Source organism: Ovis canadensis, chromosome 6, assembly GCF_042477335.2.
Source record: "Ovis canadensis isolate MfBH-ARS-UI-01 breed Bighorn chromosome 6, ARS-UI_OviCan_v2, whole genome shotgun sequence".
Taxonomy (NCBI): Eukaryota; Metazoa; Chordata; class Mammalia; order Artiodactyla; family Bovidae; genus Ovis; species Ovis canadensis.
Window position 1 is genome coordinate 127,455,096 of NC_091250.1, and position 130,080 is coordinate 127,585,175.

At 44.5% G+C, this 130,080-nt stretch overlaps 1 protein-coding gene, 1 long non-coding RNA gene and 2 other non-coding genes across 7 annotated transcripts; 3 read left to right on the forward strand and 1 right to left on the reverse strand.

Moving 5' to 3' along the window:
• Positions 1 to 2,424: 2,424 nt before the first annotated feature.
• On the forward strand, positions 2,425 to 10,616 carry LOC138442740 (uncharacterized). Of its 3 annotated transcripts, none has more exons than XR_011257868.1 (3): positions 2,425 to 2,563; positions 4,017 to 4,136; positions 7,783 to 10,616. It is a non-coding gene; the product is annotated as an uncharacterized lncRNA (long non-coding RNA). The 3 variants fall into 3 exon arrangements; XR_011257869.1 differs by having other exon boundaries at positions 2,451 to 2,690; XR_011257867.1 differs by lacking the exon at positions 4,017 to 4,136 and having other exon boundaries at positions 2,440 to 2,563.
• A 12,554-nt stretch (positions 10,617 to 23,170) lies between these two features.
• On the forward strand, positions 23,171 to 50,839 carry BST1 (bone marrow stromal cell antigen 1). Of its 2 annotated transcripts, XM_069594740.1 has the most exons (10): positions 23,171 to 23,691; positions 24,902 to 25,028; positions 28,174 to 28,309; positions 32,309 to 32,391; positions 36,507 to 36,583; positions 37,112 to 37,204; positions 38,544 to 38,630; positions 42,223 to 42,282; positions 43,274 to 43,359; positions 49,651 to 50,839. In XM_069594740.1, the coding sequence occupies exons 1-9, from the start codon at positions 23,495 to 23,497 to the stop codon at positions 43,320 to 43,322; spliced, it is 909 nt and encodes a 302-aa protein (XP_069450841.1). In that variant the 5' UTR covers positions 23,171 to 23,494; the 3' UTR covers positions 43,323 to 43,359; positions 49,651 to 50,839. The 2 variants fall into 2 exon arrangements, with proteins under 2 accessions (XP_069450841.1, XP_069450840.1); XM_069594739.1 differs by lacking the exon at positions 43,274 to 43,359 and having other exon boundaries at positions 23,249 to 23,691.
• Positions 50,840 to 56,419: 5,580 nt separating this feature from the next.
• LOC138443054 (U6 spliceosomal RNA) lies at positions 56,420 to 56,526 on the forward strand. Its single transcript, XR_011257980.1, has one exon. It is a non-coding gene; the product is annotated as a U6 spliceosomal RNA (small nuclear RNA).
• Positions 56,527 to 94,013: 37,487 nt separating this feature from the next.
• On the reverse strand, positions 94,014 to 94,085 carry TRNAR-ACG (transfer RNA arginine (anticodon ACG)). The gene has a single exon. It is a non-coding gene; the product is annotated as a tRNA-Arg (tRNA).
• Positions 94,086 to 130,080: the final 35,995 nt, after the last annotated feature.

Here is a 130,080-nt window from a genome sequence, read left to right on the forward strand (position 1 = left end):
TATAGTAGTGAAAAGGAAAAGACTATAAAGGATCTGCCTGCCAAATGCAGGAGCCGTGGGTTGGAGCCGTGTGTTCGACCCCTGGGTTGGCAAGATCCCCTGGAGGAGGGCATGGCAACCCACTCCAGTATTCTTGCCAGGATAATCCCATGGACAGAGAAGCCTGGTGGGCTACAGTCCATGGGGGCACGAGTCAGACACAACTGAGTGGCTGAGCACGCATAGCAACATGCATAAATCTCAATCATTCTTAGAAAGTGTTAAATGGAAAAAATTCACTACAAAAGAATACATGCAAAATAGCTACCAGTATTCTTGTCTGGAGAATCCCATGGACAGAAGAGCCTGGAGAGCTACAATCCTTAGGATTGCAGAGTCGGACACGATTGAAGTGACTTAGCACAACATAATAAGGTTAAAAGAAGCAAAGATACGTTGCATATCTGGGGGATACAGTGGGTAGCCTTATAATAAACTCTAAACAAAAGCAAAGTAATGAATAACAGAAAATTCAGGATAGTGGTTTCCTCTGGGAAGGAAGGAGGGGGAATACAGTAAGAGAGACATACGTGTGTGTTAGTTGTTCAGTCATGCCTGACTCTTTCCAACTCCATGGACTGTAGTCCACCAGGCTCTGCTGTCCATGGAATTCTCCAGTCAATACTGGAGTAGGTAGCCATTCCCTTGTCCAGAGGATCTTCCCAAGTCAGGGATTGAACCCACGTTGCCTGCAATGCAGGTGGATTTTTTACTGCTGAGGCACCAGGGAAGCCCAAGATTACCTTGGTATTCTATTTGTCAACTAGATGTTCACTGAGCATTGAAGGCCAACTGAGACCGCTTTGTTACCAACAGAAGCAATATTAACTTTGGCAGCTTTCAAGATTCTTTCTCTCTGCATGGAAATAGTGGACCCAAGCAAATTCAACTCACACACTGGGTGTTTCATTCACCCTGATCAAAACACTTAAAATTACAGCCGGTTCACACTAAGCTTTTGGGATACTTTAGAACACACTTGCTGATACATGAAATAAATGGAGATGAAACTTAGATGCTCGCAGAGATAGTACCAAGATATGGGGCCGCGAACCTGAGGTGCCCAGTGTAGTTGCAGGGAGGGGAGCTTGGCAGGGCCACTGCCCTTGTAAAGGGTCCACGTGAAACAGACTCTGAAGGCTAAGCATACCAACTCTTGTTGCTCTTTGCTTATTTTTTTTGGTAAAGGTGAAAACCCTTCCAGATTTCCTTCAACTATCAACCCTGGTGCTCTGTGACAGCCTAAAGGGGCAAGATGGTGTGGGATATGGGAAGGAGGTTCAAGAGGGAGGGAGCACTGACCACTGATTCATGTTGATGTATGGCAAAAACCAACACTATATTATAAAACATAAAAATTAAAAAGAAAACAAAACAGGCACTAATACAATACAGATCTTTCCTAAAAGTGAAGCGGCCTAAAGCAAACTTTTAAAAGCGGGGGAGACCTGTATTATCAACCTGAAAAATAGTTGTCTGGTAACAAAATGAACTTTTCTTTGCACTGACTTATTCTGTGCCCCAAAACGTGTTCTGTTAAACTATTCACAGGGCAGAAATTAAAAAAAATATATATTTACTTGTATACATTTTATATCTATTTGATGAAATGCAGATCTATGTTAAAAATCGGTGGACTGCTAACCTAGAGACACAAACCTAAAACGATTATTCAAATAAGTCTTCCTAAATAAGTAAACAAGGTAAATGATAGCTGTTGCTGTTATTCAGTCGCTCAGTCCTGTCCGACTCTTTGCGACCCCATGGACTGCAGCACGCCAGGCCTTCCTATCCATCACCATCTCCCAGAGTTTGCTCAAACCCATGTCCACTGAGTCGGTGATGCCGTCTAACCATCTCATCCTCTGTCGTCCCCTTCTCCTCCTGCCTTCAATCTTTCCCAGCATCAGGGTCTTTTCCGATGACTCGGCAATTTTAAAAATCTCTGTAATTCTCTTACAGAGACTGACAAAATTAGCGTGCTCGCGTGCGGCCAAGCGGGGCCGCCCGGCGGGAGGCGGCGGTTCAGCATCACCAGTCACCAACATCATCAATCACCAGCATCATCAATCATCATCAATCTCGGTTCCTGAGCGGCTGCTGGGCCAGCTGGAAGGTCTGCTTAATTGGTACCAGCCTCTTCTCCGCTCCCATGGCGCCGGACCAGATAGAGGCGAAGCTGGTCCGCGTTTGACGACAGCCAGAGACTGACCACCATCCGCGTCTCAGCAGACGCTGCCAGATCCGATCAGTCAGCCGCAGACAGCCGACATCTCGGTTACCGCCGGAGCCTTCAAATACCTCCCGCGAGAAAAGGAAACATCGCGAGACAACCGCGAGAGCAGGGCCGCCTCCTGGCTTGGCGCCTGCGCAGAGGGCCGAGCCGGCCCTCTTCCGGTTGCAAGTGGGATGGGTTTCTTTGGGTGCGGAGGCGAGGCCGGAAGTGGTGTTGAGTAGGGAATGGGGAGTGAGGTATACTGGCGGTTGGCAGGTTAGGCGGGAGGCTCGCGGCTCTGGGTTGGAGGTAAGAACGAAGAAAGTCGAGCTCTGGTGGGAGTGGTCCGGATTCGTCTGAAGGGAGACACTGCGGGGTTCGTTGGTGGGAGACAGGTTTCGGTTTTGCTCAGAGGACGGATGGACGTCCACCAGAGGTAGGGAGCTGCGATCCGAGATCCGGGGGCAGATGCTCTCTGGTCGGCTGAAGGGGTCAGGCTGGGGTTCGTAGACCTAGTTAGCTCCCTTGAGATATGGAGGAAGCGGGAGTCTCCTGGGAAGAGGATTCCATTCTAGTTAAAGCTCATACCTGCAAACTGTCCCTCTTAAGGCACAATTAACTAATGAGTGCACGATAACAATACAGGAAACGAATATCAGAGATAGATGGTAATTTAAAGTTATTGGTTATGAGACAAGCAGGCAGTGCCTTCAGGAAAGAATCCCGCCTTAACCATCCCTTTTAAAAATAGGATATTTTTTGACTGACAGTAAAAATAAAACTATAACCAATACGTGTATACTCAACACCCAACTGGAAAAATTATTATTATATATTTGAAGCCCTTGGTCTGCTCTATCCAATTCCGTTCTGTTCTCTCTTGACCAAGGTCCCTCCCCTTTAAAGCACCTTTATGTTTTATTTTTAAATTACATGCACAGTGCTGTTTTGCATAGTTTTCACAGTCAGAAATGTGTATATCCTTTGGCAGCTTTCTTTGACAGTGTTGTGTAACTCTGGCTCATTCACTGTTAACATCTGAACAGGTGTGTTCCCTTGTATGAATATACCCACTATCCGTTTTCTTGCTTTGTATTCCAGCGCCTGGCACATTGTAAATCCTTACATGTTAGTTGAATGGGTAAATGCTGTGGCATTTGAGCTAAATCATAAAGAATAAATAGGATTTTAAATGACTTAAAGCAAGAGAAGTATTCCAGGCACAGGGAATACCAGCCAGAATGAAAACAGAAGTGTGAAAGTGTGCGAGATATTTCAGGAACTCACTTAGAGCTTGAAATGTAGGATTGTATGGAGATACCAATTTAAATGACATTATCCTGAAGAGATTGCACTGGTTCATAGCCAGTAGAGGTTTTTGAATTATGAGGAAACTGATTAGAGCTGTATTTTTAGAAGATAGTACTCAGAGCACTATGGAAATATGTCTAAGAGGTAAAGATTCATGGCAGGTAATTAAAGACCACACCTGTCAGGCATCATAATAATGATCATTGCTTTAAGCATGTAAGGCAATCATGCAGACCTGCTTAAAACCTCAGAACATTCTCCTGGTCCATTCACAGCACTTTTGTAGACAGTTACTTCATACCTTCTGTCAAGCTTGCAACATTTTCTACTTCAGACTCCCATTTAGTTATTACCTTGTATCCTCTTTCAGTTAAAAAAGGACTTCCACATGCTTTCTTCCTCACATTTATCAGGTCTGTACACTAATATACTATGTCCACTATTACTGTAGGTGAATTGTCTGAAGAGAGCAGGTAAGCCCTTCAAGAATAATAATGAATACAACAGTATACATTTGCTCTGAAGCACAGCCGAATGGACTCCTAAAGAGGCTTCCCAGGTGGCACTAGAGGTAAAGAACCCTCCTGCAGATGCAAGAGAAGTGGGTTTGATCACTGGGTAGGGAAGATCCTCTGCCATGCCACTTCACTCCAGTATTCACGCCTGGAGGATCCCATGGACCGAGAAACCTAGCAGGCAGGCTACAGTCCATGGAGTTGACTGACGCGTATATCATTCTATAATCTCTTTGGGGCTTCCCTGGTGATTCAGACAGTAAAGAATCCGCCTGCAAAGCAGGAGACCCAGGTTCTATCCCTGGGTCAGGAAGATCCCCTGGAGGAGGGAATGACAGCTCACTCCAGAATTCTTGCCTGGAGAGTTCCATGGACAGAGGAGCCTGGTGGGCTATAGTCCATGAGAGTCACAAAGAGTTGGACAGGACTGAGCTACTAACACTTTCACTTTCTAAGAGGATTGGGTCGAAATGAAAATAGTAAAAATACAAAAGAACAATGATTTAAAGACAATTGTTTTTGTCTAAAAGAATTATTCATACCCATAATAATATAAATGAGGTTATTTTTTTAAAAATCTTTCTTATTTTCAGGTAGATTTATGTGTTTGGCTTTATAAGATAAATCTAAATATAGTTTACATTTATGTTTATATAAGCAATTTATTTTGAAATATATTGTGGATCCAGTTTTAAATGTCTCACTAATCTTTGTCTTACATATCACCAAATTGTTCAGATATAGTTTGGTAACTTATTTTTCACTGACTAATAAAAATAGAATGTCCATGGTACAGTTTACTATAGGTGTCATTCATTCTCATTTAATCTTTCAAATGCATTTATTGAGAACCTACCATGTGACAAACACTGTTCTAGGAACAGGTAGATAAAAAGATTCATTAGTGGAAAGTCACTAACCTGAAACTGTTTCCCATGCCTCTATTAATACACCTTGGTATATAAGATGCTTTCAGCTACAAGTATTTGGTTACCTTAACTCTTGAAAGTCTCTCCTAAAGAATGGCTAAACTAGATGCACAGCAAATTAAAGAGCATTATTGCTCTTCCTATTTATCAAAGATCCAGATGGAGTTGCTTTTCCAACAGTTTAGTTCCGGTTTAATATGGTGATGCTCTCCACCATACTTTGCCTCCATCTGGGAGGCATCTGCCAGCAACTCATTACTCCTGCTAACTACCCTGGCAGACAGGACAGAAGACCTCCAAAGAAAAGCATTGCCTCTTTCTCAGAGGAGGGTAAGGTATTTTGAGCATGTCATCTTTGGAGAAACATCTAAGGAAGATTAAGTCAGAAGCATCTATCAGACCCTAAATTCTCTCTCCCATAGGTTGCTAAGTCGTGTCTGACTCTTTGTGACCCCATGGACTGTAGCACACCAGGCTTCCCTGTCCTTCACTATCTCCCTGAGTTTGCTCAAACTCATGTCCATCAAGTCGGTGATGCCATCCAACCATCTCATCCTCTCCTTCTCCTCCTGCCCTCAATCTTTCCCAGCATCAGGGTCTTTTCCAGTGGCTGGCTTGTTAAAAATGAGCATCCTTGTTAAAAATGCATGTTTACAAAACAGTGCAGCAGTCAGGTTCCTTAGTGTTTACCCAAAGGAGTGGAAAACTTTTGTACACACAAAAACTGGCAGCCCATGTTTATAGCAGCTTTATTCACAATTGCCAAATATTGGGAGCAACTAAGCTGTCTTTCAGTAGGTGAGTGTATAAATAAACTTATAACCAAACAATGAAATATTTTTCAGTGCTAAGAGGACATGAGCTATCAAGTCATGAAACTACATGGAGGACTTTTAAATGCATATTACCAAATGAAAGAAGCCAGCCTGAGAAGTCTATATACATGTAATTCTAACAGTATGGCATCCTGGAAAAAGCAAAATTGTGAAGCTGAGCCAGTTTAAAAAAAAAATCAGTGACTACTAGAGATCAGTGGGGTTAGAAAGAAAGGGAAGGATAAATAGAGACACAGGATTTTTAGGGCAGTGAAAATACTCTCTCTGATGCCATATGGCAGATACATGCCATTATTCATTTGTCATAACTCATAGGATGTATGACCCCAAGAGGGAGCCTTAGTGTAAGTGATGGACTTTGGGTGATGGCGATGTGTTTGTGTGGCTTTGTCACCTGTAACACGTACCACTCTGGTGGGGGATGTTGATAATGGGGAAGACTGTATATGCGGGAGCAGGGCTATGTGGGGAAAAAATCTCTATCATTTGCTCAGTTTTGCTGTGAACCTAAAGTTGCTCTCTAAGTTTATTACATTAAAAAAAAAAACATACATGACATATAAGTCCCCTTCAAGTTTACTGTTACATACAATTTAATGAAGTCTTACAGAAGACTCTCACCAAGGCCTTCTCCCTCTGGCAGCATCTTTCTTTTTTCAAGGTCAAAACATGATGCCTCTTTCAAATCTGGCGTTGTTATTAAAAGATTCAGTTCAGTTCAGTTCAGTTCAGTCGCTCAGTCGTGTCCGACTCTTTGCGGCCCCATGAATTGCAGCACGCCAGGCCTCCCTGTCCATTACCATCTCCCAGAGTTCACTCAGACTCACGTCCACCGAGTCTGTGATGCCATCCAGCCATCTCATCCTCGGTCGTCCCCTTCTCCTCCTGCCCCCAATCCCTCCCAGCATCAGAGTCTTTTCCAATGAGTCAACTCTTCGCATGAGGTGGCCAAAGTACTGGAGCTTCAGCTTTAGCATCATTCCTTCCAAAGAAATCCCAGGGTTGATCTCCTTGCAGTCCAAGGGACTCTCAAGAGTCTTCTCCAACACCACAGTTCAAAAGCATCAGTTCTTTGGTGCTCAGCCTTCTTCACAGTCCAACTCTCACATCCATACATGACCACAGGAAAAACCATAGTCTTGACTAGACGGACCTTAGTCGGCCAAGTAATGTCTCTTAAAAGATTAGACCGGAATAAATACAGTGGTGACAGACTGATGAAAATTGATGGCATTCATATCATTTGTGGGCTTCCCTGATGGCTCAGTAGTAAAGAATCCACCTGCCAATTCAGAAGACCTAGGTTCAAACCCTGGGTTCGGAAGATCCCCCTGGAGGAGGAAATGGTAACCCACTCCAGTGTTCTTGCCTCGAAAATGCCATGGACAGAGGAACCTGGCGGGCTACAGTCCTGGGATTGCAAAGAGTCAGAGGTGACTGAGCACGGATGGAAAACTACCCTTCTTCCATTCCATTCTCACCCCCACCCCACCCCCCCACACACAAATTGGCATTACTTAATGGAGAGGTTTGTAAGGAAGTGCTGTATTATGCTGATAAGACCCAAATATCCTAAGTTCAAGAAAGCAGTGCAGTAAGTACTCTCAAAACGGGCACAGTCAACATGAGCTAAGAGGAAATAACACTTGGTGGATGAGCTGTGTTGCTCCATGGTCTGCTGTATTCAGCTTTGGCAGTGTACTCTGCATCTCCTGGTGCCGACCCCCAGGTCTTGCATCATTTTTTCTCTCCCAGTCTTGGTTGAAGTGGTCTGCCTTTTAGAAATGGGCCTAAACCTGTATAACATGGTGGTGAGGAGAACTACAGCTGCTTGCTTCGATATCCATGACCTTGGGTTTTGTAAAGGTCACGATAGCTGAGAACAGTACCGCTCTGTCTTGTAATGCTTAATGTCATATTTCTGGTCTTATTCCCAGGTCAAGGATGCATTCCAAGAAAGCTCTAAAGATATATCACCAGCTCCAACCGTATAGCTGACCTAGCCGTGGAAAACCTCACTGGAACCTTACTAGATCAAAGCGTAATTTTAAAAAATATGCTTCCCATCAGAAAGTATCAGGAATAAAAGTCTGAGATGTATACCCACCACTTCAAGGAAGTTCCAGTGTCAGCCAACAATTTAGCAGATCAGCTAGTTTCTTTGATCAAGCAGACATAGTCAAGCTACCAACACAACAGAAGAAAATGTCTCTGTATTTTTCATGTTATGTGTGGGACCCATTTAGTAGGTCATGAAATCAATCTTGTGAGTCATGATGAACATTTTTAAAAACAAAATAAAATTTGAAATATCAGAGTGCTTTGCATAAATCCTTTGCCAGAATCCTGCACCTTACAGTTTCAATATGTGAAAAGATATTTGATGGAGGGGATATGATCAATATAGTGTCCATTGATTGCTTAAGAAATGGTTTTTCAGTCATTTGTTCATTGATGTTTGGTTTTCATAACAAAACGGCTGATGTGCAGTCTAGTTGTATATTATAACACGCAACTGGATATAAAATCTGAGATGGTCAACTGAGATTCAGTTGCAAATTGAATGTTTTGGAAAGATGTTATCTAGGCTATAAATATACACACATGAATATATATATTTGAGTTAGTGGCAATTGTAACATTCAAAATTGCTTTTAAAATGGATCATTTCTTTTTTAAAAGAAAGAGGAATAATGAAACAAAATATGCAAAAGCATGTTCAAGTTCTACCTCTGGATCTGGAAGTGTGACCAGTGACAATTATGAGAAAAATATTGACTCTAATCTGCAAACATCAACTGCATTTGAACCACATTTCAAAAAGAAAAAAGAGTAAGACATTATAATGAAGATTATTTAAAATATGGTTTTATCAAATGTGAAAAACCCTTTGAAAGTGACAGACCTCAGTGTATTATTTGTAATAATATTCTTGCAAATGAAAGCTTAAAACCTTCAAAATTAAAAAGGCACTTAGAAACACAGCATGCTGAACTTATTGATAAGCCTCTTGAATATTTTCAAAGGAAGAAAAAAGACATAAAGTCACCAACACCATTTCTTAGCTATTCTACTGTCAGTGAGAAAGCCTTATTGTCATCGTACTTAGTTGCATATCGTGTGGCAAAAGAGAAAATGGCTTACACAGCTGCAGAAAAAATTCTTCCAGCATGCTTGGATATGGTGCGTACAATTTTTGATGATAAATCTGCGGATAAATTAAAAACTATTCCTAACGATAACACAATAGCTCTTCGAATTTGTACAATTGCCGAGCATTTAGAGGCCACGCTTACTACTCGATTACAGTCAGGAATAGACTTTGCAGTTCAGTTTGATGAAAGCACTGATACTGGAAGCTGCACAGCACTTCTAGTCTATGTGAGATACATGTAGCAAGGTGACTTCATGGAGGATTTTTTGTGTTGTTTAAACTTAACCTCATGCCTAAGTGAATTAGATATTTTCACAGAATTGGAAAAGTGCATTGTTGGTCACTATAACTTAAACTGGAAAAACTGCAAAGGAATCACAAGTGATGGAACAGCAAACATAACTGGGAAACAGAGCAGAGTAATTAAAAAGTTGCTCGAGATGGCTAGTGCTATGTGGAATCACTGTTTTATCCATCGTGAAGCGTTAGTGTACAGAGAGATCCCACAGAATCTCATGGAAGTATTGAAAAATGCAGTGAAAGTTGTTAATTTTATTATAGGAAGTTCACTAAACAGCCGACTGCTTGAAACCTTCTGTTTAGAGATTGGAGCTAACTATACCCACTTACTATATCATACCAAAGTCCGCTGGTTATCTCAAGGGAAAATACGAAGCAGGGTTTATGAACTCAGGAACGAGATCCACATTTTTCTCACTGAGAAGAAATCTCATTTGGCAACTATTTTTGAGGAGGACATTTGGGTAATGAAACTGGCATATTTTACATATTTTTGGCATCCTTAATGAACTCAGTTTAAAACTACAGGGGAAAAACAATGATGTATTCCAACAGATGGAACGGATCCAAGGATTCCGCAAGACATTATTGTTGTGGCAAGCGAGACTGAAAAGCAACCGTCCTAGCTACTACATGTTTCCAAGATTTTTGCAGCACATTGAAGAGAATGTTATTAATGAGAACATTTTGGAGGAAATAAAACTAGAGATACTGTTGCATCTCATGTCTCTCTCTCAAACCTTTAACCATTTCTTCCCAGAAGAGAAATTCGAAACACTAAGACAAAATTGTTGGGTAAAAGATCCATTTGCTTTTCAAAACCCAGAATTAATAACTGAGTTAGACCTGGTGCCTGAAGAAGAGAATGAATTATTGCAGCTCAGTTCTTCATTCACATTGAAGAATGATTATGAAGCATTAAGTTTATCAGCATTTTGGATTAAGATAAAGGAAGATTTTCCATTGCTAAGTCGAAAGAGCACCCTGCTACTATTACCATTCACAACGACTAGTTTGTGTGAACTGGGATTTTCAGTCTTAACCCAGTTAAAAACAAAGGAAAGGAATGGATTCCGTGGTGCAGCAGAGATGCGGGTAGCACTGTCCTCCTGTGTTCCAGACTGGAATGAGGTCTTGCGCAGGCAGGACACTCCCCACGTTAAATCAGTCTGACCCGGTTTTTGTTTGTGTTTCATATTTTGTGATCCTTTCCTGTGTTGTATTTAAATGTTAATATAGCAATGTATGTGGTAACTTATGTTTTATTTTGGTTAAATTTAAATACAATAAAATAATTTTATGTCCATTGAACAGAAATTAATGAATTTTGGTTAGCGGTCATGCATTGTTGTAGAGGCATTTGGGATATGAAATGAAGAAAACAAAAGATCATTCTCTAGTGGAGCTTTAGTTCTGGCAAGGAGGGAAAGACGATAAATGTAATAAATACAACCTTTATAATATTTAGCAGATAATAAGTGCTGTAGGAACGGGCTTCCCCGTGGCTCAGTGGTAAAGAATCCCCCTGCAATGCAGGAGACAAGAGACATGGGTTCGATCCCTGGGCCAGGAAGATGCCCTGGAGGAGGGCATGGTGACCCACTCCAGTATTCTTGCCTAGAGGGTTACATGGACAGAGGAAGCTGATGGGCTACAGTCCCTGGGGTCACAAAGTTGGGACATGACTGAGCACATGTGCAACACAGCAAGTGCTATAGAAAGTGGTAAGAAAGGAGGTCAGGGAAGTGTTTGAGGACCAAATCATGAAGGACTGTGGACCATTCTAGGGCCTCTGGGTTTTGCCAGTGACAAGGAGAGCAATTGAAGGGTTCTGTGCAGGAGAGACATGGTGTGAATTAGGTTTTCAAAAACTCCCCTTGACTTCTGTTTTGAGAATAGGTTGAATTTAAAGGTTGCCTCTTTAAAGAAGTCCTTCCTAATCACCTTAGTTTGGGTACCTCCTTTATTCTTCTTTCTATTTCTTTGCTTGCTTGGTGGTATGTAATTTCTAATATTTGTATTTATTTGATTACTGGTTCTGTCAGTCTGCCACTTTGGAATGCGTGCTCCATAGGAACAGAAATTGTGTTCTGTCTTGCATGATACATTGTAAGTGGATATTTCATTTACATTTGCTGAGGCACAAATGAATCTGTGATACCTATCACTTGTAACCTGAGGTCATATTCCCTGGAATAATTAATCAATGTATGACGAATTTCTTTGCCCTTTTTTTACATTTAAGTATCTGATTTGGGGGGACTTACGTGGTGATCCAGTGGTTAAGACTTTGCCTTCCAGTGCAGGGGGTTAAGGTTTAACCCCTGGTCAGGGGACTAACCTTGTGGTTCAGTTGGTAAAGAATCCGCCTGCAATGTGGGAGACCTGGATTTGATCCCTGGGTTGGGAAGATCCCCTGGAGAAGGGAAAGGCCAGTATTCCATACAGTCCATGGGGTCGCAAAGAGTCGGACACAACTGAGCGACTTTAACTTCACTTCAGGGACTAAGGTCCCAAATACTGCAGGGTGTAACCAAAAATTTTTTTTTAAGTCTGATCTTTGTCAGATTAGAAGTGTCCCCAAATGGCACTGATTGATGTTGCTTCCTCACATCATTGCTGAAAATTAAGCAACTTAATTGCTTAACATGTCTTCCTCAAACTGCTTTCAACTTCTGCCTCTCGTATTTCCTGATCCCCCTCCCCACCTGTTTCTTTGGGCATGGTCTTTCTCTAAAATCACAGGTTAGCAATTCCTTTCCATCAGCCTTTCCTAGCATTATTGTAATCTTTGGGGATTTTTTTAGTTTTTTCTACTCTGTTAAAAATAATAGACTTATCCCCCTTTTGGGTGCTTTCAGCTGGAAGACAACTCTCCATGAATAGCTCACATTTCTGCATAATCTGAATCCTCTGAATGAAAGTATTTGGATTCAAATTAAGAATATGCATGTAAGGGAACATTCCAGGATGGTGAGACTAGAAACATCCTTCTTCCCAAGAAACATCCCTGGGAAGTAAAGGTCAAGTCTTCTCCTTACTTCCCTGGAGACATTTGCTTGCCTTCCAAGAATAATGAGTAATCTCTCTGTGGAGAAGGGTAGGAAGATGTACCAGTAGCCCCTTAAAACCTGCCTCCTGTGGTGCAAGCGCTGCGTGAAGAGCTGAGACCTGTGGGAACTGCAGCATAGGCAGCGAACCCACACGCTGATCTGATTCCCCTTTTTTTTCCTTGCTATAAATAATAAGTTGTATCTCTGACCCAAAGATCTTGTATCTTTATGGCCAACATATGTCACTTCTATAGTTCACGGGGTCACAATAAGCCAGACACAACTTAGCGACTAAACAACGTCACTTCTACAAAATCCCTTTTACCATGTGTGACAACATAATCTCAGGTTTCAGGGATTAAGACTTGGCCATCTTTAGTGGGAACCATTATTCAGCCTATCACAGTCCACCCCCAGTCCTCACAGACCCTTATACGTCCCATGTGAAAAATACATTCATCTATTCCAGGGGCTTCCCAAAATCTCAGCCATCTCATATCATCATCTAAATTATGTATGGGCACACTTCTGGGTATAACCTATCCTGGAGCAAAATCTGTGGACCTGTGAAATTAGGAAGTAAGTCTGTGTTCCAAAAATAAGAGTGGTGGGACAGGCATAGGGTAACAGATCCTTCCTCATTCAGTAAGGGAGAGAATGAAGGAAAAGAGCCAGTTGATCATTTGTCCACCTAGGCAAACTCCGTTAAGTTTCAAAGCGTAGAAATAACTTCTATGGCTCATGTCTCTGCCCCCGGACTCATTCCACTCTCCAGAGCTCTCCACCCTTGGAATCATCTTTTCTTATCAAGAGTAATACAGCTCTGTTGTTCGCAGCCTGTTTTCTACCTGTAGAATTTTGGGAATCTGACAGCTTTTACAGTTTTGTCCTCTGTCCCTTTTCATCCAAAGTGACTATGTTTCTGTTGGTACAGCAGTCTCATAAACATTGTGGGTGATAAATTCACTCCGTTAGAAGAGGCTACTCCATAGATATTTCCTGAACCATTTCATTTCTCTTTCTGGCTTCTGAGTCATGCTGCTGCTGCTGCTGCTAAGTCACTTCAGTCGTGTCTGACTCTGTGTGACCCCATAGACGGCAGCCCACCAGGCTTCTCCGTCCCTGGGATTCTCCAGGCAAGAACACTGGAGTGGGTTGCCATTTCCTTCTCCAGTGCGTGCAAGTGAAAAGTGAAAGTGAAGTCACTCAGTTGTGTCTGACTCTTAGCGACCCCATGGACTGACTATAGCCTACCAGGTTCCTCCATCCATGGGGTTTTCCAGGCAAGAGTACTGGAGTGGGGTGCCATTGCCTTCCCCGTTCTGAGTCATAGACCCCTTCAAAGAGCCCTCTATGTACTTGAGTCTGCTAACCTTTTGTACTTCTCAAGCACTAGCAAAAGTCTCTCCACACTTAAAATGGTTAAGATGATAACTTTAATGTGTATTTTACCACAGTTAAATTTTTAATTAAAAAAAAAGACAATACCTCACCAACCACATCATTGGCTAACTCTCCAGAGCATCCTTTCCTGACACTGAATCTCAACTCCAGCATTATTTGCAATCTATGTAGTCTAAGAATTTCCCAAATAAAATTCGGCTAACTTTTTGTAACAGTTTTCTCCACTTTTTTCTTTCACATTTTACCAAAAGCAACAAGGAGAAACCAGGTCACACCTTCAGAACTTTGCTGGGAAATCAACCAAATACTCAAATTTGTTGCTTACACGTTCCATTTTCTGTATAATTTATAGGACACAGTATTATCATTATATAACAACCCCCTTGCTTCCAATTTCCAAAAACATATTCCTCTTTTCCTCCTGAGACTTTATCAGCAGACACTGATATTTCCTTTTTTGGCTGTGTCACATGGCAGACGGGATCTTAGTTCCCTGAGCAGGGTTCAAACCCATGCCTCTGCAGTGGCAGCTTGGGGTCTTAGCCACTGGACCACCAGGGAAGTCTTCCAAACCACATTTCTACTAACTGTGTGTTAACGGCAATCTAGGATTTTCTATCATGTTCCTCAAACTTCTTCCAGCTTCTACCCGTTACCCACTTCCAAACCACTTTCATATTTTTAGTATTTGTTACAGTAGAGTTGGCACAGTTTGGAGCCAGAAAAAAATCTTTCTTGTGATGATTGAACTCACCACACTCCTACTCCAATTCCATTTCTTCTTTGGGGCATGCTCCTGGCAGACTCTGGCCAAGATTAGCCAAGGGTAAGATGCCCATGGTGTCCCTCCCAAGCTCAGTCTTGGAAGTGAAGACAAAGGGAGGCAGAAAGACAGACACTTTCAGAGACCAAAACCTGTACTCACTTCCCATTGCTGCTGTAACAAATGACCACAATATGAATGGCTTAAAGCAACACGGATTTATTATCTTTTGGAGGTAGAAGTCCAATGATAATCTCACTAGACTAAAGTCAAGGTGTCAGCAGAGTTTGTGCCTTCTGGAGACCCCAGGGAAGAATCTGTTTCCTTGAGTTTTCAAGCTTCTAGGGTCTTCCTGCATTCGCTGTCTCACAGCACCTGCCTTATCTTCAAAGCCAGCAGCAAAGCACTCTCGAATATCTCTCTGCTTCCATCACCACATTGCCTTCTCTCTATGATTGTCTTCACTTATGAATCCATTGGACCCATCCGGACGGTCCATTATAATCCCTCCATCTCAGGATCCCTAATTTAACCACATTTGCAAAGTCCCTTTTACCATGTAAGCTGATGTATTCATAGGTTCCACAGGACTAAGACATGGACATCTGTGTGGGACCATTACTCAGTCGACCACAACTGAAAATAAACACAAGGAACAAACAAGACGATGATAAGCATTTAAAGGGACTTCCCAGGTCGTGCTAGTGGTAGAGAATCTGCCTGCCAATGGAGGAGACAGAAGAGACATGGCTTCCATCCCAACTCTTGGGTCAGGAAGATTCCCTGGAGGAGGGAATGGCAACCAGCTCCAGTATTCTTGCCTGGGAAATTCCACGGACAGAGGCGCCTGGCAGGCTACAGTTCATGGGGTCACAAAAGAGCTGGATGTGACGGAACGACTGAGCACAAGTATTTAAAACATTCATTGAGAGGTCATTATGAAACGTTCAAACCTTCAAATTCATTCTCTCTCTTGCTTCATCCTCCAGCAACCAAAAATTCCAACCAGCAAACAAGACAAAATTTTCAATAAGAAAGTTCAGGAATGAAAGAACCTGTTGTTCAGGAGGACAAAGTTCAAATTAGTACTGTATCCAAGGGTCTTTAAGACATAAAATATGACCCTGGAAATTCCCTGGTGGTCCAGTGGTTAGGACTTCATGCTTTCACTGCTGAGGGCATGGGTCCAATTGCTGGTCGGGGAGATAGATTCTGCAAGCTTCGAGGCAGGGCCAAAAAAGAAAAAAAAAGGTATGACCCTAACTTTTTAAGTCAGATCTCAACCTGCACCCTATTTATCAGTGAAAATAAAACTATACCTTTTTCAAGAGAAGCCCCGTGCTTTCTCATTGTTCTGCCTTTGCTCAGGCAATGGTTCCATCTGAAATCTCTTTTCTCTCAATTCTGTATATCAGCATTCTCTTCTTTCTTCTAGAACATCACATAAGGAGAATGACCCAGTGTGTATTCTATTATGTTTAGCTTCTTTCATGAAGCATATGTATGTTTTTAGATTCTTCATTGTTTGCTCCTTTGTGTCTCTTAGTTGTATTTTATTGTAGACTACATCACAATTTGCTTATTCCTTCCTTGTTGGGTATCTGCATTGTTTAGGGACTACTATGAATTAAGCTGCTATGCATATTTCATGTATAAATCTTTCAGTTCAGTTCAGTCACTCAGTCGTGTCTGACTCTGCAACCCCACGGACCGCAGCACGCCAGGCTTCTCTGTTCATCACCAACTCCTGGAGCCTACTCAAACTCATGTCCATCGAGCCGATGATACCATCCAATCATCTCATCCTCTGTTGTCCCCTTCTCCTCCCGCCTTTAATCTTCTCAGCATCAGGGTCTTTTCCAATGAGTCAGTTCTTTACTTCAGGTAACCAAAGTATTGGAGTTTCAGCTTCAGGATCAGTCCTTCCAATGAATATTCAGGACTGATTTGCTTTTGGATGGACTGGTTGGATCTCCTTGCTGTCCAAGGGACTCTCAAGAGTCTTCACCACAGTTCAAAAGCATCAATTCTTTGGCGTTCAGCTTGCTTTACAGTCCCACTCTCACATCCATACATGACTACTAGAAGAACCATAGCTTTGACTCAATGGACCTTTGTTGGCAAAGTAATGTCTCTGCTTTTTAATATGCTGTCTAAGTTGGTCATAGCTTTTCCTCCAAGGAGCAAGTGTGTTATAATTTCATGGCTGCAATCACCATCTGCAGTGATTTTGGAGCCCCCCAAAATAAAATCTGTCACTGTTTCCACTGTTTCCCCATCTATTTGCCATGAAGTGATGGGACCAGATGCCATGATATTAGTTTTTTGAATGTTGAGTTTTAGGCAAACTTTTTCACTCTCCTCTTTCACTTTCATCAAGAGGCTCTTTAGTTCTTCTTTGCTTTCTGTCATAAGTGTGGTGTCATCTGCATGTCTGAGGTTATTGATATTTCTCATGGCATCTGGATTCCAGCCTGTGCTTCATCCAGCCTGGCATTTCTCATGATGTACTCTGCTGCTGCTGCTGCTGCTAAGTTGCTTCAGTTGTGTCCAACTCTGTGCGACCCCATAGATGGCAGCCCACCAGGCTCCCCCGTCCCTCGGATTCTCCAGGCAAGAACACTGGAGTGGGTTGCCATTTCCTTCTCCAAGGCATGAAAGTGAAAAGTGAAAGTGAAGTCGCTCAGTCGTGTCCAACTAGTAGCGACCCTATGGACTGCAGCCCACCAGGCTCCTCCATCCATGGGATTTTCCAGGCAAGAGTACTGGAGTGGGGTGCCATTGCCTTCTCCGCATGATGTACTCTACATATAAGTTAAATAAGCAGGGTGACAATGTACAGCCTGATGTCCTCCTTTCCCGATTTGGAACCAGTCTGTTGTTCCATGTCCAGTTCTAACTGTTGCTTCTTGGCCTACATACAGATTTCTCAGGAGGCAGGTCAGGTGGTCTGGCATTCCCATCTCTTGAAGGATTTTCCACAGTTTATTGTGATCCACATAGCCAAAGGCTTTGGCATAGTCAATAAAGCAGAACTAGATGTTTTTCTGGACCCCTCTTGCTTTTTCGATGCTCCAGTGGATGTTGGCAATTTGATCTCTGGTTCCTCTGCCTTTTCTAAAACCAGCTTGAACATCTGGAATTTCACAGTTCATGTACTGTTGAAGCCTGGCTTGGAGAGTTTTTGAGCATTACTTTTGAGCATTACTTTGCTAGCGTGTGAGATGAGTGCAATTGTATAGTAGTTTGAATATTCTTTAGCATTGCCTTTCTTTGGGATTGGAATGAAAACTGACCTTTTCCAGTCCCATGACCACTGCTGAGTTTCCCAAATTTGCTGGCGTATTGAGTGTAGCACTTTCACAGCGTCATCTTTCAGGATTTGAAATAGCTCAACTGGACTTCCATCACCTCCACTAGCTTTGTTCATAGTGATGCTTCCTAAGGCCCACTTGACTTCACATTCCAGGTTGTCTGGCTCTAGGTGAGTGGTCATACCATCATGGTTTTCTGGGTCATAAAGATCTTTTTTGTACAGTTCTTCTGGGTATTCTTGCCACTTCTTAATATCGTCTGCTTCTGTTAGGTCCATACCATTTCTGTCCTTTATTGTGCCTATCTTTGCATGAAATATTCCCTTGGTATCTCTAATTTTCTTGAAGAGTTCTCTAGTCTTTCCCAATCTATTGTTTTCCTCTATTTCTTTGCATTGATCACTGAGGAAGGCTTTCTTATCTCTCCTTGCTAGTCTTTGGAACTCTGCATTCAAATGGGTATATCTTTCTTTATCTCCCTTGCCTTTGGCTTCCTCTTCTTTTCTCATCTGTTTGTAAGGCCTCCTCAGACAACCATTTTCCCTTTTTGCATTTCTTTTTCTTGGGGATGGTCTTGATCACTGCCTCCTGTATAATGTCAGGAACCTCCATCCAGTGTTCTTCAGGCACTCTGCCTATCAGCTCTAATCCCTTGAATCTATTTCTCACTTCCACTGTATAGTCATAAGGGATTTGATTTAGGTCATACCTGAATGATCTAGTGGTTTTCCCTACTTTCTTCAAGTTAAGTCTGAATTTTGGAATAAGGAGTTCATGATCTGAGCCACAATCGGCTCCAGTCTTGTTTTTGATGACTTTATAGAGCTTCTCAATCTTTGGCTGCAAAGAATACACTCAATCTGATTTTGGTGTTGACCATCTGGTGATGTTCATGTGCAGAGTCTTCTCTTGTGTTGTTGGAAGAGAGTGTTTGCTATGACCAGTGCTTTCTCTTGGCAAAACTCTGTTAGCCTTTGCCCTGCTTCATTTTGAACTCCAAGGCCGAATTTGCCTGTTATTCGACATATTTTCATTTTTTTCTTTGGCAAATAACCTAGTAGTAGAATATCTTCCTTGGTGAGGTGTCTGCTCATATTTTAAAAGCAGATGCCATTTAAAAATTTGAGTGGTTTTTCTTCTTTTGAGTTGTTGAATTCTTTCTATTTTCTAGATGAAAGCATTAAAGCAGTAGTCAGCATTTACATTGTGTCTCATGAATGTTGTTCATAGCTGAGCTTAAAGTATTCTGCGATTATGTTTTTTCTTGTAAACTTGCTTAACTTAGAGGTAATAATTGTCTCCCTTCTCCCAAGTTTATTTGCTTGGTATTCTGTTAAGACATACATTTGTAATCATGGTTAAATTATCTGCAAAATGTATAAATCTCTCAATGCATTTGAAAGTATTAGTCAATACACCAGGTGATTTCTTTAGCTCTGTCTGTCTCTCTCTCTGTTTTTTTTTTTTTCTTGGAAACATCCTTCCAGGAGCTGTCAGCACAATGAAAGGAAATGGCTTGCTCTCAAGTGCATCTCTGAAATTTCATACTCTTGAGATTTATCCCAAAGACTTCCAGAGAGAAAGTCAAATAAACAGGATTAGGAGAATGGCCTTGGCTCTTTCAACAATAACATAGACATCAGAAAACAGTGGCGTACTGCCTTCAGATTTTTGGGGGAAAATTATTTTCAACTTAAAATTCTCTCCAACCAAATTCTCAGTAAAGTGTGAGGGTAGAATAATGCCATTTTACATTATTATGCAAAAGTAAAAAAATTTAGCCCCTATGGCATCTTCTGAAGACACTATTGGAAGATGCGATCTAAAAAATAGATAAGAAGACAGGAGATCTAGGAAACAGGACATCAACTCAAGAGAGAGGAGAACCAGCATGTTCCTGGACCACTGCAAGACAACTACGCAGCAACTTGAGAGCAGTGAGCTCAGATTGAGACAGTAAACTGGACAAGAAAGGATGTTTCCAAGAAATGAAAAGAGAGAGAGAGTGAGACACCTGAAATATTGACCAATGCTTTAAAATGCATTGAGGGATTTACAAGCCTTGTAGAGAATTTGACCATAATCATAAGTGTACATATTACACCAAGCAAGCAAATAAGCCGGTGGCGGGGAATTGTGGGAGAAAGTGACTACTTCCAGGGTAAGCATGAAGTTCACAAGAAAGGAAACAGAACCATAGAAGACTACAATTCAGCCATGAATAATACCCACAGTTCAGTTCAATCCCTCAGTCGTGTCCGACTCTTTGTGACCCCATGGACCGCAGCCCGCCAGGCCTCCCTGCCAGGGTCCAGCCCTGGTGGATCCAGGGAAATTTGAAGTGGGGACGGCGTGGGCAAGGAAAACTTATTTATTTAGAAATGTAAAAGAAATTAAGAAGAAATAGTATAGTAGGAAATTTTACTGGAGAAAAGAGGCTGAATAACTTGGTTTACGGGGAAAGCCAATAAAATCTCAAGACGAGATTTGCACCATCTACGTTAGGCCACCAGCACCCACTTGAATATCGAAGGGTGCCCCGCCTTAGGCTCCCTTTCCGTGGATCTTAGACGCCAGGGCAAGTAAGTAGATGTGGTGAGCCTCCTCGCTCCAGATGGGAATTCAGCTGGAAAAGGAGAGGGAGGGAGAGGGAGAGGGAGAAAGAGAAAGAGAGAGACACGGGGGGAGCCAGATTTCCAAGAAACTAGTTCGAGAGACTAGTCTAAGAAACTGGTCCATCCTTTATCGTTCAGAAGGCTTTTTATACTTTTGATTGTACATAGAGATCAATGAGTAATACAAAGGTATGCAGCGTCAGCAGCCCTGACTCTTATCAAAACCAGGCTTTCTCTCTGCATACCTAGTTGTATACACAAGTCTTAGGTGATTTACATCATCTTCTGGCCAGAAAGCCAATTAGCATTTTACAGCCTTTTTTCTGATAAGGGTTTGTCAACCAGAAGACTTATTTGTGCTGTTCTTCCCAAAGTCTGGTGCCACTCTCAGAAAGCACTAAATAAGGTTACATTCTTACATAGCAAAGATACAACAATTTATAACAAGTAAAAGGAGTACAGTGATTTATAACAAAGAAAAGTAATTAACTCAAAAGTATAGTGTTGCTAACATCAAAACTACTATATTCCTTTTTCTATATCCCTATTACGTTGATTAATATCCTTCAGGTGTCTAAAAGATAAAGAATATGGAGGCCTGGCAGCAGTCATTGAGTCAACAGTGAAAAACCATCACCAATATGATTTTTAGCTCTTTAGAAAAGGCTCTGTATCTTTAAGATGCTTTAAGCTTTGTGCCTTTCACGGCTGGGGCTGGGGCGCTGTAAACAATTCATAAGTTGTAAAAAGTCTGGGGGAACCTGTCAGGCAAGTTAGAGGGCCATCAGAGGGGGTTTGAGCTGAAACATTCCTCTCATATGCAGGAGACTGAAGCCCTGAGTTAAATTCTTTTTCGAGGAAAGTGGTCAGGGATGGCCCCCTGCTATGTCAGAAGAGTGGAAACACAGTACAATAAGGCAGGCAGACTCTGGTTTTGGGGGGTAGATGTTCAGGAAAACTCAGGGGGAACCCCTGAAGCCAGATCACGCCTTTGCGTTTTGTTGGGCTTCCTTCCTCATGACCTTTGCCATGGGCGGGATTCCTCATGCTGGCTCCCGGCACCTCCCTGTCCATCACCAAATCCCAGAGTTAACTCAAACTCATGTCCATCAAGTCGGTGATGCTATCCAGCCATCTCATCCTTTGTCGTTCCCTTCTCCCACCTTCAATCATCCCCAGCATCAGGGTCTTTTCCAGTGAGTCAGCTCTTTGCATCAGGTGGCCAAAGTATTATATACCCACAAGTCATAATAATGTAAATGCTGCTTACGGAGTGAAAGCTTTTGATACAAGCTACCTGGGGGTCTCCCTAGTGGCTCAGTGGTAAAGAGTCCACCTGCCAACGAGCCCTAGTCTGGGACGATCACACATGCCCCAGAGCAGCTAAGCCCACACGCCGCAAGACTGAAGTGCCTGAGCTCTACAACCTGTCCTCCGCAAGGAGAGAAGCCACGTCAAGGAGAAACCTGTGCACCACAACTAGAGAGTAGCCCCCGCTCACTGCAACTAGAGAAAGACTGCAGGCAGCAACCAAGACCCAGTGCAGCCATAATAGTAAGTGTGTAAGTGTTAGTCACTCAGTCATGCCCCAGTCTTTGTGACCCCAGGGACTGCAGCCCACCAGGCTCCTGTGTCCATGAGATTTTCTAGGTAAGGATACTGGAGTGGGTTGCCATTTCCTTCTCCAGGGATCAAACCTGGGTCTCCTGCACTTCAGGCAGATTCTTTACTGACTGAGCTACAAGGGAAGCCATAATAAAAATAAATAAATCTTTAAAAAAAAAAAAGATTTGCCTAAAGAAAGATACAGAAGGCTGCATTTTTTCCCCCAGTGTATTTGGCTGCACTAGGTCTTTATTGCAGCATGAGAGATCTTTAGTTGCAGCATGGGAGATCTTTAGCTTTGGCATGGAAACTTTTAGTTGCAGCTTGTGGGATCTAGTTCCCTGACCCTGGATTGAACCCAGGCTCCCTGCATTGGAAGCATGAAGTCTTAGCTGCTGAACCTCCAGGGAAGTCCTAAGGATGCTTTTTGAGGATATGTGGAATTAAAGTTCAAATTTCCTTTTCCACAGTGGGAAGTCAAAGATACTACCCAAGATGGAAACATCAGGAAACAGCATATAGGTTTATTATTTGGAAATGCGGAAGTCAATACCAGGGGGAAAAAACCTGCTGAAAAAATTTTAAATGCTTATTTCTGGAAAGTGGACAGGACAATGAGCGTTTTGATTAGAATTTCAAAAACAAAAAAAGGAGATTAAAATAAAACTTTAATAATGCAAATGCTGTCAATTATTAAATGTAAATTTAATGTAAATTATTATTTATATTAAAAGTTAAATTTATTAAATGTAAACTTAACAATGTAAATTCTAGAATCCTCCCACCCTACCTCTCACAGACCTCCCACATTTATCACATGTCTGCCAGGCACTCAGTTCAAAGCTATCATCACGGAGGGACTGAGGACTTGGCCCTCCACGTGGAGTTCTGCTAATCTTTGCTCCCTGCACTGATATCTCAGGAATTCTGCATCTATCTGGAAAGGAGTCTGTAACATTCGACAAGTTACTTAATTTCCCTGAAGTTACTCACCTGTAAACGGGAGTGATAAACCTAGCTCAGAGAGGTATTGTGAAAAGGCAATGAAAAATATGCATGCAGAGGGCTTGGCACTTAGTAATAAGTAATAGAAAGCAAGCATCATTCACTTATTATTGGGCCATTGAGAAAGAGGGCGTCTTTGAAAGCTGTCGGTGTGAAACTTGGAAAAATCTTCCCTTAGGGGATTGAACTCGTCCTTCTCCAATCTGGCTTCTTCTTGGGAGCTCCCTCCCGGTGGACTCCGGCCAGGGTTAGCTGAGGGCAAGAGCCCTGCCCAGGGTGATGTCCCAACTCATCCCGGAGCTGAAGCAGAAAGAGGGGGACAGGAAGTGAGCGCGCGTGCCGATTGGGCGAAGAGCGCGGCGCGGGGCTGCTCGGGGAGAACCCGGCTGGGAGGGGAGGGGCGGGTCCCGGAGCAGAGTCGCCCGAAGTGCCCGCGATGGCTGGCTCGGGGCGCGCGCGCGGGGGGCGCCCGCGGCCGGCGCTCCTGCTGCTGCTGCTGCTGCATCTGCGGTGGCCCCAGGTCGCCGGCGCTGCGGGTGCGCGCTGGAGCGGGCCCGGTACCACCCCGCACCTGCAGACCATCTTCCTGGGCCGCTGCGCCGAGCAGATCGCACTGCAGAACCCGGAGCTGCGGTGAGCGTGGCAGGGGGCTAGGGAGCCGGAGGGGGAGGGAAGTGGGGGGAAAAGGGGAGGGGTGGGATGAAGGAGGAGGGGTGGGAAAAAGCGGGTGGGGTGGGACAAATAGGGAGGGGTGTGGGGATAAAGAGGGAGGAGGGTGGGGAATCTACTGGGTGCCTGAGTGCGCTGTAGGGGTCTGGAGGTGAATCGTGTGTGTGTGTGTGTGTGTGTGTGTGTGTGTGTGTGTGTGTGTGTGTGTGTAAGTGTGTAAAGATGAAGAGGAGGGTGTATGTGGGAGCTCGTGGATGCGGATGAGGCAGCGGTGTGTTTGGATGGCAACCAGCTTAAAATTTAAGCAGAATGCTCAGACCCAGGAACGTGGTCTCCAGCTGGATTTCCCGGAGCCCAGCTACTTTGAGAGTTCAAATTCCACATCTTCTCATTTAGAGGGCGTTTAAAAGTCTGAGTCTCTCTTGCCAGCACTGTGGTTCTTAGTCATTTTTGTTCCTTCTTGGGACGCACGTTTTCAGTTTTCACAAGGCCCCTTTTATGTGCCATTTGTTTTTATTGAGACGCATTTTAGGCAAATAAGAAAGAACAGAGAGTAACACGGGGAACACCCATGTTATTCACTGCCCAGCGTGAGAAATAACAAGGTAGGAAAGGCGTGGGAAGTGTTTTTGGAAAGCCAGGCGGGACTTAGGCGTTGCTGCGGGCTCTGGAGGTCATGCTTCCTGCCTTAGCGGGAGGTGGAAGCCCATTTCCACACGTGGTCCTCACTCCTGAGTTTACTAACGCGAGGTCCTGCCTGTCCGCCTGATCTCACCTGGCCTCCAGGCGCAAGATGGACCTGTGTCTAAGCGAAGGGGTACCTGAAGCCAGGAGCTCATGTGATTTATCGGGATCCTCTCCTAGTTCCCTGCATTCTCTGCCACCTCTGTGAGCCTGTTCTAAGTTCCACGAGATGTATGTGGCACCTCTGAAAGACACTTCCACTGTCAGCTTTCGAAATCCATCCCCAAAGTTATTTTTCTTCCTCCTCTGAATTGGGGTTAATGCATGAGTCATGGCAATTTCCTGTCTGTTTTGTATGCCCACGTCTGCAGTGCTGATATTTGACAAAATCGCTCATAAAAACACTTGGAGCGAGAAGAGGAAATGTATCACACTGGAATGTAGTCTTAAAAAAAAAAAAACCAACCCAAACAAACGTGCTTTTCTGCAGGGACAAGAACTGCACAGCCATCTGGGAAGCCTTTAAAGTGGTGCTGGATAAGGATCCCTGTTCTGTGCGCCCCTCGGATTATGACCTTTTTATTAACCTCTCCAGACACTCCATTCCCAGGGACAAGGTAACCCCTCCTTCAGACACTGCTCTGCTTCATCAAGCAGCCAACTCACAAGGAGTGCCAGTTGGCTGGTGGGAAGGTGGCTCTGTCTTCACTCATGCCCCTGGGTCTCCTGTCTGTCGTGGGCAGAAGGAGCGTTCTTAAGTCAAGAACTCAGTGCAGGAACCACTAGAACATCAGGGTGTGACCACACGTTTCCTACGGGACCACTGCACCTGGCCAGTTCTGAACAATCTCCATCCTGACCTACACCAGAGTGTTGAAGCTTGAGGACTTCAGAAAACCCTCCTCCCAATATCCTTACAGGAGACCAGTCCCTCCTCTCATCAGGCCTTAAGATGATGTCCATTCAGGACCAGTTTCTTTAAGAAACTGGACCAGTTTCAACACTGGACCGGTTTCTTTAAGAAACTGGCCAAGTGTACGCAAGTGGTTTACCTGTGTGCATCCTGTCTGCACTCTAGTCCCTAATAGAGTGAACGTAAATGAAAACATCCTTGTAAATTGCTTTAGAACAACACCTTGAGTTTAGAGAAAGCTAGATACCATTTTTGTTTCTCTGCCTTAAATTCTTTTTTTCTTAATGAAGGGCATATTTACTTTTGATATAAAATCTTAACTTGACTTTTTAAATTGTAAAGTCATGTAGCACTGATGTTTACAAATGAAAACATCTGACTGGTTTTGTGTTTTTTTTTTTTTTTAGATAAAGGCAGGTGAATGGAACTGGGAGGTTCAAACGTATAATAGGCTCAAAATGTGCTTTTTGAATATACGTTGCCATTTGAATCTTGCAGTTGCTCTGTCAGTGAGGAGAGGAGCTGTTGCTGGTTTCTCTTTTCTTTTGGCTGCGCTGTGCAGCATGAAGGATCTCAGTTCCCTGACTAGGAATCAAACCTGCAAGCCCTGCAATGGAAGTGCAGAGTTGTAGCCATTGGACTGCCAGGAAAGTGCCTGCATGCATGCGTGCTAAATCGCTTCGGTCGTGGCTGACTCTTTGTGACCCCATGGACTGTAGCCCACCAGCTTCCTCTGTCCATGGGATTCTCCAGGCAAGAATACTGGAGTGGGTTGCCATGCCCTTCTCTAGGGGAACTTCCTGACCCAGGGATGGAACCTGCATCTCTTAGGTGCATTGGCAGCTGGGTTCTTTACCACTAGCGCCACCTGGGAAGGCTCAGGGAAGTGCCTGGGAGCTGCTATATTTGTTCTCCTTTCTCATAGACTTTGACTGATAGACTCATAAACACTGAGCTACTCTTATGTAGCAGGCATTGTTCTCAGGGTTTCCGTTGCAATAGGGAACACAGTCTGCCCTTGGGTAGCATCCAGTCTAGACCAAGACCTTGGTTGGGATACTGAGGATATGATGGTGTGACGAGGGGAATGTTGTTATTTGTGTTATTAGTGTCTGAAAACACTGTAACTTTATGGGAGAAAACTATAAAATATAATCTAAAAGCAATGTGTTTTTGAGGCACCTTCAGTTCAGTTCAGTTCAGTTCAGTCGCTCAGTCGTGTCCGACTCTTTGCAACCCCATGAATCGCAGCACACCAGGCCTCCCTGTCCATCACCATCCCCTGGAGTTCACTCAGACTCACGTCCATCGAGTCTGTGATGCCATCCAGCCATCTCATCCTCTGTCGTCCCCTTCTCCTCCTGCCCCCAATCCCTCCCAGCATCAGAGTCTTTTCCAATGAGTCAACTCTTCACATGAGGTGGCCAAAGTACTGGAATTTCAGCTTCAGCATCAGTCCTTCCAAAGAAATCCCAGGGCTGATCTCCTTCAGAATGGACTGGTTGGATCTCCTTGCAGTCCAAGGGACTCTCAAGAGTCTCTCCAACACCACAGTTCAAAAGCCCTTTAGGAATCCATCTGTGATTGTATGTCATCTTCGTCACAGCTGTGAGAGAAGAGAAAGGGTTCATACTCCCCATTTTCCACGTGTGGAAACTGAGGCAAAGGGAGATGACTTGCTGTGTTCATGATCACACATTTAGGGCGTGACAGACCCAAGATTTGAACCCAGGTCCCTTGATTAAAAAAAAAAAATTCCATCATTTTTTAAGTACTAGAAAATGTAAGTATATGTGTGTGTGTGCTTAGTCACTAAGTCATGTCCAAATCTTTGTGACCCCGTGAACTGTAGCCCTCCAGGCTCCTCTGTCCATGGGATTTCCCAGGCAAGAATATTGGAGTGGGTTAACATTTCCTCCTACAGGGGAATCTTCCCGACCCAGGGACTGAGCTGTGTCTTTTGCATTAGCAGGCGGATTCTTTACCACTGGCCCACCAGGGAAGCCTATATATATGGATCTACCTATCTACTTTGTTTTTACTGCTGGGAAAATATTTTGTTGACATTTACATGTTACCCTTGCAATAAAGGGAAGAGAGCTGGTGTGTGTTAATCACTCAGCCACGTCCAGCTCTTTGTAACCCCATGGACTATAGCCCACCAAGCTCCTCTATCCGTGGGTTCTCCAGGAAAGAATACTAGAGTAGGTAGCCAATCCCTTCTCCAGGGGATCTTGCCGACCCAGGGATTGAACCCAGATCCCCTGTGTTGCCACCATCTGAGCCATCATCTAAGCCATCAGGAAATACCTATCTACTTTTTTTCACTGCTGGGAAAGTATTTCATTAGCATTTGTATGCTACCCTTGTAATAAAAAGGTTTACTGGTGGCTCAGATGGTAAAGAATCTGCCTGCAACCTGGAAGACCCAGATTTGATCCCTGGGTTGGGCTTCCCATGTGGCTCAGTTGGTAAAGTATTTGCCTGCAATGCGGGAGACCTGGGTTCAATTCCTGGGTCAGGAAGTTCCCCTGGAGAAGGAAATGGCAACCCACTCCAGTATTCTTGCCTAGAGAATCCCATGGACAGAGGAACCTGGCGGGCTACAGCCATGGGGTGGCAAAGAGTCAGACATGACTGAGCAACTAACACACACCTGCGGTAAAGAGGAGAGAGCTGGTAGCCCTCTCCAAGGGGCTCAGTGAAGACAAAGACAAGGTTTGCCTGTCATAAGGCAAGTCTCACTTGGATGAGAAATGATTGTCCTGACTTGTCTTGATGATGCTGTGCCTGAAGGAATCTCTTGTGATTTTATTTTATGTTTTCATTTTGTGTTGATTCTTCCTCAGTCCCTGTTCTGGGAAAACAACCACCTCCTTGTCACCAGCTATGCAGAGAACGGCCGCCGCCTTGTCCCACTCTGCAACGTTTTGTATGGCAGGGTCGGAGATTTCTTGAACTGGTGTCGACAGACAAATGCCTCAGGTAAGACTTCCGCATGTATCACAAGAAAAGTCAGTGTTCCTATCTACTATGAAGCTTCCCTGGTAGTTCAGCTGGTAAAGAAACTGCCTGTAATGCAGGAGACCCCGGTTCTATTCCTGGGTTGGGAAGATCTGCCGGAGAAGGGACAGGCTACCCACTCCAGTATTCTTGGGCTTCCCCAGTGGTTCAGCTGGTAAAGAATGCACCTGCTATGCGGGAGACCTGGGTTCGATCCCTGGGTTGGGCAGATCCCCTGGAGAAGGGAAAGGCTACCCACTCTAGTATTCTGGCCTGGAGAATTCCGTGGGCTGTATAATCCATGGGATTGCAAAGAGTTGGACACGACTGAGTGGCTTTCCGTGCATTTGCCATTTTTGTTAAATGCTTTCCTATGCATTTATCTCATCCGATTGCCCTCAAATCCTCCCAGGTAAAGTGGTCATAATAATAATAATTAATAACCATAATAGAGAGCATCCATCTTTGCTAGGTGCTGTTCTAAGCACTTTCATGTGCAGTATGTTCCCTACATACGAATGAGTTACATCTCAAGAGTGTGTTCGTAAGTCCAATAAGGCAAGCTAGGTACCCGACTAACACAGTCAGCTATATAGTACCGTACTGTGATAGGTTCATAATAGTTTGCACACAAACAATACATAAAAAACAAACACAAGAATAAAGAAAACACGTCTAACCTTATAGTACAGTACCTTGAAAAGTAGAGGACAGCTGGCATCCAGGGGCTGGCATCCAGCGAACAGGCAAGAAGAGTTACTGACTGGAAGAGAGAGAGGAAGTGAGAGATGGTAGAGCCGAAAGATCGTCAGCAATAGGAGACGGAGGGCAAGCTGTGATTTCACTCACACCCGTTGATGATGGTACAGCTTCGGGTTCCTTGCTGGAACCAGACGTACACTCAAACATCTTTGAAAGTTCGAGACTTGAAGCTCTATAGTAGGGGAGTTACTGTATCAACTCATTGAATCCCTGCAACGGCCCCATGGGACAGTCCTCTCCTGATTCCTATTCTGACAAATGAGGAAACTGATGCACAGCAAGGTTGAGACACTAGCTCAGGAGTGCACAACATGTTAGCAGCAAAGTTAGACCGTCTGACTTCAGTCCTGCGTGACTCTGTCTCACTATCCTCAGAGGGGTAAACTGAGGCTGAAGGCAGTTAAATAACTTGAGGAACTGGGACCAAGATTCACCCCCGCTTCCCACTGGTTCTGAAAGCACACCAAACACTAGCCAATATTTTGAAATTCAGATTGTCAACTGAAAAAGAAAATGCACAATGTTAGAGCTGCGCGTCAGTTTTATTTAGGGCAACATGAAGACTATAGTCTGGGAGACAGCATTTCAGATAGCTCTGAGAAAGTGCTCTAAAGAGGCAGTGGGGAAGGTCAGTGTTATGTATGATTTCAGTGAAGGGGGTGCATACAGTCAGGCACTCACTTTGGCAAAGACTGGCTGCTAATCACAAGGAGCAGACATCACCACGAAGGATTTTAGTGCTTTTCTAGGTACGAAGAGATGCAAGAATTGGGATTGTTAAAACCTTTTGAAAATATCTGACTATCCGAAGACCTGTTCTGCCAGTTTTTCCCAGAGCACAGAGTGCCTCATTCTTGATCTCCACCCTAAACTCTTTTCAAGTGGTGTTGAAGGGCAGCAACTGCAGTGGCTCAAGATTTAATCCTTGTAGAGGTGGATGTAAAGTGCCACCTTGAAGTTGGCAAAATCTCAATGAAAGTTAAAGTCACAGAAACTGACCTGATGGTAATGCAGACACTCCTCATTCATCAACTCCGCTGGCAACACAGTGGTCTCTGCCCTCAGGGAGCTTGTAGCCTTGGTGGTAGGTGGGGGAGGGGCATTTAGTCCAGAGGCTTGTACTCTGAGGCAGAAGGACTGGGTGCTCAGGAGTAAGCAGAGAGGGACACCAGCATGGATCAGAGACTCCAGAAGCTTCCCAGAGGCTCTTAGCTCTTAGTGAATCTTACACACCGAGCAGGACCAAGGCCAGCAAAGAAGTGGGTGCAGGGAGGTGGCCCTTTCGTGAAGACTGGAGATTCTTCCTCCTTGGGTATTGGAGTCATTTTAAAAGTTAACTTCAGTTCAGTTCAGTCACTCAGTCATGTCTGACTCTTTGTGACCCCATGGACTGCAGCACTCCAGTCCCCTCTTGTCCATCACCAGCTCCCAGAGCTTGCTCAAACTCATGTCCATCGAGTTGGTGATGCCATCCAACCATCTTATCCTCTGTTGTCCCCTTTTCCTCTCGCCTACAATCTTTCCCAGCACCAAGGTGTTTTCTAAGGAGTCAGTTCTTCACATCAGGTGGCCAAAGTATTGGAGCTTCAGCTTCAGCATCAGTCTTCCCAATGAATATTCGGGGTTAATTTCCTTTAGGATTGACTGGTGTGATCTCCATGCAGTCCAAGGGACTCTCAAGAGTCTTCTCCACCACCACAGTGTGAAAGCATCAATTCTTCGGCACTCAGCCTTCTTTGTGGTCTCTCATCCATATATGACTACTGGAAAAAGTATAGCTTTGACCAGACGGAAGAGAGGGACACTGTGGTATAACAGAAATGAATATTTGGTCTTGGTCCCCTGGTTTCTGGTAAGGCTCTTGAAAACCTTGGCGTTGAGGAGTGATAAGAGTGTCTTCTGTACAGCAATATGATGACTGGTGGTTGGGAGCCCCTAGGTAACTTTTGATGGGGGCTGCTGGCCAAAAACACAGAGGCATCATTAGAAAGCTGGAATTTTCAACCCCATCCTCTGTCCTCTGGGTAGGGGAGTGGGACTGGAGATTGAGTCAGTCACCAACAACTGACTCGATGATGCCTACATCATGAAGCCTCCATAAAAACCCCTCTCTGATGGGGTTCGGGAAACCTCCAAATTGGTGAGCAGCTTAAGATGCTGGTACACCCAGAGGGACCAAGGAATCATCATGCATTTCCCTTCAAGTTCATATGGTGCCCTGCTTGGTCCTCCCTGGAATGAATTGGCAATGAGCACTTTCTCCTTCTTCTTTTTTTTTTAATAGAGTAAATGGGAGACAAATCCCATTATATAGCTGCTGAATTTTGCCCTTAAAATTTTTAAACATGGTACATTTTACCTTTTTGTATATTTTAAATATTATAAAATTTTTGTTTTCTGGCTAAGGACTGTTATTGTCTGGGTCTGTTTTTCTTGTATTTACTTCCAAGACTTGTGCTAATTACAGAAGACATTTCTCCCAATAAAGCAAAAAATATATATATATATGTCATGCATATACATTTTAAATATTTATAATTTTAATATGTGTATAACATAATATTATATATAATTTTGGATATATATATCAATATATGTTGGAGTAGGAAATGGTAACTCACTCTAGTATTCTTGCCTGGAAAATTCCATGGACAAAGGAGCCTGGCAGGCTACGGTCCATGGGGTTGCAAAGAGTCAGACAGGACTGAGTGAGCACACACACAAACCAATATATGTATCACTGGCTAGAACTCCAGCAGAGAAATAACCCATCTGTTCAATTCTCCACCTTCTTCACATTTGTGTAGCAGAATGACGAATGTGTTCTTATCGGGGGTTGGATGCTCCTCACCAGGCTTCTTGTGGTCTAGGTAGACAGAGCTATGAATTTTAAGCCCATACACGTTCTGTAGAATGCGGCTCAATATATTTTGTTGGAGGGACTTCCCTGGTGGCCCAGTGGTTAAGATTTTACTTTCCAATGCAGGGGATGTGGTCTTGACCCCTTGTTGGGGAGGGCTCAAGATCCCATGTGCCTCTTGGCCATAAAGCCAAAACGTAAACCAGGAGCAATATTGTAACAAATTCATTAAAGATTTTTTTTAAAAATCCACTAAAATCTTTATATATATGGCTATAGTGGACCCAGCAAATATTTTCAATAAATCCCTTCCTGTTATAATTTCTGCAATGAAATGTGTCTGTCTGTTTTCCCTGTAGGACTCGACTACCAATCCTGTCCAACATCAGAAGATTGCGAAAACAACCCTGTGGATTCTTTCTGGAGAAGCGCATCCATTCAGGTAATCCTGGGGTGCACGGCTGGGCGGCATAGCAGGTGTGGGGCCTGTGAAGCGGGCGCCAGAGGGTTCAGAGGCATCACTGGGCCATCGCGTCAGGCCTTCATTTCCCTGTGTCTCACTTTCTGCCACGTTCTGATTCAGCCTCTTTGCTCCATAAAGGCGTGAGGATTTAAGAAGCTGAAATGCTTAATGCAGTGCCTGGCGCAGAGAAAATATTCTAAATGGTAGCTTCAGATGCGGATCTTAAACAGTCGTTATTGTTACTGTTGTGTCGCGGTGGTTGTTAGTATTGCAAATCAAAGTGGTATTGGTTGCGATGTGAAGTGGCATAATCCCTGCTTTATGGGGCACCTGAGACCTATATGTGGGGGTCAGAAGTGTCCAGAAGGCTGATATTCTTAGGGAAGGAGATGATAGGAGACCAGAGATAAACTGGAGGTGCAGAAAGTGAAATGAAGTCGCTCAGTTGTGTCTGATTCTTTGCAACCCCATGGACTGTAGCCTACTAGGCTCCTCCATCCATGGGATTTTTCCAGGCAAGAATACGGGAGTGGGTTGCCATTGCCTTCTCCAGCAGATCTTCCCAACCCATGGACTGAACCCTGGTCTCCCGCATTGTAGGCAGACGCTTTACCATCTGAGCCACGAGGGAAGTCCCATGGTCCCCTAAAGGCCAGTCTGTTTTTCGGAGAATATCATCAGCAGAATTGATAGTGATCAGTAGCTAGAAAACACCAGTGACTGCAGCTTACATTTCCTGTCACCAGCATTAGACCAAAGATTCCAAATAAGAAGGTGACATTTTTAGCTCAATGCCCGACAAAGAGCAGTTGACTGTTATCTGCATTGGCTAGGGCTCTGGCGATGTCCGGTCCTGCCACCGAACCCCTTTCAGGGTTATCTGTGTCCCTTTCTGTCTCATTTCCTGCCCTGGATCACCAGATGTCCACAGGAGCCACTGTTCATCCGGGCGAGGGACTCTTCGGTCAAATCTTCCGCTACAGGGGCAGTTTGGAACTAAGCGGAGGGTGGCTCCTGACAAAGGTGTTCTTATTCCTCTCTCTCCTGCCAGCTCTGGGGAGCCCTTGGTCTGTGCCTGCTCCCCACAGGTTCTGCCTGGAGTGCAGACTCCAGGGGGTAAGCTTCCCGAGCCCCTCATTGAGGAGTGGGGGGCTGTGTGTGGCCACACCATCACCTGAACGTGGGGTCCTGATGACCACGCAGGGGTGACGTCAGCATCGAATGCAGAGAGACCCATACGTTACCCAGTGGACCCACCCCGTTTCAAAGCGTGCTCCAAGTCACAAACGGAGTCTCGTAACCATGCTCACCCTTTATGACTGGAGAAGGAAATGGCAACCCACTCCAGTGTTCTTGCCTGGAGAGTCCCATGGACAGAGGCGCCTGGCGGGCTGCAGTCCTTGCAGTCACAAATAGTGGGACTCGACTGAGTGACTAACACAAACACACACACATTTTATGAACCCTCAGAATATGCTGGGTAGTCTGAATGTGAAGTGAGATGGTATAGTATTGATATACTGACGAGGAGAGGGTCTGAACCATGGCAGAGAAATATGCCGTAAATAGTATCATTTTAAATAATTTGATCATCACAGCAATCCTATGGGTAGGGACTTTTACTACCCTTGTTTTACAGATAGGAAAACGAGGCCAAGAATCTTAATCAGACTAATTACTGAGCTAATAAATGTAGCAACTGGACACCATGACTTCATACAGCCTCACTGTATCTGCATTCCTTTTTCTTTTTCTCTTTTGGCTGTGCCATGTGGCATTCAGGACCTTAGTTCCCCGACCAGGTATTGAACCTATGCCCCCTGCAATGGAAGAATGGCGTCTTAACCACTGGACCACCAAAAAAGTCCCGACATGCTTTGTTTTAATGAAAAAAATTTTTTATCACCAGTTTAATAGCTGCTCATGATAGAGAATGACAACTATAGAATGTATAAAGGAAAAAAACTAGTCATTCACATTCCTGCTACCTAAGAGCAAATCATTTAACACAGTGGTCATCAGACCTTGGCATTTGCAGATTTAACCTCGAATGTTCGCATGTTTGGAAGCAACCTGAGACAGGTGTGGTGGCATGGAGCAGAGTGTTGCAGCCGGTATTGGGTGGCCCGTCTCTCCTGGTGGCTCAGATGGTAAAGAATCCACCTGTGATGTGGGAGACCAGGGTTCTATCCCCGAGTCAGGAAGGTCCCCTGGAGAAGGAATTGGTGACCCACTCCAGTGTTCTTGCCTGGAGAATTCCATGGACAGAGGAGCCAGGCAGGCTACAGTCCATGGAATCACGGAGTTGACATGACTGAGCGACTAACACTTAAAACTTAACACTGCCAGAGAGCAAGCCCGGCCTTGCGTATCTCAGATCTGCATGACAGCCCTGCCCTGCTCCACCTTCAGTCTAGAAGAAGCATTTTATCAGGGAAATCATATGCTCCAGTAGTGTGCTGAGCAGCAGATTGGGGAATTTGTCTGGCCCTGTTTCTGCCTTAGGAATTTTGGGGGTTAACTAATTCCCACACTTCTGCTCATTCGTTTTTGTGTTTTTCTTTCTTTATTTGACTCCACTGAGTCTCAGTTGTGACAGGCAGGATATTTTCAAGTTGCAGCACACAGGAGCCAGGTCCCTGACCTGGGATGGAACCCTGGCCCCCTGCGCTGATAGCGCAAGAGGCTTAGCCACTGGACCACCAGCGAAGTCCCCGCCCATTCATTTGGAACACAGTTGAGCGCAGGCATGCTCTGTCCATCTCGTCTCACACTGTGCTCTGGATGTAAGCACTTCTTGGGCTCTGGCCAGTCTTTCGTAGGCCTTTACCAGTGGTTGAGTCGTGTTTCAGACGTGGGAGCACCACGATGGACTTACCCTCCCCTGGGGCTGACTGTTTAGATTGGTTACAAGCCCTGCTGCCGTAGAGCTCCCTGTGCACCAGGGGATCCTTCGTGATGCTTCCTGAGTATGTCTGGCTCATCGTCTGGGCGTGTGTTTCGCATTCATCCTGTCTCTTGGAGTTACTTCTGTGTGATTTGCACTGGCTAATAGGATGTGAGTGGGAGTGACTGCGTGACTTCTGGGTGTGTGTGTGCATGCACGCCAGGTCACTTTAGTCATGTCCGACTCTTTGCGACCCCATGGACTGTAGCCCGCCAGGCTCCTCTGTCCATGGGATTCTCCAGGCAAGGATACTGGAGTGGCTTGCCATTTCCTCCTCCAGGGGATCTTCCCGCCTCCAGGATCAAACATGAATCTTCTGTGGCTCCCACATTGCAGACAGGTTCTTTACCACTGAGCCACTGGGGAAGACGTGAAGAACTGGTCTGTGGCTTGCCGCTTTTTCTCTCTTTTCACTGATAAACTATGACTCTGCAGATGTGGAGACTTCATTAGCTCGGGTCCCAGAGCAGGAGCATATGCAGGAAAACCCAAACCCCACATCCGAAAACCAGTGATACACATGTAGCATGTGCGTGAAATAAGCCTTTCTTGTTTGAAGCCACTGGGATTTTTGAGACTGTGTGTAATGGCAGCAGCATAAGACAGCCTACACTGGTTGATACAGGGTTGGAATCTGATAGTGTTTTGCATGCTTTTGTTTTTTTAAAATAGTTCTTTATTTATGTTGGTTGTGCTGGGTCTTTGTTGCTGCTTGAAGGCGTTTTTCTCTAGTGGTGGTGTGGGAGTTCTCTTTGCAGTGACTTCTCTTCCTGCAGAGCCCAGGCTCTAGAGCACGGGCTCAGTAGTTGGGGCACACGGACTTAGTTGTTCGGTGGCCTGTGGGATCTTCCCAGACCAGGGATGGAACCCATGTGCCCTGAATGGGCAGGCAGATTCTTAACCACTGGACCAGCAAGGGAGTCCTGTATTCTTTTATGATGGTAGATGACAGGCATGAGGTTTGCACATTTCAAAGCAATTTGCTTTCCAAGATATGCCGATTTACATCCCTTCTAGCTCTATGGAATACCAGCCTTATCACATCCTTGTCAGTATTGAGGATTGTCAATTGAAAAAAAACGGTTGACTCTTTCATAGGTGAAAATGGTGTCTTGGCTAACTCACAATGCTTGTTTCTTTTTTGCAGTATGCAAGAGATAGTTCTGGGGTGATCAGTGTCATGCTGAATGGCTCGGAGCCAGCAGGAGCCTATCCTGTGAAAGGGTAACGATGCGAGCCCTAGCATATATGACAAAGATGCCAAGATGTCTTTTTAATAGTTTTGAATGGAGGCGTAAGAGGATCGTCCCCATATCCCAATCTAGTGCTTTTGTAAGTTCAGCTGGAGCAGAACCACTGAATGACCTGGACATCAGAGCCATGTCCATGCCTTTATACCACTAACAGCTGAATGCACAAATGCAATAAGTAACCTAAAAGTTAAAGCTGAAAAGTAACCCCCAAAGGGCTTCCCTGGCGGCTCCGTGGTAAAAATCCACCTGCCCATGAAGGAGACCCAGGTTTGATCCTTGAGTCAGGAAGATCCCCTGGAGAAGGAAATGACAAGCCACTCCAGTATTCTCACCTGGAGAATCCCATGGACAGAGGAGCCTGGTAGGCTACAGTGCATGAGGTCGCAGGACTTAGCAACAAAGTCACCACCAGTATTAAAAGTCATGTGTAAATCAGCTAACAATGATATGGGAACAGTGTCATATTGCTTTAGGACTTGACAAAACGTGTGTTTCTCAGTTTTTTTGCAGATTTTGAAATTCCTTACCTCCAGAAGGATAAAATCACACGGATTGAGATCTGGGTTATGCATGAAATCGGAGGACCCAAGGTGTAAGTTGCAGTGCTGCTGGTGATGCTCATGGTACAAACGTGCTTTTCTTGGATATGATGTGATCCAGTCTGATTTACATGTACGGTTCTGGGGAAGCCACTGTCTTCTCTGTTCATAGTGTGGTGGGCAGAGAAAGGCAAAGGCTTGACTTTCTGAAATGCCAAGAGTCAGTCCCGAGCCCAGAGAGAAAGCCTCCTTTATCCAGAGACTCCTCTCAGCCTTTCTGAGTGACCAGGGCAGCATCAGACAGGAGAGGGCCTCATGCATTCGTGTGGGGCAAAGCCAATTTTCTCTCTCTGTCATTGGAAGTCCAAAAACCTCACCAGGAGTTCTCAGAATTGACTCATGGACTACGTAATGAAGACATTCTTTTCACAGAACAACCAGCTTCATAACTGGGTCTCAGATAACTGGCTGAGAAAGCTTTTAAGATCCATACTTTTCTGAGAAACCACTAACTCAATGGTTGCATCAGCTCAGATATCAATGCAAGCTTGAAGTCATCCTTTTTTTTAAAATTTTTTATTTTGTATTGGGGTATATAGCCGATTACATGTAGTGATAGTTTCAGCTGAACAGCGAAGGGACTCAGCCATACATGTACATATATCCATGTAGTGTCAGTGGCACTGAAATGTAGGACTGAACCTTTAACAACAGGGGACTGCTTTTTATGAATTATGCTCAGACTGTATAAAGGAGCCCAAGCAGGAATTAAAAATAATGGCAGAGAGGTACATACGTGGACACACAAACATGGGCAAACGCAGACTAAACACGCATTGGGCAGCAGAATTGGGTTGTTATGTTCTCAGTCTCGTCGGAATAAATACGTTTAAAAAGTCGAAAGTGATGTACATCAACATGTTAGCAGAGGTTATCGCCAGCGATGTGAGATTTAGACTCCCCCGCCCTTTTTTTTTTTTTTTTTTGAGTTTTCTAACATTTTTTGATTTTGTATGTATTTTCTATTTCCATCTGAAGATCGACTTAATACGCTGTGGGTTGAATAAGGGGGCAGTCAGCTCGCTCGGAGCCCAAGCCCAGCCCAGCGCTGCATGTGCGGTGCGGCGGGGATGCGCCCTGTGGTCCACCGCGCATGCGCCAGCGCAGGCCTGGGCGTGGATGTGCGTGACTCGCAGGCTTCCGACAGGTTTAAGGTTCAGAGCGTCTCCACGTGGGAGCGGCGGCTCGGGCTCCCGCAACACCTCTGCGTTCAGAGAATCTGCCACGTATTTCTCCAGCGAGGAGTAGATCTCAGTAGCACGTGGCCAGTATAACTTTTCTTTAACACGGAAACAGCTTCTTTTATGTGGTATGTCTGTGTTTCTGTGTCAGGGAATCCTGTGGAGAAGGCAGCGTGAAGCTCCTGGAAGAGAGGCTGGACAAGATGGGTTTCCAGTACAGCTGTACCGATGACTACCCGTAGGTGGCGGATTGTAATCCGTTGTTCAGTCACTAAGTTGTGTCCGGCGCTTTGCAACCCTCCCTGTCCTTCACTGTCTCCTGGAGTTTGTTCAAATGCATGCTTATCGAGTCTGTGACACTATCTAACCCTCTCATCCTCTGCTGCGCCCTTCTCCTCCTGTCTTCCGTCTTTCCCAGCATCAGGGTCTTTTCCAAAGAGTCGGCTCTTCACATTAGGTGGCCAAAGTATTGGAGCTTCAGCTTCAGCAACAGTTATCCATGCTTATATTCAAAGAAGGAGCAGGGGGCTGTTGAAAAGGTTTTTCAGAGGTCAGCCCCAGAGTCCATGGAACTGTGCCTTCCTATTGTCACGGGATCTGGGAACTGGTAGTGCTTTCCAGCTAGAGTACCCCCTGACCCCCTCCTGCTACTGTCCACAGCCTTTTTTAAGGATGCTTAAAGGATGGACATTTGTCCTTTATCATTTGTAAATATCTGGTTTCCTCCTCACTGCCTACCTGCATGGGGAGTGACCTGCACATGGGGACTGTGACCCTTGCTTCTCTGGATGCCACACTACCCGTGATTTGTATTAAGGGGAGTTTGAGATACTTACAGAGAGATGCTTGGTGGCTGTGGACCAACTGGAAAGTCATCATAGCCACCATTTATCACGGACTTCATGGGCCAGGTACTTTATATGCATGTAGTCAGAGATCATTTCAGGGTGCTCCTGATTCTTGGAAATGTAAGTTTGGCTCAAATTCTGGGATGATTGAAAGCCCTCCCCTGGCCTGGGAATTCCTCACCTATCGCTTCCGGCTTCTCTATGTGCCTGTTATGTGTCGGCTCCTGAGTTTACAGGCCTGTTTGTTTCCCCGGGGGCTGGAGCCCAACACCTTGGTGACTTAGGGGCTTTCCTGAAGGTTTGTGAGTGCGGCAGGGAGCATGTCACACATGCAGCCTTTACCAGCGCCAGAGACTGTCCAGCTGGCCCTGCCGCCCTCTGGCCTTCTCAAAAGGCACCTGGTGACCCTCCCACCTGAGCAGAGCCCCCAGAAGTGTGGGTCACCCCTTCCTCAGGCCTCCCCCCAGCAGAACAGGCCTGTTCTTCCCCCACAGCTTGAAGCTGGACTGTTTTCCTTGGCTGTTATTGCTAACGCTCTCAGAAGACTCTGAAGTCAGGTGTTGTCGTTACCCTGTTTTGAATACAAAGTAAAGCACATCCTCTTGTTTTGGAAATATAATCTGTGTTCAGGAAAATGCAGAAACCGTAAGGATCCAGTTGGATGAATTTTCCCCTGGTCACTGAACACGTGTACCGGGATTAAGAGGCAGAGCGTCACCAGCACCCCGGTCTCTCCTTGGTCTCCCTTCAGGCTCCCCATCCGCCTGTAGTAGGAAGCACTCTCTGTACTTGTAAGACCATAGATTCATTTTGTCTGTTTTATATAAATATCCCCTTTTCATGAATGGGTAAATGAAAGGTCAGAGGTTAAGCGAGTTTCCCAAAGTCACCACTCGGCGACACAGCTGAGTTTTGAACCCATCACTGTGTGACCCTGAAGCTTCCCCTTTTTCTTTCTGCTCTAAGATTCTTCCTTTCTTACAGCATCAGGTTTTTGTAAATTAAATAAATGGCAATTCTGATTCTAAAAGAGCTCAGGGATAGCAAAAAAAAAAAAAAAGGCTAAATATTCCGCAGTTATGACCACTTTGCTTTGGCCCAGGGACTTCTCTGAGGAGGCTGTCTTTTTACAAGTCATCAGGTCAAGTGGGGCCCAGGGTTGCCTTCCTGACTCACAGCTGTGAGCCTCGAGGACTCAGCCTGCTTTTCCTGAGTCATGTTGCCCCACCTAAGCTGGCCCCAGGCTGTGCCCTTGCATGCCTGGCTCAGCCCCCAGCTCCTATTTCTGTACCACCTGTGGGCTCTTGTGTTCAGATGGGATTTTATTTCTCCTGGGCGCCCAGAGGAGATAACAATAGGCTTAACACAGGATGAGCAACCAGGGTCAACAGATCAGACTCAAGCCCAGATGTAAGTGAGAATCCCCTGCCTGTCAAATTTCAGGTGACACTGATCTCTGTGCCACGGCGGTCGAACTTTCTCCCCAAGTCCTGCAGATCGTGGCAAGGTCCTTGTTCAAAGCCTCTCTTGCCTCCTGTTTTCTGCTTTGTGATGTATTGACCCACACTCTGTGAAACTCAATGCGTGTTGGTGGGGGAAGGGGGGAGGCGTGAAAGCAATACCAAGCTACTTTTAAAAATTTAATATTATTTTTTGGCTGTGCTGGGTCTTTGTTGCTGTGAGGCGGCTTTCCCTTGTTGCAGCCAGCAGGGGATTCCTCTCTAGCTGCGGTGCTGGGGCTTCCCTTGTGGTCAAACACGGGCTCCAGAGCTTAAGCTCAGCAGCTGGGGTGCTCCGGCTGAGTTGCCCTGCACCGTGTCGAATCTTCCGAGACCAGGGATTAAACCTGTGTCCTCTGCATTGGCAGGCAGATTTGCAACCAATGGCCCGCCAGGGAAATCCAATAACACTACTCTTGTTAATAAAAAAGAATGTATCTGAACGGTGTCCACTGAGTAGAGAGTCCTGGGGAGGGGTCACGTAGCATGCCATAGACAGGATGCTTTCCTGTTCTTCCCAAGTCCCCTCCAGCCACCCTCTGGCTGACTGACATCCTCTCTTGGCCTGCCTCTCACTGCTACCAGGCTCCTGTCTTTCCCTTCCCTCCGGACTGTCCTGGAACTTTCCCTTCCTTCCAGACTGTCCTGGAACCCGCATCTTCTCGCCTTACCATGCAAGCAGTTAGCTTTCTTCCCTGAAGCCCAGGCACCAGCCATCACCCACGTGCTTCAAGTCCAACCTTCTGCCCAAAGTTCTTATCAACAGATTTTCCAAGCAAAGTTGTACGTCTTTACAGAAGTGGTTCCGTGCCCAGGCTTTGGAGGGGAGGTTCAAAGTCAGCTCCGCAGCTCGCTACTGTGAGAACTTGGCCAGGTTCCTCTGGACAGCTTTCTCAGCTGTAGATTGCAGATAATAATTTGTTGTTTTTGTTCAGCTGCTCAGTCATGTTCGACTCTTTGTGACCGCATGGACTGCAGCTTGCCAGGCTTCCCTGTCCTTCACCATCTCCTGGAGTTTGCTCAAATTCATATCCCCTGAGTCCCTGATGCTATCTAACTATCTCATCCTCCGCTACCCTCTTCTCCTGCCCTCAATCTTTCCCAGCATCAGGGTCTTTTCCAATGACTTGGCTCTTCGCATAAGGGGGCCAAAGTATTGGAGCTTCAGCTTCAGCGTCGATCCTTCCAGTGAATACTCAGGGTTGTTTTCCTATAGGATTGACTGTTTTGATCTCCTTAGTGCTTGCTTTGTTCAGTTGTTGTAAGGAGGGAATGACATCATCTATGTAAAATATTTAATATAGAATCAGATTTTCTGGTACATAGTAAGTGCTCAACAAATGACAGCTAATATTTTTGAAAAGAAACTGTGTCCTTCAAGGTCAGAGACTTTGTATATCCAGTACCTTGCAGGTTCCCCGTAAACGTATGATGAATCATACGTTTGAATCATCCTTAAGTATTACTTCTTTTCATTTTGCAGACCAGTGAAGCTCTTAAAGTGTGTGGAACACAGCACTCATCCTGACTGTGCCTTAAGTTCGTAAGTAAATGTTTAACTTAACTTCCTTGATTCCTGAGGATAGCCAGTCCTTACTATTTACAGGACGCTGGGGGTCACAGTGTCATTTATGCCCACCCCCTGAGATGCCCGGCTGCAGAGTAACATTGGTACTTGTGCACTGCCCTGCTCTCCATCTCTGCGCTGCTGGGTCAGTGCAGGTTTGTTGAGCATCCATGCAGCTGAGCTGACCCCCGCGTGTGCCATGGGAGCAAGGCCACTCCGGCTGCACCAGCTGCAGCACAAAGGCTGGACCTGGGGTGGCAGGACCACATCTTAAAATTTACTTCTGTGGACCTCAGAAATGAAAGCTATTTTACCAGCAAAAGTGGGCTTATTTTGGGGGACCTCCCTGGTGGTTCAGTGGTTCAGACTTTGCCTTCCAATGCAGAAAGTGTGGGTTCGATCCTTGGCTGGGGAGTTAAGACCCCCCCCTGTCTCGTGGCTTAAAAACCAAAATGTGCAACCGAAACAATATTATAAGAAATTCAATAAAGACTTGAAAAATGGTCCACACCAAAAAAACCGTGTTTTTTTTTTTGTTTTGTTTTGTTTTTAAAGAAAGTGAGTTTATTTGGGACCAGTAGAGGAATCGCAGTTTGGGACAAGCAAGCTATAGCAAAAACCACAGGCAATACTGGAGTGGTAGCCTTTCTCTTCTCCAGGGGATCTTCTCAACCCAGGGATTGAACCCAGGTCTCCCGCACTGCAGGCAGATTCTTTACCAGCTGAGCCGCAGGGGAGGCCCAGCGAGTGAAGGAAAGGGGTATTATTTTATAGAGAGAAGGAGGAAGTTGGGAAGGGATGTTTTGAATGAGAGTCCATCAGAGAAAAGTGAGAGCTCAAGGTGATGAAAGTTTCTCTTCGGTTGAGTTGCTGGAGTAGTCAGCTCCTTACAGAAGATGGTGTGGACATCTTTCCTGCTGTGGCCTCTAACTGACCATTTGTTCCTGTTGGTGGTTCTTCTTTTGAGGTCTGTAATGGACAATTCTTCTTTAATTGATGTGCCTGGCCCTGCCTAAGAGCGCCCCCTTCTGGCCTCCTGACTCCATTTTCGGGGTGAGGTTTCTCTTGACGAAGTTTCACATTTCTTAATTCTGATATATTTTTAAATCATATTAAACTTTTGAAACGATAATGCATGTGCATAGGATGAAATCCAAAGTTACGAAAGGGCAGAAAAAGTGAGAAAGTTTTCTTCCTCTGTTTCTAATTACTCAGTTTCTCTCTGTGTGCGTGTGTGCTCAGTTGGGTCCGATTCTTTGCTACCCCATGTAGCCCGCCAGGCGCCTCTGTCCATGGGATTTCCCAGGCAAAAATACTGGAGTGGGTTGCCATGTTCTTCTCCAGGGGATCTTCCCGACCCAGGGATCGAACCTACATTGCTTGTATCTCTTGCATTGGCAGCCGGACCGCTGCACCACCTGGGAAGCCCAATTTCCTTACCCAGAGGCAACTACTGTTTCTAGTTTCTTTTGTGCCCTTCTAGAATATTCTGTGTTTGTTAGAACACACATGTTTCTCTTTTCCATTCCATATACATAAGAGTAGACACAGGACTCTGCAGCTTGCTTTCTTCGCATAATGGTGTCTCAGTGTCACTCCCCTGCCTGTGGTATTCTGTCGTATGCGTATGTCATCATATCTCATGATTCTTTTCTTTTTAACTTGGGAGATACTCTCTGTTTTTTCTACAACTTTTAATTTTGTACTGGAGTATAGTCTATTAAGAATGCTGTGGTAGTTTCAGGGGGGCAGCAAAGGGACGCAGCCACACCGATGCGCGTATCCATTCTCCCCCAAGGCCCCCTCCCATCCCAGCTGCCACGTAACACTGAGCAGAGTTCCATGTGCTGTTCAGTAGGTCCTTGTTGGTTCCACTTTAAATGTAGCAGTGGCACACATCACGCAGGATTGGTGAGGGTATGAGGAGGCAGACATATTTGTGTTACTGACATAAGGCCTTGCTGTGTCAGGCAGGGTTTGGAGGAGAAAATCAGATTTCTCATCTTGGCCCCAGTTTACTGTTCAAAATGTATTCCCCTACTCCACCCTGGCCCTAGGTCGCAAAAGTAGGAGAGCAAATTTCACTTGCTTAGAGTAGGGGAGAAAAGGACTTTTCATCTGAAGAAATTCAGAATCTAATGAGCAGTTGTTGATATAAAGCCAACTTATATTACTTTTGGGTTAAGTTTAGTAACAGTCTGTATTTTTTTTGATATTTAACTTATTTATAACATTTTAGGGGATTTAGCATATACGAATAGCTCTTGGAACAGCCACTTTTAAATAACTGATTTTAGACTTAGAGTTTTTAGTTGAAAGTCATTAGAGATTTTTACTTTTTTGAATCAGTCGTTGGTGCTGTTCAGTTGCCAAGCTGTCTCTGACTTTGTGTGACCCCATGGACTGCAGCATGCCGGGCTCCCCTGTTCTTTAAATCATACTGAAATGTTTAAGAGAATTAAGATTAACTGTTATACATTTATTAAATTTACTAGCATCAAGTATTTGAGAAGATTTTGCTCACTTGAAGTCACTTAACAATATTTTATAAAGAAAATGTAATATTTTAAAATGAAAGTTTAAAAGACTCTAACCTAAAATGTTCTGGGAATTAGAATAATTTTGAAGTCCCCTTAGAAGTTATTATCAGAGCTCATTCGGCTTTTAAACTAGAACAAGACTATTCATAAATGAAATAGAAAAAGTGTATGGGGAAGTCAAGATCTTGAATTTATTAATGTAATAGCTAGAATTAATTTTTAAAACCAAAGTAACTGCAAGTTCTGTGTGTCTCCCTCTGCATAAATGCCGTCCTCAAGCACAACCCCACACTGGCCTGAAAAGCTTCAGCTAACACGTGTCAAGTCAGCGCAGAGAACGTGGACCCAAACATCTAAAGTGAAAGAAAACAAAAGTATATTTCTGTTTGTGCATGATATTGAATGTAAATGGCAGAAATGAATCTGAGACGATAAACTCCCAGTCGCTGACAGTGATTACAGCTAGGGAAGGGAGTGAGAACTGGGAAAGGTGAAGGGAGACCCGCTATTCCTGTGCTCAGCTCTGTATTATTTTATTTTCTTAGAAAGTAAAAATAAGTTTATCTCTGTCTTAATGGGTTAATTATTTAAAAGCAGAAACTAATCAGTATTGAGAAACCTATATGCAGGTCAGGAAGCAACAGTTAGAAGTGGACATGGAACAACAGACTGATTCCAAATAGGAAAAGGAGTACGTCGAGGCTGTATATTGTCACCCTGCTTATTTAACTTCTATGCAGAGGACGTCATGAGAAACGCTGGGCTGGAAGAAACACAAGCTGGAATCAAGATTGCCGGGAGAAATATCAATAACCTCAGATATGCAGATGACACCACCCTTATGGCAGAAAGTGAAGAGGAACTCAAAAGCCTCTAGATGAAAGTGAAAGTGGAGAGTGAAACAGTTGGCTTAAAGCTCAACATTCAGAAAACGAAGATCCTGGCATCTGGTCCCATCACTTCATGGGAAATAGATGGGGAAACAGTGGAAACAGTGGCTGACGTTATTTTGGGGGGCTCCAAAATCACTGCAGATGGTGACTGCAGTCATGAAATTAAAAGACGCTTACGCCTTGGAAGGAAAGTAATGACCAAACTAGATAGCATATTCAAAAAGCAGAGACATTCCTTTGCCAACAAAGGTCCGTCTAGTCAAGGCTATGGTTTTTCCTGTGGTCGTGTATGGATGTGAGAGTTGGACTGTGAAGAAAGCTGAGCGCCAAAGAATTGATGCTTTTGAACTGTGGTGTTGGAGAAGATGCTTGAGAGTCCCTTGGACTGCAAGGAGATCCAACCAGTCCATTCTGAAGGAGATCGGCCCTGGGATTTCTTTGGAAGGAATGATGCTAAAGCTGAAAGTCCAGTACTTTGGCCACCTCATGCGAAGAGTTGACTCATTGGAAAAGACTCTGATGCTGGGAGGGACTGGGGGCAGGAGGAAAAGGGATGAGATAGCTGGATGGCATCACGGACTCGATGGACGTGAGTGTGAGTGAACTCCGAGAGATGGTGATGGACAGGGAGGCCTGGCGTCCTGCGATTCATGGGGTCGCAAAGAGTCAACATGACTGAGCGACTGAACTGAACTGAACTGAATCAAAAGTCTAGAAGAGGAACTGAATCAGATGTGCAGTTATAGAAAATGTCCAGCAGGCGGAGCCATAGTACAACTTTGTGGACTGCTGGAGATTGCTTTAGCGAGAAAGGGGTGATAGCACTCAGGTGCAGTAAGCAACCATAAGCCACTCACCCTAAGAGCTGAGTCATTGGAAAAGACTTTGATGCTGGGAGGGATTGAGGGCAGGAGGAGAAGGGGATGACAGAGGATGAGATGGGTGGATGGCATCACCGACTCGATGGACGTGAGTCTGAGTGAACTCCAAGAGATGGTGATGAACGGGGAGGCCTGGTGTGCTGCGATTCATGGGGTCGCAGAGAGTCGGACATGACTGAGCGGCTGAACTGAACTGAACTGAATCAATTTTGAATGAATGAAGTCTAGGCTACCCACTCCAGTGTTCTTGCCTGGAGAATCCCAGGGATGGGAGAGCTTGGTGGGCTGCCATCTATGGGGTCGCCCAGAGTCGGACATGACTGAAGCGATGCTGCAGCAGCAGCAGCAGCAGCAGCAGCAGCAGCAGCAGCAGCAGCGGAACTGAATCAGATGTGCAGTTATAGAAAATGTCCAGCAGGGGGAGCCATAGTACAACTTTGTGGACTGCTGGAGATTGCTTAAGCAAAAAAGGGGTGATCAGCACTCAGGTGCAGTAAGCAACCATAAGCCACTCATGCGAAGAGTTGACTCATTGGAAAAGACTCATGCTGGAAGGGATTGAGGGCAGGAGGATACCGGGGTCCAGCCCCGGTGGATCCAGGGAATTCGAAGGGTGGACGGCGTTGGCGTGGAAAGACTTGTTTATTGATTGATATAAGATTAGATTAAGAAACTATAGAGTAGTAGGAAGATTAAGTGGAGGAAGAGGGCTGAATAGCTTGGTTTACGCGGAAGACCAATAAAATTCCAGACAAGGAATTTGCACCATCTATGTTGGGCCACCGGCGCCTGCTTGAATATCTAAGGGTGCCTCGCCTTAGGCTCCCTTTCGCGCGGGTCTTAACAGCCAGGGCAAGTAAGTAGACCTGGCGAGCCTCTGCGCCCCAGGTGGAGATTCAGCCTGAAATTAAAGTAAAGAGCAGAGAGAGGGAAAGGGAGAGAAGAAGAGAGACAGAGACACGGGGGGAGCCAGATTCCCAAGAAACCAGGCCGAGAGACTAGTTCGAGAAACTGGTCCGAGAAGCTGGCCCGAGAAGCTGGTCCCATCCTTTATTGTTCAGAAGGCCTTTTATACTTTTGATAAAACAGGGAGATCAATGGGTAACACAAAATTATGTAGCGTTCGCAACCCAGATTCTTTCCGTATATCATTTTGTATACAAAAGGTCTCAGGTGATTTACATTATCTTCTGGCCAAGAGGCTTGTTAACACTTTTTGGCTCTCTTCCTTAATGAATGTTATTTTTGTTTCCCCTGAAGTGTTTTTCTTTAATCTACATCTCCTTAAAGCATTAAAGTTACATCTCTATAGAACAAAGGCGCAATGAGTTATAACAAAGAAGGTACTTAACTCAAAGATCTAATGTTGCTAATACCAGGTCTACTACTAGTTTTTCTATATACCAACTATATCTAAAAATAAAGGATATGAAAATTTAGCAGCAAGCATTGACTCAACAAATGAAACTTTTAATCAGTCCTATTCTAAAGATTTTGACACCTTGGAAGCTCCTACATTCCTAGGATGTTTTAAGCTTCCTGTGCCTCTTGCGGTCAGGAGGCCTCAAACAATCACATGCGCAGCTGTAAGAGTCCTGCAGGCAGGCTAGAAAGCCATCAGAGGGTTTTTTGGATTGAAACACTCTTTCAAATGCAGAAGACTAAAGCCCTGAATTGACTTGTTCCAGAAAATGTCAGAAGAGTGGAAAAGCAGAGCGCAAAAGCCGGCAGATTTTTGTTGGGGTACATGCTTAGGAATTTCCAGAGGGGTCCCTGAAGTCTGAGCACGCCTTGCGTATGTCAGCTTCCTTCCTCATGACCTTGTCACGGGCGGGATTCCTCACACTGGCTCCCGGCAGGAGGAGAAGGGGACGACCGAGGATGAGATGCCTAGATGGCATCACGGACTCGATAGACGCAAATCTGAGTGAACTCCGGGAGTTGGTGATAGACAGGGAGGCCTGGCGTGCTGCGATTCATGGGGTTGAAAAGAATCGGACATGACTGAGTGATTGAACTGAACTGAGAGAGCCAGGGAATAAAGACATCAGGGTGTTTCCTAATTTTAAAAACGTTTTCTTTGACCGCTTTCAAAGAATTCATTACTTCTGTTTTTAAAAATCTGGAGGTCAGCTCCTAATCGCTATGGCCATAGTCCCTATTTTGGCCAGAGCCTCTCTCAATATCTTTATGTCATAACTGGTTTTTCATCACCAGTTAAACTCTAATGGTGTAATATCCATCAGTAGATACTGCTGAATTTGGGTAACTTTATGGTACAAACATACACTCAGAATTCATCCAGGAGAAAGGATGAGTACTTCCATATGTACCAGTATGGAAGCAGGTCTAAGATGTCCTGTTGGGTGAAGAAACAAATTGTGGATTCCATCTGTGCTTAGATGAAAGGATGTGTTAATTTCTTTGCGTGCACGTGGAAGTGTCCTGAGAGGACAGCTCAAACTATCAAGAATTATCTCTATGCAGAGTGGGAATAGGGAGGCCTGGGTAGGGACGATCCCCTGGAGGAGGAAATGGCAACCCACTCCAGGATTCTTGCCTGGAGAATCCCATGGACAGAGGAGCCTGGTGGGCCCCAGCCCATGGGGTCGCAAAGAGTCGGACACGACTTAGGGACTGAACAACGAAGAAGCGTTTACTTTTCACTTTGTAACTTTCTGCGCTGCTTCTTTATTCTGAATTGACTTATTAATTTTGGCTATGCTGGGTCTTCGTCACTGTGCGTGGGCTTTCCCTAGTTGTGGTGAGTGGGGTTACTCCCTAGATGCCATGCTCAGGCTTCAGTAGCTCACGCTCACAGTCTTAGCTGCCCCGCGCACGTGGGGTCTTCCCGGATCAGGGATCCAACCTGTGTCCCCTGCGTTGGCAGGCGGATTCTTAACCACTGGACCACCAGGGAAGTCCCTTTCTGTACTATTTAGATTTTCCTGCAGTGTGCCTGTATTTTTCGAAAGTAGGTGCCATGCCTCAATACTGACTGTTTTTTCCTGTTTCCTTTTAAATTTGCAGGGCAGCAGCGTCTACTCAGAGGGCAGCCTTTTATGCAGTACAAGGTGCCTGCTTTATCTTTCCTCTCTTAGCAGCTTTCGCTTCAGTTGCTCAGATGTAACTAGAAACTCAGTTATGCTGCCTAAGTGGCCCACAGACCTGAAACCTGCCCTTGCCCAGTCATCCTTGTCTGTATACACCAAGTGGTTCCATTGTCTAAAGAAGCTTCCTGCTGGCTGAACACTGTTCTGAAATGGATTGTGAGTGATATACATGCTCAGGATTTCAGAAATTAATCTAGTTCTATTTAGCTGGTTAAAAACAACTTCATTAGAGCAAAGTTAGTTATTATTTTCTTATTTTCATAATACAATGCATTGAGACACAGACTGTCTTATACAAGCAAACATTTTAAGAAAATTTTAGTACAACTGTGTATATATTTTCATATATTCCTATGCCACCAGCAGAGCATACTGCCTGTTTGTTGACAGCTTCAAATATATGTATACTGTACAAGTATATTCAAAGGTGTTTGGTAGGCAAAAAGTTATGTATGAAGATGTCCATTTAATGGTTATTTATAATGAGGAGGAACTAAAAATTCTAATAATAGGGAACTCTTTGCATATGGTTCAGTATATCTGTAGGATGGGATATCATTCAGATAGGAAAAGTCATGCTTATCAGTCCAACTGTCCTTCAGCCAGTGAATGGAGGAGCTAACTTTGGTACATCTATACAGCGGAATACTATAGCAGTAAGAAGTAACCAGCTATGGATAAATGAAGCAGTGTGAGTGAGTCTCAGTTGCATTGTGCCAAGTGAAAGAAGCCAGACCGAAAGGCTAGGTACTATATAATTTTATTTACAGGACATTCTGAAAAAAAGCAAAATTATAGGAATGGAGTACTTTTCAGCGTTAAGACTGGAGAGGGCACTAACTAAAAAGGAGCCCGTAGGGGCTCTAGTAGGGGTGAGGGATTGTTCTGGATCATGACTGTGGTGATGATAACAGGAGTCTCTGTGTTTGTCAACTCTCCTTCCAATTTTTTCAGAATTGCATGCAAAGGAGTCATTTCATTGTATGTAAATCATTTTCGGAGAACATTTCATGCCATATAAAAATGTCAGTGATACGTGTAGGATGTAGAACATAAAACTGTTTCTCATGTGATCCACTTGTCAAATAAAATACCAGTGTAATGCATCAGTGTGTGTGTATTACCTGGACATGCTCAAATGAACGAATCAGACCAATCAGTCCTGAATATTCGCTAGAAGGACTGATGCAGAAGCGGAAGCTCCCATACTTTGCCCACCTGATGTGAAGAGCCGACTCATTGGAAAAGACCCTGATGCTGGCAAAGACCGAAGGCAGGAGGAGAACGGGGTGACAGAGGATGAGAGGGTTGGATGGCATCACCGACTCGACATGAATTTGAGCAAACTCCGGGAGATGGTGAAAGACAAGGAAGCCTGGCAGGCTGCAGTCCACGGTCACAGATAGGCACTACTTAGGAACTGAACCACAAGATAAATGAAAGGAAGCGTTAGTCGCTCAGTCATGTCTGACTCTTTGCAACCGCATGGATTATAGCCTAGCAGGCTCCTCTGTCTGGAATTCTCCAGGCAAGAACACTGGAGTGGGTTGCCATTTCCTCCTCCAGAGGATCTTCCCAACCCAGGGATCGAAAAGAAGCCCAAATGCAGAGCAGTAATCTCTGCAGAATGGTCTTTTCAGTGATGCCTATTCTTGACTTTTGACCTTTTGTGTTTTCCAAATTTTCTCTAATAAGCTCACACCCCTTTTCTAATCAGGAAAAGAAAACTAAACCTGCCTTCTGTGTATGGTCATTCAACGCAGCACACATTTCCAGAAGACAAAAACAAAACCAGAAGTTGTCACGGACACTTCTCTGTTCTTGCTCCTTATTTTTTCACAGAGGTCGGGTGTGGGAGGTTCAGATGTGAGAACTGGCGTAATCTGGTGCCCTGGTGCCCACAAGTGGTAATGGGAGCTTTCACTTTCTGTCATTTCCTGTAAACCTCCGGAGAGAAAAAGAATTGCCCATCTCAGGCAGAGCTGTTCCTCAAATGTGCTCATCTGAGAGCAGGGCTCTCTCTTCCTCCCGACTTCACTCCATCTCTTTGTAAACACTTGCCCAGAGTCTGGTGGTCATTGTGTATAACATGTATTTCCAGTTCAACCTTGTGCTTCTCCAGAGAGCAGCTGAGATGCTGCCCTGGGCGTGTCTCGCTGGCAGTGAGCACAGGTCTCCTCGTTAGCTCCCCGTGCTGCCCGTCTCTTCCTCCCCTGGTTGCTCCTCATCGCCCACCACTACCCCTCTTGTGGGGTCCACACGCTCATCCACCCCTCCCCATGGTGCTCACTCCAGGGTTCAGGAGAGGCCAGGTTCCTTGACCATCAATATCAGTCACCTTTATGACCATCATCATCACCATCTTTGTAAACTTCAATATCATCACCATCACCGCCCAGTATTTCTTGAATTCCTACCAAAAACCAGTCATTGTTATCTACTTGAATAATTCATGTACTTCTCATTACTCTCCTCATTACTATCTCATACTGTCTCATCCTCGTTACTGTCTAATCTTTGCAGAAAATCAAGGCTTGATAAGGTTAAATCACTTTTTTCAAGGTCGCCCAGTTAGTCATGGAGGGGAAGTGTTACAGCTAGGTGGACTGACTCTAGACTTGGGGTGCCTTCCCATCTGCTGCACTAAATGAGTCCCCAGGAATGTTAAAAACCACAACAACCACAACTCGGATTCTGTTCTGGAGACCTCTGGACTCACTCCCGCTTCCTCTTTCCACTTTCTCAGTCTTAGATCTCCAGCCCTATACTCCACCTGCCATTTATGTTTTGGCCTCTTCATTACACTTTGACTCTCTTGTCTCAAACCGGGCTCCCCTTTTTTCTATACTTGCATCTGTCCTCCTCAGCTCAGCACACTTAAGGACACGAGTCAGGGTAACATCCTTTCTATCACTCCTTCCCAGAGCGGACGTTGTTGGACCCCTATTCAGACCCCCTGAGCCCTGTAGGTGGGAGTTAGTCTTACAGATCGAATCCTTCCAGGTGCGCAGATGAGCATGCAGTATTACCAGCATCAAGGTGCTGTTATGCTTTCCCTAGCTGAGGCCCCATGGGTTTTGGAGAAGCCTGGTATGGATGGTTGAATCTTGGGGTGTTTTTTTTCTTTTTATAGAAATGTTGAATGCATGTATCCTTTGTCATGAAATACCGGGTTATGGATGTCTCACTTTAGCTCCGGAGAATACATTTGACCAAAGTTTTCTAGAAGAAAGAGACAAAAGGAAAGAAAGAAGGAAGAAAAACCTCTCTGTAGTGTTTCACACTTCTGTCCCAGTTCACTCACCATAACAACCGCATCCTGAGACAAGAAGTCCAGCATTATGAAGAGAGCAAGCTTGCCAAAGCAGCTTCTGTTCCTAGTTCAGCTTTGGAATTCATCCTTTGTCCTTCTTGTGTAGGTCCCAGAATTTTATGATACCTCCCTTCCCCACCCAATGAGCTCTGATAGGTTTCCAGATGGATCCAGACCTTACCAGTTATCTTATTATTGAGGATTATCACTTGAGTTACCACCTCTTCCCACCATGTTAGACAAGTGTCCAAACAACATAAATCTGGTCAACCCAGAGGAAAAAGAGGCAGACATTGTGATCCATGAAGTTACACAAGGACCCATGCTCAGAGAGGCCCATGCTTGGTCTAATTCCTCTGTCTTTAAATTCTTAATTTTTTGGGCAAGGAGCTCAGCACTTTAATTTTTCACTGGGACCTGCGAATTATGTAGCTGGCCCTGAGTGAAAGTAAAGCGTTCCAAGACAAAGTGGGTCCTGGTCTGTCTAAGATGGCCCTGTTAATATGTAAGAAACAGATGATAGAGTGTCTTGGGTGATGCAGGTTGCTGTGACTGAGCTCAATGGCTCTGCTGGGTGGATAGACATTGCTAATTTGGGTGTGGTTCCAGGTTGCTTCCCTGGTAGTTCAGTTGGGAAAGAATCTGTGTGCAAAAGCAGGAGACCTGGGTTTGATTCCCAGGTTGGGAAGATCCCCTGGAGAGGGAAATGGCAACCCACTCTGGCATTCTTGCCTGGAGAATCCCATGGACAGAGGAGCCCAGCAGGCTACAGTCCTTGGAGTCGCAAAGAGTCAGACACTACTTGGCGGCCAAACCACCACCACCACCAGGATGGCATAGTCTGGAAGCGCCATCCTCTGGCTTTCCTGGAGATTCTATTAATATGAGTGCTTTCTGCTTAAGCTGGAGTGGTTCTGTTGTTTGCAGTTGAGAATCCCAACTGACAAGCTCCCAACTCTAACTGAAGCCCTCCCCAGCCAGAGGCGAAGGGGAGAGATGTCTTGGCTCACCATGTCTGCACATGAGGTTGCTATTTTTTTTTTTAACTTTTTATTTTGAAATGGGGTACAGCTGATTAACAATGTTACGATAGTTTCAGGTAAACAGTGAAGGGACTTAGCTGTACATACACCTGTATCCCTTTTACCCTAAAATCCTCTCCCATTGCTTATGAGGTATCTCAGTGAAGAAGGTGGGGATTCTTACGTGGAACGGCAGCTCTCGGCAGCGTGGCCAGACTTGGATGGACTGGCTTGTCGGGCCCAGGCCACTTCCCGCTGCCTCTTGCTGTGCACTCTATCCAACCTGCAGTGGGGACAGCGGCACCAAGTCCATCACTTTACACTTCAGCTGCTCGTGCCTTGAACCACCATCTCTTCTTAAATGAATCTCTCTAACTCTCTTGTCCCTCCCCTGTGGATAAGAAAGATTACTGTCTTAGTCCATTTTGGCTTCTGCTATAACTAAACACTACAGACTGGGTGCGTGCTAAGTCGCTTCAGTCATACCCAACTCTTTGCGATCCTGTGGACTGTAGCCCACCAGGATCCTGTCCTTGGGATTCTCCAGGCAAGAACACTGGAGCGGGCTGCCATTTCCTCCTCCAGCAGATCTTCCTGACCCAGGGATCGAAGCTGCATCTCCTAGGTCTCCTGCATTGACAGCTGGGTTCTTTACCACAGTACCACACTGGGTAACTTAAAAACAGCAGAAGTTTATTTCTTATAGTGCTGGAGGCTGAGAAGCCCAAGATCAAGGTGCCAGAAAAGTCACATTCTGGTGAGGGTCCTCATCCTGGGAGATAAGCCAGTGGACCCCTGCTGTGCCCTCACATGGAAGGAGGAGCTCAGGCTCTCTCTGGAGTCTCTTTTGTAGACACTAATCTCATGTATTGGGACTCCACCTTCAAGGTTTACATGTCCCCAAACCATCACTTCAGGCATTAGGATTTTAATGTTTTGGGAATGAGTCTGGGGGTGGGGGCACACAAACATTTAGACCACAGCAGGCACTGATGCCCAAGTCAACTCAGAACACTTCACAGCTCATCAATCCTGCATTTTACCCCTTCTCCTTAGAAGATTCAACCAAACTCCAGCCACAGAGCGGTCTGGGTCTCCCTTTGTGCTCACAATGCTCTAAGCCTCCGCTCCACGTCTCTAAGCCTCTGCTCCACGTCTTTGCCAGTTATCTCCTGCCCACCATTTGGATCTCAGCTCAAGGCTTGCTTACTCCCCGAAGCTTTCCCTGACCACCGTTCCCAGCCTAGGTCAAGTTCCAAGTTCTTTTCCTTATTTCAGTTTGTAATTATACATTTATCACTATCAATATTGCTTAACATCTGTATCTGCCCTCTCACAAGGCCTGTGCTTAGTTGCTGAGTCATGTCCGACTCTTTGCGACCCCATGGACTGTAGCTCACCAGCCTCCTCTGTCCATGGGGATTCTCTAGGCAAGAATATTACAGTGGGTTGCCATGCCCTCCTCCAGTGAATCTTCCCAGCCCAGAAATAGAACCCAGGTCTCCCACATTGCAGGCAGATTCTTTACCAGCTGAGCTAACAGGGAAGCCAGCCAGGGACCAGAGGTGACATGAAAAATAATTAGCCATCACTGTGTCACAGGCCTGACCAATCAGAGCAGACACCAGATGCTCTAATCAGGAAAACCACTAGCTTTAGCAACAGCAGCCATGGAGCGATGGGGTTAACTCTGTTCATTGTATCTTCAGCCTCTGGCCCAGTGCTTAACAAGTAAAAGGTGCTCAGTAGGATTTCCCTGGTGGTACAATGGCTTGCAGCCATGAAATTAAAAGGTGCTTACTCCTTAGAAGGAAAGTCATGACCAACCTAGATAGCATATTAAAAAGCAGAGACATTACTTTGTCAACAAAGGTCTGTCTAGTCAAGGCTATGGTTTTTCCAGTAATCATGTATGGATGTTAGAGTTGGACTATAAAGAAAGCTGAGTGCCGAAGAATTGATGCTTTTGAACTGTGGTGTTGGAGAAGACTCTTGAGAGTCCCTTGGACTGGAAGGAGATCCAACCAGTCCATCCTAAAGGAGATCAGTCCTGAATAGTCATTGGAAGGACTGATGCTGAAGCTGAAGCTCCAGTACTTTGGCCACCTCATGTGAAGAAGTGACTCATTTGAAAAGACCCTGATGTTGGGGAAGATTGAAGATGGGAGGAGAAGGGGACGAGAGAGGATGAGATGGTTGGATGGCATTGCCAACTCAATGGAAATAGGTTTGGGTTGGTGATGGACAGGGAGGCCTGATGTGCTGCAGTTCATGGGGCCACAGAGTTGGACACGACTGAGCGACTGAACTGAACTGAACTGAACTGAACAGTGGATAAGAACAGCCTGCCAGTGCTCACTTCGGCAGCACATATACTAAAATTGGAACGATACAAAGAAGATTAGCATGGCCCCTGTGCAAGGATGACACACAAATTCGTGAAGCGTTCCATATTTTTAAAAGAAAACTACTGGCCAATATCACTGATGAACATAGATGCAAAAATCCTCAACAAAATTCTAGCAATCAGAATCCAACAACACATTAAAAAGATCATACACCATGACCAAGTGGGCTTTATCCCAGGGATGCAAGGATTCTTCAATATCCACAAATCAATCAATGTAATTCACCACATTAACAAATTGAAAAATAAAAGCCATATGATTATCTCAATAGATGCAGAGAAGGCCTTTGACAAAATTCAACATCCATTTATGATAAAAACGCTCCAGAAAGCAGGAATAGAAGGAACATACCTCAACATAATAAAAGCTATATATGACAAACCCACAGCAAACATTATCCTCAATGGTGAAAAATTGAAAGCATTTCCCCTAAAGTCAGGAACAAGACAAGGGTGCCCACTTTCACCGCTACTATTCAACATAGTTCTGGAAGTTTTGGCCACAGCAATCAGAGCAGAAAAAGAAATAAAAGAAATCCAAATTGGAAAAGAAGAAGTAAAACTCTCACTGTTTGCAGATGACATGATCCTCTACATAGAAAACCCTAAAGACTCCACCAGAAAATTACTAGAGCTCATCAATGAATATAGTAAAGTTGCAGGATATAAAATCAACACACAGAAATCCCTTGCATTCCTATACACTAATAATGAGAAAGTAGAAAAAGAAATTAAGGAAACAATTCCATTCACCATTGCAACGAAAAGAATAAAATACTTAGGAATATATCTACCTAAAGAAACTAAAGACCTTTATATAGAAAACTATAAAACACTGATGAAAGAAATCAAAGAGGACACTGATAGATGGAGAAATATACCATGTTCATGGATTGGAAGAATCAATATAGTGAAAATGAGTATACTACCCAAAGCAATTTACAAATTCAATGCAATCCCTATCAAGCTACCAGCCATATTTTTCACAGAACTAGAACAAATAATTTCAAGATTTGTATGGAAATACAAAAAACCTCGAATAGCCAAAGCAATCTTGAGAAAGAAGAATGGAACTGGAAGAATCAACTTGCCTGACTTCAGGCTCTACTACAAAGCCACAGTCATCAAGACAGTATGGTACTGGCACAAAGACAGACATATAGATCAATGGAACAAAACAGAAAGCCCAGAGATAAAGCCACACACATATGGACACCTTATCTTTGACAAAGGAGGCAAGAATATACAATGGAGTAAAGACAATCTCTTTAACAAGTGGTGCTGGGAAAACTGGTCAACCACTTGTAAAAGAATGAAACTAGAACACTTTCTAACACCATACGCAAAAATAAACTCAAAATGGATTAAAGATCTAAATGTAAGACCAGAAACTATAAAACTCCTAGAGGAGAACATAGGTAAAACACTCTCCGACATAAATCACAGCAGGATCCTCTATGATCCACCTCCCAGAATTCTGGAAATAAAAGCAAAAATAAACAAATGGGATCTAATTAAAATTAAAAGCTTCTGCACAACAAAGGAAAATATAAGCAAGGTGAAAAGACAGCCTTCTGAATGGGAGAAAATAATAGCAAAGGAAGCAACTGACAAACAACTAATCTCAAAAAATATACAAGCAACTTATGCAGCTCAATTCCAGAAAAATAAACGACCCAATCAAAAAATGGGCCAAACAACTAAATAGACATTTCTCCAAATAAGACGTATGGATGGCTAACAAACACATGAAAAGATGCTCAACATCACTCATTATTAGAGAAATGCAAATCAAAACCACAATGAGGTACCACTTCACACCAGTCAGAATGGCTACAATCCAAAAATCTGCAAGCAATAAATGCTGGAGAGGGTGTGGAGAAAAGGGAACCCTCCTACACTGTTGGTGGGAATGCAAACTAGTACAGCCACTATGGAGAACAGTGTGGAGATTCCTTAAAAAATTGCAAATAGAACTACCTTATGACCCAGCAATCCCACTTCTGGGCATACACACCGAGGAAACCAGAATTGAAAGAGACACATGTACCCCAATGTTCATCGCAGCACTGTTTATAATAGCCAGGACATGGAAACAACCTAGATGTCCATCAGCAGATGAATGGATAAGAAAGCTGTGGTACATATACACAATGGAGTATTACTCAGCCGTTAAAAAGAATTCATTTGAATCAGTTCTGATGAGATGGATGAAACTGGAGCCGATTATACAGAGTGAAGTAAGCCAGAAAGAAAAACACCAATACAGTATACTAACACATATATATGGAATTTAGAAAGATGGCAATGACGACCCTGTATGCAAGACAGCAAAAAAGACACAGATGTGTATAACGGACTTTTGGACTCAGAGGGAGAGAGAGAGGGTGGGATGATTTGGGAGAATGGCATTGTAACAGGTATACTATCATGTGAGAATCGAATCGCCAGTCTATGTCCGACGCAGGATACAGCTTGCTTGGGTCTAGTGCACGGTGATGACCCAGAGAGATGTTATGGGGAGGGAGGTGGGAGGGGGGTTCAAGTTTGGGAACGCATGTACACCCGTGGTGGATTCATGTCAATGTATGGCAAAACCAATACAGTATTGTAAAGTAAAATAAAGTAAAAAAACAAAACAAAACAAAAAACAGCCTGCCAATGCAGGGACCTGATGGGTTCAATCTGTGTTCAACTACTGAGCCCAAATACTGCCACTACTGAAGCCCAGGAGCTTAGAGCCTGTGTTCCACAACCAAATAAGCCACCACAGTGAGAAGCCTGTGGCCTGCAGTGCAGAGTTACCGCATCCTGCGCAACTAGAGAAAACCTCGCAGCAGTGAAGACCTAGAGCAACCAGAAAGAGTGAGACAATGCATTTTAAAAAGATGTTCAGTAGAAATCCCCATGAGTGAATGATTGTTCTCTGTTGTTGATCCTAGATTTGCTCCACAGCTTTTTCGGACCTAATGTGTTGGACCCATTGTGACTTCCTAGCCTGCCCTGACTCAGAACATGGACACCAGTTAGCCTTGCCTCCTGAAGCTCCCGGTCATGCTTTCCAACTTCCAGGCCGAACAGACACTCAGGCACCAGGTGGAAGAGTGAATACCTTCCTTCAATCCAGGACCCTCTGGGGGCCACGGTGTGATGGGACGCCAGCTTGACAGGGAGTGGAGGGGGCTGGGAACAAGGTCAAGCTCAGAATGGGTGAAGTGAGCAGAGTATGGCAAGAAAGATAGCAGAGAAACAAAATCCAAGAAGAACTGGAATGATGTAGAATGTGTATGGTGTGGCCGCTGCTATGAATCATGAGAGTGATGTCAGTGTCTTAGAGAGGCTGTGCCCAGCTGGGCTTCCCTCAAGGCTCAACTGGTAAAGAATCTGCCTGCAGTGCAGGAGACCTGGGTTCGATCCCCTGGAGGGAAGATCCCCTGGAGAAGGGAAAGGATACCCACTCCAGTATTCTGGCCTGGAGAATTCCATGGACTGTATAGTCCATGGGTTGCAAAGAGTCAGGCACAACTGAGTGACTTCTTTCACGTTCACCCAGTGGGCACCATCAGACCAAGAACTTGCCATATATCTTTCACTCCATATATCTTGAATGGGTTGGTCTCTCTGTGCTGATATTCCTTCCTGCTCTGCCATCTCTTTGTCAGATTTTAAGCCCCTTAGGCCTTGGGGCTTCCCAGATGATTCGGCGGTAAAGAATCTGCCTGCTAAGGCAGGAGAGAGGGGTTCAATCCCTGGGTCAGGTAGATCCTCTGGAGAAGGGAATGGCAACCCACTCCTGTATTCTTGCTTGGAAAGTCCCATGGAAGGAGGAGCCTGGTGGGCTATGGTCCATGGGGTCGCAAAGAGTCGGACACAACTGAGGGGCTGAGCACGCACGCATACACCTTAAGCATCACCTTGTAGGGGGCAAAACTTTCCTCCCTGAAATGTCTCTTTGGCATGTGGATTATTTTGAGCTGAAAAGAATCAAGACCCAGAAGAGTCGGAAAGAAACCTTGAAATTCCTCCTAACTGCCTAAAAGAGTTTAGATGGAGGGAGTTCCCTAGAATAGAGCTATCGCCAGAGATATCTGCAAAGATCTGGGCTCGGTGGGGCTGGGGGAACTCAGCAGGGCTTAGTGATCAGAGCCCACTCTGTGACCCACTGTCTCTGTGTGACCCAGCAAATATGTGTTTACCAGACATTTGCTTGGCTATTCATGTGAATTGCATTTTTACCCTTTGTGGTTCCCAACCACTATCCCCCACATCCTCTTTCATCTTTAGCTGAAGATGTTATTTAAAGTGATGCCTTCAATTATTTCGGTGAGTGCCTTAGTTTTTCTGGATCTCTCCCATGTATATTATAGAAAGTGAAATTGCTTAGTCGTGTCCAACTCTTTGCGATCCCACGGACTGTAACCTATCAGGCTCCTCTGACCATGGGATTCTCCAGGCAAGGATACTGGAGTCAGTTGCCATTTCCAGCTCCAGGGGATCTTCCTGACCCAGGGATCGACCTGGGCCTTCTGCATTGCAGGCAGACGCTTTACCATCTGAGCCACCAAGGATGTATACTAAACTTCTGTTTGATTGTCTCCCCTTACTCCGTCTCACATTGATTCAGTTTTTAGTCTGACCAGAAGCATCTAGAAGGGTAGAGGAAAATCTCTTCCTACCGACAACCTTCTGAGCCCTCTGGTTCCTCTGCCACCAGGGCCTTGGTTGCTCTTTGCTGCCCCAGCCCCTGTGAATCTTCCTGACATGGTCCATCTGCCCTGTCTTGTCATCACTGGGCCTGTGGTTTTTTCTGAAGACATGCATCATCTCCTCCCTGGCTCAGCCTCAGCTGGGTGAAGTGGACGCTTCACGTGTGGCTTCATTGAGACAGTAGAGTTGTGAATGAACTGGCTTCAGAGAAGAAAACACAGGGTGGGTGATTCATTGATTTGCTTTTAATGTAAATTTTGTCGTAGGAGATCAGGTATGGTACAAGGGAAGATTACAAGCATCGTGTATCGCTTTTCTTCATTTTTTTTTTTTTAAAAAAGCTTTTTTGTTTGGCATCAGAGTATAAGCCGATTCCCTGGTGGCTCAGGGGTAAAGAATCTGCCTGCAATGCAGGAGAAGTGAGTTTGATCCTTGAGTCGGGAAGATCCCCTGGAGGAGGAAACGGCAACCCACTCCAGCATTCTTGGAAACTCAGGGACAGCCTGGGAAAACTCATGGACAGAAGAGCCTGGCAGACTATGACCCGCGGGGTCGCAGAGAGTCAGAGACGACTGAAGCGGCTGCTCAAAGCCAATGAACAATGTTGTGACAGTTTCTGGTGGACAGTGAAGGGACTCAGCCCTACATACACCTGTGTCCATTGTCCCTCCCATCCAGGTGGCCGTGTGACACTGGGCAGCGTTCTCTGTGCTGCACGGCCGGCTCTGGCTGGCTGTCCATTTTAAATAGATATCATAGCGCATCCCTCATATGCGGAATCTAAAAAGAACACAATAGGAAGGAAATTATTTACAGAACAAAAACAGATTCACACACTTAGAGATTAAACTTATGCTTGGGGGGCGGGGGGATGGGGAGAAGGGATAGTTATGGAGTTGGGGTTTGACATGTACACACTGCTGTATTTGAAAGGCATATTTATGCTCTACTTCAATGAAACATGAAATGTGTGGTCTACTCTAGTGTGGGTGAGGGGAGCAGCAGGGAGCATGACAAGAGGCCTAAGGATTTGGGGTTCCTAGAAAGGAAAAGAAAGACCCTCCTGACTTGCAGTTCAGCTTGTCTCAGGGCCAGCTGGCTCCTCAGGCTAATCCCGTGGAAACCCGGCCAAGGGCATCTATCAGGCCGGGCTCGGAGAACACAGCATCCACTGCCTTTGGGTTGCCTGGGTAACCAGTGGATTTGCACAGTCTCTCACAGCACTCTGGTCTGTGACTTCATTAGATGCTGTCATTTTGAGCTCCATGGAAAAGAAAGGGATTTATTAAAAAATAATAATAACATTACTTTTTTCTGAACACAAAAACAAGGACAATGGCTCCCTTGAAAAACTTTGAATGATACAGAAGATTAACGTAAAAGGCAACATGGGTCTTCTCTCATACTATATGCACCATAACAGATTTTTCTCTACGTAGATTCAAACACATTTGTTGTCCTAGTTGCTAAGTAGCATCTGACTCTTTGTGACCCCATGGACTGCAGCCTGCCAGGCTCCTCTGTCCTTCACAGTCTCCCAGAGTTTGCTCAAATGCATGCCCATGGAGTTGGTGATGCCATCCAACCATCCCATCTTCTGTCGTTCCCTTCTCGTCCTGCCCTCAATCTTTCCTAGCATCAGGGTCTTCTCCAATGAGTTGGCTCTTTGCAACAGATGGACAAAATATTGGAGCTTCAGCTTCAGCATCCGTCTTTCCAATGAGTGTTCAGGGTTAATTTCCTTTAGGATTGACTGGTTTGATCTCTTTGCTGTCCAAGGGACACATGCTCCTGTTTTTGAACACAGGAGGCTGTATTGGACAATTGAGAGCAGAATCATTTGACTGCAGATTCTAGGCTTTTGACATGTTAAAATGCTGATTTCAAACAATTGGTGATCCACCTCCACCCAGCCTAAATTCTACAGAGGTGCCAGAGAAAGCATTCTAAGAGAGGATCCCGGTTTCACGATCCCCTAATTAAGATATCACAGGAAACTGGGACCCAAAGGATGGTCATGTCCCAGATCTCAGGTGAGTCCTTGGGGTGGACCGCCAAATGTGGGTCCTTGGCTTCATGCACAAAACACTTCCAGATTGAGCCGAAGTAAAGTTAGAGCAGATTTAAAGCAGATTTACTCAGGGAGAAACACATTCCATAGACAGTGTGGACCATCTTAGAGGGCGAGAGGCTCTGAAATATGGCATGGTCTGTACGCCACCAGGCTCCTCTGTCGGTGGAATTTTCCAGGAAAGAATACTGAAATGAGTAGCCATTCCCTTCTCCAGGGGATTTTTCTGACTCAGGAATTGAACCCAGGTGTTCTGCATTGCAGGCAGATTCTGAACTGTCTTAACCACCAGGAAAGTCCCAGTTTTGGAAGGAGAACTATAACAAACCTAGACAGCATATTAAAAGGCAGATGCATCATTTTGCCAACAAAGGTCTGTACAGTCAAAGCTGTGGTTTTTTCCAGTAGTCATGTATGGATGTGAGAGTTGGGCCATAAAGAAGGTTTAGCACCAAAGAATTGATGCTTTCAAATTGTGGTGCTCCTGTGAAGACTCCTGAGAGTCCCTTGGACTGCAAGGAGATCAACCTTGCAAGGAAATTAACCCTGAATATTCACTGGAAGGACTGATGCTGAAGTTCCAATACTTTGGCCACTTGATGTAAAGAGCTGACATTTGGAAAAGACCCTGATGCTGGGAAAGATTGAGGGCAGGAGAAGAAGGGGCAACAGACGATGAGATGGTTGAATGGCATCACCGACTCAATGAACATGAGTTTGAACAAACCCCAGGAGATAGTGAGATAGTGAAGGACAACAGGGAAGCCTGGCAGGCTGCAGTCCATGAAGTCGCAAAGAGTCAGACGTGATTGAACAACTGAACAACCACAATCCACACAGAACACTTCTGATGCTCCTGGTTGTCAAATATGTGGATTTTTTTCCCCCACACCAAGCAATTTTCTGATAGTAGCTGCGTGTCCTACAATTCAATTCAATTCAGATCCTTCCTTGCCGGGGTCCAGCCCTGGTGGATCCAGGGTGATTCGAAGGTGGGGATGGAGTCGGCGTCCTTGGAAAAATACATATTTAATTACAGATATATAGAGAGATTAGAAACGGATAGTGTAGTAGGAAAATTAGTGGAGGAAAAGAGGCTGGATAACTTGGTTTACATGGAATAGCATCCATGCTCCAGGTGGAAATTCAGCCAGAAAAACGGGGAGCAAGAAAGAAGGACATGGGGGAATCAGTCTTTCCAGAAACTGATCCCATTTCTTTTATTTTTAGGTTTGCTTATATACCTTTTGTTACACATAGGGATGAATACAGAGTCACGAGGGGGTCAGCAGTCCTGACCTTTATCAAAATCAGGTGCTTCACATAAAAAGGTCTTAGGGGGTTTACATCATCATGAGGCCTGCTGACATTTATGACCCTTTCTTTCTGATAACCAAAAAAACTTATTTTTTCCAAGGGTGTTTTTTTCTAAACCAGGCACCACCCTCCAAATAAAGTTACATTCCTATAGGGTGAGGGTGTAGTGAGTTACAATCAAGAAAGGAATTTATTTAACCCAAGGTTAACATGATCAATCTTAAAGGTTAATACTTATTTCTCCTATATGTTAGTTATATTCATTATAAAGGCAGGGAATATGGAGATTTAGCAGCAAACATCAGTCCAACAAATGAAAATTCTTTCACCAATGTTCCCCTTAAGATCTATTAGGTCTTAAGATAGTGATAAAGTTACATTTTTACATAGCAAGGACACAGTGATTTATAACAAAGTACAGTGATCTATATCAAAAGAGAAAATTCATTAACTCAAAAAGTATAGTATTGCTAACCTTAAAAACTACTATATTTCCTTTTCTATATTCCAAATACATTGATTAATATATTCCCAGGTGCCTAAGGATATGGAGGCCTGGCGGCAATCATTGACTCAACAATGAGAAAAGCCCTATGCTAATTAAGACTCTCAAAATACTCCAAAACTCTCTGTGCTGTTTATGGTTAAGAGGTAGTAAACAATCATGTGCATAGTGGCAGAAGTATGGATAATCCTGTCACACAAGCTAGTCTGTCAGCAGAGAGGTTTGACCTGAGACATCCTTGTCCCACCCAGGGCAGGGAATTAGCAGCAATTATTGACACAACAAATGAAAAAACCCTTCACCAATATAATTCCTAATCAACCCACTATACTGATAATTTCTAACTTCACAAAAGAATTTGCCTTTAGTCAGTCTAAAACATCTCATGCCTCTCACAGTTGGGGGGTTGTAAACAATCACATGTGGCCAGATGAACCTATACAGGCAGGCTAGATAACCTTCAGAGTTCGTAAGTTGAAACACTCTTGTCATGCCCAGGAATTTTTATTAACTTGGAGCTGCAAGTTAACTCCTTCTCCGAGAGAAATGGTTATGAGGGAGAGCCCCCCCATAAAGTACTTTGGTTTGGGGGTAGATGCTTGGGAACAGGGGGTTTCCTGAGGCTTGATCACGCCTTTGCCTATGCCAAAGCCTCCTTCCTCATGACCTTTGCCAAGGGCGGAGTTCCTTACGCTGGCCCCGGCACTTCCTACCTGGAAACGGTGTCAGATTCCACAGGTTATGGGCTCAGTCCCACAAGACTGCCCTCCACTAAGTCCCCTTCAGCTGCCTGTCCATGGCCCAGGTTTGTTTCTGCACCAAAGTTGGGTCTGCTCACCCACAGGCAGTAAAGCCAATCTATTGACCCCAAGTTGTGGTGAAGGAAAGCGCAGCATTTGTTGTAATATGCCAGACAAAGAGTCCAGGACAGGTAGGGCTCAAAAAGCCAGAACTCCCCATGGTCTCAGCCAAGGAATCTTACAGGCCAGGTGAGGGGCGGGGATGGGGTGGGGGTCGCAGAGTATGTGGCCAGCTTGTGCACGAGTCTCTGATCCGTTGATGGTGACATGACGGGTCAGTGTCATGACGATAATTCACATTATCAGTCTTTAGGCTCCAGGAGGCCTGGGCTATGGGCTCAGGATCATCAAGTAATTAGCATCTCCCATTGGTGAGGGTTTTAGGATCTGAAAGAACAGCTCAGAAAATGTGCATCAGATACTGTCACCATGCACTTCACTTCAGTCGCTCAGTCATGTTCAACTCTTTGTGAACCCATGAATCGTGACATGCCAGGCCTCCCTGTCCATCACCAACTCCTGGAGATTACCCAAACCCATGTCCATTGAGTCAGTGATGCCATCCAACCATCTCATCCTCTGTCATCCCCTTCTCCTCCTGCCTTTAATCTTTCCCAGCATCAGGGTCTTTTCAAATGAGTCAGTTCTTCACATCAGGTGGCCAAAGCATTGGAGTTTCAGCTTTAGCATCAGTCCTTCCAATGAACATTCAGGACTGATCTCCTTTAGGATGGACTGGTTGGATCTCCTTGCAGTCCAAGGGACTCTCAAGAGTCTTTTCCAACACCACAGTTCAAAAACATCAATTCTTTGGCACTCAGCTTTCTTTATAGTCCAACTCTCACATCCATACATGATTACTGGAAAAACCACAGCCTTGACTAGATGGACCTTTGTTGGCAAAGTAATGTCTCTGCTTTTTAATATGCTGTCTAGGTTGGTCATAACTTTCCTTCCAAGGAGTAAGTGCCTTTTAACTTCATGGCTGCAATCACCATCTGCAGTGATTTTGGAGCCCCCAAAAATAAAGTCAGCCACTGTTTCCCCATCTATTTGCCATGAAATGATGGGACCGGATGCCATGATCTTAGTTTTCTGAATGTTGAGCTCTAAGCCAACCCTTTCACTCTCCTCTTTCACTTTCATCTAGAGGCTCTTTAGTTCCTCTTCACTTTCTGCCATAAGGGTGGTGTCATCTGCATATCTGAGGTTACTGATATTTTTCCTGGCAATCTTGATTCCAGCTTGTGTGGTGGGGGTTTTAGGATCTGAAAAAACAACTCAGAAAATGTGCATCAGATACTGTCACCACTATTTCAGAGAAGAACGACAGCAGAGCTCATGGGAAGGGAGTCTGTCCTGGGAAGGCCCACAGGGTCCTGCAGAGGTTGTCACCTGTGCTTCTGTTCTTGTCCAGTCGCTCAGCCATTCCAACTCTTTGTGACCCTGTGGACGCAAGAAGCATGGACTGTGCTTCTGCCTGACCGGCTGTAGACCAGAGCTTCCCACGACCTCCTCTTTGGAAAGCCGATTCTGGCCTCTGTACCCTGACACTGAATTAAACCTTGGGGGTGGCTTTGGGTAAAGTAGAAAAGAATGACTTTATTGCTTTGACAGGCAAAGGGGGCCACAGCGTGCTAATGCCCTCAAAATCATATGTCCTAAGTTGGAGACTTGGAGAAGTTTTGTAGTAATTATCCAAAGAGGGCGTGATCAGCTCATGGACATTCTTCTGATGGGTTGGTGGTGAGGTAAGTAGGAGTCCGTATCATCGACCTTCATGTTCCAACTGCTCTGGGGTCTACATGCTTGCAGGCAGCATCTATGGTTAATCATTCACTTCTCCTACCTGGAGGGAGTTTCAGTGTCTGCAAAGTAGCCCAAAGATATTGATTATTGTGTGTATTGATGGGGAAGCAGGACCTTACCCTATTGTTTCTCTTGACTGTTTGCTTTTCCTGGTTGCACATCCCCTCCCTTCCCTAATGAATAACTGCTTGAATATGCCCAGTGGAACTCAGGGAAGGTCATAGAGGCTGAATGAAGCCTATTTCCCATAATCAAAGAAATGGGGGTCCCAGGAAGGCTGTGTGCCCAGGAGCCCCACAAGGCTTAAGGCCCACAAGACTTGATATACTTTTGTGATTAGTTTGCCAAAGTGGGTCACATAACTCAGGAAACCTGTCCACAGAGTATCATTTAATAAAAAGGCTGTGACTCAGGGGGGCTCCCCTGGTGGGTCAGTGGTAAAGAATCCGCCTGCCAATGCAGGCAATGAAGGTGATGCAGGTTCCATCTCCGGGTCAGGAAGATCCCCTGGAGAAGGAAACAGCAGCCTGCTCCAGTACTGTTGCCTGGGAAATCTCATGGACAGAGGAGCCTAGTGGGCTACAGTTCATGGCATCACAGAGTTGGACATGACTTAGTGACTGAATAACAATAATAAAACTCAGGAACAGCCAGACAGAAGAGCTGCAGAGACAAGGGACCGGAAAGGGCATGGAGCTCCCAAGCTCTCTGCAAGCCCCGCTCCTCCCACACCCGCATGGGCTCAACCACCTGGAAGCTCTCCTTTGAGGTCTTCATGGAGCCTTCCTTACCTAGGAAGGCATGATTACCTAGGAAGGCATGATTGATTAAATCATTGGCCATTAGTGATTGAACTTAAATTCCGGCTGCCCCTCTGCCCCCCAGGTCAAGGGGGTGAAATGGAAAGTTCCAGCCCTCTAGTCCTGTGGTTAGTTCCGCCGGCAAGCAGCTCCCACTCTTACCTAAGGTCTTTCCCAAAATTCAACTATTAACATAAGAAAACCCACCTTCGCTGCCCTCCTCACTTAAGAAATTCTGAGGGTTTCAGGAGTGCTGTTGCAGGAACAGGGATGCAGACCAAATATATATTTCTCATCAGAAATCACAGTATGACAGGAAGCCAAGTGGGGTCACTGCCCAACACCGTGGCTAGGAGCAGATTCTGTGAGGTGTGAATGAAGAATTGCCATCAATGAACAAAGGATGTTGCAGCCATCAGACCATCACATCACAGCCATCCTGTCTGAGGAAACTCATAGAAACAGGATGTTTGCCATCAGCCCCTGCAGCCACTCCCCCAACCCGTCGCCCCAGTGTTGTACTCCAAGGAGACTCAAGGTGAGAGTCACAGGATGCTGGCCCCAAATAGCTGATGGTGTGAAGTCACTCGGTCGTGTCTGACTCTTTGCGACCCCACGGACTGTAGCATACCAGGCTCCTCCCTCCATGGGATTCTCCAGGCAAGAGTACTGGAGTGGGTTGCCATTGCCTTCTTCAGGGGGTCTTCCTGACCCAGGGATCGAACCTGGGTCTCCCACATTCCAGGCAGATGCTTTAACCTCTAAGCCACCAGGGAAGCCTCAGATGGCTGAGGTGCCTATCAAAGGAATGGTTTCAGCGAGCCCAGACTCTTGCATCTTCCTATACATAGAAAATGGCCAATTTCCTTACCTTGAGGTCACTGGACTTTTTAATTAATAGTAAACCTTTGATGTTCTGACTACTTGTTTTTGTTGCAGAAACTCCTATGTATCCTGGCTCTTCCCTCACCTCTTTGGAGCAGTTCCTCAGAGCTATCTGAGATCATCTGTCCTAGGCTGAAGACCTCAGTTTTGTTTGCCAAATAAAACATAAATCTCAACTTTTAGGTTGTGCTTTTTTTTCCCCCCCAGTCAACATGAGTTCAGTTCAGTCACTCAGTCGTGTCTGACTCTTTGCGACCCCATCAACTGCAGCACACCAGGCCTCCTGTCCATCACAAGCTCCTGGCGTTTACCCAAACACATGTCCATTGAGTTAGTGATGCCATCCACCCATCTCATCCTCTGTTGTCCCCTTCTCCTCCTGCTCTCAATCTTTCCCAGCATCAAGGTCTTTTCCAATGAGTCAGCTCTTCGCATCAGGTGGCGAAAGTATTGGAGTTTCAGCTTCAGCATCAGTCCTTCCAAAGAATATTCAGGACTGATCTCCTTTAGGATGGATTGGTTGAATCTCCTTGCAGTTCAGGGGATTACAAGTCCAAGTCCAAGTCCAAGAGTCTTCTCTAGCACCACAGTTCAAAAGCATCAATTCTTCAGCACTCAGCTTTCTTTACAGTCCAACTCTCACATCCATACATGACTACTGGAAAAACCATAGATTTGACTAGACGGACCTTTGTTGGCAAAGTAATGTCTCCGCTTCTTTGTATGCTGTCTAGGTTGGCCATAACTTTCCTTCCAAGGAGCAAGCATCTTTTAATTTCATGGCTGCAGTCACCATCAGTCAACATAAGTCTAGCTAATCCTGCCTTTATCACTTGCTCGCTGTGTGGCCCTGGGCAGATCATGTATATCTCTGAGTTGCATCAGCTTGTTGTAGATAGAGGGTATAGTACTCAGAATGAAATGAATCCATGTGCATAAAGAACCCAAGAGAGTGCCAGGCATGCAGTAGGTGAGCACTGTGGAAGTGTCAGTTGCTAGCGTTGTTATTGAGACCAGAGGCAAGAGGGCATGGCACAACTTTTAGAATGACGCAGTCATTGTGGATACGACATTAACTGGCTGGAACCAATGAGGTCCAAGACGGCAGAAGATTCAGCTTCCATAGACCTTGAGCCTCCTTATACATTCATTGTGATGCCTCAACTTGCTGAATGACACACCCACAGGCACCATGACAGTTTCAAGGCCAATGATAAAAAGCCAAAACGTAAGCTGTGATCCAGTTCCTGGAAATCCCTGCCCCTTCCCCAAATAGTTGGGATAATCTTCCCGTGTAATAGCTTATGGAATGGCCCAGCCCATAAAAACTAACCACCCCGTGTTTTGGGACTTTTTGCCTTCTGAGGTAGTCCACATTCTGTCTATGGAGTGTGTATTTCCCTAAATAAACTCGCTTTCCCACATAACCCTGGGGGCGGAGCCACCCCCTTGCCTGCCCACGTATATTCCTGACAAGCACCCTATATTAATACATCTACTTCTTGCCTATCATTTTGCCTCTTGATAAATTCCTTCTGTACTGAGATGTTAAGAACCTGAGCTTCAGTAAGTCCTGACACCAAGTAAGTGATTTTAACTAAAAGACAAGAGGGTTCAAGTCCCAGCCCATGTGTGCAAGTGCCAATCTGAGTTTTGGCTGGTTTCAAGTCGTAGTCTGAGGTGTGCGCTTTTGTTATTACCACTAGAGATGTTAGATAATTATTTAAATACTGTCTACCAAGACAGTGCTTTCTAGTGCAGTGCAGGAATTACTGTGCAGCAGGCACTGTGCCAAGCATTTTCATAGATGCCCTGTTTAGTCTTCACCTGCCCCATGAGATCAGTTCTTTACATCCTGTTTCGCAGAGGCGAAACTGTAGAAGCAGAGAGCTTTCATTACAGGGTTAAGACCTCTGAGAGTTCCTCCTGCTCTGGGCAGAGAGGGCGGCTGTCAGTCTTAGCAGAAGTTTATGCACCGGCTCTCCTTCTTTATGAACTGACATATCCGTGCCAGCATCACACTTGGCACTTAGTACATGCTTAGTCCATATCTGCTGAGTGAGTGAATGAGGACTGGCATTAAACCACAAATGAAATGCTCGTGAACAGCCCCAGAGCACAAGACTGGGCAGGCACGTGGAGGAACTGAGTATTTGTCTTTCCTGTTCTGCTCTGGGTCTCCATGGTAACCACCTCCAAAATTGGTCGTTTTCTCTCTAGTATGACATACTTGATACCAAGCGACTTTTGGAACCTGAAGAGGACTAGTAGAAACTATGATGGTGAAGATTGTTAACCACAGACAATAAAACAGGCAGTTACTCTATCAGCAAAATGGTTTTTTTCGGGGGGTGGGGAGCAGCAGAGAATTACAGTTTGGGACCTGCAACTGGAGTAATGCTATGGAAGTCCAGTGAAGCAAAGGAGAGGAAACTCTCTGATGAAGGAGAAGGGGAAGCTGGGAGGAACTGTTATAAACAAAAAGTCCATTGGAGGAAACTAGGACTTCGAAGTATGGTGGCTTTTCATTGGCTGGATTGTTGCCAGGCAAAAAGGAAACACTTTTCTTTCTTTGGCTGGTGGGAGTCAAGTAGTGTCATTTGCTGTGGGAGATGCGAACTACGTTTCTTCCTGTCGGGATCGGTATGGACTCAGAGTGGTACTGGCATGAGAATGCCCTGCTTGAACCCTCCTGACTCCGTTTTAGTGAGGTTCCCGTTTATTAATTTTTACAAGATACTGACAGCTTCTGTGTGCCTGCCAAGTCACTTCAGTCATGTCCTACTCTCTGCGGCCTTATGGACTGCAGCCCGCTAGGCTTCTCTGTCCATGGGATTCTCCAGACAAGAAAACTGGAGTGGGCTGACGTGTCCTCTTCCAGGGGATCTTCCAGACCCAGGGATCGAACCCAAGTCTCCCGGGTCTCCTGCATTGGCAGGTGGGTTCTTTACCACTAACGCTGCCTGGGAAGTCCTCAGCAAGTCCAGAGGCACAAATGCCTTTGACTTCCACAGAAAGGAGGCCAAAATCTCCAGGGGCCCTGGCTGAGTTCAGTCTGTGTCAATGTCCCTCAGAAACTTCAGAAGCAACAGGACAAAATAGAAGCCCAATTTGAAAAGGAATTTCCGAACTTTGAGAAAAAATGGAATGTCTGTGAGCCCTTCCTCACTAAGATACTCAACCTATATGGAGCATGTATCACTATTAATGTAACGGAAGGATGTGCCCAAAGGTGAAGAAATGAGATGTACAACAGGGAGGACCTGAATTCTGAGGCATGTGATGATGCTGGTAAATAAAAAAGGAGGAAAAAGAATGGGGAAAACATCCTAAAAACATCTCTGAATATTGGTTGATTCTTCGCTGGTGGTCCAGTGGGTAAGACTCTGCCTGCCAATGCAGGGGACACAGGTTCAATCCCTGGTCCAGGAAGATCTCACATGCCATGGAGCAACTAAACACTTGGGCCACAACCACTGAGCCTGCTCTCTGGAGCCCACAAGCTGCAACTACTGAAGCGCCCTAGAGTCCGTGAGCCTCAGACAGAGAGGCCACCTGCAGTGCAACGAGAAGCCTTGCATTGCAGCAAAAAGTAGCCTCCACTCGATGCAACTAGAGAGTCTGCATGCAACAATGAAGTCCCAGTGCAACATAAATAAATAATTGTTTAAAACCCAAATATATTGGAAGGCAGAAAGACTTTGATTAAAAACCATGGCAACACTCTTTGGATGATCTTCAAAGATGTGAAGTGGGAGTGACTACGTCTTGGCCAGCTGACTGGTTGCCTCTCAGAAATTCTCCTTGAACACAAAGTTCACAGACTAAACCAAGTTCCTCCTCAATCCGTGGTTCTTTATTCCAGCCCCAGAAAGCCAATTCAACGGTGAGTATTTCAAAAGTAAGTTATAAAAGCTGATGTGCTGAATGGAAAACCAGCTTTCTGGACTCCTTGCTCCGTGAGATAATGACAGTTGAGGTTTACAAGGGTGCCAAGGGGATATGATGAATAAAGAGTGTCACCTAGATGAGAATTCAGGGCCCCACTCCACATGGGACAGTCCAAAGCAGAGCTGAACCAGCCATGAATGCTATTCTTCCTTTTTTTGAAGTCTTTCCAAAATTCCTCCGTGACCCAAAGTGGAACTTGTGGAAATGAAACTTCACTGAAGAACTTGTGGTTGCTTGAACTTACTTAATAGGCTTCTGAAACACAGAGTTCAGCTTTACACTTATGCAAGGAGACTTGTGCCACCAAAGAAAAGGGCAAACTCAGACACTGATCGGGCAAGCAGGGCTCAACTATTGTGGAGACTGGGAACCTGTCTTTTTAAGACCTGGCCAGGATTCTGAACATCCACTTAGTAACCAATGAAGCGGGTGGCAGGATCAGCACGAAGCTAATATCAACACAACTATTCCTTACTTATAGCCTTATGTTTCCATGCCTTTTTGGTAGAGTCTGTCTCAAAATATGTTCCAATAATGAGACAGGTGTATGTATTCAATCTCCTTATTTGGAATTTCAGGCAGGTCATTTTTTCCCCCCTGCTTTCAATATGGATTGAAGCAGGTTCTGAAAAGCATATTGATTTGTTGTTGTGTTGTTTTGCTCCTTTAGAATTCTGCATTGTCATGTGGCTATTAAAAGGTAGCCATCAAAATCACCCAGACGCTTTGCTGAAATGACTTATTTATGTGAGAAAAGTACATGTTGAAAAGTCAATCTGAGTGTATGTGTTTCTGCTCTGTGCAGAAATAGAAAGGGTTTGATTTGACTTCTACCAACTGCACCTGCATGCTTTTATGATAGAAAAGTGACATGATAACTCAGACGGTACCTTGTAAAGCTTTACTATTCGGCAATGGCTGGTTCACAGTTAAAAGCTCTTGGACGAACACATTATGCTTGTTTGGATTGGATTCTGGGTGACACTCCGACTTGCACAGAATTATAATCAGAATGAAGTTCTTGTTTACCACTGCTGCTGTTAATAGAATTTAGGAAGGATGGCAGGAGGCAGGGAGGAAGAAAGACTCTCTCGACCCTGATAATTAAACTGGGAATTGCTCCCTTTCTTTCTATATATGTGGTGGAGACACAGGGTGTTTTGGGATTGCAGAGTCAGGACCTAGCCCAGTGTAGCATCAGGAAGGAAGGCTTCCTGGAGGAGGAGACCTGTAAGTTGAGATGGGAAAGATAAGGGCTATTCAGCCAGATGAGAGCTGGGAGCACAAAGAGGTGTGTTGGAAGTATTTCCAGGCATGAAGACTAATATATACAAGTGTTTATGTCGTCACCTTATTGAGTCTGTCTTAAATGTTTGCACTTAATTTAACAAATTTATACTACTCAGCCAATTTGTTGTTTAGCACATGCTAAGTCATATCTGGGCTGGAAGAAGCACAAACTGGGATCAAAATTGTCAGGAGAAATATGAATAACCTCAGATATACAGATGACACCACCCTTATGGCAGAAACTGAAGAGGAACTAAAAAGCCTCTTGATGAAAGTGAAAGAGGAGAGTGAAAAAGTTGGCTTAAATCTCAACATTAAGAAAATAAAGATCATGGTATCTGGTCCCATCACTTCATGGGAAATAGATGGGGAAACAGTGGGAACAGTGTCAGACTTTATTTTTTTGGGCTCCAAAATCACTGCAGATGGTGATTGCAGCTATGAAATTAAAAGACGCTTGCTCCTTGGAAGGAAACTTATGACCAACCTAGACAGTGTATTAAAAAGCAGAGACATCGCATGTACACCCATGGTGGATTCATGTCAATGTATGGCAAAACCAATGTAGTATTGTAAAGTAAAATAAAGTAAAGTTAAAAAAAAAACAAAACAAAACTTCTCCTGGACAATATCAAAACATGATGAAGAATTATCAGAAAAAAATAAGCAGAGACATTACTTTGCCAACAAAAGCCCATCAAGGCTATGGTTTTTCCTGTGGTCATGTATGGATGTGAGAGTTAGATGGTGAAGAAAGCTGAGAGCTGAAGAATTGATGCTTTTGAACTGTGGTGTTGGAGAAGACTCTTGAGAGTCCCTTGGACAGCAAGGAGATCCAACCAGTCCATTCTAAAGGAGATCAGTCCTGGGTATTCATTGGAAGGACTGCTGCTGAAGCTGAAACTCCAATACTTTGGCCACCTCATGCGAAGAGTTGACTCATTGGAAAAGACTCTGATGCTGGGAGGGATTGGGGCAGGAGGAGAAGGGGGCGACGGAGGATGAGATGGCTGCATGGTATCACCAACTCGATGGACATGAGTTTGGGCAAACTCCAGGAGTTGGTGATGGACAGGGAGGCCTGGTGTGCTGCAGTCCATGGGGTCGCAAAGAGTCGGACACTACTGAGCGACTGAACTGAACTGAACCGAAGTCATGTCTGACTGTTTCGCATCCCCATGGACTGTAGCCTGCCGATTGCTCTATCGAATTCTCCAGGCAAGAATAGTGGAGTGGGTTTCTGTGCCCTCCTCCAGAGGATCTTCCCAATCCAGGAACTGAACCTGAATTTCTTTTGTCTCCTGCATTGGCAGGGGGGTTCCTTACCACTAGTGCCACCTGGGCAGCTGGGAAAGAGAGCTGGGAGGCTAGGCAGATTAGGAAGGGAGAAGTGACGAAACATTCTGTCTGCACCCTTGATAACCTTCATGAAAAAGCACAGTGGTACACATGGAAGCAACCTAAATGTTCATCCAGTGGTTGCTTCCTCTGATGGATAAAGATGAGGTACATATATACTATAATGGAATATTACTTGGCCACCAAGAAGAATGAAATAATGCCTTTTGCATTAACATAGATGGATCTAGAGAGTGTCATACTAAATGAATTAAGTCAAAGACAAATATCATATGAGACCACTTATATGTGAAATCTAAAAAAAAAATATATATATATATATACAAATGGACTTCTTTACAAAGCAGAAACAGACTCACATTCTTCACAAACAAACTTACGGCTACCAAAGGGGAAAGGTAAGGTGGGATAAATTAGGAATTTGAGATTAACATATAAACACTACTGCTGATATAAATAAAATAGAATTGATAATCAGCAAGGACCTACTGGATAGTGAACAGAACTCCACTCAATATTCTGTAGTAATCTATATGGGAAAAGAATCTGGAGAAAAATGCCTGACTGAATTACTTTGCAGTACACCTGAAACTAACACAGCATTGTAAAACAACTATAATATAGAATAAAAACCTTAAAAAATCACAGTGATAGATGCCCGGAATCTCTCAAACTTAGAAAGGGCTCACACCATAGTTGGCGTTGGTGGGGAGGTAAAAACTGACAGCATTACTGAGAGTCTGGGTGTCAATGATGCACAGGGGTCACATTTGACCCAACACTTGCTTTTTATGCAACCCAAAAGCCACATGGAGGTTTTACATTTTTAAATAGTTGAAAAAAGCCAGAGAAGAACAATAGTTCATGACATGTGGAAATAACATGAAGTTCAAATGTCAATGTCCAGAAGTAAAGCTTTATTGAAACCCAGCCAGTGTTTATGCATTATGGGTGGCTGTTCCTGGGCTACTGCAGCAGAACTGAGACTGTATGACCAGCAGAGTTGAAAGTACTTATTACTGGGCTCTTTGCAGAAAAATGGGCTTCCCCTGTGGCTCAGCTGGTAAAGAATCTACCTGCAATGCAGGAGACCGGGGTTCGATCCCTAGGTTGGGAAGATCCTCTGGAGAAGGGAAAGGCTATCCGCTCCATTATTCTGGCCTGGAGAATTCCATGGTCTTTATAGTCCACGAGGTGGCAAAGAGTCAGACATGACTGAGCGACTTTCACTTCACTTTTCAGAAAATGCTTCCTGGGACTTTCCTGGTGCTCCGGTGGTTAAGAATCTGCCTTCCAATGTGGGGGAAAGGGGAGCACAGATTCAATCCCTGGTTGGGGAACTAAGATCCTACATGCCAAGTGGTTCCTAAACCCCAGTGCTGCAACTAGAGAATCACACACACAGCAACGAAGACCCAGCACAGCCGAAAAGGAAAAAGAATATGCTCGCCGACCTATGACCTGCAAGTCTGAGGACGTCAGTAGCCCTCATCCCCGTGCTACACTGGGAGAAGTACAGGTGGTCTGGTTGGTACAGGTTGGTTCCACCCTCTCCCTCCTTCAGACACATGATACAAACAAATGATATCACGTTTCCTTGCAACACACTCAGCTCTGCAGTCTTCCACAGCTGGGACTATTCTGGGACAAGCAGTTTCTCAAGGAGGAGCAGAAGGTCTTTCTTTGCCAGGCTTTTGTTGAGCTGTCTTCCCTCGAGAACTTGAGAATCAGGGAATCCCTTTTATTACTTGTGCCCGGTTAAATTGCTTAAGTTAATGCCTAAGTTAAGTTGATGCTTTTGAACTGTGGTGCTGGAGAAGACACTTGAGAGTCCCTTGGACTGCAAGGAGATCCAACCAGTCCATCCTAAAGGGAATCAGCCCTGAATATTCATTGGAAGGACTGATGCTGAAGCTGAAACTCCAATACTTTGGCCACCTGATGCAAAGAGCTGACACATTTGAAAAGACCCTGATGCTGGGCAAGATTGAAGGCAGGAGGAGAAGGGGACGACAGAGGATGAGATGGTTGGATGGCATCACCGATTCAATGGACGTGAGTTTGAGTAAATCCGAGAGCTGGTGATGGACAGGGAGGCCTGGAGTGCTGCAGTCCCTGGGGTCACAAAGGGTCGGACACGACTGAGCGACTGAAATGAACTGAACTGAACTGAACTGAGGTTAAGTTGTAGGCTGACTTCACAACGTAGTCAGCAGTTGCTCTGACTTTCCTTGAAAGCAGACCCAGTGCAGAAACTAAGTCCAGGGTGAGTCCCAAGTCAATCGGGGGGGGGGGGGGTGCTGGCAGGAAACACTGGTGAGGAAGCGGGAGTGAGTCCATGAGTGGAGCGGCCGCAGGCAGCGTAGACGGTACTTCAGCGTTTCTGCACCTGAGGTGGCAGCGTAGACGACACTTCAGCGTTTCTGCACCTGAGGTGGGAGAGGCTGAGACGTTTTTCTACCGGTCAGTCATGAGTGCAGGACTGCTCCCAAGAGCACGTCTGCTCCAGGCTGCAGTGGCAACTGGTGGCAGGAACAGGGATGGGACCGTGACGCTGGCAGTGCCACACCCTTTGCCCTTTTGTCCCCAAGCCTGTGCTTGGGGGGCTGCACAAATACTAACTCTCTGGCCTGAGACCTGTGACAGAAACTGCCAGTTGTAAATTACATCGGTTCATCATTACAAAACCAACGTGTACATGTGGGCAGCAAAATAAAACACACCAGGGAATTATTGGAATTTCTCAAAGAATTTAGACCCGCTGGTTTTGAAAACTGCTGCAACAATCCAAAGCAAATACCCACAGGCTTCCAGCGAAATTTAAAGACTGCTGCAATGGACAGGAAAAAACCAATGTGCTCATGGGGGAGAATGGATACATGTATGTGTATGGTTGAGTCCCCTCCCTGTCCACCTGAAACTACCATACCATTGTTAATTGGCTCTACCCTAATGCAAAATAAAAAGCTTTAAGTGAAAAATAAATTAGAAAAAAAGAGAACAATTTGTTTACATGAAGTTTCAGATGAAACAATGTAAGAAACAGTTTTAAAGTTGACTTTTCCTTATAACTTAAGTTACAGTGAAAGATTGAATAGAGGAGCATTTAGACTTAGGTTCAAACCTTGAAGCCACTTCCGGTTTGTTGCATAATTGCTACAAGTTATGGAAACTATCAGAGGAAACATCAAATTGCTGCTGCATAACTTTACATTTAAAAGCAAATGCAGGGACTGTCCTGCTGACCCAGTGGCTGAGACTCCAAGCTCCCAGGGCAGGGGGCCCAGATTGGATCCCATGTGATGCAACTGGGAACTCACACCCCTCAACTAAAGATCTCACATGCTGCAATGAAGACGGAAGACCCCATGAGCCACAGCCAAGACCTGGCACAGCCAAAGAAACTCGCACAAATCCAGACTTACACAGAACTGACTTGTGTAAAGAGTTAACATTGCTTTTAGTAAAACTTGTTTTGCAAATCATCAGTTCTATACATACTAAAATTTGTATTATGAAATAATTTCTTAAAGGAAATCAACCCTGAATATTCACTGGAAGGACTGATGCTGAAGCTTCAATATTTTGACTGCCTGATGGGAAGAACTGACTCACTGGAAAAGATCCCGATGTTGGAAAAAACTGAGGGCAGGAGGAGAGGGGGTGACAGAGGATGAGATAGTTGGATGGCATGACCAACTCAATGGACATGAGTCTGAGCAAACTCCAGGAGATAGTGAAGGATGGGAAAGGCTGGAGTGCTGCAGTCCATGGGGTCACAAAGAATCAGACATGACTTAGCTACTAAACAATAACAACAATGAAATAATTTATTGCATTTATTCCATTGCTTTCAAAGCCTATGAAATACATTTTGGCCCCAGTAACAGTTGTATCAGTACAAATTCCTTCTCAAATCTTAAAATTATCAAAAATTATTTATGATTTTGAATTATTTGCGATTTTGCCAAGAGTACATGGCAAGCTTCAATTATATTGTCTGAAAATGAAGTTGCTTAAAGTAGGAACTTTGATGACCTAAGACATGAATTTACAGAAAGGTGAACAAGAAAAATTTTATGATCAGTAGAGATATCACATTAATAAAGTATTTTTATTATCTTATATAATATTTTATGCTGTTTTATATAAAATAGTATATAAAACTATGACATCAAAATATTACAGTCGTGAGTTTATGTTATTATTCGTTGTCACATTTTAGAAGTAACAAAATATTTTTAAAGGAAAATCTTAGCAACTTTACCTGCACTCTTTTCTCTGCTTTTCGGATAGTTTGCCCTGGGCCTCACAAATTATGTAGCTGGCCCTTAGTCTGAGATCCAGGGCCTCTCTGCAGAGCCCTGAAGGAGAGGCAGAGTATGCTACCCTAAAATATGGCACTTTGGAGTATTGATTATTTTGAATTAAAGTTAGTTGAGAAACAGCCAGTATAAGAGGAACACTGTACCCATCCTCTGTCCCCCTGTAAGCAGGAGTTAAATCTAGCCTATAAAAGGGGTAGTCTCTCTGGCCCAGGAGGGAAGTCATCCTTATCAACAGAAATAGGAAATTTGGGCAAAGGAGGCTGTATAAACAAACCCTGTTACTTCTTCATTCTCTTACTACCCTAAGCCCCAAACCCTTTTTCTTGTTAGTTCTTCACAAGTTGCTGTCTCTGTCTAAAAGGCACTAGAGCTTTCTGCCTTGGACACTTCTTTGAGTTTCATAGTTTAATGGGACTCCTGTATATATGAAATGAGTTGTTCTCCTTTTAATCTATTTTATGCCAGTTTAATTATTAGACCAGCCAAAGAACCTAGACGGGAACACGCACAACTCTGCCATCTCTACAGTGCCCCCTTGTTCTCGGAGACATTAAAAATCAAGTCTTCCAAGTTACACAATTTGGAATCCGAGCCATATTCCCAAGTGATTTGTACTGTCTTCAACATCCAATGACATCTTCCAAGGACCATGAGTGCACATGGAGTTGCTTCAGTCGGGTCCAACTCTTTGTGACCCCATGGACTTTAGCCTTACTCCTTATGTATTTATTTGGCCGCTCCGGGTCTTAGTTGTGGCGTGTGAAATCCTTTTTAGTTGTGGCATGTGGGATCTAGCTCCCTGACCAGGACTGGAACCCGGGCTCCTGCATTAGAAGCTCAGAGTTTTAGCTGCTGGACCACAAGGAAGTCCCCTCCTGCATTTTCCTTATAATGCCATTCCCCTTACATCTCTCAGTGGCTCAGATCGTATGTAAGTCAACAGGTCTGTCTTCCTTAGCCCCTGAGCGCCCCTCCTGTGAAGGTCTTAGTGACTGTAACATCACCAAGTGCATTACTCTTAGTAGTGTGTGCCAGGGCAGTAATGAGTACCAGGGGAAGGGGCTATTGAGGCCAGGAAGGGAAGAAGCTAATAACGGATGCATTCCCAGACAAATCGTCACCCAGGGCAATTAGAACTTAACCCCAAAGGGAGTTCTGGGCTGACGGGTAGGACATTTCTGAGCTGTTTCATCTGAGGCACGCGTGAACTGAGGTCTTTATTCTTCCTTCCACTCAGTCAGTGTTGGAGGGCTGCTCCCAGGGAGGGTGTGAATGTCTGGCCAATTTCAAGCTGCCCTGTTTGTGGATACAGCAGATATTCAAAGTCAGAGGAAGCTTCCAGCCAAAGGGTGTGCTTCTCATGGGAGGCTGGATCAGTCAGTTCAGTTCAGTTGCTCAGTCATGTCCAACTCTTTGTGACCCCATGAATTGCAGCACGCCAGGCCTCCCTGTCCATCACCAACTCCCGGAGTTCACTAAGTGCCCCCAAAGTCCCCAGGGGATTAGCATCGGATGTTAGTATTATCTTCTGTGGTTGTTGTTTTTCTCTTCCTTGGTCGCTCAGACGGTAAAGAATCTGCCTGTAATGCAAGAGAACGGAATTCGATCCCCAGGTTGCGAAGATCCCCTGGAGAAGAGAATGGCTACCCGCTGTAGTATCCTTGCCTGGAGAATCCCATGGACAGAGGAGTCTGGGGGGCTACAGTTCCTAGGGTCTCAAAGAGTCAGACACGATTTGACGAACACTGTCACTCTTCATCTGAGATAAGGTATCTTACTTGGCTCTTGTACTTCATTTAGAGATTCTTTCTGGAATCCTTTCAATTTTGCCTCTGCCTCGACATCCTTTCTTGCTACAGTACTACTAAATCCATGGCGGACTTCTTACTTACCACTTTCCTGGTTACTTTCTTTTTTTCTTTTCAAAGCAAAGAATGGCTTTGAAAAGAAAGCTATTTAATTAAAATAAAGGTGCTTCCTTGTTTAAAACTGTAACAAACCCAAAAGGTAGCAGATGTGGCTTTTTTCTAGCTAATGACAGTGAAGAATGTCTAGAAATCCATCCTTACCCCTTCAGGTGCATACAAGTTCTATCTTTCAGTTTGTATCTGACTCTTTTGTGACCGCATGGACTGTAGCCCACCAGGCTCCTCTGTCCATGGGATTCTCCAGGCAAACACTGGAGTGGGTTGCCATTCCCTTCTCCAAGGGATCTTCCCGACCCAGGAATCGAACCTGGGTCTCCTGCATTGCAGGCGGATTAAGTGAAAGTACCTTTGTCAAATTCATTCACAAGAGATAACTGGTCTGAGTGTGGTGGACATTTTTCCAAGCTATTTTTCTCTTTGTTATTTATTCTTTTATATTTGAATGCTGACTGGGTGACTGGGTGCCTTGGAGAGTTCTAAGTGCTTCACATGTGTTAACTCATTTAATCTCTACACACATGTTGATTTTAGGAGGTGAAGATGGGGGACTTTTCATAACGGACCAGCTAGTGTGAATCCTGGCTGTAAGCCTCCAGACACCTGTCCTGAGGCTGGAGTGCTGCCCTGCAGTCCTGGCCTGCTCCCTCTTGGTGTGGGCTCTCAGGGGTGGGTGCAGCCAGGGAGGACAGTCCCCAAGTGCCATAGTCCTCCCCAGGCTCCTCCCCCAAGCAGCCCCAGTCTTAGTTCCTCAGTCTTAGGTCCCCGATTACAGTTGGGATCGACACCAACTGGTGAGTTCAGTCTTCCCTGGTGGCTCAAACGGTAGAGAATCTGCCTGCAACACAGGAGACTCGGGGTTCAATCCCTGAGTCGGGAAGATACTGCTGGAGAAGAGAACGGCAACCCACTCCAGTGTTCTTGCCTAAAGAATTCCATAGACACTGTCTATGGGGTCGCAAAGAGTCGGATAGGACTGAGCGGCTAACACCTTCCCATGTGACTGGTGCTTTACTTGCCTGTGAAAACACATGGCTTTTTTCCTTCTGCTGACCCCGGCGGGAGATGCGGGGAGAAGCATCAGAGCAGCGGCACACTCTCTTTCACCTCGCTCTAGTCAGGCTCCTCTAAACCCTGAAGACCCTGGTTTGGGGCTCTGTTGTTGCACTCTGTTCGGTCTCGGGTTAGCAAAGATTCTTGCTGAACCAGAATCCTGCTGGGTTTGTTCAGCCAAAGTCCCCCACCCCGATGGACGGTCACGTTTCTCATGCCCCACCTGCATATGTTAGCACCCTTCCCTGTGAAGGGGAGGAGAATAAGTCACCCCCTAAGATGCCTCTTTGGCCAAAGGATTACTTTGCCCAGACCATTTTTAAGAAAGAGCAGACACTTAAGAAACTCTGAAAACTGAGGATCGGTTTCCCTTTGGTAAGGGAAATTTATAAAGTGAATCTCTATTTGTAAGGGTGTCTACCTCTCTGCACCAGGAAGACACTAGGTATACCTTGGTTTAAGAGAAAAAGGATTACAAATTAAAAAAAAAAAGTTTAATACCATCAGGAATATTTGCTCTTTGTTCCAGCTGTAACCTGATAATAAGATATTTGAAAGAATTTGTTTTAACAGTTCTATGGTCGGACCTTGGCCACCTTGGAAGCTGATATGCTGAGGCTGATGGGAGGTATTTTTTAAAGGTCTCGCAGTCCTGTTTTATTTGATGCTGCTCCTCCCGTGGGAAGCTCTCAGTTGCCAGAAATCCACTTCTTAAATTTCTAATTACGCTCCGTCAGCTCTGGCCATCCCCTGTCAGCGCGATTTTGCTGAGGATGATTTGGAACTTCCTTGGCTTCTTCGAGAAACAGAAGTGCTCCCCAAAGCGGCTCTGGTAAACTCCTTCCTCCTCGTGACACCTTCTGTCTTCCATCCATCCCCTGGAGTCTTTTGATGCTTGTCTGCTCAAGTGAGGCCGCAGAGAGAGGGGACCCAGGCTGAGCAGTGGGGATCTGTCCTCTAAGATGAAGATACTGGTGGCAGCCAAGAGGAGCAAGTCCTGCTTGGATAGAAGATAAAGTGAAATGAAGTGAAGTCACTCAGTCATGTCTGACTGTGACTCCACAGACTGTAGCCTACCAGGCTTCTCCATCCATGGGATTTTCTAGGCAAGAGTACTGGAGTGGGTTGCCATTTCCCACCTATTTCTCACTCTTGAGGTCAAGGAGACCTCTCACACTACATGTGCACAGAAAGGCTCCTCAGAGCTCAGAGAAGGGAGGGGCACCACACCATAATATGTTCTGTCAACTTCCCAGAAACCCTTGCTGTGGAATCCATCTTGGCTAAGAGATCCACATGCACACGGCTGGGAGGACCCTGAGTCAGACCAGATATAGACTCGGAGACGGACAAAGCAAGATGACTGGCCAGAGGAAGCCAGGAAGAACTGCCCCCATGTAAGTGATTTAAATTACCCCAATTACTCTCTCTGAGCCCAGCCTTGTCTGTGTATCCGCATGTACTTCTCTGCTCCTAATAAACACTTAGACTTCCCTGTAGCTCAAACGGTAAAAAATCTGCCTGCCATGCAGGAGACCAGGGTTCGATTCCTGGGTTGGGAAGTTCCTCTGGAGAAGGGAATGGCAATCCACTCCAGTATTCTTGCCTGGAGAATTCCATGGACAGAGAAGCCTGGTGGGCCACAGTCCGTGGGGTCACAAAGAGTCAGACACGACTGAGCAACTAACACACACACAAAATAAACACTGCTTGCTTCACTACTTTCTATTTCTTTGGTGAAATTCCTTTCTCCCAGCAGATGAGCCAGGGCTTTATCCGTAGTCACTGGTCTTCAGGCCTAGTGGACTTGATACTCTCACTGCTAAGACCCTGGTGGTGTCTTCCCTGGGGCCTCAGGCAGTAAAGTGTCTGCCTACAATGCAGGAGACCTCGGTTCAATCCCTGGGTTGGGAAGATCTCCTGGAAAAGAAAATGGCAACCCACTCCAGTATTCTTGTCTGGAGAAACCCATGGATGGAGGAGCCTGGTGGGCTACAGTCCATAGGATCGCAGAGTTGGACACGACTGAGCGACTTCACTTTCTTTCTTTCTTTTCTTTCTGCTGAGCCCTGGCGTCAGTCTCTGGGTGGGGCCCTGAGACCCTGCTTCAAGCTGCCACAGGGCGAGACCCCTGAGATCATAGCCCCCCACTCTCCCGTCCACCCTCCCCAGACTCCCCACTTTCCAGCCCTCCAACTCCCACTGTCACTTGAACTTCGGGCCCCCATTCTCCACTGGGGGCTTTCCAGGGACTCGGGCAACCCCCAAAGCAACTACGTGAGGCTGAAAAGGAAAAAGGAGTTATTTGGAAGCAAAGCGAATGAAGCACCTTAGACGTCAAATGCTCACGCTCAGCTTGGCAACTTGCCTTGCTTGAGAAAATGGGACCTGGAATCTTCTAAAGAAAGCCCTGACCTCCTAGACAATCACGCCTCGTTTCCACGTCACCTCTTCTAATATTATTTAAAGCTTCCTTCCGCCGGAAATTTCTAGGGCAGAGCACTCCACGGCTTGTGAGGCGCTGTAGTCCCCCAATCCATGGGTTGTCCTCCCTTGAGTAAAGGACATCAGAAGCCTTACTAACGTGTTTTTAAATGAATTTTATTAGAGTCTAGTTTATTTACATTGTTGTGGTGGTTTCAGGTGTGCAGTACAGTGGGTCATGTATATATATATCCACACTTTTTTACATTCTTTTCCCATTTAGGCCATTACAGACTAGAGGTCCCTGTGCTATACAGTAGGTCCTGATTAGTTATCTATTTTGTATACAGCAGTGTGTATATGTCAATCCTAGAGCTTCCCCGGTGGCTTGGGGGTAAAGAATCTTCCTGCTAGTGCAGGAGATGCAGGTTCAATCCCTGGGTCAGGAAGACCCCCTGGAGAAGGAAATGATAACCCACTCCAAGTATTCTTGCCTGGGAAATCTCATGGACAGAGGAGCCTGGTGGTCTACATTCCATGCTGCTGCTGCTGCTGCTAAGTCGCGTCAGTTGTGTCCGACTCTGTGCACCCACATAGGCGGCAGCCCACCAGGCTCCCCCGTCCCTGGGATTCTCCAGGCAAGAACGTTGGAGTGGGTTGCCATTTCCTTCTCCAAAGCATGAAAGTGAAAAGTTAAAGTGAAGTCGCTCAGTCATGTCCGACTCTTTGCGACCCCATGGACTGCAGCCTACCAGGCTCCTCCGTCCATGGATTTTCCAGGCAAGAGTACTGGAGTGGGGTGCCATTGCCTTCTCCGTTATTCTCTGGTTTTGATCAAAAAATTGAAAAACACAGAAAAAAGCTAGACAGCTAGACTTACATTCCTGTGATGTGGAAATCACCTCATATTTTTATAAACAGCTCTCAAAATTTAGTTTCCTCAAATAGATCCCCTGGAGAAGGAAATGATAACCCACTACTTGTCCTAATGCAAACAGATTTGCCCTGATGCCCTCCTCCAGGGGATCTTCCCAAGCCAGGGATCAGACCCACACCTCTTATGTCTTCTGCACTGGCAGCCAGGTTCTCTACCACTGGGAAGCCCTTTCTGTTTTCTAACTGTGGACTAAAAAAAAATGCACAATTTGAGAGCTGTGAGTTAAGTTTTATTTGGGGCAAAATGTGGACTGCAGCCTGCGAGGAAGCATCTCAGAGAGCTCTGAGAGACTGCTCCAAACAGGCAGTGGGGGAAAGTCAGTATATGAGGTTTTGGTGACGGGGGAGTTCAATCCCATGAAGCGCTCGTTTTACAAAAGGCTTTTGTTAGTCGTGAGGGTCTGATGTCACCATGAAGGGACTGAGTGCTTCTCTAGATATGAGGAGATGCAAGGACTGAGACCATAAAATCTGTTCCTAGAAACATCCAACTATCTAAAGACCTGTCCCACCAGATTCCCTGGAGCACAGGGGGCCTCACTCTACCTGAATTCCCTCAGGGGGTGTTGAAGGGCCACAGCTATAGCAGCATGGGGCTCAGTCTCCGTAGACACAGATGGTAAATGCCTTTGTTGTTCAGTTGTTGGCAATGCGCTTGGTCAGTGACAATTTGTAGTTGACATCACTAAGTTCATTTGTACCCCTTCGTTTAGATTCCATATACAAGCGCTATTATATGATATTTGTTAAAGTGTATTATTTTTACTATTTGACAAACTCTTTGCCACAAATTTTAGTTAAACATTTGGCTGTCTGAGTGGGTAACCTTAACATAGTCCATTTCCCAGAAACACAATTTGGATCCAACCGTTCTTTTATTCACTTTTATTCCACTGTCCCACCATTATCTTCATTACCTCCACCATAGTTTGGCTTCAGGTCAAACAACAGGGAGGGAACTCAGCTCCACCCTTCAACAGAAAATTGGATAAAGATTTACTGAGCATGGCCTCGCCCTTCAGAACAAGACCCAGTTTCCCCCTCTGTCAGTCTCTTCTCTCATCAGGAAGCTTCCATAAGTCTCTTATTCTTCTCCATCAGAGGGCAGACAGAATGAAAACCACAATCACAGAAGACTAACCAATCTGTTCATATGGACCAGCTTTGTCTAACTCACTGAAACTATGAGCCAGGCCATGTGGGGCCACCCAAGACAGATGGGTCATGGTGGAAAGTTCTGACAAAACGTGGTCCACTGGAGAAGGGAATTGCAATCTGCTTCAGTATTCTTGCCTTAGAATCCCATGAACAGTATGAAAAGGCCAAAAGACAGGACACTGAAAGATGAACTCCCCAGGTCAGTAGGTGCCCAATATGCTGCTGGAGATCAGTGGAAAAATAACTCCAGAAAGAATGAAGGGATGGGGCCAAAGCAAAAACAACACCCAGTCGTGGATATGACTGGTAATGGAAGTAAAGTCAGATGCTGTAAACAGCAATATTGCATACAAACCTGGAATGTTAGGTCTATGAATCAAGGCAAATTGGAAGTGGTCAGATGGGAGATGGCAAGAGTAAACATCGACTTTTTAGGAATCAGCGAACTAAAATTGATTGGAATGGGTGAATTTAACTCAGATGAACATTGTATCTACTACTGTGGGCAAGAATCCCTTAGAAGAAATGGAGTAGCCATCATAGTCAACAAGAGTCTGAAATGCAGTACTTGGATGCAATCTCAAAAATGACAAAATGATCTCTGTTCATTTCCAAGGCAAGCCATTCAATATCATGGTAATCCAAGTCTATGCCCCAACCTGTAACGCTGAAGAGACTGAAGTTGAACGGTTTTATGAAGACCTACAAGACCTTTTCGAAATAACAACCAAAAAGATGTCCTTTTCATTATAGGGGGCTGGATAATATGATGCTGTGATCACTCACCTAGAGCCAGACATCCTGGAATGTGAAGTCAAGCGGGCCTTAGAAAGCACCACTACGAACAAAGCTAGTGGAGGTGATGGAATTCCAGTTGAGCTATTTCAAATCCTGAAACATGATGCTGTGAAAGTGCTGCACTCAATATGCCAGCAAATTTGGAAAACTCAGCAGTGGCCACAGGACTGGAAAAGGTCAGTTTTCATTCCAATCCCAAAGAAAGGCAATGCCAAAGAATGCTCAAACTGCTACACAATTGCACTCATCTCACATGCTAGTAAAGTAATGCTCAAAATTCTCCAAGCAAGGCTTCAGCAATATGTGAACCGTGAACTCCCTGATGTTCAAGCTGGTTTTCGAAAAGGCAAAGGAACCAGAGATTAAATTGCCAACACCCGCTGGATCATGGAAAAAGCAAGAGAGTTCCAGAAAAACATCTATTTCTGCTTCATTGACTATGCCAAAGCCTTTGACTGTGTGGATCACAATAAACTGTGGAAAATTCTGAAAGAGATGGGAATACCAGACCACCTGACCTGCCTCTTGAGAAATCTGTATGCAGGTCAGGAAGCAACAGTTAGAACTGGAGATGGAACAACAGACTGGCTCCAAATAGGAAAAGGAGTCCGTCAAGGCTCTATATTTTCACCATGCTTATTTAACTTCTATGCAGAGTACATCATGAGAAACGCTGAGCTGGAAGAAACACAAGCTGGAACCAAGATTGCCGGGAGAAATATCAATCACCTCAGATATGCAGATGACACCACCCTTATGGCAGAAAGTGAAGAGGAACTCAAAAGCCTCTTGATGAAAGTGAAAGAGGAGAGTGAAAAAGTTGGCTTAAAGCTCAACATTCAGAAAACGAAGATCATGGCATCTGGTCTCATCACTTCATGGGAAATAGATGGGGAAACAGTGGAAACAGTGTCAGACTTTATTTTTTGGGGCTCCAAAATCACTGCAGATGGTGATTGCAGCCATGAATTTAAAAGACGCTTACTCCTTGGAAGAAAAGTTATGACCAACCTAGATAGCATATTCAAAAGCAGAGAAACTACTTTGCTGACTAAGGTCTGTCTAGTCAAGGCTATGGTTTTTCCAGTGGTCATGTATGGATGTGAGAGTTGGACTGTGAAGAAGGCTGAGCACCGAAGAATTGATGCTTTTGAACTGTGGTGTTGGAGAAGACTCTTGAGAGTCCCTTGGACTGCAAGGAGATTCAACCAGTCCATTCTGAAGGAGATCAGCCCTGGGATTTCTTTGGAAGGAAAGATGCTAAAGCTGAAATTCCAGTACTTTGGCCACCTTATGCAAAGAAGTGATTCATTGGAAAAGACTCTGATGGTGGGTGGGATTGGGGGCAGGAAGAGAAGGGAACGACAGAGGAGGAGAAGGGGACGACAGAGGAGGAGATGGCTGGATGGCATCACTGACTCGATGGACATGAGTCTGAGTGAACTCTGGGAGTTGGTGATGGATAGGAAGGCCTGGCGTGCTGCGATTCATGGGGTCGCAAAGAGTCGGACACGACTGAGCGACTGAACTGAACTGAACTGAATTGGAATGAAAAAGTAGGAAGTCAAGAGATACTCGGAGTAACAGGCAAATTTGGCCTTGGAATACAAAATGAAGCAAGGCAAAGAGTAACAGAGTTTTGCCAAGAGAACACACTGGTCATAGCAAACATTCTCTTCCAATCATAAGAGAAGACTCTACACATGGACATCATCAGATGGTCAATACCGAAATCAGATTGATTATATTCTTTGCAGCCAAAGATGGAGAAGCTCTATACAGCCAGCAAAAACAAGACCAGGAGCTGACTATGGCTTAGGTCATGAGCTCCATTTTGTCAAATTCAGACTTAAATTGAAGAAAGTAGGGAAAACCACTGGACCATTCAGGTATGAGCTAAATCAAATCCCTTATGACTATACAATGGAAGTGAAAAATAGATTCAATGGACTATATCTGATAGACAGAGTGTCTGATGAACTATGGACTGAGATTCATGACATTGTACAAGAGATAGGGATGAAGACTATCCCCAAGAAAAAGAAATACAAAAACCCAAAATAGCTGTCTGAGGAGGCCTTACAAATAGCTGTGAAAAGAAGAGAAGCCAAAAACAAAGGAGAAAAGGAAATGTTAGGTAGTTAGAATAGGGAAAAGCAGTCCAAAATGGCAGTGGCTAAAAGACAAGGAAGGGAAAAGCCTGGAAAAATAGAACAAAGGAAGGTCAAAGAAAGGTCTGAGGACCTGAGTGAGGACTTCAGGTAGAACAGCACTCCTGACTGAGCCCAAGTTGCATAGGGCAGGCCCAGGGGGAAGAAAACATATAAAAGGAGGAGCCAAGCGCTCTCTCTCTCCTGCGTGCCTATGCTCTTTTTCTCTCTCTCTCTATCGCCCCCCACCCCCACCCCACCCCGGCGTGCTGGCTCATTCCTCCACTCTCTTCTCTTCTTCGAGGGTGGATTCTCCTGCTATCTTCTGAATAAAATAGAGCTGTAACACTGATTTGTCTAAGAGCTATGACACGGTTTATTCAAGACCAGGGAGCTGTGATGCGCCAAGGGCTTTAATGTCCATCGCTCCAAATCATTGCTGTGATGAGACAAGAGCCCAGAAGCATACACTCGTCTGACAGAAAGATATACCCATATGAATGCAGCATTCCAAAGAATAGCAAGGAGAGATAAGAAAGCTTTCCTCAAAATTGCAAATAGAGGAAAACAATAGAATGAGAAAGACTAGAGATCTCTTCAAGAAGATTAGAGACACCAAGGGAACATTTCATGCAAATATGGACTCAATAAAGGACAGAAATGGTATGGACCTAACAGAAGCAGAAGATATTAAGAAGAGGTGGCAAGAATACACAGAAGAACTGTACAAAAGAGACCTTCACGACCCAGATAATCACAATGGTGTGATCACTCACCTAGAACCAGACATCCTGGAATGTGAAGTCAAGTGGGCCTTAGAAAGCATCACTACGAACAAAGCTAGTGGAGGTGATGGAATTCCAGGTGAGCTATTTCAAATCCTGAAAGATGATGCTGTGAAAGTGCTGCACTCAATATGCCAGCAAATTTGGAAAACTCAGCAGTGGCCACAGGACTGGAAAAGGTCAGTTTTCATTCCAATCCCTAAGAAAGACAATGCCAAAGAATGCTCAAACTACCGCACAATTGCACTCATCTCACAACTAGCAAAGTAATGCTCAAAATTCTCCAAGCAAGGCTTCAGCAATATGTGAACCGTGAACTTCCAGATGTTCAAGCTGGTTTTCGAAAAGGCAGAGGAACCAGAGATCAAATTGCCAACATCCATTGGATCATTGAAAAAGCAAGAAAGTTCCAGAAAAACATCTACTTTTGCTTTGTTGACTATGCTTAAAGCCTTTGACTTGTGGATCATAACAAACTGTGGAAAATTCTGAAAGAGACGGGAATACCAGACCACCTGACCTGCTTCCTGGAAATCTGTATGCAGGTTGAGAAGCAATAGTTAGAACTGGACATGAAACAACAGACTGGTTCCAAATGGGGAAAGGAGTATGTCAAGGCTGTATATTATCACCCTGCTTATTCAACTTATATGCAGAGTACATCATGAGAAATGCTGGGCTGGATGAAGCATAAGCTGTAATTAAGTTTGCTGTGAGAAATATCAATAACCTTAGATATGCAGATGACACTACCATTATGGCAGAAAGTAAAGAAGAACTAAAGAGCCTCTTGATGAAAATGAAAGAGGAGAGTGAAAAAGTTGGCCTAAAATTCAACATTCAGAAATCTAAGATCATGGCATCTGGTCCCATCACTTCATGGGAAATAGATGGGTAAACAGTGGAAACAGTGTCAGACTTTATTTTGGGGACCCCAAAATCACTGCAGGTGGTGATTGCAGCCATGAAATTAAAAGACGCTTACGCCTTGGAAGAAAAGCTATGACCAAACTAGACAGCATATTCAAAAGCAGAGACATTCCTTTGCCAACAAAGGTCCATCTAGCCAAAGCTATGGCTTTTCCAGTGGTCATGTATGGATGTGAGAGTTGGACTGTGAAGAAGGCTGAGCACTGAAGAATTGATGCTTTTGAAGTGTGGTGTTGGAGAAGACTCTTGAGAGTCCCTTGGACTGCAAGGAGATCCAACCAGTCCATTCTGAAGGAGATCAGCCCTGGGATTTCTTTGGAAGGAATGATGCTAAAGCTGAAACTCCAATACTTTGGCCACCTCTTGCGAAGAGCTGACTAGTTTGAAAAGACTCTGATGCTGGGAAAGATTGAAGGCAGGAAGAGAAGGGGATGAGAGAGGATGAGATGGTTGGTGGCATCACCGACTTGGTGGACATGAGTTTGAGCAAGCTCCAGGATTTGGTGATGTACAGGGAGGCCTGGCGTGCTGCAGTCCATAGGGTTGCAAAGAGTCGGACACGACTGAGCTACTGAACTGAACTGTTCTTTTATAAATCAGTGACTTTTGTATCATCATATCTGTCTCATGTACCTGTCCAAAATTTTAGAATGAAAGCTGTAAGATCTCTATGTCTGTCTTTGCTTAAGGATGTCTTTGAATGTATGTTGGAAATGCATGGGTTTTTTGTTACCTCCAGATGATGTTGCTGCTTCTTTAATGTTTTGTTTTCTAGATTTAAAGAAACATTTTTTCTTTTCTCTTAAACTGGTGGTGATTTTCCACCCACTGACCTCTGCTTTATGCCTTGACTCTAAGTGTCAGCTCTATACCAAGGTCTCTTTTCCCCCTATTATAACAGTTCCTGATTAAAATTTGCCATCACCATTTTAACTTCTGTTACATTAACTTGGTAAATTGTATCTTTGTAAAAAAAACCAGAAAGTAGAAGAGGGGTTGCCAGGAGTTAGGGGGAGGGAAAAAAACAGCAAGAGGTTGGTAAAAAGGGCACAGATTTTCAGTTTTGAAAGGACTACAGTCTGAGGTGTCTATAGCTGAGAACACTATATTTGAGTAATCAAAATTTACTAAGAGAGTAGAACTTTAATGTTCTCACTAAGGAAAAAAAGGTAAATTTGTGAGGTAATTGTATGCTAATTAACACACACAGTGAGGGGAATCCCTTTACAATGCATAGAAGTGAAGTCGCTCAGTCATGCTGACTCTTTGTGACCCCATGGACTGTAGGCCAACAGGCTCTTCCATCCATGGGACAAGAATAGTGGAGTGGGCTGCCATTTCCTTCTCCAGGGATTGAACCCAGGTCTCTTGCAATTGTAGGCAGACACATTGCCGTCTGAGCCACCAGGGAAATTGCTCAATGCATAGTAGTGAAGTCGCTCAGTCGTGTTCGACTCTTTGCGACCCCGTGGACTGTAGCCTACAATGCTCCGCCGTCCATGAGATTTTCCAGGCAAGAGTACTGGAGTGGGTTGCCATTTCCTTCTCCAGAGGCTCTTCCCAACCCAGGGATCGAACCTGGGTCTCCCGCATCGTAGGCAGATGCTTTACCATCTGAGCCACCAGGGAAATCATAAGTATACCAAATTATCAGGTATATCAAATAATCACTTTAAATAAGCAATGATCTGTCAATTATGCCTTAATATAGCTAAAAACAAAACACAGGAGAATCTTGCCAATGGAGAAGTCACTGACTCATGTCTGTACACCAAGCCTTGCCCTTGTTTACTGTGTTTTCCCTGGCAATCTCCCAGAACTATCTCCTCCACACCTTTCCCTGTTTCAGTTCAGTTCAGTTCAGTCGCTCAGTCGTGTCCAACTTTGCGACCCCATCAATCGAAGCACGCCAGGCCTCCCTGTCCATCACCAACTCCTGGAGTTCACTCAAACTCATGTCCGTCGAGTCAGTGATGCCATCCAGCCATCTCATCTTCTGTCGTCCCCTTCTCTTCCTGCCTTCAGTCTTTCCCAGAATCAAAGTCTTTGCCAATGAGTCAACTCTTCGCATGAGGTGGCAAAGTACTGGACTTTTCAGCTTCAGCATCATTCCTTCCAAAGAAATCCCAGGGGCTGATCTCCTTCAGAATGGACTGGTTGGATCTCCTTGCAGTCCAAGGGACTCTCAAGCATCTTCTCCAACACCACAGTTCAAAACCATCAATTCTTTGGCGCTCAGCCTTCTTCACAGTTCAATTCTCACATCCATACATGACCACTGGAAAAACCATAGCCTTGACTAGACAGACCTTTGTTGGCAAAGGAATGTCTCTGCTTTTCAATATGCTATCTAGGTTGGTCATAACTCTTCTTCCAGGGAGTAAGCGTCTTTTAATTTCACGGCTGCAGTCACCATCTGCAGTGATTTTGGAGCCAAAAAAAAAAAAAATAAATAAAGTCTGACACTGTTTCCACTGTTTCCCCATCTACTTCCCATGAAGTGATGGGACCGGATGCCATGATCTTCGTTTTCTGAATGTTGAGATTTAAGCCAACTGTTTCACTCTCCACTTTCACTTTCATCAAGAGGCTTTTGAGTTCCTCTTCACTTTCTGCCATAAGGGTGGTGTCATCTGCATATCTGAGGTTATTGATATTTCTCCTGGCAATCTTGATTCCAGCTTGTGTTTCTTCCAGTCCAGCGTTTCTCATGATGTACTCTGCATAGAAGTTAAATAAGCAGGGTGACAATATACAGCCTTGTCATACTCCTTTTCCTATTTGGAGCCAGTCTGTTGTTCCATCTCCAGTTCTAACTGTTGCTTCCTGACCTGCATATAGGTTTCTCAAGAGGCAGGTCAGGTGGTCTGGTATTCCCATCTCTCTCAGAATTTTTCACAGTTTATTGTGATTCACACAGTCAAAGGCTTTGGCATAGTCAATAAAGCAGAAATAGATGTTTTTTCTGGAACTCTCTTGCTTTTTCCATGATCCAGCAGATGTTGGCAATTTGATATCTGGTTCCCCTGCCTTTTCTAAAAGCAGCTTGAACATCAGGAAGTTCACGGTTCACGTATTGCTGAAGCCTTGCTTGGAGAATTTTGAGCATTACTTTACTAGCATGTGAGATGAGTGTCATATGTACAGCAGTTTACTAATATAATTTCCAATCTCCTAATTTATCTGTCCTGCTTTCCTCCCCCACCCCCAACCCCCGTAACCATAAGTTTGTTTTCTACATCTCTGATTTTTTTTTTTTTAGGACTTCACAAATACTATTTTCTACTCAGAAGGAAAAAAGCAGTGCTTCAGAGGGAAGGTCATGTTGTTCCAGGAAAGGGAGGAGTGTTGAGTAGACTAAAAACTACACAGACATGATGCTCCTCATTTCCATTGTCATATTGCTCTTGTGTCCTTGCTTCTCTCTTCTCATCACAACACAGAAAATCTAGAACTTTTCATTTTTCACACATCATCCCGGTTCATCTCTTACGAGAGCTCACGGCAGTGGGGAAGTGTGGCTTGTGCAAGACCAGAAGGTGAATTGCTGCCAGTTTATAAATGTGCTAAAAAGCTTCAGTTTGTCCTTAGAGAAAGTGAAAGTGTTAATCACTCAGTCGTGTCTGACTCTTTGTGATCCCACAGAAGGTAGCCCACCAGACTCCTTTGTCCATGGGACTGTAGTCCACCAGGCTCCCCTGTCCATGGAATTCTCCAGGCAAGAATACTGGAGAGGGTTGCCATTTCCTTCTCCAGGGAATGATCCCGACCCAGGGATTGAACCTGATTCTCCTGCATTGCCGGCAGATTCTTTACCATCTGAGCCACTCAGAAAGCCTTAGAGAAGTGGGGAACTCTTAAAGGTTAAAAAACTCAGACAAGGGAGATGGATGATTAGATCTGTGCTCCAGTAATTAATTCATCCAACAAATATTGTGTGTCTATAACTTTCAGACACTACGTGCTATGATTACTTCAGGGAGCAGATGAAAATCCTTGCCTTCTTGGAGTGCCCTTCAAGTAGGTGGGGGAGATAAACAATAAGCAGCTTTTATAAAGAAGTAAACAGTAATTTAGAAGGTGATAAATGCATTAAGAAAAATATATAGCAAGATTTCCTTTGTGATACAATGGGTAAGAATCCACTTGCCAATGCAGGAGTTAAGGGTTCAATCCCCAGTCCAGGAAGATCGCACGTGCCACTGAGCAACTAAACCTGTGTGTCACCACTATCAAGCCTGTGCTCTGGAACCCGGGAGCCACAGCTACCAAGCCCACCAGCTGCAACTACTGAAGCCCGAGTGCTCTAGAGCCGGGCTCCTCAACAAGAGAACCCACTGTGATGAGAAGCCGGAGGCCCCCAACTAGAGAGTAGCCCCCACTCTTGGCAACCGAAAAAGACTGCAGGCAGCAACAAGGGCCCAGGGCAACCAAAACTAAAGAGATAACTATTTTTAGAGAGCAAAGCAAAATATAGCAGAGAAAAGTGTTAGAAAGAGTTGGGCTGAAGGCTGTCGTTTTGTATAAGGAAGTCTGGAAAAGCCTCCTTCAGAAAATACTATTTGAATAAAGCTTTAAAGGAGTAGAGGGTTTAAACCAAGCTGATCTCTGTGGAAAAGAACATTTCAGGTAGGAGCAGCAGAAACAAAGGCCTTGGCAGGGCTCGGGGCTGGGGGTGGGTGGGAAGTGGGGAGCAGTGTCTGAGTTATTCCAGGAAACACAGGAATAGGAATGCAGGAAACAGGGAGGCCAGGATGGTGGGGTCAGTGCGATGGAAGGACAGAGGCCAAATCAGGGTGGATGTTGCAGGCCATTTTGCAGGCTTTTCTCTGAATGCAGTGAAAAGCAATTGGATGCCCACGGGAAAGATTCTTCTGGCCACAACATACTGGTGCACCAAAATACTGGTTGAGGATGTGTCGGGAGCCAGCGTGAGGAATTCCACCCGTGACAAGGTCATGCGGCAAGAGCTCTGATGGCAAGGCTAATCAGACCCACAACATATTGATGCACCAAAATACTGGTTGAGGATATAGATCAAATATCCATCACTAAGAAGGTGAAGTGCTATCCTGGTTTCATCCGGCAATGGATTACTCTCCACCTCTAAGTCTTTGAAACAATGTTGTATCTGAAATACATGACACTCGATTCACACTGTCGTATGGCAGAAACCAACACAATATTGTACAGCAGTTATCTTTCAATTTAAAAATGAAATAAAACACACCACTCTGTACTCTTCTTCTAAAATATCAGATTACATGTGTTGGTGCTTTCACCAAATCTGTATCTGTCTCTGGGGTTCAAATAAGTCTGGGCTGATGCCATGGGTCTTTTGGAAATTCACTGTGGGATTATCAGATAACAAAGGAATTCTGGAGAAGAATTAGCAAATCATCATTCTATCCGTAGTGAAGACTGTGTGTGTGTGTATGTGTTTGTGTGTCTGGACATCAAGCATCCTAGCTGATCCATGACAGTGCCGATTGGTGTCCTTTGTCCTGATGTCATTATTTAACAGCCCCCCTCTCTGCTGGGGGGGCCTTAAAGAGACAAGGCATATGAGACAGAGAGCCACGAGTAGCATCGTGGGGGGACCCAGCCACCAAAGAGTGACCCAGCTAGGGTATTGAGAGGGTAACAGGCAGGAAGGCCAGGGGTCTCCAAACGGAGGAACAGGCTGCAAGTGTCAGACATTTTTTTCATTACTTCTTAAGCGGAAGGAGGAGACAAACTACAAGTGTCAGATTTTTTTCCTTCTCTATACGAAATTAAAAGGAGGTTTTCCTAAAATTCTGTGTTGCCATGATGACACCTGATTTCACTTGAACTTAACTTTTCCCAAATCTTGAGCTAACCAATGTGTTTTTCTTATGGAAATGTTTTTCTTAAGCTGTGTTAATGAAACTAAGTATTTCTTTTGGACTTTGCCTTTCTTTGAAATGGTTCCACCTAAGACTAACTTTTTTCATTTTTCAAATCTTGGGCTGATAATACCTCAACAAACCAGTATTCATATCAATTGTTTTATGTCTGGGGGATGACATACCTCGTGCCATCCTATCTCAAAAATGCATGCTGTGGGAGAGGGGCCTGGTGAAACTCCCTCAGCCTTGAGGTGTCTCTCTTATCTGATTAATAGCCTTCTAACAGACATAAGTTCATTTGTAAACTAGCAAGGGGCGGGGGGCACTCTTTCTACTCCTTTCTGATGTCTATGTCAGAAACTTTGCCTATCTCTTTTTTACTTTAATAAAACTTTATTACACAAAAGCGCTGAGTGGACAAGCCCCGTCACTGGCCCCGGATTGAACTCCTCTCCTCCAGTGGTCAAGAATCCCGGCATCTTTCACGGCTTAGCAACAACCTTCCAGTATCAAGGCAGGTTTTCAGTGAGAGTGGCTGTCAAAAGCAGTAAAAGCCTGCACATATGTTTTTGATTTGTGGTTTTCTCCAGGTGTGTGTCCAGTGGTGGGATTGCTGTGGCATACAGTGGTTCCACTTTTAGTTTTTAAGGCCCCTCCATACTGTTCTCCATGGTGGCTATATCTATATACATTCTTACCATCAGTACAAGAGGGCTCCCTTTTCTCCACAACCTCTCCAGCATTTATTGTTTATAGTTTTTCGAATTTTGTAGTTTTTTTCACATCATTCTGACTGATGTGAAGTGATACCTCATTGTAGTTTTGATCCACCTTTTCTCCAACAATTTGTGATGCTGAGCATCTATTCATGTGCCTCTTGGCCTTAAGTCAAAAAGAGAAAAACAAATATATATTAACGCGTATATGTGGAACCTATAAAAATGGTACAGATGAACCCAATTGCAGGTCAGGGACAGAGACACAGATGCCAAGATAGGACGTGTGGACACGGCAGCGGGGGGGGGGGGGGGGATGAATTGGGAAGTCGGGGTTTATATGCACTACCACGGGTAAGGCAGACAGGTAGCGGAAACCTGCTGTATAGCACCAGGATCTGTGCTCTGATGACCTGAAGGGTGGGATGGGGGGTGGGTGTGAGAGAGGTCCAAGAGGGAGGGATATATATACACACATAGCTGATCCACTTTGTCATTCAGCAGAAACTGTTGCTGGCCAAAATCTTGGCTTTCTCTGCCCACCGAAGCTGAGTAAAAAAATTCAGAGACCGAGTTTGGAGGAAAGAGAAAGGTGACTTTAATTCTTAGCCAGTGGAGAGGGGCAGACAGTAGGTTCATGCCTCAAGAACTGTGCCCACCCTGCATGAGCAGTCTAGGGGCTTATATAAGATGAGGGCTCACAGCCAGTGATGAGGAACAAATATGTCAGGATCTTTATTTCTTCCTCTTGCCTTGTTTCAAAGGCTGTTGTCTGTAACCCCCAGTAAATGAGTCTGGTATTTCGGTGGCTTTGCTGCTTTGCTTCTGATACTAACTACAAGAGGAAGGGTGTTGTAAGGGTAAACACCAGACAGAGGATGTATTTAGCATAGAGTCAAAGACAAACAAGTGTGAAGTGTAGTTCCTGCAGACTTCAGTTCAATTCAGTTCAGTTGCTCAGGTGTCTGACTCTGAAAAGGAAACTTAGCTATAGACATGCAGATTTAGGAGTAGTTCAAGTTGGGGAAAAAAAAGAAAAACAAAACTATAAACTTTCAGGCTTGCTCATTATTTTCTTTATCTTCTCTGTTCTTAGGAAAGGGAAAGAAAACCTCATTCCTCTTTTTTTTTCTTCCTTTTCACTGCAACAAAACGAACACAATATTGTAAAGCAGGTATACTTCAATAGATTTTAAAAAAAAATGATGGGACAAATTCAAAGGGTCTTGCAAGCAGAACCAGTCTGCATCCCTCAGGGTCTTACCAGGACCCAGATAAACACACTCAATTTTGATAATTTGAAGAGGGTTTAACAAAGGACCATTTACAAAGGTATTAGGAAGCATCGATACAAGCAAAGCTATAGAGGGGATGGAATCCCAGCTGAGCTACTTCAAATCCTAAAAGATGATACTGTGAAAGTGCTGCACTCAGTATGCCAGCAAACATGGAAAACTCAGCAGTAGCCACAGGACTGGAAAAGGCCAGTTTTCATTCCAATCCCAAAGAAAGACAATGCCAATGAATGTTCAAACTACTGCATAATTACACTAATTTCACATGCTAGGAAAGTAATGCTCAAAATTCTCCAAGATAGGCTTCAAAGTATGTGAACTGAGAACTTCCACATGTTCAGGCCAGATTTAGAAAAGGCAAAGGAACCAGAGATCAAATTGCCAACATCCATTGGATCGTAGAAAAAGTAAGAGAATTCTAGGAAAAAAACTTCTGTTTCATTGACTATGCTAAAGCCTTTGACAATGTGCATCACAATAAACTGTGGAAAATTCTTAAAGAGATGGGAATACCACACCACCTTATCTGCCTCCTGTGAAAGCTGTATGCAGGTCAAGAAGTAACAGAATGGACACGGAACAATGGACTGGTTCCAAATTTGGAAAGGAGTGCATCAAGGCTGTATATTGTCACCCTGATTATTTAACTTATATGCAGAGTACATCATGTGAAATGCCAGACTGGATGAAACACAAGCTGGAATCAAGATTGCCGGGAGAAATATCAATATCCTCAGATATGCAGATGACACCACCATTATGGCAGAAAGTGAAGAAGAACTATAGAGTCTCTTGATGAAAGTGAAAGAGGAGAGGGAAAAAGATGGCTTAAAAGTTAACATTGAAGAAATGAAGATCATGGCATCCAGTCCCATCATTTCATGGCAAATAGATGAGGAAACAGTGGAAACTGTGAGAGACTTTACTTTCTTGGATTCCAAAATCACTGCAGATGGTGACTGCAAACTATGAAATTAAAAGACGCTTGCTCCTTGGAAGAAAAGCTATGACCAACATAGACACATATTAAAAAGCAGAGACATTCCTTTGCCAACCAAGGTCCATCTAGTCAAAGCTACGGTTTTTCCAGTAGTCATGTATGGATGTGAGAGTTGGACTGCAAAGAAAGGTGAGCACCGAAGAACTGATGCTTTTGAACTGTGGAGTTGGAGAAGACTCTTGAAAGTCCCTTGGACTGCAAGGAGGTGAACCCAGTCAGTCATAAAGGAAATCCATCCTGAATATTCATTGGAATATATTCATTGGAAGTTCCAATATTTGGCCAGTTGATGCAAAGAGCTGACTCATTTGAGAAGACCCTGATTACGGGAGAGATTGCAGGCAGGAGGAGAAGATGACAGAGGATGAGATGGTTGGATGACATCACTGACTCAATGGACATGAGTTTGAGCAAGCTCTGGGAGTTGGTGATGGACAGGGAAACCTGGTGTGCTGTAGTCCAAAGAGTTGGACACGACTGAATGAATGAACAACAAAGAAACATTGACTGGAGGGACCCGTGGACGAAATGACTGCAAGAATCTTGAAGGAAAGAGTCCCATAGAGAGGTCAGCAGCGAGCTTCTGTCAATGAATCCAGCAGGTGAGACGCCGCCTGTAAGGAGGGAGCCAGCTAGGGCAGGCTGCAGTCTGAATGCTTGTGTGACCCCCAGTTCATATGTTGAAATCCTAACCCCCAAAGATGGCGGTATTAGGAGGTGGGGCTGGTGGGAGGTGCTTACACCATGAGGGTGGAGCCTGATGAATAGGCTCAGTGCCTTATGAAAGAGATCCCGGAGGTCTCTCACCCCTTCTGCCCTGGGAGACACAGGGAGAAGGTGCCCTCTGCGGACCAGGAAGAGGGACACCACTGGAACAGGGACACACTGGTGCCTTCATCTTGGGCTTCCCAGCCTCCAGAATTGTGAGAAAGAAATTTTTGTTGTTTAGAAGCTACCTGATCTTTGTATTTTGTTATAGGAGCCAAATGGGCTGAGACAGGAAATGCATAGCTTTCTCCTTCCTCCCTCTGGGAGAAGATGGGGACAGAGAGTCAAATGGAGGCAAATGGAAAATCTGGGGACCAGACTGGGGACGTCCAGTCCTCAGTCCCTTTAGTATGTGTCGCTGATGCGAACTGAGCAGGAAAGGCAAGTCTGGACAGAAGCCACAGACTGTGGCAGCCTTTATGACCAGAGATGAAGTACTCCCCGTGAGGACTCACAGAGAGGGTGAGGTGGAGACGCTTGGAAAACAGCTGATATCGTGCAGAACGCATGGAGGCTTCCAAAGGCACTGAGATAGAGACTGCTGGGGTTATGGTGACCCCACTGTGAACTCTGGCATCAGGGGACCCAGGGAGACGAGCATGTGTAGCTTGGAAAGATTTCTGAATTCCCAGATAGTCTTAGTCACGCACACATCTACCGGGGCTGCTGCCTGAGAGCACTGCGGTCCGCTGGCTCTGTTCTCAGGGTTCGGGGGTCAGCGCAGAGGGGCCAGCGCCGGGAGGAAGGGTGTCGTCATCCACTCTGTGTGGTTTTGAGTCATATGAAGAAACAAACAAAGGGTGCAGCTGCATACACACTTAACTTTGTTCATTTCTCATCTGGAGGCTGATTTGATAAGCACGCCTGATAAGATGAGAAACACATGCCATCCTAAGTGGCCATTTTCCTAGTACATTGCAAGTTGTTTTAGAATGTATTTGGTGATTATTATGTTATTTCTGAAAAGGCAGTACATACACATGGTTTAAAAATAAAAACGACATACAAAGCCTCACTCCCACCCTTGTCATCTGTTTTGTTCCCTCCCTTTCAGTTTGATAACCATTTGCTCCTTTGTAAAAATACAGGCACATAGGGAGAAATATTATCGCTCCCTACCTTTTCTTATACAAAAGGAAGTGTTCAATACACAATACTCTATATCTTACTTTTTTCTGTTTCCTAACATATCCTAGGGATAACTTTGTATCAACACATGGAGTGATTCCTCACTATTTTTTAAAAACAGATATTAATACATAATATTCCACGGGAGAGGTATTTTAATTTATTTAACCTATTCCCTGTTGGGAATATCACTCGGCTTGTTGGTATTTTCAGTAAGTAATCTAGTATACTCATCATTTCTTATGCGAGCAGGGATATTTGCAAAACAAATTCCTAGAAATGGAGTCAATGGAGTCAAACACCCTACCCTTCTACTTCCAAAGAAACAATCCTCTTGATTATTTAAAAGACTCCAGCTTTTAATTCCAATGGTCTAAAAGTTTCAGGGACAGAGGTAATGCAATCCAAGAGCCGAGAATTCATCCACCAGGCAAGTATTGTGTTGTTGATTGATAGATGCTCTAGCATTCCAAAGACAGTCTGAAAAATTTTTCATTCCTAGCAACAGCAGCATATGCTTCAAAATTACATGGAAAAATTCCCTGGTGGCTCAGAGGTTAAAGCGTCTGCCTCCAATGTGGGAGACCCAGGTTCCAGTCCCTGGGTCGGGCAGATCCCCTGGAGAAGGAAATGGCAATCCACTCCAGTATTCTTGCCTGGAGAATCCCATGGACGGAGAAGCCTAGTACGTTACAGTCCACGGGGTCACAAAAAGTCGGACACGACTGAGTGACTTCACCTCACCTCATTGCAAGTAACCATGGACTTTGAAAAAAAAAAAGTAAAACAAAACACAACAAAAAAACTACCACACCATTAACAATAACAACCAAATGTGAAAAAAAATCACTTTCCAATGTTTCTGTTAACACACAGCAAGGTGGATTTGTAACCAAGCAGAGCCCTGTGTATGGGCTCTTCCTAGGACAGAGAACCCCCATGTCCTTGATGTCCTCTGCCTGCCTCTTGTTTGTAGAAAACCTTTAGCTTCCTAGGCTTTCCCCAAGTCCCAAAGAATAAGTTTAATCAGAGAAGTGAGAAAATGTGGAAACAGGAAAACACTCAGGCAAGACCAAAAAAAAAAAAAATTATTTAGCCATTAAACAAAGGATCTTTAGTTCCTCCTCAAGGACTATAAATAATATTCTCAGCCACATCCTTTGAGCTGTTTTGCAGATACTAAAACCCTCACCAGGTAGAAAAAGTTAACTCTATGCTACCTGGATGCATATAGACCCCAGACTGGAACCAGAAGTTTGATGATATTGACTCCCAATGACCTCACCATTAAGAAGTCAGAAGAATGTCCTTGAGCTGATCATACACCCTATAACTCTCTCCCTCACCCTGTCCTTAAAAACCTTTCCCTGAAAGCCATGGAGGAGTTTGGGTCTTTTGAACATTATCCACCCAGTTTCCTTGTTTGTTGCTGACAATAAATGCTGTACTTTCCTTCACCACTGGTGTCAATAGACTTGGTTTTACTGTGCAAAGATGAATGGACCCAAGTTTGGCTTGTAACAAATGGAGGGAAGTTTTTCTCATCAAGGAAAAACACAAGAAAACCTGACCATTTAAATGGTGTGAAGATAGACGGTGCAGTAAAACTTAACCATTAAAAACCTTCAGGAGAAAAGTGGGTTTAGCTCCATGAAACTCCCATCTACCCGAAAACTTCCCTTACAGATCTCCAACATTTGTCTCAGCCATTTTTGTTTGTGGTTAAAGATTTGTACCATAAGGCAGGGCTCAGGTTGGGATGTATTCAAAGAAATATATTGAATCTATATTCTGCAGTACAAGCCACACCCAGGAAGTACACTCAACCATGCTCTGCAGCTAAGTGGAAATGTCTCGAGAATGTGGTGGCTAGGTTAAGAAAGACTGAAAAACATTTTGACTTAGAATTCATTATGCACCTCCTGGCCTTGTGAAGATGGTGTCCTGAATGGAAGGGGAATCTTTTCCAGTTGCGTCAGGCCATCACCATAAACTTGGGTTATTGTAGCATTCTGCAGGTGCTTTGCGCTGTTATTCCTGCTGGTGACCTTGGAGGGTGAGCTTTAGAGTGACTTTCACAATGTTTTTGTGTGATGTAGAATTATGCTGTGGCTAACCAGGTCTCTTTCCACAATTGTCAGTCTTCAGAGTGCTTTTCTGTGCCCAAGACCAGACACCAGTTCTGCTATGTGTCTATCTTGTGACCTTAGCGGCAAGATGGAGTGTCTCCTGTCTGTCAGAGGACAAAGCACATAGCTCCAGGACTGCTGTTAATAGTGGTCCTCCTGATAAAGAAAACACCACACCTTCTCTTCACCAGCCCTTCCTGTTAACATTACAGAGAATTACTTTTATTTATGGGAAATTCATTACAGAGTACATGTTTAATTTAAAAAATCTAACAAAACTCTCTCTTTTTTTTTGTTTTGGCTATACAGTAGGTCCTTGTTGGTTATCCATTTAAAGTATAGCAGTGTGTACATGTCTATCCGAAACTTCCTAACTATCCCTTCCCCCCATCGTTTCCCCTGGCAACCGTAAATTCATTCTCTGAGTCGGTGAGTCTCTTTCTATTTTGTAAATTAGTTCATTTGTATCATATCTCTCTAGAGTCTGCATATAAGGGCTGTAATACAATATTTCTCCTTCTCTGTCTGACTGACTTCACTCGGTATGGCACTCTCTAGGTTCACGCATGTGGCTGCAAAAGATGTTATTTCGTTCTTCTAAATGGTTGAGTCCTATTCCGTTGTGTATACGTGCCACACTTCTTTATCCATTTCCCTGCCAACGGACATCTAGGCTGCTTCCATGTCTTGGCTGTTGTAAACAGTGCTGCAATGAACATTGGGGTTGCCTGTATCCTTTTGAGTCATGTTTTTCTCCAGATATATGCCCGGGAGTGGGACTGCAGGTCATATGTTAGGTCCATTTTTAGTTTTCTAAGGCATCTCCACACTGTCCTCCATAGTGGCGGTACCAATTTACATTCCCGCCAACAGCAACAGCAGCGTTTTGGTTAACAATGTTTAATAGCAATTAAAGGTTTTAATATGTGTAAGATATTTGGTGCCATTTCTCATAATGAAATGGAACAAAGTGTTTCCCACCCGAGCCATGTGTTGTGCACCACAGCTGGTGTGCTGGTCTTCACTGTGGATGGTGTCGTGGAGCATGAAGACAGACATGCAGTCTCCACAGTGCAGGGCTCTTTCACAGTGCTGTGCACAGGAGTCCATGCCTGGAGTGCACTTCAATGCCGCTCCTATGAAAGGAGTCAGTGCTTTGAAATGGATGGGTCTGAAGTTACTTGACCTCTGCCACCGTCAGCGTTCTTAGTTATGTAAAATAGAACTGTCTCCCAAGAGTGCATTATAGGATATTAAGTTCCAACGTTTCTTGGAGGGGAAGGAACTAGGAAAGAATCAGGAATAATATCCAAATGACATCACTTGTCAGTAGAGAGCCTACTGCCCAGATCTCTGAGCAAAGGGACTGAAGCTTGGACCATGGATGTGCAGTCTAGGAGCTGACCAACAGGACTTCCCTGGTGGCACAGTGGATAAGAACCCACCTGCCCTTGTAGGGGACATGAAGTCCATCCCTGGTCTGGGAAGATTCCACGTGCCACTAAACCTTTACACCACAACTACTGATCCTGCCCACCTAGAACCCGTGCTCCACAAGAAGAGAAGCCGCTGCAATGAGAAGCCCATGAACCACAAGGAAGAGTAGTCCTGCCTTGCTGCAACTAACGAAATCCTGCACAGAACAGCGAAGACCTAGTGCAGCCGATAAATAAATAAATAGAAAAAAAGAAAAGATCTGACTAACAGAACCCCATCAACTCTGCCTCAGAAAATCTGATGTGATCACACTCAGTTTCCAAATCTACAAAGTGAGCAATAGCGAGAATGCCTACCCCACGGAGTTATTTCTAGAATTTAATGACTTAATATGTGTAAAGAGTCTGTTACTGAGCCAAACATGGGTCTATTTGCCCGCATGCAGCAAAGCCAACCCACAGGCACTGGGTTGCAGTGAAGGAAAGTACAGAGTTTATTGCAGGCATCAAGCAAGGAGAACTGGCAGCTCTTCCTCAAAGACTCAGACTCCCTGATGACTGTCAGGGAAAAGGTTTTAAAGGCAACATCTGGTGGGAGGGTTGCAACTTGTGGATTTTTTTCTGATTGGTTGGTGGTGAAGGTAACACAATGTCATTTTGAGAGTCTCAGTCATCAACCTTCTGGTTCCAACCAGCCGGCAGTATCTGTGCTTGTGGTCACCATCCTTCATCAGGGGAGGGGTCTTATTTCTAGGAGGACAACTCAGGTGTCTATCAGATTGTTATATATCTCTCTTGAGGAGTAACTGGAATTCTGTTTTATTGCTGATCTGTTGTTATTACTTTCCTTGTTTAATCGCTTTTCCTTTGTTTCTTCATTTCCTCACTTCCCTAATTAGTAGCTGCTTAAGTCTGTTCTTTGAAACTCAGGGCAGGCTTAGGAGACTAAAGTCTTTTTCTACAAACAAGAAACAGGGGACAGAGAGGGGCTTTTGTGCTTAGGAGGGCCCTATAGGGTCCTGCTTTTTTAAAGCCCAGTTCAGTGTGTCCACATAGCAAATGCTTCCTCTTCCCCCTTTTCCTTTCTTATTTTTTATTTTTCTCTGCCTCTGCCCCCTTTCTTCCTTATTCCCAACGCATGAGTGATAAGAAGCAGAGAATAAATAATTTTGGAACTTCCCTGGTGGTCCAGTAGCTCAGACTCCACGCTCCCAATGCAGGGGACCCAGGTTCCATCTCTGCTCAGGAAACTAGATCCCTTTTGCCTCAATTAAGAGTTTGCACACTGTAATAAAGATCCAAGGTCTCATGTGCTGCAGCTAAGACTTGGCACAGCCAAATAAATGAACAGAAACTTTAAAAAAGAACAAAAGACAAACCATTCTGCTTATGGAAGTGATTTTCTCTGTTTCAGGGTCAGAAGGGGCTACAGGGTGCAAGTGCCCAAAAGCCACCTTTTCACGGGATAGTACCACAAACTAAATGCTAAACACACATCTCTCTCCATTTCTCTCCCCCACACCCTGCCCTGTTTCTCCAGTGACATTAAATATGAAATGGGCTGGCTTCATATCAGATTCCAGAAAGGTGAGAGGACATTGCACCAGAGAATGTAAAAGACATGGGGGCAGGTCTTTGTTTTTTAGCATCTCTATTGAGATGTATTACACATACCATAAAATTAAGCATTTTTAAGGTATTGATATAAAGGCAAAAAGTAGTATGAACAACAGCACAAGCAACTCCTTGTTTAACTAGCAAAGAATTTATGGCACCCTTGTTATCTAATCTTCCTTGGGCTCAGGAATTTAGGCATCTCTGTTATGTGGCAATGCTTTTTGCAGTCTCTTTGGCTATTTGACCAATGGTGCTGATAGATTTTTAATTATATTTCTGTTTACACGTTCTTATGCACTGGGAACCAAGATTCCCAAGAGACTTAGTCACCAGGTACCTTGGTACTCCACTAGCATGGATCTCTTGAGTCTGTAATGAAGACAAAAAGGAAGTCATCTGTTTCCTTATATATAGGCAATGGGTAATGTAAACCCAATAGAAATAAACCTTCTATTTTCAAGTTGTCAACCTAAAAGAAAAATTCACAACAAAAGAGTTGTGAGTTAAGTTTTATTTGGGGCAAAATGAGGGCTGCAGCCTGAGAGACAGTATCTCGGATAGCTCAGAGGAACTGCTCCAAAGAGGCAACGGGGGAAAGGTCAGTATATATGAGATTTTGGTGAACGGGAAATACTTGCAATCAAGCACATGTTTTTCCAGAAGGTTTCTACTAGTCTCCTGAAGCTCTGCTAGTCATGAGGAACATTCATCGCCAGGAAGGATTTTGGTGCTTCTCTAGATATGAGGAGATATAAGAACTGGACACATAAAATCTGCTCCTGAAAATGCCTAGTTACCTGAAGACCTGTCCTGCCAGTTTTCCCCCCAAGCCCAGAGTGCCTCATTTTTGCTCTCCACCCTGAACTCCTTTCAGGGGGTGTTGAAGGTTAGCAACTGCAGCGGCTCATGATGTAATCCTTCTGGAGGTGGATGCCCAGTGCCCATGGCAAGGGCCAGTGGATAACTGACACAGCTATGAAGACATTTATGTGACCATCCTTGGGAAGGCAGGTCAACTCAATACCACATGTGAAGATGAAACCTGGGGGAGGAATATATAAATCCCTCCCAGGAGGCTCTCACTGACCATCTCATTAATTGGAAATCTTGTCAACACAACACTAAATGATGGGTTGTTTCTCTTACAAGCTTTCCAGAAGTCATTTGTGCCATATTTGCCATGTGGGAGTTGCTGGCCTACTTACTCATACTTTTCTCTTTAGGACATTTTTCAATGAAGCAAGGGAAAGAACAAAGGAATCCTGGGATGTATTGCGCTTGGTCTCCAAGAATTGGGGATGGTATCAGACCAGGGCTGAACACATTTATATGTTAAAAAATTTGAACTGGAAAGTGTTGCAGGAAGGGGAAGCCTTTCCCGGGCTCCAGAGCGGGCTCTTGTCTATCACTCAGAAATGAATTGTCTGAGGAGACACACACATGCTGACAAATCGAGAGACCTTATTGGGAAGGGGTGGCCCCGTGGAGAGTAGCAGGGAGCCCAAGAGGACCACTCTGCCAGGGGGCTCAAGATCTTGAGTTTCACACTAAGAGGGTTAGTTTCCAGGTGGTTTCTGGCCAATCAGTCTGACTCAGGGTCTGTCCTGGTGGCACACGCATTGCTCAGCCAAGATGGATTCCTGTGTATTGAGGATCCTGGGAGGTTGGTAGGACGTATGGACCGGAGTCTTCTCTCTCTTTTTGGCCTTTCCTGGATTCTTCCAGTTGGTGGTAGTTTATTAGTTCTGTGTTTCTTACCAGGGCCTCCTGTTGTAAGATAACTCATGCAAGTGGTTACTATGGAGCCTGGCCAGGGAAGTCAGGGTTGGTTAATGGTTTCCCTAACAAAAGGTTAGGGAAGTCAGTCTATGTGGGTGCTAACATTAGGAAGAGCTGAAAAGTCGGTGACGAGGATTATGAGAGGCTCATATCAAAACTGTGGGCTTCCTTGGTAGCTCAGTTGGTAAAAAAAATCTGCCTGCAGTTCAGGAGACCAGTTCAATTCCTGGATCGAGAAGATCCCCTGAAGAAGGGGCAGGCTACCCACTCCAGTATTCTTGGTCTTCCGTAGTGGCTCAGCTGGTAAAGAATCCACCTGCAATGCAGGAGACCTGGGTTCAGCCCCTGGGTTAGGAAGATTCCCTGGAGGAGGGCATGGCAACCCATGCTAGTGTTCTTGCCTGGAGAATCCCCATGGACAGAGGAGCCTGGTGGGCTATAGTCCATAGGGTCACAAAGAGTCGGACATGACTGAGTGACTAAGAACAGAACAGCACAGCGCATATCCGTCTTGTATTGACTTGGGAATGTGATAACAGATCCAACAGTTGCTTAGATTGTGTTCAGTAGCTATGCTTTGGGACAACTTTATACTAAAGAATTTTCTTTCCATCCTATATATTGGGGCAAGAGACATCTAGAAGCAAAACAATAGTTTTTACTTTTGATTGGGAGACAAACATTTGGAAAGCAGTTCAACTGAACTAGTAGGATGGATCATACAGGCCTGGTCCAGACCCTTGAGTTTCAGCCATCTACTACTGTCTTATTCTAACCTTCTTCTCATCTTGTGATCCTTTTTAAAAAAAGACTACTTCATGGTACATTTGCTTCCCAGCTGGCTCAGTGGTAAAGAATCCACCTGCCAAGCAGGAGATATGGGTTCCATACCTGGGTCAGGAAGATCTCCTGGAGAAAGAAATGGCTACCTACTCCACTATCCTTGTCTGGGAAATCCCATGGACAGAGGAGACTGGAAGGCTACAGTCCATGGGGTCAAAAAGAGTCAGAGATGACTCAGCGACTAAACAACAACAGCATGTTACATTTAGAAATATTTAAACTATAAGCATCTAGTTTAAAAAGATTATTTATTTTAACGTAATTGGCTGTACAGGACCTCAGCTGCAGCATGTAAGATCTAGTTCCCTGACCAGGGATCGAACCTGGGCCCCTTGCATTTCAAGGGTGGAGTCTTCAGTCACTGGACCACCAGGGAAGACCTATAAGCACTTACATTTCAACAGAATTGAATAGAACTCTTCTATGGATTAATTTTGGCAATACCATCCAGAAACAGAAACACACCATATTTGTAACATATAGACAGACATCTAGATAGAAAGATCACCTAGTTTTCATTTTAAAACATGAATCATGTGAATCATGTACTAGAGTATAAAATTCATCGTGTGTGTGCGTTCAGTCAGGTCTGACTCTTTGCAACCCCATGGACTGTAGCTCACCAGGTTCCTCTGTCCTTGGGATTCTCCAGGCAAGAGTACTGGAGTGGGTTGCCATTTCCTTCTCCAGGGGATCTTCCTGACCCAGGGATTGAACCCAGGTCTCCTGCATTGTAGGCAGATTCTTTACCAGCTGAGCTACAAGGTTTTAAAAATACATTCACATATACATTATATATGTTATGTATATGAATAATCTTATTTGCAGTGTATGTGTTAGTTCATAAATAATCATAAGAAAAAATTAACTTTACTTGCTTTTCAAAGGTCTCCCCCCTATCTTTTTTTCCTTTTAGTTTCTACTAATTGAGTCAGATAGAGCTTCCCAGGTGGCTCTAGTGGTAAAGAACCCACCTGCCAAGGCAGGAGACCTAAGAGACATGGGTTCACTCTTTGGGTTAGGTAGATGCCCTGGAGGAGGACACAGCAACCCACTCCGGTATTCTTGCCTGGAGAATCCCATGGACAGAGGAGCCTGGTGGGCTACAGTCCATGGGATCACAAAGAATCAGACACGACTGAGCGCCTTAGCATGCACAGCACAGTACAACTGAGTCAGTCATAGTCTCCCGCCATGTGGGCTGTGTTCACATTTTGAGGACTGGATTAAAACAGTTATGGCTTTAATCTCTCTCCTAGTAATACTTTTGTTCTCTTGGTGTCACAATTTTGAAAAAGCTGCTTGTCGCGCTAACTTTCTCTAACTGCAAACATGAAAGGCAGTTTGGAAAGGTCAAGAGAGCCCCATCTTGGGGCTTATCTCACTTCAGGGTGAGATAAGTATTTGCAAGGACTGGTTCCATCTCAGATGTACATGAATTCAGCTGGAGTTCCACGGGCGGCTGCCAGACTGGAAGCTGGTAGGCTTTAGAAGCACAATTTCCCTTTTTCTTTTAGTTTCATTTTACTGTAAAGTACAGATCTTTCTAATTTTTAGCCATGTTTATTAGCCAACTCACTTCACTCCAAAGTTTCCTGTATCCTTTTCCTGCCTAGAAATGCCATCTGTGTGACTTGCTCAGAAATTCCCCGTTTCGCTAAGAACTTCCTCCTCTATCCCCTGCTAAGAACTTCCCCTCATGTCCTCTGCTTAGAAAATTCTCCCTCGGTCCCTATCACCTAGGGAATCTACTGCTACTCCTTTAAGATCCCAAGTCTTGGGACCACCCTGTGGTCCAAGGGCTAAGACTTCACATTCTCCACGCAGGGGGTTTGGGTTTAATCTCTGGTCAAGAAAATAGATCCCACATGCTGTAACCAAGAGTTCAAATGTCACAACTAAAGATCCTTCATGCCAAAAGTAAGACCTGGTGCAGCAGTCAAATAAATAAATAATTCAAAAAAACCCAAGTCTTAGGAAAATAGCCAAACAGAAGTCGTGGAGCATCACGTAATACAAGAAGATCCAGCTATCAGGAAAAATTCACTGAAGCCCCTGAAGAGGGATGTGAAATACATCTAACAATGCCTATGGCAGTAATCAACAAACAATCTCTAACAGGAATAGAAAAGAGGTTTAGTGGAGCCAAACTGGGGGCTATAGAAGCAGTGGAACTGCTCAGGAAGCAGTGGAACTGTTTTCCACTGGACTATAAAATGGGAGAGGCTTATCAAGGCAAAACCCATACCATTTCTTAAGTCATTTGTCAAGAATCAATTGGAGCTGTAGGAAATAAGAGAGCTTGTAAGTAAGGGTAGTCTGGGACCTGAAATGGCTGCACGCTACAAGGGGAGACCTTGAGACCATGGGGCTGCAGCTCTGTTAGCAGATATGGTTTTGAGCACGGTGGTGTCCTTGAGTCTGAGTCAGTTCAGAAAACTCAGGTTCTCAGTGATGCGGGAACGTATCTGAAACCACATCCACAATGGCCATCAGGTTCCATTTTCGGTTGCCTGAACCACAGCTACTCCATTTTGATTTTTAAATGGTTAAAGCAAATGTACAAAGTATGTTATAATGGGCCACAAAACGGGGGGTCCTACTCAGCGTAAAGTTTAAGCTAAATCGCTTTTAAGCCAGAATGACTTCCCCATGTCTCAATATGGAAAAAGGTCTTCCATCAGGTTTTATATGGTTAAAATATGTATTAATTTCCAATTCCTTCTGATTTATGTCATTCTTTTTCTAACATAAAGAATAATATTTTAAATCTACACAATACTGTAAAGCAATTATCCTTTAATTAAAAATAAATTTTAAATAAGAATACTATTTTATTCAAATTCCAGAACTCATTTTAAGAAAACCATAGGGGATGTGCCCAGAGGTTTTTGTTTTTTTTTTTCTTTCTGGATGCTATCATAGCGTCACAAAAGATTGGAAATAGTTGAAATTGAGATAATGATCAAATAAACCATGGTAGGACAATACTGTGGAAGGCTATACATTGTTAGAAATACTACTGATGAAGAATATTTAAAGAGGGTAAAATATCTGTTAAAATCCTAGAGTATAAATGTTAGGAAAATCATATATATAATAACAAGTTATTATTATTATTAATGATATTTATTCCAGAATGAAGTTATGAGTAATTTTATTTTCTTCTTTGTAGTCTTCTTAATTTTCAAAATTACATACGGCCAGAGACTGGGTAGGACTGTGAGAGCACCAGTTCCAACCACTAGACAAGGCCCTGGCTTTGTAGAAAAGAATTTCCACAAAGACAGGAAGTAGTGAAGCAAGTAAAATATTTACCAGAAGGGAAAAAGAGTACAATAAGTGTAGAGAGACAAACAGCGGAGTGGAGAGAGAGAGGATCGCTGAGTCACACCTTCATGGCTATTTGAACTACTTTCATGGGACATTTCTTCTGGATTTCCCTTGGCCAGCCATTTTGATTTCCCTGGTTCACAGTTCATATCTGGTGTATGTTCAGCTCCTCCCAGGTTTGCACATGCATCTCTTACCCATACGAAGAGGTGTATGGGTAGAGCATCTCTTGACATCATTCCCTTTTGACCTCCAAGGAGGCTTTCTGCACTTGTGTGGCCAAGGAGGTCTTCTAATTTTCAGAACTAGAAATATGTGGTCTAGGCTACTCCCTTAATTGTCCTGCTATTCTTGTCTTGGGAGTTTTAGACCACAGGGATTGAATCTCCCAATCACTTAGCCCTGGGGCGGTGGGTGGGGAGGTGATTGTTGTTCACCTGCTCAGTCCTGTCCAACTCTTTGAGACCTCATGGACTGCAGGACGCCAGGCTTCCCTGTCCTTCACCATCTCCTGGAGCTTGCTCAAAATAATGTCCATTGAGTCAATGATGCTATCTAATCATCTCATTCTCTGTCTCCACCTTCTCCTGTTCTCAGTCTTTCCTAGCATCAGGCTCTTTTCCAGTGTGTCAGCTCTTCATCAGGTGGCCAAAGTATTGAGCTTCAGCATCAGTCCTCCCAATGAGTATTCAGGGTTGATTTCCTTCAGGAGATCTAGGGTGTCCAACTACCTCCTGCCTTCTTATCTTGATGAGTTTCTCTGGTCCCTTTGATCTTGCCTTGGGTGATTTCTTGGCTTCTCCTTGATTAGCAACTGTTGGAATCCACCCCCTGGAACACAGTAAAATCATGAAAGTTGGAGTCTTACAAGAAATGGGGAACAAAAAAAAAAGCCTTCTGTGTTCAGAAGCCCACAGGACCTCCGCAGTTTACATGTCATTATATATTTGTTAAAACTTGTTCAATATACAGTACCAAGGGTCAATCTTAATATAAAAGTGTTGTTCCTCAGTTATGTACTACTCTTTGCGACCCTATGGATCATAGCCCATCAGATTCCACTGTCCATGGAATTCTCTAGGCAAGAATACTGGAATAGACTGCCATTCTCATATTCAGGGGATCTTCCTTACCCAGGGATCAAACCCGGGTCTTCTGCATGGCAGGCAGATTCTTTACCATCTGAGCCACCAGGGAAGTCTAATTTTAACATAGCATATGAACTTTGGGAGGAAAGTTATGACCAACCTAGGCAGCATATTCAAAAGCAGAGATATTACTTTGCCAACAAAGGTCCATCTAGTCAAGGCTATGGTTTTTCCTGTGGTCATGTATGGATGTGAGAGTTGGACTGTGAAAAAAGCTGAGTGCCAAAGAATGATGGTTTTGAACTGTGGTGTTGGAGAAGACTCTTGAGAGTCCCTTGAACTGCAAGGAGATCCAAACATAAAGGAGATCAATCCTGGGTATTCTTTGGAAGGACTGATGCTAAAGCTGAAACTCCAATACTTTGGCCGCCTCATGCGAAGAGTTGACTCATTGGAAAAGTCTCTGATGCTGGGAGGGATTGGGGGCAGGAGGAGAAGGTGACAACAGAGGAGGATGGCTGGATGGCATCACTGACTGGATGGACATGAGTTTGGGTAAACTCCAGGAGTTGGTGATGGACAGGGAGGCCTGGCGCGCTGCGATTCATGGTGTCGCAAAGAGTTGGACACGCCTGAGTGACTGAACTGAACTAACTGACTGATGAACTTTGGGTGATTACGATGTGTCAATGTAGATTTATTTGTTGTTCAGTCACTAAATGTCCGACTCTCTATGACCCCATGGACTGCAGCACGCCATGCTTCCCTGTCCTTCATCATCTCCCAGAGTTTGCCCAAACTCACGTCCATTGAGTCAGTGATACCATCCAACCATCTGTCCTCTGTGGTCCCCTGTCATCCCCTTCTCCTCCTGCCCTCGATATTTCCCAGCATCAGGCTCTTTTCTAATAATCTGGCTCTTTGCATCAGGTGGCCAAAGTATTGGAGCTTCAGCTTTAGCAATAGTCCCTCCAATGAATATTCAGGACCGATCTCCTTTAGGATGGACTGGTTGGATCTCCTTGCACTCCAAGGGACACTCAAGAGTCTTCTCCAACACCACAGTTTTACAGCGTCAATTCTTTGGCACTCAGTCTTCTTTATGATTTAATTCTCACATCCGAAGATGACTACTGGAAATACCATAACTTTGACTACTCGGGCCTTAGTCGACAAAGTGATGTCTCTGCTTTTTAGTGTGCTGTCTAGGTTGGTTTCATGATTGTAGATGGTGATTGCAGCCATAAAATTAAAAGATGCTTGCTCCTTGGAAGAAAACCTATGACAAACCTAGACAGCATATTAAAATGTGGAGACAATACTGACAAAGGGCTAGTCAAAGCTATGATTTTTCCAGTAGTCCTATTTGAAGGTGAGATTTGGACCACCAAGAGGGCTGAGCACTGAAGAATTGATGCTTTTGAACTGTGGTGTTGGAGAAGACTCTTGAGAGTCCCTTGGACTGCAAAGAGATCAAACCAGTCAATCCTGATGCTAAGGCTGAAGCTCCAATACTTCGGCCACCTGTTGCAAAGAACCAACCTATTAGAAAAGAGCCTGATACTGAGAAAGATTGAAGGGAGGAGGAGAAGGGGACAACAGAGGACAAGAAGGTTGTATGGCATCACCAACCCAATGGACTTGAGTTTGAGCAATCTCCAGGAGTGAAGGACAGGGAAGCCTGGTGTGCTGCAGTCCATGGGGTCAAGATGAGTTAGACATGACTGAGTGACTGAACAACAACAGGTTGGTTTATGAATTATAACAAATGTGCCTCCCTGGTGGAGGAGGATGTGGGAGGGAAGGCAGTGGGTGTGTGGGGGAAGGGGTATATGGGAACTCATTCCTGTCTTCTCACTTCTGCTGTGAATCTAAAACTGCTCTAAAAGCTTGTTTATTTAAAAAAAATTTTTGAAAATCAGTGAATGATATACAATATCCTTCCTTTCAGTGAATTTGATTTGGGGCTTTCTTTTGAGTGTTTGCTTATTTTGTTTTTAGCCTGCTCTTAAAAAAAAAGAAAAGACTGAGAAAACATAATTTCACAGTTGTCTCCTAAATATTCAAGAATGTGTTCCTCCTCCCAGCTGAGATATTTGACCTTTAGCCCTTTGTGTTGGAATATAAGAATGGAAAGCACAAGTGTCTGAGGGACTGAAATAAACATCTTAGAAAGGAAATCGTTGAGAAGATTTTGGCATGGCTTTGGGGAATTCTGGGTGGTTTGTGATGCATATGTGTAGTTAGTAGCGTATAATCTTTGCCCAAGTTAAATTAACCCAGGCTAAGTTTGACAATGAGTGTCCTTTCCTGTTGTCTTTGAAATTCAGCATCTATTCTCCCTTCTTCTGGGGATGATATCCTGATTTTTCCTGTGGAGAACTTCCCCTTCCCCATGGGGGCTCCAGCTCCCAGATCAGGCAACAGGAGACTCAGACCTGATGTCACCAGAATGTGTCAGCCCCTCTGCTACAATGATTGGCTCAGAGCCAATGGGAAGTTTTTTAAGTGACTGGAATGAGAGGGTGTGCGTGCATGTGTGTGTGTGTGTGTGTGTGTGTGTGTTTTCTCAGCTAAGAGGAAGTATGGCACAGAAGAGCATGCGTTCAGTACCCACGGCTTGGGTTTGAACCCCAGCTGCCCAGTTTCACTACCCTCTGACCAAGTGGCCTTGGGTGAGTCACTCATCTTTCCTGGGTCTCAGTCTTCCCCTGCAAAATGGGGCAAGAATCCTCCCTGTCTCAAAGGTTGTTGTGGGGGTTGAATGCATGAATGTTTGTAAAGCCTGTCCTGATGTTTGTCTCCTCAAAATTGTCATGTGAGCATCTCAGATCTAACACGTTCCACAGACGTTCTTCTTTCGTTGTTTTCCTCAGCTCAGTGAATGCATCTCCAGCTTTCCTGTTGCTCAAGCCAAAAATCCTTGAAGTTGTCCTTGACCTTTCCCTTTGTGTCTTTACTCTATAAGTAAATCTGTCAGATCTATCTTCAAAATAAATCCAGAATTCAACCAACTTCCACAGATGTCAACTTGGCTCAAGGCACCATCATCTCCTCTCTGGATGATGGCACCACAGCCTCCTAAAGGCTCTCCCTGCTTCTGCTTTTGCCCCCCCTTAGTTTATCCCCAACAAGTAGCCAGAGTGAATCTGATAAAACCAAGTCAGAAAAGATCACTCTACTGCACTGTTGACCTAAAAGATAGTCATGACCTGAAAGTTGAGAGTTATGTTTTATTCCGTGGGAATGTTTAGGACTTAAGCCTGGGAGATAGCATCTGAAGTAGCCCTAAGAGAACTACTCTGAGGAGGTGGGTGGTGGTGGTGGTGGAGAGGTCAGGTTATACAGAAGTTTTGCAACAAGGGGCAGGCAGTCTGATCATCAAAAGTATTTTGTGAATTAAAGAAAATCAGATATCCCAAGTTAAGGAATTTAGGACTTTTCTATGTATGGGAAGATGCAAGAGTCTGAGCTCATGGAAATCATTCTTTTCCGACCCATCTCAGCTATCTGGGGCCAGCATCCTGTGTTTTTCACATCCTGAGTTCCTCAGTGCTCACCGTAGGCAGTGGCTGCAGCCTGTTGACTGCTGGATTGTGCAAGGATTGTTCTCCTTCCTGGGTGCCCTTAGGGCTCAGAGATTCACATTTGGAGAGCCAGAATTGCTGATGACTATGACAGCCTTGTTTACTGATATGGCAGGAATACTCCAATTCTCAGTACCATGAGTGCCCACCTACCCTATCACACACCATCACACCTCCACGTCTCCAGCCTCTTCTCCCACTTCTTCCCATCTTGCTCTCTCTGCACTTAGCATCTCTTATCTGACCTTTGCTCTTCTGTCAACACACCAGGCACTCAGCACTCGCTCTTTTCTTGCCTCTGCTGGGTCTCTGTTTGCTCCGATGTCCTGTGGCTACCCCATCTTCTTCAGATCGTTATGCAAAGCCTGCCTTCTCAGTTGGAAGGTCTTCATTCCAGTGTTGCCACCCTTCCCTTCCTCTCCCAGTTCTTATCTCATTCCCTCCTTATTTTGTTTCCTAGCTCTCATCACTACCTCACATGCCTTGTGGTTTGCTCACGTTTTTTATCCATTATATGTCTGCTCCCTCCCATTAGAATCTAAGTTCCATAAGAATTGAGTTTTTAAATTGCTGTGTGTGTGAGTGTGTATGCTCAGTTGTGACTCAGCTGTGACTCTCTTTGATGCCATGGACTGTAGCCCTCCAGGCTCCTCTGTCCATGGGATTCTCCAGGCAAGAATACTGGAGTGGGTTGCCATGCGCTCCTCCAGAGGATCTTCTCAACCCAGGGACTGAAGCCAGGTCTCCCACATTGCAGGCAGATTCCTTACCATCTGGGCCATGAGGGAAGCCCTTCAACTTATACAGTGGTGTATATCAGCTATTTCTCAATAAAAATGAGGGGGGGGGGGAGTTAAAAAAATGAAACAGTTCATGGAACATAATAGGTGCTCAGTGACTAATGCATAAATGAATAAATGAGTAAACAAAGAAATATTCTCATTAAAATGTGATATTCATCAAGACACAGTTTTACAAACACAGTTTTGTGTCTACTAGGTATCAGAGACTTGCTAGTCACTGGGATCACACCAGAGAAAAAGATTGTTAGAAATTAAAGTCTAGAGTAGGGCAAAGAGCAACAAGGAAAATGACCCCCCAAATCCCCAACCGACCAAAAAAAAAAAAACCATACAGGAAGTCTCAGGTGCATATAGACGCTTATGACAGGAATGAGAAAGTTTATGAAAGATTCTAGACATGGGGTGTGTAAGCTGTCACCTAAAAATTCACGAAAGGGCAAGTAAGTCGACCAAAGAGGTGGAGGGTGAGGAGAGCAAAGTTGCCAAATCTATTAGGCTGAGGTTAGAGCACTGACCGAGGAAGAGGCTGAGAAGTTGATTTATCACAACAAGCAAGCCAGGGCAGTGCAAAAAGAACACACAGCTCGGAGTGAATTAAAGCAATTCACGGCTTTCTGCCAATTCGTGTTGATTCTGATTCATTGAAAACACAGAATAAAGGGTGAATGACGTGGCTGTGCTCAGTTTCAGGATGTGGGAGATGTCACTGTACAGCTTTTGTTTTCACAAGAAGGTGAGAAGAAAAAAATCCCCAGATGAGAGGCTGTGATGTGTTGGACATCAATGGATGTGTGTTTCTGATGTTTGTGATATTCGGCATCTATTCACCCTTCTGATTTGAAAACACGTTGCAAAGACAAATGCCTTCCAGGAAAATAGGTCCATCCTAAGCCCCTGATGATGCTCAGAGTTCATGGCTGCCGTGGATGCATACCCAAAAACGTGTTTCAAGAAGTTCCCTCTCTGGACAACAAATCCTCTGTAGCAACAGGCTGAGTCTGTCAATGCTGGGCCAGCACATAGTCGGAACCCATTAACTATCTGCTGCTTTAGGGTTATCTGCTGGTTTAAAGGTAGGGTTAGCTGGACAGGCTTGAAATGAGATTGTCTGAGTTCAAACCCCTCCTTGACTACCTAACTTTGGCCAAATTGCTTATCTTTCTAAGCCTCTGGTTCCTCATCTATTTTAGTCCTCATGTGGACTAACAAAGAATTTACACAATGGCAATGCTGCGGGGTATTGTACACAAGTATTTGACAGTAATTGATATTGGCAATCACTGCTGAAGGAGGAAGAATAATTTTGTAGTTAACTGTAGCCTTTCCCCTCCCCTCCCATCACCATTGCGCTTTACTCCTCAGATGACCAACAGATGCTTACTGGATGGATTGGTTTTAGCTGTTAAGTCTTTTTTTATTGGTTTCACTGGGTCTTTGTTGCTGGCTCTTCTGCTCTGCAGGAGAGGAACTTGTCCCTCAGAGATGTTTTGTTACTGGCAGAAAAAAATAGGATCCTTGGCTCAGGTGGTAAAGAATCTGCCTGCAATACAGGAGACCTGGGTTCGACCCCCGGATCAGGAAGATCTTCTGGAGAAAGGAATGGGTACCCACTCCAGTATTCTTACCTGGAAAATCCCATGAACAGAGGAGCCAGGCAGACTACAGTCTATGGAGTCAAAAAGAGTTGGACATGACTGAGCAACTAACACTCTCTCTCACTTTTAAGTGGCAGAGATCATTCAGGTCTACTTAACCAGCAAACCCATGCTCTTATTGTTGATTTAACTTTCAATCATTATTTTTACTGTTATAACATGATGGTAAAAAAAATATGGGCAATTAAGTTTCCACTTTGGGTGAAAAATTGAAGTACAGTCGACTTACAGGATTGTGTTAGTTTCAGGTGTATAGGAAGTTGATTCAGTTGTATATCTGTATTTTTCAGATTATTTTCCATTATACATTATTACAAGACATTGAATACTGTTCCCTGTATTATATGGATAATCCTTGTTGCTTATCTGTTTTATACACAGTAGTGTGTATCTGTTAATTCCATATCCCTAATTTATCCCTCCCCCTTTCCTTTTCCCTCTGGCAACCATAAGTTTTGCTTTCCATGTCCTTGAGTCCATTTCTGTTTTCTGAATACATGCATTTGGATTATATTCTTTTTTAGATTTCATGAGTGAGTGACATGATATGATATTTGTCTTTCTCTGCCTGACTTGCTTCACCTTGTGTGATCATCTCCAGGTCCACCCATGACACTACAGATGACAACATTTCATTCTTCTTATGGCTGAGGCATAGTCCATCGTAAATACACGCCCCATCTTTATCCATTCACGGGTCGATGGGCACCTAGGTTGCTTCCATGTCTTGGCTAGTGTGAATAATGCAAGCAAGCCTGCGTTCTTAATTGCCCTACACAGGCACTCCTCAAAGCTGGTTTACTTCCCCGCCCTCAGCAATCCAGCACGGTGCTTGGTGTGTGATGGGTCCTGAATGTCCTGGATGGATGGCATTTTTTGAGCCTGAGTGCACCGCACCATGTGTTGAGCACCTAACCTGCCCAAGGTGTGTATATTATCCCAACCAACCCCCGCTTTGACCTGAGCAAGCATTATATTGTGCCCATTTTACTGATGAGAAAACTGAAATTCAAAAATGCAACTTGCCCCAAATCGTACCATGTCCAGATAGTGTGGAGGGAGGGTGGTTCCTTTTTGTGCCTTTGTAATCTCCTTCTCCCAGGGCATAGCAGGATGTCTGGCATTTGTAGCCGAACACCTGACTTGCAGAAAGAAAGAATACAAGGTGAGAGGGTTCATAAATCAAGAGACTTAGCAGGAGCAAAGGATGAGAGGGTCTTTTTAGATATTATTTCCTCAAGTGTTTTTGTTGCATTTAACAGCAGGAGAGGCTGAAAGCTGAAGTGCTCCCACGTCACTCCTGATTCATCATCAGAAATTGAGACAAAGCAATCTGAAACTAACTGCGGATGTGAGACTCAATTGGTACAATCTCTTTGACTGGCAATACCTTACAAAGTTTAAACCGTTGTGCTGTTTGACCCAGGAAATCTACTTTTAGGAGTGTAACTACTTGGATATGTGAAAAATATGCTAACACAAAAATTACAGTATTGAATGTAAGAAAGAAATGAAAAGCCTAAATGCCCATTGATACGGGTCTACTTAGATAAAGCCTGGTGCGTCCAGGCCCATCACTTCACGGCAGTGCAGTGCAGTTCAGTTCAGTCGCTCAGTCGGGTCCGAATCTTTTCGACCCCAAGAATCACAGCACACCAGGCCTACCTGTCCATCACCATCTCCCGGAGTTCACTCAAACTCATGTCCATCAAGCCAGTGATGCCATCCAGCCATCTCATCCTCTGTCGTCCCCTTCTCCTCCTGCCCCCAATCCCTCCCAGCATCAGAGTCTTTTCCAATGAGTCAACTCTTCGCATGAGGTGGCCAAAGTACTGGAGCTTCAGCTTCAGCATCATTCCCTCCAAAGTAATTCCAGGGCTGATCTCCTTCGGAATGGGCTGATTGGATCTCCTTGCAGTCCAAGGGGCTCTCAAGAGTCTTCTCCAACACCACAGTTCAAAACCATCAATTCTTCGGCACTCAGCTTTCTTCACAGTCCAACTCTCACATCCATACATGACCACTGGAAAAACCATAGCCTTGACTAGACAGACCTTTGTTGGCAAAGTAATGTCTCTGCTTTTGAATATGCTCTCTAGGTTGGTCATAACTTTCCTTCCAAGGAGTAAGTAAAGTAAAGTCACTCAGTCGTGTCTGACTCTTTGTGACCCCATGGACTGCAGCCCACCAGGCTCCTCAATCCATGGGAGTCTCCAGGCAAGAATACTGGAGTGGGTTGCCATTTCCTTCTCCAGGGTATCTTCCTGACCCAGGGATTGAACCTGGGTCTCCCGCATTGGAGGCAGATGCTTTAACCTCTGAGCCACTATGTAAGCCAAAACGTCTTTTAATTTCATGGCTGCTGTCACCATCTGCAGTGATTTGGGAGCCCCCCAAAATAAAGTCTGATACTGTTTCCACTGTTCCCCCATCTATTTCCCATGAGGTGATGGGACCAGATGCCATGATCTTAGTTTTCTGAATGTTGAGCTTTAAGCCAGCTTTTCACTCTCCTCTTTCACTTTCATCATGGCAAATAGATGGTAAACAATGGAAACAGTGAGAGGCTTTATTTTCTTGGGCTCCGAAATCACTGCAGATGGTGACTGCAGCCATGAAATTAAAAGACGCTTGCTCCTTGGAAGAAAAGCTATGACAAACTTAGGTAGTGTATTAAAAAGCAGAGCTGACAAAGGTCTGTATAGTCAAAGCTATGGTACTTCCGGTAGTCATGTATGGATGTGAAAGTTGGATCATAAAGAAGGCTGAGTACTAAAGAATTGATGCTTTTGTGCTGTGGTTTAGGAGAAGACTCTAGGGTGTCCTTTGGACTGCAAGGAGATCAAACCAGTCCATTCCTAAAGGAAATTAATCCTGAATAGTCATTGGAAGAACTGATGCTGAAGCTGAAACTCCAATACTTTGGCCACATAATGAGAAGAGCTGACTCATTGGAAAAGACCCTGAGGCTGGGAAAGATTGAAGGCAGGAGGAGAAGGGGATGACAAGGATGAGATGGCTGGATGGCATCACCAACTCAATGGACAAGAGTTTGAGCAAGCTCCAGGAGATAGTGAAGGACAGGGAAGCTTGGCATGCTACAGTCCATGGGGTCACAAAGAGTTGGACATGACTGAGTGACTGAACAACAAGTAAACATTGGAATACCAGGGTCATTTAAACGAATTATGTAGAATATGTGCTGTTAGCCAATGTCTTCCAAATACATCACTATGTACGGAAAACCAGGTCAGGTCCATGCCAGGGCTACACAATATGCTGTGCTTTTTATTTTTTTATTTTTTTTTTTCTATTAGTATTTGTTTATTTTTTTTCTTTATGAGTATTAACATTTTATTTTATTTATTTTTTTTTTTAATTTTAAAATCTTTAATTCTTACATGCATTCCCAAACATGAACCCCCCTCCCACCTCCCTCCCCATAACATCTTTCTGGGTCATCCCCATGCACCAGCCCCAAGCATGCTGCATCCTGCGTCAGACATAGACTGGCGATTCAATTCACATGATAGTATACATGTTAGAATGTCATTCTCCCAAATCATCCCACCCTCTCCCTCTCCCTCTGAGTCCAAAAGTCCATTATACACATCTGTGTCTCTTTCCCTGTCTTGCATACAGGGTCGTCATTGCCATCTTCCTAAATTCCATATATATGTGTTAGTATACTGTATTGGTGTTTTTCTTTCTGGCTTACTTCACTCTGTATAATCGGCTCCAGTTTCATCCATCTCAACAGAACTGATTCAAATGAATTCTTTTTAACGGCTGAGTAATACTCCATTGTGTATATGTACCACTATGCTGTGCTTTTTAATGAAACAATGAAAGCTTACCTCTCTGTTCATATGTGTCTGCATGAATACTCTCTATTTATTATACAGTAAGAGGAACATCCAGGGTAGGAGAAAGAAGGACTTTCTGCATTTTTCCCTGGTTCTATTTGGCTTTTATTTCATGTGTATTTATCTTTTCTTCTAACGTTTTTTTCTTATTTTGGTAAAAGTCAGATAATATAAAATATACTATTTAACCGTATTTAACTGCAGAGATTAGTGGCACTGAAAACGTTCATATTGTTGTGCAACTGTCCCCATTGTCCATCTCTCAAGTTTTTTACATTCTTGAACTGAAACTGTACCCATTAAACACGAAATAACTCCCCCATTTCCAAAAACAAATGCTTTGTTAAAAGGGGTTGTTTGTGTGGCAGATCGTAGATGCTGTAATAACAGAAGACTTAGTTCAGTAAGGAATAGGAGTAACTGATTTTGGATCTTGCTCAATATTCAGTATAAAACAAAGTTCACACCCAGGAGAAGGGAGTGGAGGAAGGCAGGGCACAAGGTCAGAGATCAGGGAAATGAACCCTCAGGCAAAACCAGCTTTTCTCACCCCATATTCATACTATTTCACGTAGATCTGAGATTGTGAAAATAACCCTCTGAATCTAGTTTGGGAAGGATGGGGTAGCAGGGGCCAGAAATAAGACTCTGGCCTGCGATTCATTCATTTATTCATTCAGCCAGCAGTTGTGGACACCAGCTCGAGTCCCAGGATGCTGAGAGAATAAGTACTATTCCTGCAGACCTGGCCTTAAGCAAAGCCTGGTCCACTTGAGGAGGACATCTTGAAGAAATTAGCCCAGGACGTGTTCCTGGTCTAGGTGGTCCACACCAGACATTTGGGGCTCTGTATTGTCACTGGCATCTGTGTTCTGCTAGGAAAGTATACAGCTTGGAGACCTAACCCAGTGTGGGAGCTCCAGGGCATTAGGAAATGCTTCTGGAGGAAGTCACCTTGAAGGAAATCAGGAGGAGCTGGCTGGGGTTGGGAGCAGGGGTGGGGAGACGGGTGTTAGCAGGGGTGGGGACGGGGGTGAAGAGGTGATGGCATCTGGGAAGACCCAGTATCGGGGAAGGGCTTGAGTCTGATCCCTGGTCTCGGAAGATCCCCCATGCCGCGGGGCAGTAAAGCCTGGAAGCTGCGACTGCTACGCCGGTATACTGCAGCGACTGAAGCCCATGTACCTAGAGGCTGTGCTCTGCAACAAGAGAAGCCACAGCAAGGAGAAGCCTGTGCACTGCAGCTAGGGAGCAGCCCCCACCGCCTGCAAGCCCACGCAGCAAAGACAGCTCCGTCAGAATAGAAGAATTCTAAAGCATTACAAACGGCTAAGATGTGGATAATAAAAAACAAAAAACAAAAAGCACTAACTATATGTGAAAGGTTTCCATACCTATGTCTCCAGGACTAACCCCTGGCCTGAATGCCAAATGTTCGTATCCCATCAGTTACTTGGTGTCTCCTCTTGCAGTCTAATAGGTATCTCAAACTTAACACCCCTAAAACCAAATTCTTGCTTCCTGCCTTTCCCCCCAAACCAAATCTATTTCACCCCCAGTTTTCCTTTCGCTGTATGTGGCAATTCTGTCTTTTTTTCTGCTCAGTTACTCAGACCAAAATTCCTAGAGTCATCTTAGACTTTCCTCTTTCTGGTAAAACCTACATCCAACTCATAAGTAAATTCCCTTGCTTCTGCTTTTAAACTACATCAGGAATGCATCTTCCTTTTTTCTTTGCTGCTTCTGTTGCTCCTCTCCTGGTTACAGTCATCATAGCTGGTGTCCATCTTTCTATCTTTACTTTTCTACAATTTGTTCTCAATACAGAAGCCAGACGGAGCCTTTAAAGTGTCATATCTGATCAAGTCACGGAGTGACTTTCAACAGGTTACAAATAAAATCCACAGTCCCCAACGTCCTTCTTTTGTGCTGCAGGGCCATAGGTGACCTGCCTTCCTCCTACCCTCTGAACTTCTCTCCTGGTCTGCCTCCCTCAGCCCTGCATTCCAGTTCCAATGGCCTCCTTGCTGCTCCCAGAACAGACCAAGAGCTTTTCCTGCTGTTGTTTAGTCACTAACTTTTGTCTCACTCTTTGCAACCCTATAGACTGCACCACACCAGGCTCCTCTGACCTCCACTATCTTCTGGAGACTTTTTTGCCTCAGGGTGTTGGCACCTGCTGTCCACTCTGTATGGGAATTTTTTGCCCCAGGAAGTCACTTTCCTTAGGTCTCTGCTGAAATATCAGAGATGCTCCTAGTATAGGACCTTGAGAAAGTCAATGCAGTGGGTGCTGGGAAAAGCCATTGGATTAGTTATTGAATCACTACTTTGAGTTCTTACTGCATGCCAGACACATGCCAGACATGTTCCAAGCAACACCTCATGGGCTCTAGAACTGTATCCTGTCAATAGCCTCAGGGAGTAGGTAGGAACTGCTAACATATATCATGTTAGTGTTTATCATGCAGCTCGCTTAACACTTGATAAGTGAAGAAGTAAAGTGAAAGTTGCTCAGTCATGTCTTTGTGACCCCATGGACCATATAGCCCACCAGGCTCCTCTGTGGAGGGTGCCCTGTCCATGGAATTCTCCAGGCAAGAATATTGGAGTAGGTAGCATTCCCTACTCCCGGGATTCCAACCCAAGGATCGAACCCAGGTCTCCCACATTGCAGGCAGATTCTTTACCATCTGAGCCACCAGGGAAGCCCTTGGTAATTATGAGCTCACTCAGTCCTCATAACAAGCCCGTAAAGTAAGTAGGACTATGGTGCCCACTTTACATCTGAAGCACAGAGAGGTCAAGTAACTTACCCCACATTACTCAGCCAGAACTTACACTGATGCCGCTGGAGAGAAGGCTTAAGCAGAACCTTTACAGGAGGCTGAGCAGGTGTTATTTCTCCACTGATCTCCAGTAGCATGTTGGGCACCTACTGACCTGGGGAGTTCCTCTTTCAGTATCCTATCATTTTGCCTTTTCATACTGTTCATGGGGTTCTCAAGGCAAGAATGCTGAAGTGGTTTGCCATTCCCTTCTCCAGTGGACCACATTCTGTCAGACCTCTCCACCATGACCTGCCCGTCTTGGGTTGCCCCGCGGGCATGGCTTAATTTCATTGAGCTAGACAAGGCTGTGGTCCTAGTGTGACTAGACTGACTAGTTTTCTGTGAGTATGGTTTCAGTACCCAGCTGTGGATATGACTGGTGATAGAAGCAAGGTCCAATGCGGTAAAGAGCAATATTGCAAAGGAACCTGGAATGTCAGGTCCATGAATCAAGGCAAATTGGAAGTGGTCAAACATGAGATGGCAAGAGTGAACGTTGACATTCTAGGAATCAGCGAACTAAAATGGATGGGAATGGGTGAATTTAACTCATATGACCATTATATCTACTACTGTGGCCAGGAATCCCTCAGAAGAAATGGAGTAGCCATCATGGTCAACAAAAGAGTCCGAAATGCAGTACTTGGATGCAATCTCAAAAATGACAGAATGATCTCTGTTCGTCTCCAAGGCAAACCATTCAATATCACGGTAATCAAAGTCTATGCCCCAACCAGTAACGCTGAAGAGGCTGAAGTTGAGGGGTTCTATGAAGACCTACAAGACCTTTTAGAACTAACACCCAAAAAAGATGTCCTTTTCATTATAGGGGACTGGAATGCAAAAGTAGGAAGTCAAGAAACACCTGGAGTAACAGGCAAATTTGGCCTTGGAATGTGAAATGAAGCAGAGCAAAGACTAATAGAGTTTTGCCAAGAAAATGCACTGGTCATAGCAAGCACCCTCTTCCAACAACACAAGAGAAGACTCTACACATGGACATCACCAGATGGTCAACACCAAAATCAGATTGATTATATTCTTTGCAGCCAAAGATGGAGAAGCTCTATACAACCAACAAAAACAAGACCAGGACCTGACTGTGGCTCAGATCATGAGCTCCTTATTGCCAAATTCAGACTGAAATTGAAGAAAGTAGGGAAAACTGCTAGACCATTCATATATGCTGCTGCTGCTGCTAAATCACTTCAGTCGTGTCCGACTCTGTGTGACCCCATAGACGGCAGCCCACCAGGCTCCCCCATCCCTGGGATTCTCCAGGCAAGAACACTGGAGTGGGTTGCCATTTCCTTCTCCAGTGCATGAAAGTGAAAAGTGAAAAGGAACTGGCTCAGTCGTGTCCGACTCTTCGTGACCCGATGGACTGCAGCCTATAAGGCTCCTCTGTCCATGGGATTTTCCAGGCAAGAGTACTGGAGTGGGGTGCCATCAGGTATGACCTAAATCAAATCCCTTATGATTATACAGTGGAAGTGTAAATAGATTTAAGGGCCTAGAGCTGATAGATAGAGTGCCCGAGGAATTATGGAATGAGGTTCATGACATTGTACAGGAGACAGGGATCAAGACCATCCCCATGGAAAAGAAATGCAAAAAAGCAAAATGGCTATCTAGGGAGGCCTTACAAATAGCTGTGAAAAGAAGACAGGCAAAAAGCAAAGGAGAAAAGGAAAGATATAAGCATCTGAATGCAGAGTTCCAAAGAATAGCAAGAAGAGATAAGAAAGCCTTCCTCAGCGATCCATGCAAAGAAATAGAGGAAAACAACAGAATGGGAAAGACTACAGATCTCTTCAAGAAAATTAGAGATACCAAGGGAACATTTCTTGCAAAGATGAGCTCGATAAAGGACAGAAATG

Excerpts from the sequence above, each read along its gene's own strand:
- BST1 (XM_069594739.1), top strand. The coding sequence starts at position 23,495 with ATGGCTGGCTCGGGGCGCGCGCGCGGGGGGCGCCCGCGGCCGGCGCTC. Across the intron at positions 32,392-36,506 it reads GGAGAAGCGCATCCATTCAG|TATGCAAGAGATAGTTCTGG; the intron begins GTAATCCTGGGG and ends TCTTTTTTGCAG. Across the intron at positions 36,584-37,111 it reads GGAGCCTATCCTGTGAAAGG|TTTTTTTGCAGATTTTGAAA; the intron begins GTAACGATGCGA and ends TGTGTTTCTCAG.